This window comes from Schistocerca americana, chromosome 11 (genome assembly GCF_021461395.2).
Source record: "Schistocerca americana isolate TAMUIC-IGC-003095 chromosome 11, iqSchAmer2.1, whole genome shotgun sequence".
NCBI lineage: Eukaryota > Metazoa > Arthropoda > Insecta > Orthoptera > Acrididae > Schistocerca > Schistocerca americana.
The window spans coordinates 30972274-31116452 of NC_060129.1; the positions used below are offsets into that span (position 1 = coordinate 30972274).

Below are 144179 nucleotides of genomic sequence, written 5' to 3' on the forward strand. Positions count from 1 at the left end.
TGAACGGATGGTGAGCCGGCGGTTGAATTGGGTACTGGAGTCTCGGGGCCTTCTGGCTCCGTCTCAGGGTGGGTTCCGTAAAGGCTGCTCCGCCGCCGACAATCTGGTGAGCCTGGAGTCGGCCATCTGTACTGCCTTTGCCCGCCGTCAGCACCTGGTCGCTGTCTTTTTCGACATGCGGAAGGCGTACGATACGACATGGCATCATCACATCCTTTCTATGCTTCATGGATGGGGTCTTCAGGGCCCTCTGCCGATCTTTATCCGCAATTTTCTGTCGTATCGTACCTTCCGCATGCAAGTCGCAGCCTCCCATAGTTCCTCCCGAGTCCAGGAGAACGGTGTGCCCCAGGGATCTGTTTTAAGTGTCTGCCTGTTTTTAATAGCCATTAATGGGCTCGCTGCGGCGGTGGGGATGTCTGTCTCCACTTCCCTGTATGCTGACGACTTCTGCCTTTACTACAGCTCTATTGGCATTGCAGCAGACGTGTGAAGTTAGCACCCCTTTTTTCGAGAAATATACATTTTTTTCACAGTTCTTGATAGATGTAGCATAGTTCTAGAGTTCTTTGTACAAAATTTCAATAGTTTTACAGAATTTAGCGACCAAAACAATACTCGAAAAAATTTTCGTATCGAAAATGTTCTTTGGCAGTTTCCGCAAAATGTAAATAAGTACAAGAGTTCTGAGCACAGTTCTGAACAGAGCTCCAAGAGTTCTTTCGAAAATCCAAGTAACATTTTTTCTGTGCAGCTAATAGTTTACGAGATAATTGCATTTTAATGAGAAAATCTTTTCACTTACTGTGAAGTTGGCACCCTTTTTTTCAGAAATATATATTTTTTTCAGATTTCTTGATAGATATGGCATAGTTCTAGAGTTCTTTGTACAAAATTTCAATAGTTCTGCAGAATTTAGCGACGAAAACAATATTCGAAAAAATTTTCGTATCGAAAACATTCTTCGTCAATTTTCGCAAATTGTAAGTAAGTACAACAGTTCTGATCACAGTACTGAACAGAACTCCAAGAGTTCTATCGAAAACCCAAGTAACATTTTTATGTGCAGCTAATAGCTTACTAGATAATTGCAATTTAAGGAGAAAATCTTTTCACTTACTGTGAAGTTGGCACCCTTTTTTTCACAAGTGTGTACTTTTTTCAGATTTCTTGATAGATATGCCATAGTTCTAGAGTTCTTTGTACAAAATTTCAATAGTTCTGCAGAATTTAGCGACGAAAACAATATTCGAAAAAATTTTCGTATCGAAAACATTCTTCGTCAATTTTCGCAAATTGTAAATAAGTACAACAGTTCTAAGCACAGTTCTGAACAGAACTCCAAGAGTTCTATCGAAAACCCAAGTAACATTTTTTTGTGCAGCTAACAGCTTACGAGATAATTGCAATTTAAGAAGAAAATCTTTTCACGTACTGTGAAGTTGGCACCCTTTTTTTCAGAAATGTATATTTCTTTCACAGTTCTTGACAGGTATGCCATAGTTCTAGAGTTCTTTGTACAAAATTTGAATAGTTCTGCAGAATTTAACGAAGAAAACAACAATACTCAAAAAAATTCGAATAGCAAACATTCGTTATAAATTTTCGCAAAAAGTAAATTCGGACAACAGTTCTGAGGGCAGTTCTGAACAGAATCCCAATAGTTCTATCGAATATCCTAATTACAATTTTTTGTGCAGCTAACACGTTACGAGATAATTGCAATTTAAGGAGGGAACCTCTTCACATACTGTGAAGTTGGAATCCTTTTCTTCAGAAATATATATTTTTTCAGAGTTCTTGATAGAACTAGTTCTAGAGTTATTTGTACAAAATTTGAATAGTTCTGCAGAATTTAGCGAGAAAAACAACAATACTCGAAAAATTTTTTTTATCGAATACATTCTTTGTCAATTTTCGCAAAAAGTAAATTCGTACAACAGTTCTGAACAGAACACCAAGAGCTCTATCGAAAATCCTAATAATATCTTTTTGTGGCGATGATAGTTTATACGGTAACTGCTTTGATGTTAGACCCACTTTCTTCACAGAAAAAGTAAATTCGTTCAACAGTTTTGATGAACAGTTGTGGTTAACACCTCAAGACTTCTATTGATAATCATAATAACATTTTTTGTGGTTATAATAGTTTGTATGGTAATTGATTAATTGTGGGGCACTCTTACTAAAAAAAAAATTATGTCTGTTCGTATGCTCTGATGCCAGCTCTGGATAGCATTGTAAGAGTTCTATCGAAAATACTAGTAATATATTCTGTGCAGGTAATTGTTTACGTAGTAACTGCCTTTATTGAGGAATGCTTATGAGCATTTCCCGTGAAGTTTGAAACCCTTTTACGATAAATATAAATTTTTTTCACAGTTCTTGATATATATGGAATACTTCTAGATTTCCCTGCTCAAAACACGAATGTTGTACAGAATTTCGGGAAGAAAACAATAACTCTGTAAAATTTTGGTATGGTAAAAAATTATTTGTCAGTTTGGAAAAATAAATTTGTATAACAGTTCTGTTGGCAGTTCTGGATAGCACCGGAAGAGTTGCATTGAAAATGATAAGAACATTTTTGTGGCGATAATAGTTTATACAATATTTGTTTTAATCTGATACTCACTTTATCTAATACAGCAAAATTCGTAGAATAGTTCTGATGACAATTCTGAATATCACCCACAGAGTTCTACCAAAAACTATAATAACATTATTTGTGACGATGACATTATATGAGATAATTAATGTGGGACTCACTTTTGTCATGTAAAAGTAATAAATTCGTACAAAAGATCTGATGGCATTTCTTAATACGACCCTAAGAGTTCTACCAACAACTGTAATAACATTTTTTGTGGGGATAACAGTTAACGAGATAATAGCATTTTCGAGAGACCCACTTGGTCTACATTATAATAAATTGGCACAACCCTTTTGCTCACAGTTCTGGATAGCACCGAAAGAGTTCTTTTAAAAACCCTCATAACATTTTTATGGTGCCAGTAGATTATGAAATAGATTGTGTATTCACTCTGCAGTGGGTGTGCGCCGATGTGAAACTTACTGGCAGATAAAAACTGTGTGCCGGACCGGGTCTCTAACCCCAGGCTGTGACGAAAGAATATCGTCACAATATCCTTTCGTCCAAGAGTGCTTCTGCAATTTTCGTAGGACAACTTCTACAAAATTGGGAACGCAGGAGATGAGGTATTGCTGGAAGTACAGCTATGAGGACGATCGTAAATTCTCACTTTTATTTTGGAAAACCGAAAATCGAAAACCCGGATGTATATTCTACTAAATACAAAAAGTCTAAATGTTCAGCGCTATACAAATGCCAGTACACCTTCTTAAGACTGACTGTAGTAACTGTAGGTGGAAGCGTGGGATGTGCACGCTTACATGATTCAAGGAGAGAAGGCTCGTCAGTGCAAAACAAACAGATGGCTGAGAGAGCAGATACATTCACAGGCGCCACTAACCAGATGTTGTCACACCTGTCGAGAATGGCACCAGAGGTACAATGAGCTGTGGTGGAGTGCTGTTGGCGTGGTTACTATGCAACTTACTTGATAGACCGTTATATTACTGTACAATACTTGAGAAACAATGTCATTCACACACTCTGAGTTCCTTATCACTCAGTACTAGACTAAATTACCGGCCTAGTGATAAGCAGCCTATGTACCTCACCGACTACACATCTTCGTGTTATAAGAAAAAAAGAGAAAAATACCAAGGGACACAAAATATGAAACCGGAAATCCGGATTACTGAGGACCAAATAAACGAGGTTCTTATTTACAAATTTCGAACTTGTTATTAACTTTAATACTGTATCCCCTCAACATTATAACACCTCTATCAGTCATGTATTGAATTAGGATTTAAACATACTACTTAGTTCGTTTGTACGATATATTCAGTAAATATACTTACATTTCTATACATTGTAAAGACTTTAAACTCTCGCTGTAGTGTAACTCATCAAACTTCCACACTTCCTTTCTAACTAGAACAAATGTTTGCAACAATATTAACGACAGCAATTTCAAATTTATTCGTTACAAACAGCACATGTTTTTATGTATTCTAGCGGCTGGTGATGTTGCCACATAACTTTCATCCATGAGGGTCCTGGGCATATTTTTAGCTGTTAGTGGGTCCTGGATGTCATGAGAGCTCAAAACAATTACTGTTTTACGTAATAAAATTCATCTGGTTCTTCCTGATTCTAAAAATATACACTTCATGTGTGCCTTTCAATGTTGTATGATTCAGTATCGACGCTAATGCTCTCTTGATGAGATATGAGCCGATTGCTCGTTTTTATCCACTGTGCCCTTTCGAATTTCATTTCAGCGATTAATTTATTTGTTTATCAACGTAGTAAGTAGTACAAAGGTAATCCAGAATGTAAACTGCACTTAAATTCTGTTTTAACTGTTTAATAGTGAGTGTCTGCTGTCCGAACGTCAAATTTCAGATTAATACACTGTGCCTGGTTGCGTTATTTTATAGGAATTTTATTATTGTAAGTGGGAAGTACTAGATAATGTTGAAGAAATCCAAAGCATATTGTTCGAAGAGCATAATATTATTCGAAATTTACCTGTACCAATAGGTGCAGCCAAAGCAGCATTTGTGATGCTGTAATTACCTCATAGATAACGCTATTTGTTTATTGTAGTTTTGTATTCCAATCAGAATTTTGAGAGCATCAAAGCCTCATTTCAGCGTGAGAGAGGGGTAAAATCAATAGATGATATTGAATTGAAAGCCTTCATCAGTCTCTTGTTTTTAATTGTTGTTAACAAAAGTAACAGATAAAGCCTGGAATATCTGTGTGGAACTGATGGTGATGGCATTGAAAAATTTCACCTTCCAAGTGAACATAAAACGTTTCAAATTTATTCTGGAGAGCCTTAGATTTTACAGTCGCGCTATTCGTGATGAAAGGAGACAATTAGACAAGCTAACGGCTATTCGGGAAATATTTACTGTGTTTGTACGCAACTACCACAAATCTTACATCCATGGAGAAAATGTTACAGTAGACAAGAAGCTGGAAAGATTCTGTGGAAGGTACAGTTATTGCCAATATGTATCAATCAAAACAAACGAGTATGGATTCTTAAGTGTGGATTCTTAAGTATTTTACCTGCACAATTTGGAAATATACGCTGTGTTGCAACCAGAAGGATTTACCAACTGAGCAATAAACATTTTGATGTTGTTCTGTGACTGTGTAAACCTATATATCAGTCAGGTCGAAATGTGAAAGCGGACAACTGGTTTACTAGTACTGGAATGATAATAGAGCTATGAAGGGAGAATTTTTCTTTTGTTGGCATGATGAAGAAAGACAAGCGTGGAGATTTCTCTAGAGTTTGCTATCAGTAAAAGAAGGGCTGCCCACATTTCCTTTTTTGGCTTCCTCAAGACTGAACTCTAGTTTCCTCCGTACCTAAAAAGGGGAAGTGAGTGATCCAGGCATCACGTTTGCATGAAGATAATTCGATAGATGCTGACATTGTAGATAAACGGAAGCCATCCACCGTAAATTTTAAAATAGTGTTAAGTGTGGTATTTTCACAGCGGATAAGCCAAATGCTTTGTACAACGCTGCAAGAAATGTGCGCCGCTGGTCAATGATTGTATTTTTGTAATGATCAGTACAGTTGGAATCTATGCACAAGTGATTTATTGTGGCAACAGTAAGAACTGTATCAGAAGGAAAGGGTTCCTGAATCAGCTTTGTTATACAATGTTGTTTTCTTCGCTAAATTCTGCATAACTATTGAAATTTTGTACAGAGAACTCTATAACTATGACTTATCTATCAAGAACTCTGAAAAATATACATATTTCTGAAAAAAAGGGTGCCAGCTTCACAGTAGGAGCTCTTATGGGGTTCTTAATTAAGTTGCAATTACCTCTTAAACTATTACCTGCACTAAAAAATTCTACTAGGATTTTCGATAGAACTCTTTACGTGGTGTCCAGAACTGTCATCAGAACTGTTGTAAGAATATATTTATATTTTCTGTAGAGAAAGTGTGTCCCACATTAAATCAATTTATCACAAACTATTATCGCCATAGAAATATGTTATTAGGATTTTCGATAGAGTTCTTGGGGTTCTGTTCAGAACTGTCCTCAGAACTGTTTTAAAAGTTTAATTTTTGCGAAAATTGACAAAAAATGTTTTCGATAGAAAAATTTTTCGAGTATTGTTGTTTTCTTCGCTAAATTCTGCAGACCTATTGAAATTTTGTACAAAGAATTCTAGAACTATGGCATACCTGCCAAGAACTGTGAAAGAAATACACATTTCTGGAAAAAAGGGTGCCAACTTCACAGTAAGTGAAAAGATTTTCTCTTAAATTGCAATTATCTCGTAAACTATTAGCTACACAAAAAAATGTTACTTGGATTTTCGAAAGAACTCTTGGAGCTCTGTTCAGAACTGTGCTCAGAACTCTTGTACTTATTTACATTTTGCAGAAATTGTCAGAGAATGTTTTCGATACGAAAATTTTTTCGAGTATTGTTGTTTTCTTCGTTACATTTTGCAGAACTATTGAAATTTTGTGGAAAGAACTCTAGAACTATGGCACATCTAACAAGAACTGTGAAAAAAATGTATATTTCTCGAAAAAGGGGTGCTAACTTCACACGACTCATTGCAGCTGCTGAATGTCAGCTACAGGGCGCTATCCGTAAGGCGCAGTGTTGTGCTGTAACGCATGGTTTTCAGTTTTCGGCTGCCAAGACCTGCGTTACGCATTTCTGCCGGCGCCAAACGGTCCATCCTGAGCCGCAGCTTTATCTTGCCGAAGAACTCCTTGCTGTGGTGGAGACCCACATGTTTTTGGGTGTAGTTTTTGATGCCCGGCTGACTTGGCTGCCTCATATTCGGCAGCTTAAACAGGCGTGTTGGTAGCATCTAAATACTCTGAGATGCTTGAGCCAAACCCGCTGGGGCGCCGACCGATCTACCCTGTTACGGCTCTACCAGGCGTTAATCCAGTATCGTCTGGATTATGGGAGCCTGGCTTATGGCTCAGCATTCCCATCTGCGCTGCGGTTCCTGGATCCACTCCTACACATCGTAATACGCCTTGCCACTGGTGCTTTCCGGACCAGCCCAGTGGACAACATACTAGTGGAGGCAGGTGTCCCTCCCCTGCGGTTATGGCGCCAACGTTTGCTGGCCGCTTATGCTGCCCATGTTTTAAGCTTGCCCGGGCATCCAAACTATCATCTCCTTTTCCCGCAATTGGGCATCCATCTGCCAGAACATCGGTCCCGGTCAGGTTGTACGATCGCGGTCCACGTCCGAGAGCTACTCTCCGGGCTTGGGGCTTTACCTCTTCTGCCTCCTTTCCGGGCATCTCTGCGTACACCCCCATGGTGTGTGCCTCGCCCTCACCTTCAGCTGGAATTGGCACAGGGCCCGAAGGACTGTCCCTCCGGAGGCCTTCCGCCGCCGCTTTCTTTCCCTCCTTGCAATGTAGCAGGGCTCTGGCATTGCGTACACTGACGGCTCGATGGTTGCTGGTCGTGTCGGTTATGCGTTTACTCTAGGGGACCATTCCGAACAATGTTCATTGCCGGCTGGCTGCAGCAGTTTACACTGCTGAGCTGGTCGCCATCTTTCGTACCCTAGAGTATATCCGCTCCTGCTCAGGTGAGTCCTTCGTGATCTGTAGCGATTCCCTGAGCAGTTTACGAGCTCTCGACCAGTGTTTTCCTCATTCTCATCTGGTGATGGCTATCCAGGGGTCCCTGCATACTCTTGTGCGTTGCGGCCGCTCTGTGGTCTTTGTTTGGACCCCAGGCCATGTTGGGATACCCGGAAATGAAAATGTTGACTGCCTGGCGAACGAGGCCACCAGTACACCATCTCTGGACATTGGCCTCCTGGAGACAGATTTGCGAGTGTTCCTACGCATCAAAATTTCTGGACCTCTGGGACACCGAATGGCGCGTCCTGCCTTCACGAAACAAACTACGACGCATCAAGGAGGCTACCGGTGTGTGGAGCTCCTCCTTGCGGGTCTCTCGCAAGGAGTCTGTTGTCCTCTGCCGGCTGCGAATTGGGCACACATGGATGATGCACGGCCACTTATTGCGACGTAAGGACCCACCTTATGTCGCTGCGGCTCTGTTTTGACAGTGGTCCACATTTTATTGGACTGTCCACTTTTAGCTGTGCTCAGGCAGTCGTTCGCACTGCCTGACACGCTCCCTGCTCTTATAACAGATGACGCTGCAATGGCTGACTTAGTTTTACGTTTTATTCGGGCAGGGGTTTTTTATCATTTAATCTGAGTGTTTCCATTTTATTTTATTGTTTTGTGTTGATTCTGGCCTTCGGCCTACGATTTTAAACTGATTTTTTAATGTGTTTCTAAGTGGTTGGCTTTTCCTTTTTTATTTCTGTGGTCGGCCAACCACCGTCACACACTCTGTGATTTTAGTCCTTTTTGTCTGGTCTTTGTCTAAGTTTCTCTTGTTCTGTGTCGTCTGCGATCTATTCTGTTAATCGTTTTTATTCTCTGTCGGTGTTTTTAGTATCTGGAAAAAGGGACCGATGACTGTGGCAGTCTGGTCCGTTTCATCCCAGAAACCAACCAACCAACCCCTCTCCCTCTCCATCCACCCTTTCTCCCTCTCCATCCACCCTTTCTCCCTCTCCATCCACCCTTTCTCCCTCTCCATCCACCCTTTCTCCCTCTCCATCCACCCTTTCTCCCTCTCCATCCACCCTTTCTCCCTCTCCATCCACCCTTTCTCCCTCTCCATCCACCCTTTCTCCCTCTCCATCAACCCTTTCTCCCTCTCCATCCACCCTTTCTCCCTCTCCATCCACCCTTTCTCCCTCTCCATCCACCCTTTCTCCCTCTCCATCCACCCTTTCTCCCTCTCCATCCACCCTTTCTCCCTCTCCATCCACCCTTTCTCCCTCTCCATCCACCCTTTCTCCCTCTCCATCCACCCTTTCTCCCTCTCCATCCACCCTTTCTCCCTCTCCATCCACCCTTTCTCCCTCTCCATCCACCCTTTCTCCCTCTCCATCCACCCTTTCTCCCTCTCCATCCACCTTTCTCCCTCTCCATCCACCCTTTCTCCCTCTCCATCCACCCTTTCTCCCTCTCCATCCACCCTTCTCCCTCTCCATCCACCCTTTCTCCCTCTCCATCCACCCTTTCTCCCTCTCCACCACCCTTCTCCTCCATCCACCCTTTCTCCCTCTCACCACCCTTTCTCCTCTCCATCCACCCTTTCCCTCTCCTCCCTCTCCATCCACCCTTTCTCCCTCTCCATCCACCCTTTCTCCCTCTCCATCCACCCTTTCTCCCTCTCCATCCACCCTTTCTCCCTCTCCATCCACCCTTTCTCCCTCTCCATCCACCCTTTCTCCCTCTCCATCCACCCTTTCTCCCTCTCCATCCACCCTTCTCCTCATCCACCCTTTCTCCCTCTCCATCCACCCTTTCTCCCTCTCCATCCACCCTTTCTCCCTCTCCATCCACCCTTTCTCCCTCTCCATCCACCCTTTCTCCCTCTCCATCCACCCTTTCTCCCTCTCCATCCACCCTTTCTCCCTCTCCATCCACCCTTTCTCCCTCTCCATCCACCCTTTCTCCCTCTCCATCCACCCTTCTCCATCCACCCTTTCTCCCTCTCCATCCACCCTTTCTCCCTCTCCATCCACCCTTTCTCCCTCTCCATCCACCCTTTCTCCCTCTCCATCCACCCTTTCTCCCTCTCCATCCACCCTTTCTCCCTCTCCATCCACCCTTTCTCCCTCTCCATCCACCCTTTCTCCCTCTCCATCCACCCTTTCTCCCTCTCCATCCACCCTTTCTCCCTCTCCATCCACCCTTTCTCCCTCTCCATCCACCCTTTCTCCCTCTCCATCCACCCTTTCTCCCTCTCCATCCACCCTTTCTCCCTCTCCATCCACCCTTTCTCCCTCTCCATCCACCCTTTCTCCCTCTCCATCCACCCTTTCTCCCTCTCCATCCACCCTTTCTCCCTCTCCATCCACCCTTTCTCCCTCTCCATCCACCCTTTCTCCCTCTCCATCCACCCTTTCTCCCTCTCCATCCACCCTTTCTCCCTCTCCATCCACCCTTTTCTCCCTCTCCATCCACCCTTTCTCCCTCTCCATCCACCCTTTCTCCCTCTCCATCCACCCTTTCTCCCTCTCCATCCACCCTTTCTCCCTCTCCATCCACCCTTTCTCCCTCTCCATCCACCCTTTCTCCCTCTCCATCCACCCTTTCTCCCTCTCCATCCACCCTTTCTCCCTCTCCATCCACCCTTTCTCCCTCTCCATCCACCCTTTCTCCCTCTCCATCCACCCTTTCTCCCTCTCCATCCACCCTTTCTCCCTCTCCATCCACCCTTTCTCCCTCTCCATCCACCCTTTCTCCCTCTCCATCCACCCTTTCTCTCCCTCTCCATCCACCCTTTCTCTCCCTCTCCATCCACCCTTTCTCCCTCTCCATCCACCCTTTCTCCCTCTCCATCCACCCTTTCTCCCTCTCCATCCACCCTTTCTCCCTCTCCATCCACCCTTTCTCCCTCTCCATCCACCCTTTCTCCCTCTCCATCCACCCTTTCTCCCTCTCCATCCACCCTTTCTCCCTCTCCATCCACCCTTTCTCCCTCTCCATCCACCCTTTCTCCCTCTCCATCCACCCTTTCTCCCTCTCCATCCACCCTTTCTCCCTCTCCATCCACCCTTTCTCCCTCTCCATCCACCCTTTCTCCCTCTCCATCCACCCTTTCTCCCTCTCCATCCACCCTTTCTCTCCTCCCTTCTCCCTCCATCCACCCTTTCTCCCTCTCCATCCACCCTTTCTCCCTCTCCATCCACCCTTTCTCCCTCTCCATCCACCCTTTCTCCCTCTCCATCCACCCTTTCTCCCTCTCCATCCACCCTTTCTCCCTCTCCATCCACCCTTTCTCCCTCTCCATCCACCCTTTCTCCCTCTCCATCCACCCTTTCTCCCTCTCCATCCACCCTTTCTCCCTCTCCATCCACCCTTTCTCCCTCTCCATCCACCCTTTCTCCCTCTCCATCCACCCTTTCTCCCTCTCCATCCACCCTTCTCCCTCTCCATCCACCCTTTCTCCCTCTCCATCCACCCTTTCTCCCTCTCCATCCACCCTTCTCCCTCTCCATCCACCCCTTCTCCCTCTCCATCCACCCCTTCTCCCTCTCCATCCACCCCTTCTCCCTCTCCATCCACCCCTTCTCCCTCTCCATCCACCCCTTCTCCCTCTCCATCCACCCCTTCTCCCTCTCCATCCACCCCTTCTCCCTCTCCATCCACCCCTTCTCCCTCTCCATCCACCCCTTCTCCTCTCCATCCACCCCTTCTCCCTCTCCATCCACCCCTTCTCCCTCTCCATCCACCCCTTCTCCCTCTCCATCCACCCCTTCTCCCTCTCCATCCACCCCTTCTCCCTCTCCATCCACCCCTTCTCCCTCTCCATCCACCCCTTCTCCCTCTCCATCCACCCCTTCTCCCTCTCCATCCACCCCTTCTCCCTCTCCATCCACCCCCTTCTCCCTCTCCATCCACCCCTTCTCCCTCTCCATCCACCCCCTCTCCCTCTCCATCCACCCCCTCTCCCTCTCCATCCACCCCCTCTCCCTCTCCATCCACCCCCCTCTCCCCTCTCCATCCACCCCCTCTCCCTCTCCATCCACCCCCCTCTCCCTCTCCATCCACCCCCTCTCCCTCTCCATCCACCCCCTCTCCCTCTCCATCCACCCCCTCTCCCTCTCCATCCACCCCCTCTCCCTCTCCATCCACCCCCTCTCCCTCTCCATCCACCCCCTCTCCCTCTCCATCCACCCCCTCTCCCTCTCCATCCACCCCCTCTCCCTCTCCATCCACCCCCTCTCCCTCTCCATCCACCCCCTCTCCCTCTCCACTCCCTCTCCATCCACCCCCTCTCCCTCTCCATCCACCCCCTCTCCCTCTCCATCCACCCCCCTCTCCCTCTCCATCCACCCCCCTCTCCCTCTCCATCCACCCCCCTCTCCCTCTCCATCCACCCCCCTCTCCCTCTCCATCCAGCCCCCTCTCCCTCTCCATCCAGCCCCCTCTCCCTCTCCATCCAGCCCCCTCTCCCTCTCCATCCAGCCCCCTCTCCCTCTCCATCCAGCCCCCTCTCCCTCTCCATCCAGCCCCCTCTCCCTCTCCATCCAGCCCCCTCTCCCTCTCCATCCAGCCCCCCTCTCCCTCTCCATCCAGCCCCCCTCTCCCCCTCCATCCAGCCCCCCTCGCCCCCTCCATCCAGCCCCCCTCGCCCCCTCCATCCAGCCCCCCTCGCCCCCTCCATCCAGCCCCCCTCGCCCCCTCCATCCAGCCCCCCTCGCCCCCTCCATCCAGCCCCCCTCGCCCCCTCCATCCAGCCCCCCTCGCCCCCTCCATCCAGCCCCCCTCGCCCCCTCCATCCACCCCCCCTCGCCCCCTCCATCCACCCCCCCTCGCCCCCTCCATCCACCCCCCCTCGCCCTCTCAATCCACCCCCCCTCGCCCTCTCAATCCACCCCCCCTCGCCCTCTCAATCCACCCCCCCTCGCCCTCTCAATCCACCCCCCCTCGCCCTCTCCACCCCACCACTCTATGAAAGAGCCATGTAGGGATAGAAGACAGAAGCCTTGAGCCCTTGACTTTTCCGTTTTTCAGTTTCTTGAAGACCCATTAAAGACAGATGACGCTACTGTTTTGGTAAAGCAAGATCCCAAACTGAAACAAAATGCTGTTGGATCTGAGCATAATGTAAGTTTTCATGCATGTACTGTATTGTTTCGAAAGTGTAGTAAGAATGTCATGATACAAAAATGGGCAATTCAAGCTGAATTTTCATGGATGGTGAACAATTGTAACCTATGATACCAGTTTTCAAGACTTTTTGTGGTCTTCCAGTTGACACTATTTAGATGTGCTATTTGTAGGTTATTACCGATGGTATTTTAACAGCACTTGTAACAAGCAGATCCTTACAAACCATTAACCTTGCATTAATTTTTTATTATGATTCTATGTAATGAATGCTTTCAGTACATACTCGGTGTCAACAGAGAAAAGAAGACTTGCTTTTGGAAGTAAATGTTAATGTTATGTGTCTTTCTCACAGTGCTATAGCAGATGATGTGGAACTTTGATATGTGATGGGTATATTGTAAAGTTCCTAGTCATTATTCACTGTAGTATTTAGATCATTACTGAAATCCTACTTTCGCTGTATGTAATTCTGTATGATTTTCGTCCAGTACACATGACATAAATTTTGTTTCCTAAGGAGCAGGCACTGGAAATACATGCTAACAGAGCAAGAAGCTGTATAAATAGCATTAAATTTGGTTAATTTTGCTGATAATGTGTGGAATGCCATATTCATTTGATTAATGACCAAAAATTTGTCATACATACAGAAGTTAGTCAGCAGTTATAATTCAGGTTGTTTTTTTCTTTCAGTCTGTTAGAGATCCATTGGGAATATCTTGGTCCACTGATTTTATCAAGGAGGACCCTGAACTAAATTTGGAAATGAATGTAACAGAGAATATTGTAAGTATTTACATCTCTGATTTATTGCTTGTAGTCAAGCAATTGTTTAGAATATAGGATGCATTGCAGTGGAATTGTTACAGATTGTCAGTTTTCTGGAACTTGTTTCTGTTCATAATTGTAGAGTATTCTTGTACTCCTGCACCTGACTTTCATGCCACCTGGTACGTGCTGTTTTAAATAGAAGTGGAAGGGGACTGGTGGCTGACCTTGTTCATATAAAGTATATTGTATAATGATTGTGTGTGATGGATAAACAGAATTCACGTTTAGATGAAGTGTAAGTTCTAATAGTGTAGATCATTTGAGAAATATTCCTCCTTTCGATAACTTCTGATAAATACAATTCAAAAGAAGATTGGCTATTCTTATCTTTTGTGTGAATCATAGTTATCTTGAATTTGTCCTAAAAATTTTTGCGGGTTTGAAAAAGAGAGATAAAACTTGTGTATTGCGGATCAGCCCTGATACTTTGGCCACAACCTGAAATAAGGCAAAGAGAGGGGAACATTCAACACACAATTGTAGAACGTTAGGTACTGGCTCATTCTTCATCTCATTGTTCATAAAACAACTTGTTGCGGTTATAAAGGATACTTCAGGCACTGAAATGTGTGGTGATTATACAAGCATACAGGTCAAGGAATCAAGCTATCATGCTAGGGACAGCTCAGAGTATGTAAAGGAGTGTAGCTGATTCACAGCTAACAGGCCAAGACTTACCGTCACATAGACTCATACTATGCCATTTTAAACAAATTAAAGGGATGCATTGCATCACAAGCAGACAAGACAGTAAGTGAAACAGTAGTAGTGTTCCACAAAAAGGGTTTTGCAGAAATGAGAATGCCATGCGTAGTAGTCATGGATGTGCATATGAGGAGTTTGACCAAAACAGCGAACTGTAGTGTGTTCTAGGGCGTAGCTGTAGTTGTCAAAGTGGTTGGATTGTAGTTGGTGACCACTTACTGGCCTGCGTATGCAGCCCAAGAGATCACAGGTCAAACAAGATGTCCCCATAGCACTAGGGCCAGAGGTTCAGGGATAGTGTCCACTGCAGGGAGTGCTGCTCCCATAGCAAGTGTGCAGAACAGTGTGTTGCTGGTTGTGTGGTCTGGAAAACCATGTCATGTTGTTGGCACTGAAATCACTGACGTCTACCCCACTTGTTTCTCTGAAAATATGTAACATAAATTAAATAGTGGTAGACACCTGAGCAGCAAATGTAAGAGCAGGATGTGTGACCATAACAGTGATCTTCAGTAGCACATGCAGCTGTGAGGTGAACATCGTAGTTCTGTCAGCTAGCACGACATGCAGTCTTTGTGGCATGGAGAACATAAAATGCTAGTGCTTAATAATGATGCAGAAAAATAGGACTGACCATTTTGATACTGGCACATGGCCAGCAATATTCTGTATTAATTGTGGAATTGGGAATTATATTTGGTAATTGTATGAGAAGCTAGAGCAAGCTAGCAGTGTAGCAAAGTAACACTTTGTTGGAGGAGCAATTCAGTGGCAGGCTGCTGCATGTGTTACTGGTAGGTTCAAACAACACACAAGTGTTACGTAGATGCTTCAGGACCTCAAACAAGAATTCCCAGAGAAAAAGGGGTTGTTCTTTTGAGGAACAGTATTGAGACATTTAGAGAACTGCCATTTGAAGCTGACTGCTGAACGATTTTGTTGTTTCTTAAATTGCACATAAGGACTATGAAGATAAAAACTGAGAAATCAGGGCTGTCATGGAGGCACATATACAGTCTTCTTCTCCCATATTTGTGAGTGGAATGGGAAAGGAAATGACCAGCAGGGTTATGGGGTATCCTTTGCCACATGCCATTATGTGGATAGCAAAGTATTGATGTATTTGGAGATACTAGGCAAAATAAATAGCTGACTAATTTAATAGGAGCGACAGTGATGTTTTTAATAGTAGTCAAAGTATGTATACATATATACAAAATAATCTATTAGCAATTCCCAGAATTAAGTTTCGGTAGATTAGTACGTCATAAACAGCTGGTTGTAAGTATTCTTCACAATGGTAAATTCCTGTGGGAGCTTCTGCCTTCAGATTTGCAGCCTGGCTCATCCCACATCCGTCAACATTTTTTTTTTATGGAATGCAATGTGTAAATCGAAGAATGAACAAATGAATATCATTCACACCCCAACTCTAGCTGGAGCAGAGGTTACAGTGTTGAAAAGAAATTTAATTTTATGAAAAAAATTATGAAACATTCAATAATCAATGCAACCCATCAAGACAAAATTAACATTACCATATTTTACTGAAAGAAGTTATACGTGTACAAGCAATTCATGATGTTTAAAATCATCAGATTTCACAAGGCTATAACTTTGTCACAAATAAAGGCACAGAATTTTGGTCACATTTTTACTTCTATACATGCCTGCATAGCCTTTATTTACAAAGGAACCATATGATTTTCCTGTTCCTTACATTTTATATGTGTGCTCATACAACATTAAGGTGCTTTTCACAGCTGTGTTTAGGATCATATTCATTATTTACTGATCACAAATATCAAAATTCCTTTCAACACACATAAGCATCCAGGCGATAGACTTGATCCATGCATTTGCAAGCATGTCAGTTTAGGAAACTCACTGCTGTTCCCATGTAGCATCATAGTTCATCCAAAGTTGTTGGAAGAGGAGGCACATAGGTGGAGCCTTTCACAAACTCCCACCAATAAAAAAGATACCATACTGTGAGCTGTAGCAAATTTCAAGGTCAGGTCTGCAGCCCTGTTAGCTCATCAATCACTCAGGGTACTTGCTGTTAAGAAGTGCTGTTCTGTGCAGGTTCCAATGCAGTGATACACCATCCATATGAAAAATTGTGTGTCTGATAATTTTCCATCTCTTCTGTTGTTAGTCCATCTATGTGTTTTCTAATATTGTCAACTTTCTTAAATTTGTTCCAGAAATCCCTTCTCTTCAGATTCAGTTCAGTGCTAATCCCACTAAACTGTTCATCACATTACATAATTTGAATTACAAATCATGATCACTACCAAAAAACTTCCTGTCTCATATTGCACAGCACATTAATAAGGGTAATGTTGCAGCTACCTGTTAGTCATCCTTTGAAGACTCATTTTATAACATGTAAAGCAGCCAGGAGTGGCTTGCTACTTGAAGAAATAGACATTACTGATAGATGAAAGATTCTCTAGGTCAATGAAGAGGTTTATGCAAGGTTTTCAGTTGTCAACATCACATCACATTCCTACTACAAGCTTGTAAATACTAATTTGTTCATAGCTGCCATACCCTATAAGATTATCCTATATGATACTACTGAGTGAAAGGATGCTAGGAAGCATTTCTGCAAGTTGACACTCTGGAGGAACATTGATTAATTGCAAGGCAGAAAGGCATGTGCTTTTTGGGTAACTCATTCTCATGCTGGTGCCTCCTTACTTTATTATCAATCCGAATGCCCAAGAACTTAACTCATGGATCCTCACCTAGTGTCTGTCATTGATATCTCCTTGTATCTGTAAGTCATTTGGATTTGTTTGGAATTGCATTATGTGTGTTTTTTTGTAAGTATAAATGTTGAATTTTTGTTCTGTTGCCTGTAAACCAGTTGCAAGCATGTTCCATTATTCTCCTGGCTGTTTGTAGTAAGAATGTGTTTGCCAGTTATCAGAGTTCTTGTCATCAGCAAGCATTGCAGATTTTGAAGGCATCTGCAATGGTTTTACCGCAACTTTTATGTAGGTCAGGATAAATCACATGCTGAGCCCTGTGGGAATTGTATGTATTGTTTCTCCATTTTGTATTCAGGTTTCCTCCCAAGGTATCATTTAGTACTATGACACAGTTTTTTATTGTTAAGCTAAGATTCAGTTCTTGTAAGTGTAATTCTTTTAACACAGTAACACTGTAGTTTCCCAAGTAAAGGGAGATCAAGGTTGTAATGTATTGCCAGTAGGTTTTCTCCACTTCTACTACATATTTCAGTTACGCTGTAAATTCAGCACAATATTTTATTAATTAGATTATTAGATCATAACAAGAAGAGTTCCTGCTTCTGCCACTAGATGATTCTTCTAATTGATTTGACAATTCATCTGATGGTACTGATGTCTGGTAAGGTATAGACTTCTTGACTGAGTCTTATGGATGTAATTTCAGTGGTCACCCCCCCCCCCCCCCCCAGTTTTTTCAGCTACTGTTAAGAAATTATTATTTTCATGGCCTGATGTTATCTCAGTTTTTCTAAATATTATGCTGGTGCTTGAGTTGATAGCACTTTCATTTTGCATGTTGGTATTCCAGTTGCTGAGGATTTATTTATCAATTGTCATTTCTTTTATGGAGTTTACATATATTTGAGTTTACATATTCTCCATTTGTCATTTGGAGATACTTAGTAGAACTGTGGCCACTAGAAATTGGAGTGCCAAGTGGAGAAATAGGAGTGCTGTTGACATATTCATTTGTTTGGATTCTGTACAGGGGTAATAGCAGTGGAGGCAGCCAGAAACATTTGCACCGGGTTTGCTTAATGCCATTGGACAGAGCTTTGCAAGAATATGGGTTTGTAATTCTAAGATGATTTGTTTTACCATTATTGACTTAGCTTCAGGGTTTGATGAAGATCATTTAAATGCATTAATTCAAAGTGAGCCATGTTACTGTACTTGAGAACTGGCAAATTGAATGAATTGTGATCATTTCATGACTCTTTGACATTTTCATGCAATGGAGAAGGCTCAAAAATAGGGTGTATGGATACCACATGCACTAAACCAAAATCACAAAAATGGATGGCCATATGTGCATTCTTGCTTGCCTGTCATCAGTTGCTTGTGAGCAACACTAATCATCCCTAGACTGTATCATTATGCTGATGAGAAATGGTGGCTTTGTGCTAAAATAAGGAAAAGAAAGGAATGGTTGAGCCCAAACAAAGCAGCAACAAAAAGCATCCAGAAAAGACAATGTTGTACATCCTGTGTGGTGGTCTTCGAATTGCATCCATGAGATGTAACCACTGATTACTGCTGACATTTACTGTCAACAACTGAGATGTGTTGCAGATGCAGTACATCAACAACAACCAGGAAGACACTACTCCAGCATAATGCCTGCCCGCAGTCTGCTAGACTGACCAAAAAACAGTACACATGATTTGGGTTTCGAAATCATTGCACACCCACCTAATTCAAATGATCTTGCACCCTCAGATTTTCTCCCTTTCTGCTCTCTATTGAACAACCTTCAACGGACTTCCTTTCAAGATGTAAATACACTGTGAACCTTGTTGAAAGTGTTCTTCACCTTAAAACCATGTGACTTCTACAGTTACAGAATGAAAGTCATCCCAGGATTGGGAGACTGCTGTAAACAGTGAAGGAGAATGTTTCATTGATTATTTAAGTCTCCCATATTTGTATCTGTTACCTATTAAACTTACAGAAAAATCTAATTAACCATGTACCATCCAAATACTTGCAACAAATGGGTACATAGGCGTAACCTTTTTTCATTTTACTGGTAAACTGTTTCCATTCATCTCTGTCTAACCAATATGTATAATGTTCAAAATAACACTTGGTCTGTTAAGCACATTGTCTGGGTACAGATGGTGCTAACACGGATTGGTATTGTACATATCTTTTGCAACACAGTTAACTCAGTGCATGTGTGCTACGTCTTCAATGATGAATCATATTGTCTTTAGTTGTCAAGTTAATAAAGAATTTAATATTTTCTCAAAATATATATGGTCCCCAAGGGAGGTTATGGGCGAATAAATGTCAGAAGATTCTTAATTTCTTGCCATAAAATGACATGGCTCTGTTGAGAGGTTAATGTAATCTGTGCACCATTTTTTCTCAGAACATTTGAGGAGTAGTGATGGGTCAGCTGTGTTGTGACAGTTATCCAACATGAAAACTAAATACTTTTGATCTGAGGTACAGTATTGGTTGAAATAATTTTAATGAACAATTCAAGAGGTGCATTGAAATATTATCAAAAAATGAGCATTGTTTCTAAAAGTAATTTGACATGAATAAAATGCAACGAAGAACCTGTAAATTAGTTAATAAATTTACTTCCTTGTAGTAATGGCTGAAGCACTAAATATCCACCAGTTGATGTTTGAAATAATTTGAATATGTTGTATGATCAGTAGGCCTCGTAGTTGCAGTGGATAGAGATACAACTATTTCTTAATGGAATACAACAGTATAGTTACTCATTAAATGCGTATAGTAACATTACTTTTCTAAATGATTGATAATGTGTTCACACGGTTGGCTGTGTGGAATTAAAATAGCTCCTGAAAGAATTTTTGAAAATTATGTTTAAATCATAAATTATTTGAATTGCACCCTTCCTTTAAAATAGAAATACACAAGGAATGTGTTACATTAGACATGCAGTAATTATATCTAAAACTTGAAATCTTGAAGATAAAAGTCAAAAACTAATTGCATTTGGGACATCATAGATTCTATACATACCTCACACAAATAGCATTATTCATAATGCAATTTTTGATACAATAAAAAACTAAAACTGTACATAAATTGTATGATTTAAATACACAAGTCTTTCAGTTTTTAATTATATTACATTTTCTTATTAAAAAAAAAGATTTATCTCGTAACACAGTTGTAGGTCCCAATTCTAAAGATATAAGTACTATATATGGCTTTTTAAATAATCATAGGTTAATTTATTAATATGCAAATCTGTTCAGTTATAACATAAAGTGCTGTCACTTTTGTATTGTGTGAATACATTGTAGCCTTTGTAATGGGTTTCAAAAACATTACCATAGCCTCTGTATTTTCAGAGATGCCATAAATTGTTTTACACCTCTCTCATTTAAAATTTCTGCCATGACACAGTCCAGGATTTATCAGATCAATATGCACATCCTTGACAGCATCTGTTGCTATTGTGTCTTCGTCTGCAGCATTTGATCCCAGCAAGAATCATTTTCCACCTCCGAATACCCAGCACATCTTTGATGAGTTGCATCCTCAGTTATGAAAAGATGTTTGGTTTTTTCAAGCTTCAGGGTTGGAGTGATGACAATATTATGATAGCTGAAGGTAAAAAATAATTATTATTTTGAATATGAGCAAAACGTTTGACCTGAATGTAAGTTATGCTCACTAAGTTGTACAGAAACCATCTTCCAGTACCATAAAACATGGTTTTTGCTTGAATCTGAGTTTGTGCTCATTTATAAAAATCTGTAGCTCAGCCAGCATACCCTTTTCTGTGTTTTGTCTGTTTCCACACTCCTCTCCTCATTTTGTACCAAAAGAGCATCCATCACAACTTTGCCATGACATGCTGCAAAAAATAAGTCCATTTTCACTTTAAATACTTTCAAACACAAACTGGATAACATGTACTTGTTTTCTAATAGGGGAGTACAACCATCTCAACAAATTGTAAACTTTTTTTAGACATGAGATCATCTTCTTTACTTCAGGTGTAATATATATATAAGAACATAGCTATAGAAACTTTCATGTGTTAGATCTCATTAGTGATGATGGCATGATAAAATGTTTCCGCAGCATCCAAGCAAAACCTGTGAAGCCTGTACTTGTTCATGTGATGATGAGCACTTCGACCTTTGTCTCATTACGCCGAGAAGCATTCTCTACAATGTCTGTCTGTAGATCTCCAGATTTGAGAGATCCATTTTGCACATATCCCCAATTCAGCAGATTGAGAGATTTTAATGAAACAGTGAAATATTAAATATAAAATTTGCTTATCAATTTATGACACTACATCAGTGATGATACAATTAACTACTTCACATTTTTGTTGCCTGTCAACGTCAGTTCATTTTTTTTCCATTTTACTTATTGATAAGTAAATTTCATTATTTAATGTGGAGTGAAGTTTAGGAGTTCACAACTCTTTCTTTCACTTTTTCTTTACTTTAAATCCATACATTTGCTAAGTTGCTCTCTTTCCTTTCTTCTGAAGTTTTGTGATATTTTCTTGTCACTTTCTCTACATTGAACCAACTGTGACTGATTTGTCTATAGTTTTGCACTATACATTATCTTTAACAGAAAGCTAGTATTAATAATGTGTAACAATTGCACGAGCCTTAATATGCAGATGTATTACCATGTAAATTATTCAGCAAATGAAACTTTTATTGTTTCATCCATAAAAGAAATCCCCTGTAAATTCTTTCTTTAACAGCACATTTTATAAAAAAATGTGTAGGTTAAAGTTAACAAACAAAAAATATAAACTTTCTTCCTGACCCACCTTCTGAGTAGTAAGAATCCTTGACGTTAAACTTAATCAGTATTTTTAGTTGCATATATGGCAGCAAACATGATGAATTTAAACTTAAAATGCCTCTAGGACTGTAGCCAGACAAAATGTACTTTGTAACATGGTCTACGCAGTTAAAATCAGCACACAGTGTCATACTGATCAGTACGTTAGGTATGTATTGTGAAGACAAAGATTCTTCACATCATTGTAACCCCTACTTCTAACTTTCAAAAATTAGATGTGGGAAATTATTTACGTTTTTCCTCTGCAGACAGGAAAATAGATACTACAGATAAACCGTGATGCAAAAACAAAGATAAGGTTCAGAAAATTATATTTTACTCTCGTGTTCACATTTTGGAATTGTTCAAAACTACAAATTTGCCAGGCAAGATGGCTGGCCTTAAGCTAGCTTCAGGAGGTGAAATAGCTAGTTCTGGCAATACATGCACACAAAAGTACAAGGAACTTCCATAGCTTTTGGAATTAGCAGTTCCCTTATCTGGAAAGAGTTAGTAATAGATACAGGAAGGTTGGGAAAGAAGGGCAGGTCACTGACACCCAAAGAGTGCCACTCACAAAGATACATCATCAGTTTGGCCTTATATTTTAGAGAACAAAAGCATACCATACTTTACGGATTATGACACTTTTTTCTTCATTAAATTTCCTACAACATTCAGGTGTGTCCTACTCTCAAAAGTAATGTATAAATGTCCAGTGTTTGATTTAAAATTCCTGCCAGGCTTAAAAAAGGCCATATATTCAATGCTGTAGGAAACCTATCTCTATCTGGCAACACTGGAGTCAACTGGCAGCAGTAGTGCACTGATGCGATGAACAAGTTGTGGAGCCTCACAAGCTTGCTAACACTGTCCCCCTCCTGTCCTGCCATTACAAACCCAGAACACTCCCTAGCCAATGATGTGTCATTGCAGTCTGCAGTGCCAGTGAACTTGAACTGAAAGTGATTTGTGTTATTGGTAACAGAGGAGTATTTTATTTAGTAGTTTCCTAATGGAAAAATAGAGGTGTCGTATGATGTGGGCTATAAATTGAAGGTAATAGCATATGCAGAACAATATGGAAACAAAGCAGCTGAGTGGTATTTTGGTCCTCCTCCAACAGAAAGAGCCATTCATGATTGGCTTGCAAGTAAGGAAGAACTGAAAAAATGAAGAAGACTACATGTGCAAATTGAAGACCGAGTACAGAATGGCGAAAACTACATGGTATCCAAAATTAAAGCAACAAACAACTACTTCCCTGCCCTGTTTTTCATTCACGATACAATCGTACAAACTGTAAACCAGATGTCCATACGATCGTGTTCTGCATGGAAGACGGCAGTCTGGTCAATTGACAACTATGCTAGTGATGTCAGTGATTGTATGAAATGGATTAGTGTTTGTTGTGTAGTCCCACATTCACAATCACCATGTACACAGCTACAGACAATGCAGGTGGACACAGAGGAAATGCCTACTAGACCCGGCAGTGGAGGGCCATAGAAAGAAAGGAAGCAAGATAGTCAAAAATTGATGTGGTAAGATGGCTTAGTGTGAATTGTGTTGTTGTTTGTTGTATGGGACAACAGTTCATAGAGACTCACTGTATCCCAAAATCCAAGACAGGGTTGACCATGTGTGACTTCCGAAGAGAGGACTGTTATTTGGCTGTAAGGTCACAACAGACCACCTGAGTACTGCACGGCAACTGGCATATGGGCTTGCAGTGTCCGCTGGATGTGGTGTATCAAAGTAAACTCTGTGCAAATGACTTTGCCAGAGTTGCCTTTGTCGGAGACCTGCTGTATATCTAACTCTGACACATCTTCACAGAAGGCAATGTCTAGAGTGAGCAGGCAGCTTGCTTGTGACCCAGGGCATGCTGCCCTGTCTTGTGTTCAAATGGTGAACCCCATGCTGCATTCTGGGATGTCACCGTCTGTCACAGGTGTGTCGTGTAGGTTGTGATAAAGGGACAAGAATTATGTAGTATACAAACTGATGAGTACTTCAGCTTTACAAATTGTTTGTTTAGGGTTTAAGGCAAGTGGCAAGTGATGAAAAGCTTCCACCTTTCCACTAGCATTTTGCAGCATTGACTGTTGCTCTACTATGCCCAGCTGGCTCTGCTTTGCGAAGCAAGTTGGCCATGTTTTGCTTTGAAGTGCATAACACTATGTACCGACTTAACAGAAAATCCTAGGAAGTTGTGGTCTTACGTTAAATCAGTAAGTGGCTCGAAACAGCATATCCAGACACTCCGGGATGATGATGGCATTGAAACAGAGGATAACACGCGTAAAGCTGAAATACTAAACACCTTTTTCCAAAGCTGTTTCACAGAGGAAGACCGCACTGCAGTTCCTTCTCTAAATCCTCGCACAAACGAAAAAATGGCTGATATCGATATAAGTGGCCAAGGAATAGAAAAGCAACTGGAATCACTCAACAGTCAGGTCCACTGGACCTGACGGGATACCAATTCGTTTCTACACAGAGTACACGAAAGAACTTGCCCCCCTTCTGACAGCCGTGTACTGTAAGTCTCTAGAGGAACGGAAGGTTCCAAATGATTGGAAAAGAGCACAGGTAGTCCCAGTCTTCAAGAAGGGTCGTCGAGCAGATGCGCAAAACTATAGACCTATATCTCTGACGATCTGTTGTAGAATCTTATAACATGTTTTTTGCTCAAGTATCATGTCGTTTTTGGAAACCCAGAATCTACTCTGTAGGAATCAACATGGATTCCGGAAACAGCGATCGTGTGAGACCCAACTCGCTTTATTTGTTCATGAGACCCAGAAAATATTAGATACAGGCTCCCAGGTAGATGTTATTTTCCTTGACTTCCGGAAGGCGTTCGATACAGTTCCGCACTGTCGCCTGATAAACAAAGTAAGAGCCTACGGAATATCAGACCAGCTGTGTGGCTGGATTGAAGAGTTTCTAGCAAACAGAACACAGCATGTTGTTATCAATGGAGAGACGTCTACAGACGTTAAAGTAACCTCTGGCGTGCCACAGGGGAGTGTTATGGGACCATTGCTTTTCACAATATATATAAATGACGTAGTAGGTAGTGTCGGAAATTCCATGCGGCTTTTCGCAGATGATGCTGTAGTATACAGAGAAGTTGCAGCATTAGAGAATTGTAGCGAAATGCAGGAGGATCTGCAGCAGATAGGCACTTGGTGCAGGGAGTGGCAACTGACCCTTAACATAGACAAATGTAATGTATTTCGAATACATAGAAGGAATGATCCTTTATTGTATGATAATATGATAGCGTAACAAACACTGGTAGCAGTTACTTCTGTAAAATATCTGAGAGTATGTGTGCGGAACGATTTGAAGTGTAATGATCATATAAAATTAATTGTTGGTAAGGTGGGTACCAGGTTGAGATTCATTGGGAGGGTCCTTAGAAAATGTAGTCCATCAACAAAGGAGGTGGCTTACAAAACACTCGTTCGACCTATACTTGAGTATTGCTCAACAGTATGGGATCCGTACCAGATCGGGTTGACGGAGGAGATAGAGAAGATCCAAAGAAGAGCGGCGCGTTTCATCACAGGGATATTTGGTAACCGTGATAGCGTTACCGAGATGTTTAGCAAACTCAAGTGGCAGACTCTGCAAGAGAGGCGCTCTGCATCGCAGTGTAGCTTGCTCACCAGGTTTCGAGAGGGTGCATTTCTGCATGAGGTATCGAATATATTGCTTCCCCCTATATATACCTTCCGAGGAGATCACGAATGTAAAATTAGAGAGATTGGAGCGCGCACAGAGGCTTTCAGACAGTTGTTCTTCCCCCGAATCATACGCGACTGGAACAGAAAAGGGAGGTAATTACAGTGGCACGTAAAGTGCCCTCCGCCACACACCGTTGGGTGGCTTGCGGAGTATAAATGTAGATGTAGAACACTCATACCCATCTGCAACTGGCTCTGTTTCAACTCACTTCTGCTCTGGTGTATTTTTTTACCAATTATGGTTGATACACTATATTGACATTTTAATCAAGACTCTGGTGTAATGAGTAGTATATTTTGGTCAATCTGAGGGACAGAGTTACTGGTGACTGTTATTTCCAGCCTTATTTCACCTTCTAAGTATCATTCTAACAGTTACCTTAAACCTTTCACTGAATCTTACACATTTCCATAGGGCCCCTTACCCTGCACTTTAACTCAAATACCATGGAACTAATTTCATTACTATGCTCCTTGCACAGTTTTTTGTAACTCTCTAATTCCCACTTAAAAGTGACAATAAATCAGTTATTCTTCGTAGAATATCACTGCATTCTGCTTCATTCTGCTGCTTTTATGCTCAGATTATCCAATCCAGTGGGACCTGAACTATGGCTGGGTCCAAACTGGGTCATGTTCTTTGTCTTTTATTTACCAGAACAACATCAGACCCATTAGAATAAGTGCCACTGCAGTCTTTGGTATGACAATAGTCAGTGTTGTCTCTTTCTGGTGCTGATCTTCACAATATGAATTTCCATGCTGCAATTAGGTTTTCAGGGAGATTGGTCCCTCCTGCTGGTTCAGAAGTGTGTTCATAGATTACATTAGTTCTGGCCCTAGAGATTGATTTAAGCTGGTTAGGTTTGCAGTAGGTGGCACTTCCATGGGCTACTCTGGCCAGTACAAATGTGGCTGGGAAATGCTCAAGCGAGTTCTCCCAGCAGTCAATGTGGACAGGCAGAAAGTAGGCCCCATTATGTTGCACGCTGTTCCATTTAATAAGAAAGCATTCACCTTTCATCCTGCCCTCGTTGCTGATGTACCCCTTCACTTCTTGAAACATCTAGATGCTACTACCATCTTGTCAGAGCTAGGGTCCAACCCATGTGCCTCGACCAGCTGAAAGTACAATACTGGCTGGACCACTTTTTAATTGCATTCTCTTTCCTCCTTTGTCCCATTAGCAATTTCACTGCACAGGAATCCTGCCCCACTCTTATTACCATACTCGGACAGACTGTGATTTTCTCTCAGTGGCATTTTTGTAACTTTTCTTCCTCCATTTCTACATATCTCCCCTTGTCTTTAGCAGTTAATAACAGTCACGGAGTTATTACTCTCACAAATTTCTTCAGTATTCCCCAGTTGACGAGCAATACATGAATTACGTAGCGGTCATGATGTGCTTGTTTCCCTGCTACTGTTAGAGAAATAGAAATGGAAACGTTTCTTCCATCTATTCTCACTTACGCCTTGGCTACTTCAAATTAAAGGCAAGTCTTTGTGCTCAGGTGCTGAAACCAACCTCGTCTTTGGTGATAGTTCCTTCTGTACTTCCCTTAGAACCTTTAAATACTTCTCTTCTTGCAACAAATTTACCCCTAGCTGAAACACTACCTTCTACAGACCGCAACCATTTAAATAACTGCTTCCCTATCCAAGACTTCTACTTGCGTTTGCAGATCACTGATATTCTGAGTAATATGTAATACTGCTGCTTTTCTACTTCAGCTTTCTGCATTTCCATCTTTCTTCTCAGTTTTATGCATAAGTTCAAAATCTTATTCACTTTCTTCTCAGTTTCATGCATAAGTTCAAAATCTTATTCACTTAGCCTTGCTGTGCATCGTGTCAACCTATTGGGAAGGATTCTTTAACCCCAAAAACCATTTTAATGCCACATTATCTGTTATTACTCTAAATGTTTTACCGTACAGTTAAAATTTGAAATATGTGAATCCATAAATAATGTTAACATTCCATTCTCCCTTATGGAATAATTTCATTCTGCAGAATCCAGTTGTCTTGAGTGTAAGCTACTGGATGTTCTATGCATTCCACCTCTTCTGATAAGACACGGCCTGGTGCATGGTTTTATGCATCACATAATAAAATAAATTCTCTATTAAAATCTGGAAATGCCACAATTGGACTCAATGCTAAAGCTCCTTTAAACTCAAAGGAATGTTGGCAAATTTGGTACTCTTTTAAATTGTGTAACATTCTGGCAATATCTGCACATCCTTCTATGAACTGGTGGTAATAGTACAGAAGTCCAGAATGATTGCCACTCGTTTACAGATTATTTTATAGGAAATTCACTTACAGCTCTAATTAATCTTGGGTCTGTCTTAACTCATCTTCTGATACGTCCTATTCCATAGCAAAATCACACTTTCCTGTACTCGGTGTGAACTTCACTGCTTTTAACCTTAGGAATACTTCCCTTAATCACTGAATGTGCAGTTTGATATCACTTCCATAGATGATTATGTCGTCAAGATGCACAGGGGATTTCCATAGTTTCAAACTTATTAGTACTGCATCCGACAATCTCTGAAATGTTACAGGTGCATTTTTTAATGAGGATGGCACACTTCTGATTTGGTAGTGTCCCCAGGGTGCCAGAAATTCGGTTTTGTGTCAGTCGTGTGGTGCAGGCTCTATTTGGTGATACACTTCAAATCCATTGTTGAAAAATATTAGCATTGCTGAGAATGATCCATAGTTTGTGATGTGTGGGAAAGGGTAGGCATCTGCTATGGTTTTCACATTTAGGTGTCTGTAATCAAACACAATCTATATTTTTGGCACAACTATTCCTACCCACCATTGACTATTACATTCTTCAATTATTCCATCATTCATCTGGTGATCGATTTATAACACCAAAATTGGGTGAAAGTTGTTAGCTATTCTGTATGGTTTATGATAGGCTGATGATTCATTTCCTATTGGTATGTAGTGTTGTGCAATATGCGTACCTGATAATGGTCCTTTAGGAAAACATAAATCATTGAATTCCAAAAGTAGTTTTTTCATCTGTTCCCTATTGCTTTCCTCTAAGCGCTTTACTTTTGCTCCCCATACAGTTTCAGTAATATCTGGCAATTCTCCTTTTCTGACACACCGCATGTCCCATTCTTCTTCCTATAAGATATTCATGTTAGCGATTAACATCTGGTTTGTTAATCGTATGCCCTCTGTGCTGAAACGTTACATAGAAACAGGTATGTGCATGATATGTCTGTTAAATAAACAACCCACCTGTTCTAATACCTCATTCTCTTCTAATGGTTCCACCAAACACAAAATTCCTATTGGTAAGCTAGACTCATCACTGACCCAAAGTAATTTCACAGTACCCTTAGATACATAATCATGAAAATCAAGTCTTAGTATGGTTGTTCATGGTTTAATTAGTTCATCTTTTGCAACAAACCCTCCTTGCCACCTCTCTACCATGACTTAACCTAACTGAAGCATTTTTCTGTAATGTTCCACACTAGGTAGCTGGAAGTTAATTATGGCACAATGCTGAATAAAGAAATCTAGTCCCAGAATCATGTCATAGCCTTTAATTGTGTGTTGCACAATCTCTATTGTTTAAGTTAAGCTGTATCCAGGTGGATGCCTATGTCCACCATCCTAATGGTGTGAAGTCTTTATTCCCACTCCATGCAGTCTGTACTGTGGTGGATCCAAGTGCTTACTTTTCACCAGATCACTTGTGGCAGCTGAAACATGATCCCTGCATCCAATATCATGGAATCCTTTTCTTCCTACTACTCTTCTTATCACACACAGATCTTATCGTATCTACTTCTGCATACAGTTTTGTTTCATCTAGTCTTACTGGGAATCACCATAGGTGGACAAAGAGTCCCAGCTAGTGTTTAATATCTTATTTCTCCTGCTCCTCTACTTTTAAAACTGTTACGTCTTCTTACTTTATTCACATCACCCTGAGGCTGGGGTAGAAAAATCCACTGGTTCTCTATTTGCAATAAAATCTACTTCATAAAATTCATGACTGTCAGATGTTTTTTCTATTACCCCTTTATTCACTGTAACATGGGTGTAGGTTCAAACATTGCTGTAAGAAGGAGGCAAACTTCTGACATCAGTGTTGCATGACGCTTGGATTGTCACATGTGGAGAGTGAAATGAGATGTCAGGACAACTGTAGATATGTCTAATTAGTTTCTTTTGTCCAAACCTCAACCATAGTACATCAGGAACAGCTTGTTAGAAGCTTCCAATTGCCTCTCATTTGAAATAGTAGACATCTGACATTGCTGACAGTGCAAGGCTGAACGTGGGGTCACTCAGTGCTGCTGTCAGCAGTCTCTGGTTGCGACAGTGATGACACCACAGTGGTGCGCCTGATTATGGCTGTGAACTTCCTCCAGTGAGCAACCAGCTCCCTTGAGCATCACAGCAGGCTGTCTAATGGTCAAACGGCAGACCCCACACTACATTCTAGGATGTCACTCTGGGTGTCACAGACTTGTGGGTGTTGTTGGCTCTGATATTGAGACAAGTCATTTAGTACACAAATGGCTGAATGTTTATACATTCCAGGCTATGTTCGTTAAGGGCTTCAGGCAAATATTTTAAACACAACTGATGTCTGGTGAGGAAAGTCTCCCGACGTTCCACTAATGTACTGCAGCATTGGCTGTTGCTGTACCACATCCAGCTGACAGCTTCGCAATGCCAGTTGGTTGTGTTTTGCTTTGCAGCATGTAATACTCCCACCCATCTGCGGCTGACTCTGTTGCAGCTCACTTCTGCTCTGGTGTATTTTCTGACCAAATTCACTTGACATGCTGCAGGAAAAACCCAACAAGGACCCACACCAGAGAGATAATTGAAAGGACCTAGAATCAAACATGTGTGTCAGTGGGAAAAAAGTCATGGTATAGAGTAAGAGAAGACATTATGGTCACATATTTCAAGAAGTACAGCATAAGTAATGATCTAGCAGGCAGTGGAGGCCATCTCTTACATGGAGAAGATAGTGGTCATGAAGGAGAAACTAAATTTTGATATTCAGGGGCCTTTAGGTCAGTTTGCTTTTATACACTAAGAATTTTTTTAGCCTGGCTTTGCAATCTAATATTAAAAATTGTAAAAATGTTACTTTTAAAGAACTGGTTAAAAATGAAATTGTGCCTCATAGCCCAAAGAATCTTCTAGTCTGTAAAATATACTGAGGGTCTCACTGGAGACTTGACCAATCATTATTATCCTCTCAATCTTGTACAAAAACAAATCTCTCATGCCTTATCTTTCCAGCCATTCATTGTCTGGCCACAGAGGAGCATTTCCCTTGTAACTCAGTACCACACAGGACTGGAGCAACTGAATTATGTTCTCCATCTGGGTTCTGACTACCTCTCATCATGCCCTGAAGTGAGAAATTTTCTGCCCACTATCCTTCACACACCTCCCACAGTGGTATTCCACCGTCCACCAAACCTACACAATCTACTCGTCCATTCCTACACAACTCCTGCTCCAACCCCTTGCCTCATGGCTCATACCTCTGTAATAGGCCTAGATGCAAGACCTTCCCCATACATCCTCTGACCACCACCACAAACACCTATCCCATCAAAGACAGGGCTACCTCTGAAACCAGTCATGATCTACAAGCTAAGCTGCAACTGCTGTGCTGCATTCTGTGTGGACATGACAACCAACTAGCCATCTGTACGCATGCCTGGCCACCGAAAAAAGTGAACTACTTGGTTGCTGAGCATGCTGCCAGACATGACATCCTTCATTTGAATGACTGCTTCACAGTCTGTGCCATATTGTTCTTTCCCACTGACACCAGATTTTCTGAATTGTGCAGGTGGGAACTTTGCCTGCATTCATGTAACCCTCCTGGCCTCAACCTTCATTAGTCATTGTCCTCACCCATCCAGCTTCCTGTTCCATTCCAGCACCATACAGCCCTCATTCCACCATCACACACAGTCATTTTACTTCTCTCCTTTTTGGTATCCACCTGCCCACCTCTCCCCTGCCCGCCTCTCCCCTGCCTGATAGCACATAGCTGCCATACCCTCTTTCAACCTTATCCTTGCATGCTCCCCAGCAGCACTGCACTGTATGTCACCCCTACCCTACTATGCCCCTCCACCCCGCCTTCTTGTACCCTTGCTCAGCCACTACTCCCATCATGCTGCTGCCCACAGCATTGCCTCAGACTGTAGTCGTGTGTGTGTGTGTGTGTGTGTGTGTGTGTGTGTATCACTTATTTTTGATGGTGGAACTATAGGCCAAAAGTTTTATTTGTGACACTCTTGTTGTTGTGCCTATCTATGACTTAGCATCTTCACAATATGGCAAGTGTCAACTTTGCTTCCCCCTGCTGGTCCAGGGGTTCGGATAGGCTTGAGATATCCCTGCCTATTGTAAGAGGTGACTAACAGGAGTGTCTCACTTTCCATGCCTATAAGTTCCGGTCTCATTTTATGATTTGACCTGCCGCTTTCCAAATTCTACAGAAGTGCAGGCCATTTGGGGAAGGACACCTTACGTGGTGCACGAGTTATCCATAGTGCCCTTAGATACGATCTCCTGAGCCTCTTGTCATGGCTTTGCATCTCCACCTGCAGATGAATTATTTGGGCAAGGATACTTTCCCGGGTATGTCCTCTTCCATTGTCTCCTGTACTCTTCAGCCCCCATGACAGTATTGGATTTCTCGGCGCCCAATATCCAGTACAGTAGCCAGTCTGTTGTGGTAGGGCCACCATGTAAACATTTGGTGGTAGTCCCCTGACAACACAGGGATCACACTGCTGATGCTTGAGCTGTAAACTGCCCATGTATGCCAAGGAGTAGATGCCTGTCTTCTTGGGGTGCCAGGACTCCCAGCAACAGCCATCATGCCAGGTGGCCTTTGCTGTGGCTGTGTGGTGCCCATGGGGCAGTGGGTGGCATCATGGCAGATGACTCCCAATTAAGCAGACTGTCACCTCTTGCTGGTGACTGTATGGCGACAGCAGTCTCTAAGAAGGGCAAAATCGAGTACAATGCTGACAGATATGATCCTAAATCATTTCCCTCCATTGCTATGCCATGGGAGAGTCATAGGGCTACAGAAATAAGAGAGCCATATTCGCCTCGTCATTTAGTGTGTAGCAGAATGGACAGGGACTCCTTTCTGTGTACAAAGCCTCAATTTTTTGTTATCTTGAGGGTAGTAAGTTTGGGGAAGTGACAGCGCTGTCAAAGATGAGAAGTGGTGCAGTCTCCATTCAGACAGCATCCCCAACCCAATCCCGGGCATTACTCGCTTCTGACAGGCTGGGTGATATTCCTGTTTGTGTCACTCCCCATAAAAGCCTCACCATGGTCCAGGGGATTATTTTCCATTGCGACTGCTTGCGGTCTGGCAACAAGCTCCACGCCAATCTAGAATGGTGGGTTTCATTTCATCTGGTGCGTTTACAGGAGACCCAAAGACAACAGGGGTGCTACCTGTGCCTTCATCTTGGCGTTTGAGGGTGAGTCATTGTCTGAGTAGGTCAAGGTGATGGTTTACCACTATGATGTTAAACCATACGTCCCTCCCCCTATGTGGTGCAATAAGTGCTGGAAATTTGGGCACATGTCTTCCTGATGCATTTCCAACGCTACATGTCGAGACTCCCTGTGCACCTCCTCCCACTTGTATCAGCGGTAGGGAGCAGCACTCCCCCAGCTAGACAGACTGCACAGTACTCCAAAAGGAGCGGAAAATCATGGAGTACAAAATCCTGGACCTGTTGACTTACCAAGAGGCTAAACGTAAATGTGGACGATTCCACCGCGTTTGGTTGACGTCCATATATGCTGCAGTTACATTACCCATTGCCATCACAAGTACCTACTTTGGGAGCAAGGACTCCCCCAAATGCAGGGGACATAAGTGCCCTCCTCCCAGCTGGAGAAGCAACAGCCTCCTCTGGCTCGTCTCGTGAGGAAGTGGTCCATTTGGACCCTCTCTCCCAAGGTCTCCACTAATGCCACAGAGGACACTAACCAGTGGCTAAAGGAGCCAAAAGCTGCTGGACGAAGAGCTTCACGGTCTTCTTTGATGGCTGAAGCTACTTTAGAGAAGTATTCCCAGCAAGCCGCTAAAGAGAAGTGAGAAGGCAAAGAAGCAAAGAAGTCTGCTAAGAAAAAGAACCCTCCTGTGGCCTCAACAACACCACCACCACCACCACCACTACCTACCAATGCTGCACCTGCGGATGAGTTAGAGAGCTCGGCATCTCCCGAGGACCTGGATCTCACTGATGCCTCATCCACAATAGGAACGCATACAAATACTCAGTCAGTGGCAGCAGGTGACTCTGAGGCATAACCTGCCTCCTTGTGTGCTTCATGCCTTCTTGGCCTCATGATAACGTCATCCTCCAGTGCAACAGCTGCAGTTTTTTCCACCACCTGACTTGGCCATGGCATTGTTTAGCTTCACACCTGCTTTCTGCATTGTCCTCCAGGAAACCTGATTCCCGGTAATGCAGACCCCTGCCCTTTGTCGCTGTAGGGGATATTACAAGAACTGTAGTGACGACAATAGTGTGTCAGGTGGAGTTTATGTCCTGAACTCAGTATGCAGTGAACCTGTGCCCCTTCAAACCACTCTTGAAGCTGTGGTTGTCAGGATAAGGATGATGCAGGAAATAGCTGTCTGCAATGTATATCTTCTTCCAGATGGTGCAGTACCCTGAATGCATTAGGTGCACTGATTCAACTACTCCCTAAACCTTACCTCCTTTTTGGAGATTTTAATATCCTTAACCCATTGGCACTGTGCTTACTGGCTGAGGTGGAGATGTTGAAACTACAGTGCCTCATTTCGACCTCTGCCTCTTAAATACTGGGCGCCCCACACATTTCAGTGTGGCTCATCGCACTTACTCCGCCATTGATTTATCCCAGAACTTCTCCCATCTGTCCACTGGAGAGCCCATGATGACTGGCGTGGTAGTGACTACCTTCTGATCTTCCTGTCATTCCCCAGCACCATTCCCCAGGACGTCTACAGAGATGGGCTTTAAACAAGGCAGACTAGGAAGCTTTCATCTCTGCTGTCACCATTGAAACTACTTCACATTGTACCATCGATGTGGTAGTTGAGCAGGTCACTAGAACGATCGTTTCTGTGGCAGAAAACACGATCCCTTGTTCTATAGGGTGGCCCCGGCGACAGTCTGTACCTTGAGGGTCGCCGGAAATCGCCGAAGCCACTAAAGAGCGTTGGCGAGCTCTAAGCGACGTAAGTGCCACCCTTCCCTAGAGCAACTAATGGCTTTTAAAGGGCTTGTACGTGTGTTCGCCAGCTAATATAGAGACAGAAACAGGCGTGTTAGGAGAGGGATGTCTCGACCATTGAGTGCCATATGTCCCCATCCCAAGTCTGGACGAAGATCAGATGTGTTTGTTGGTACCAGACCCCGACAGGTGTTACTGGCATTAACATCAATGGCGTGTTACCTACCGTCGCAAACACAATTGCCGAGCATTTACGGAGCACTATGGTTGAGCCTCCACTTCAGAGAATTATCCCCCAGGATTTTGCACCCTCAGACGGCAGATGGAAAGGAAAGCCCTCCAGTTCACTGAACGTTACATTGAACCCCATAATGCTCGATTTTCAGAGTGGGAGTTCCTCATCTTCCTTTCACATTGCCATGCCACAACTCCTGGGCCAGATCGGACCCAGTCAGATGATGAAAGATCTCTTGTTTGACTACAAGCAACATCTCATCATCTCCAACTAGATGTGGAGTGATGTCATCTTTGCATCGTAATGGCGGGAGAGCACCATTATTTCAGTGCCCAAACCCAGTTAAAACCACACTTAATGTGGATAGCTATCAGCCCATCAGCCTCACCAACGTTCTTCGTAAGCTGTTAGAACATACGGTAAGTCGGTGGTTGTGTTGGGTCCTGGAATCACATGGCCTGCTGGCTACATGCGAGGGTTTCCGCCAGGGTCACTATACCATTGATAGTTTCCCTCGAGTCTGCCATTGGAACAGGCTTTTCCAGGTGCCAACACCTGGTTGCCATCTTGTTTGATTTACGAAAAGCTGAAGACATGACCTGGCAACATATTCTTGCCACATTATGTGAGTAGGGTCTGTGAGGCATGCTCCCGATTTTTATCCAAAATTTCCTATCACTCCGTATTTTCCAAGTCCAAGTTGGTTTTCTCCTATAGTTTCCCCACATATACAGGAGAATGGGGTCTTGCAGGGCTCTGTATTGAGTGTATCTCTATTTTTAGTGGCCATTAATGGTCTTGCAGCAGCTGTCAGGCTGTTGGTCTCACCTCTGTATGCAGACGACTTATGCATTTCGTACTGCTCCACTAGTAATGGTGTTTCTGAGCAGCGCCCACAGGGAACCATTCACAAGGTGCAGGCATGTGTTCTAGCTCATGGCTTCCACTTTTCAGCTGTGAAGTCGTGTGTCACGCACTTCTGTCATCGTCGTACTATTCATCCGGAACCAGAACTTTACTTTAATGATGATCCACCACTCACTGTAATGGATACATATCGATTCTTACGACTGGTTTTCAGTGCCCGATTGACATAGCTTCCTCATCTTCATCATCTGAAGTGGTAGTACTGGCAGCACCTCAATGTCCTCTGCTGCCTGAGCGACACCAACTGGGGTGCAGATCACTCTATGGTGCTGCAGCTCTATCGAGCCCTTGTTCAGTCCGTTCTTGACTATGGGAGTCTGGTTTATTGTTTGGCAGCTCCCTTGGCGTTACGTTTACTAGACCCAGTGCACCACTGTGGCATTTGACTAGCAGCAAGGTTTCAGGACGAGTCCAGTGACCAGGCTTGAGTGCCTCCAATGAAGATTAGGTGTGCACAACTGCTCGCCAGTTACGTTGCACACATTCATAGTTCTCCTGAGCAGCCGAATTACCATTTCCCTTTCCCATCCACAGCATTTCATCTCCTGCATCAGAGGCCCAGGTCAGGGCTTAAGATGGCAGTTCGCATCTGATTTCTTGCGTCTGAAGTGGCGTCCTTGATTTTACCACCTATGCTCAAGATCCATTCACGTAAACCTCCGTGGTGTACACTGAGTCCGAAGCTTCGCCTGGACATTTCACAGGGCCCTAAGGACTCAGTTAACCCTGCAGCTCTTTGCTGTCACTTCCTCTCGATTCTTGACTTGTAACGGGACCATGAAGTGGTTTACACTGACAGATTGATGGGTGATGGTCACGTTGGCTTAGGGTATGTTCATGTGGGACATACTGAACAGCACTCCTTGCCAGACAGCTGCAGTCTTTTGACTGCAGAGCTGGCAGCCATTTCTCGTGCTATTGCGTGCATCCACTCATGTCCTGTTGAGTCGTTTCTTCTCTGTACTACTGAATCATTGAGCTGCCTTACAAGCTATTGACTAGTGCTACCCTGACTGTTCCGTGGTGGCGTCCATCCAGGAGTCCATCTATGCCCGGCAACGGCCCAGTTGTTCCGTGTTGTTTGTGTGGACCCCAGGGCATGTCGGAATCCCACGAAATGAACTTTCCAACAGGCTGGAAACCACTTATGGAGATCAGCATCCCTGTAACTGACCTGCGATCCTTATTATGTCACAATATTTTTCAGGTTTGGGAGATGGTATGGCATAATCTCAGTACGCACAACAAACTGCGTGCCCTGAAGGAGACTATGAATGTGTGGAAGACCTCCATGCGAGCCTCTCACAGGCACTCGGTTCTCGCAAGGACCCACTTCGTTGTCACTGTGGCTGACATGACTGTCATCCACATCTTGCTTTACTGCCCACTTCTAGCCACTCTATGGTCGACTTTTAACCTTTACAGCATCCTACTTTCAGTGTTGGGCAACAGTGCTTCAACAGCAGATTTATGTTTTATTCTTGATGGGGGTTTTATTGTACCATCTATGGGTGGGCACTTAGCATCCCTCTGAGGTCATCATTCTCCCTCCATTTTAACTCTGTCGCACTTTCTTTGCATTTGTTTGTCTTCATGGTCATCTATTCCCTACATGTTTTCATCTCGCCTTGTCTTTTTTGGGTAGAACATTTTAATGTGTTGCAGAGTGGCTGGCTCATCCTCTTTTATTATCATCAGCCAGCCCAGACCACGTGCTCTGTGTTTTGAATACCCTCTTCTACTTTTCCCTATGGTGTATGTTTTCCCTGTTGTTTGTTCTATTCTTTTTTGTTCTAGGTGTGGTGTTGGGTGTTTTTGTACCTTGTACCTTGAGCCTTGCTTCCATCAGGAAAAAGGGACTGATGACCATGTAGTGTGGTCCCTTTATACCCAAAACCAACCAGTCAATCAACTTTGCTCTTCATAATATTGTTACATTCCATGCAGGATTCTGCATTACTTGATTCCATAAAATATGATGCTTGCAAGACATCAGCACTGCAGTTGATCTGACACTGAAATTTGCGCCATAATTCTAATATTTTGCAGTTATAACCAACTGAAATACAGCTTTTAAAGATGAACGTGCATAAGTTGACGGTTACTCCACCCCACTCTAGCATCATGCGTGAGCAAGAACACTACACTGTTGAGTGGATAAAGTGTTTGCGAAATACTGTTTTGGTGCTGCTTTTATGTTTGTTCACTGTCTAAAAGTGTGTGGTGTCTCATCTGTAACTGGAGACAGATCTCTTTACTTCAAATATTCTTATGTTGCAAGTCACAAAGTGTAAAGGAGTGAAGGTCATGTTACAGTAGTAGTATAACTCTCACCTTGTTTCTTTCGAATTTACAGCTGGTGCTGTTAAAGTGAAGTACATTTTGCAGGAGGTGCATCGTTCCTAACATAATTGGGGTGATCAAAATGTAGATAAAAAATAGGTAACTTAATTTCATAAGTCTGAAGTTGGCTAGGTTACTTATTTTCAGCTTGAGGTGTGTATATGTAGCTCCAGAATATGGATGCAGTAATATTGTTAAAATACAGGGTGTACATAAAGTCCAGGAACACTTTCAGTTATTTATTGCACAAGAACTAAACATTGTACTGATATCACACCTATTGCATTTTGAAAAGAAACTGACAGTTTTTTTTACAAACACTCGATATGTGAACCGTGAGTAACACAGCAGACATCAATACGGTAATCAAATTCTTGCCATTTCCATCCCAGCATGTCTCTCGTATGTGCTCCACATTCACTTCACTCACACTGGCATGTCCACTTCTCTTTGCTGGGCACAAGCAACCTGTTGTAACGAATTTGTTGTGTCATTGGTAAATGGCCTTCGTTGTTGGTGTCTTCTTACCGTACTTGGTTTTCAACATCTGTTGAACAGCTGTAGCACACTTGATTTTGTCACACTCCAGCACACAGAAAGCACACTCGCAGCTGAACTCGCCGTGTTTGCAACTAGTACTGATTATCAGCATATTACCAAATTACGCTGTGGCAGTAGACATCAAAAAAATATTTTGGTATTTCTCTTCAAAATGAGATATGTATGATATCTGTACAATGTTTGGTTCCTGTGAAATAAATAAGTGTTCCCAGACTTCATGTGCTCCCTGTAATACACTACTGCTTCTAAAAAGTAACACATTCAGAAGCAGTGGTCTTCACCTTGCCACAACAAAAGGACTGTACAACAGTAGTAACATAATACGTGATTTAAATGGCAGAGAGGTGGTGTGCCCATAGGCCCAGTATAGCAGTCTTTTGTGTGATAGGACAGGTCAGTATTACACAGAACTTGGTGCAGAGATGTCATATGAAATAGCAACGTGTAACCAAGTGCCACTATTCCTTTCCAGTTCCACAAGCTGGAATATCGGGATTTGTGTGTGTTCATGGGGCAGAATTATTGGTTGTTCTGTCATGTTTTGGCTCACACAAGGCAAGCTCCAACAACAGTGAGCCAGATAAAGAACCAGTGGAGACAAGGTACTGTAGGACACAATGTGACCAGTGTGAAATGACCACCATATTGTCTGCTTGCAAGGTGTTACAGGAAATGCATAGTGGAGCAAGGTGATGCTTACAGCAAGTGGTTTGAAAAGCACAAATAGCGCAACAAAAAGGAGAATTAACTTGGGTAACAGGCAGGATATTAAGAGGAGAAGACTTCATGATGGTGGATCGGAATATAAATCACAATAGGAAAGGTAGTTCATGCAAAACAGTCACCAATGCAAGTGAGTGGAATAATGCTGGATTGGTTTCATTGGTTTTGTAAAAGGACACATGTCTATAGAATAACAACTGTGCTGAACAGCAGCTTATTATCCCTGTAGAGTACATGGCTCTAACAACATACCTTATGTGCATCTTCTGGCAATATTACAGTAAAAATAAGTCACGTGGATAAAACTTACTACAGTTCTATCTTTATCAGTGATGAAAAAGTAGAATACACTGCTATGTTATTAAAAGAGGATTTGGAGTACGATAATTCAGTTGAATATTGGGTAGTAATATTGACAGCATGATTAAGTATTGTACGCAATACAGAATTGTGTTCAAAAGGAGGATTCTAGAACAGAAATATGTAAATTAATGTAAAGCTGTACATAGATTACCATGCCTTGGTGCACAATGAAATCAATTTACTTCATAAACTCTACATAAATAGGCGTGCCAGCCAGACGAAAGGAAGGTACGACAGATAGTACATCATGGAAACAAGCTAGTTTCAAATATGAAGTCCATTCAAAAAAAGTCCGTTAAAAAACATTGCTTGACATATTCTGCATCACCCAGCAATGAAAACTCTCTCTTCAACATAAACAGGAAAGAGGAGTGACCACTCCTGAAGATGGTTGAGGAAAATAATTGTGTAGGCCACAGCCTTATCAAATGATGAGAGGTATCTGAGTTAGGAATTCAATTTGAGTTCCTCAAAGTAGGAATAAATCTTCAAAAGAATGTCTGTACCACAATCTCAGACTCTGCAGAATGTATAGATTCTTTATGCTTGCAGATTCAGATGAGATACAAATGCACAACATAGAACTTACGTCAGTTGTCACACAAAAGCAGACCGAGCATATAAACTGCTAAAAAAAAATTAAAAATTCGGAAATGGCTACAAAGGAACAACAATATATATGTAACATATGTGGACCTACAACAGGTTCTACTTTGTCATACATTGACACAGTCCATGGTATTCTGCCAGAGATAGCTGCCATCATATAATTTCATGGTTCATGACTTCAGTACTTAAATAACACCGTAAATTTAGAGGCTGGATCTGATGCAAGGTGTGGTTCAGCCAAAATAGTTTCCCGTCGGATTAAATTTGTGATGCTTGAAGAAGGTATGGAACACAAAGTAATTATATGGTCTGACCACCATGTTGGGCAGAACAATAACGAGAATTTTAGCACTTTATTTCCATCTGGTCAACTGCAAGTACTGTGGAGAAACACACAAAAAGTTTTGATGTTGAAGTCACAGTTTCCTACCTCGTGACAGGAACATTGCAATGATTGAGAAAAGAATGTGTCATAAGTTATGGCTCCTTTAGAATGGAAACATGTCATATCTTAGGCCTCTGTAGAACCTTCAAAATTGACCATTCAGGAGATGATGCAGGAATTGAAGGGCATAGGATCTGTTGAGCTGGTTCTCAAAACAGCACCTGCGTAGAAAATTACTGGTGTGCTCTGTCTGAAGTTATGCAGTAACAATCCTTGAGGCATATGCTTGTTTCATCCACGTGAAAGACATTTTATTTTGTAACATGTTTGTGAACATGAATTAAAAGAAATTCTGTTGTGTTTTGATTTTTGGTTGCTATACAGTGGTGTACTGAAACTTGTAACAAGGAAAAAGTGATCTATTGTACATGATGTACATGGAATCAAAGTAAAGGCATTTTATGAAAACATTCAGTGTGCCATCTGTGTGTAATGTGCCAGCTTTGGGTCTCAACTCGATAACACTCATCTTCTATAGCTTTTTTAGGACCAAATTAATCAGTTTAAAATAAATATTAGTTTGTATCTTGCTATAATTTTCCTATTCAAAACTTTGGAATTCTAGGTAACCTTATTACAGCAAAATACAGAGTGATCTGCAGTAATGCCATAAATCAGTTGCTATAATTTTTTTTCGTTTTAATAGTTATTTATTTTCTAAAACCTATCTTTAGTGCAATTTTAAAAAGCACAACCATTTTCAATAGTCTGCCACTGCAAACAATACAGATCTGCTATTACTTTGTTATTAACAGTTTTTGTCACTTTCATAAAAAGTCCGAAATGTGCAAGACAACATTATTAATGCACATGCTTCATTTTACTATGATTATGTTCATCTATCAAGTGACAATAATTCAGAATATGATTGATTGTTGCCTTCTTCCAGTCACTAGGAAACTTTCATGGCCTCTGAGGTGTTTGATAAGCTAGTGTTATAGAAGGAACAAGTTCAGTGTAATATGAGCAGTATTGTACAGCCACCTCATATTGTCCAGGTGTGTTTTTTTTTTTCCTATTAAGTGGCTACACAGTAGAAAATTGACAGAAGTTGATCATCTCAAAATCTGTCAGTTTGGTGTTCTTGCCGGTACTGAAAGAAGGAACTCCATTACAATATCCTATGATGAAATAGGTTTGGAAGAGCAAACTGTATATTTTGGCCATGTGTGTGTTGTCTTCAGTTTGTGTGCCAGTAGGGTGACTGATGGTGATTTCAGTCCAACTGCTGACACTGTTAGGACTCCTTACTGAGAATAACAACCACGATGCGTAATGTTAATGTTACAAAATTGGTCCTATGATGTATTGAGTTTCAGGCTAGTGAACAAATCTGATGTCGGAGTGTACTTCTACAGCCCCAAGCATGGGTCAAGGCCATCCACCACTGAGCATCTACCCTGTTAAAAGCACCATCTGTCTAGACTAGATTTTGTCAGTCAAGCACCATTTAAAAGTACGAAGTTAGGCGTACATTGCAATAGTTAAGGTATACTTAAACAAGATGTGTAAACTGAATTTAAATGCAGTGATAATAAGGAAATATAAACACAGTGGCAAAGTTAAATTGAATGGTGTATACTGTCAATGTAAGACACAAAAGTAGAAATAGCCATACTTAAAATCATTATTTTGAATTATATATATTTACATAGCAAGGTTGAATACTTCAGACTGAAGATAATGCAGTTTAGTTATGTGAATAATTAGGGATATTTAACAGATTCCCCAATTACATAAGCTACTTCGAAACCAGAACTAAAATCTAAGTTACAACTATGGGTTAATATAAGTTCATCTTTGATGCTGTGTCACTGATCAAAGTTCGGCACAAAACAGAACTATCAGTTGCACAAAGTGAAAGTTCTTCAGTCACAAAAACATACATCAATTGAATGTAATCAGAAAATGTGAAAATCCTCACGTTTTGCGAAAATCATACCGTCCATGCAATTTTAGAGAACTGAAATGGCACAACTTGTTGGCTGCCCAGGGACTTCAGTTCAACTACTGTCAAAACCTACGCAGACTTAACAGTAACTGTTCACCAGCCCAGACTATGTGAGAAACACAAATATATTACCAAAGACTATGAGGCACTGCTTATTTAAAACCTCAAGAAACCATACCATGCTAGTCATCTTCAAACCATCTTACAAAAGTAAATTAAAATAACAATGATTGATTTACATAGTTTTTGTTAAAACTAAACAACTTGAAATAATCACCTTCCCATGCTGGTCACTTTAGAAGCTTACTAAACATTCTAAGATAAATATTACATTAAATACCAGTGAAAACATGATAAACTGCCATCATATGCAACTGTTAAAATAACCAAATACAAGGAAATATTTCTAGACAAACAAGTGTGTCATATCAGGTGAGATCATAATTTCCTGCTCATTTACATGGTGCTTTAGGTTGCTATGTAGCACATACCAAGTTCAAATTACAACCAATTGAACTGGACCCATCTTGGTCACACTGCGTAATAGTTAATTCATCAAAAAAAAATACCTAAACACAAATTCACTAAGGATGATTGATTCGATTAGATTTGATTTGATTTTTGTAGGAAATCTAAAACAACTTTGGTCTAATCTGGCACGACCTACACCTAAACAGTTTGTTTTGCAGTATTGCTCCCTGGATATCTAGTAATACCAACCAGTGCCCTTATATAGTGCTAGGAGTTCCTTTACCAGTTCTTTATTAGACCCAATTTCTACACTTGTAGTTGCCCCGAAAATTATGTCTCTCTTGTTCTCCAATACCGTGCAGCAGTTTCTTCTCTCTCATCACAGATGCTACATTTAGGGTCTTCTTCCATTATACCCATTGTATGTAGATGTTGTTTGAAATTCCGATGGCTGGTCATCAGTCCTACCATATGTTTAATCTCTTTTCTATTGAAGCCCAGAATTAGAGATCTTATTTCAAAACACGGCTATGACAACATTACCTTATCATGTTTTTGGTATAGACCTTGGTCCAGTGTTCTGTGTGCTGTCTTCTAAGCCAGTTCCGTAGTTCTAGTTTGATCAAAGCCTTGGTAATTGCCAGGACACGTTCCAGTCCAATGAATGGAGTCTTTGCCCCCATCCTGGCCAATCTGCTGGCTTGTTTGTTGCCACCAATCACTGAGTGGCCAGGGGCCCACATTAGGTTTACCCTATTGCTTTCCCCTAGCTCCACCAGAGCCCTGTGACATGCTTAGATCTTGGTGCAGGAGCTGCCAATGATTTTAGGGCTTCCTGGTTGTCTAAATAGATGTAGATGCTATGTATAATCTCCTCCAGACACACCCTGATTGTAGTAATTTCAGCTCGAAATACAGAGACCAGTTTTCATAGAAGGATGATGGCCTCCAGTCTTGGCTGAACCACGTACACCCTGGCCTCAAACACCTTGGTCTGATTTCGACTTTTCAGTGAACCAGGCAGTGTCCCCCATTTGGTGACAAATTGTTTCTCCCACTGCTTCCTGCTTCCAGTTATTGTATTGTAAGGCTTGTTGAAGCAGTTGGGAATTGTTATATAATAGGCTGGCATTTCCCCAGCCATTCCTATATTTTCCTCACTCACTATTTTAGTGTGAGAGTCTCGATATCCCAATGAGATCCAGTTTTAACCGGTAACCAAGTAACAAAATTGTTGCCATGAAAGGTGCTAAAATGGCAACTATAAAAACAAGTGAACATAAAAAATGCACTAAACTGTTGTTCTTTGATGTTGTGTTGATTGTACTAAACTTCTTCCAGTGATCATCTTAAAGTGCTAAACAGCGTCAAAACCTGAATACTTCCAGGTGTTGTTCATGTACATGATGAGGCTTGGATGGAGGAGGCCAATATGAAATTGTGGATTAACAGTGTTGAAGCAAAGAAAAGTCACTTCATTGAAGAAGAATTCTCTTCTTGTGCTGTATCACATTAGTAGTCATTTGTAATATTCTGTGAAAGAGAAATTGAAGCAGTTAAATACAGAGCTTGCTGTTATTGCAGGATGACTTACTTCACAATTGCAACTTCTTGAAGTCTTGACAAATACACTGCACTGAAGAGCTGTAGAAGCTAGTATATCAGGTAGGGCCTCTTAACAATACCACCCCTTGCAAAGTAGGTTAGAAATCGGATCAATAATGTTGTTCCCACAGCATATGTTCGCTTTATCGGGCAACAACAAATTTATTGACTGTGGATGGTATTGTCAAAATGGAAATAATGAATTCACTGTAAAAAAGTCATTAATTTTGGCACTTACCTTGAATGGATTCCTATGTAGATTTCGTCGAAGTTATGGCTCATCTTGTTGATTCTAGGGTGACTCCGCTTTGACTGCTAGAAGGTCCAGATCTGTATTTTAGCAATATTTGAAGACATAACAAATGCGTTTTTCAGGAAATTGTTAATGATCAAACAATCCCAGATCAGAACAATGGTATGATAGAAATAATTTTTGGCTTGGTGTTCACGATCCACATTTTTATTAAACTAAATGTAAATTCACATACATTTCTTCTTAATTGTCACACCATCAAGAAAACAGTTTTGTATCAATCTTCATTTATTTAATTTCCAATTTAACCAAACACAAGACTTGAATGTTCTTTTACAAAGTGAAATAACTTCTGCAAAGTGAAACAAAGACTGCTCTGTGCGCATTCACACCGAAACACAACTAAGTCAAAGATTGACAGTCTCACAGAAATGAATACACACAAGAACCATATCATTGTAATATATCGATACATCAGAGTACCTTTACATTAATAAAACCAAATGTGAATATTGTCACTAAAAGTCTGTCACTTTGCAGAAAAGTAGTATGATATTACTGGTATCGGGAACTGGGGTTGGAGTGCCGTAATGGTCACATAAATAATCATTACAGGCCCCAGTGAGCATGCAGAAGTGCTGCAAGACATTGTGGCATGGACTCGGCTAATGTCTGAAGTAGTGCTGGGGGAGATTTGACACCAAGAATCTTGCAGTGCTGACCATAAATCAGAAAGAGCATGGGGGATTGGATATCTTTTCTGAGGAGAATGTCGCGAGACATCCCAGTCATGCTCAGTAATATTAATGCCAGGGGAATCTGGTGGCCAGCAGAAGTGTTTCTCAGTAGTGTGTTCTTGGAGCCACTCTGTAGCAATTCTGGAGGTGTGGGGTGTCACATTCTACTGCTGGAATTGTCCAAGTCTGTCAGATTGCACAATGGACGTGAATGGATGCAGGTGATCAGACAGGATACTAACGTATGTGTCACCTCTCAGTCATATCCAAATGTATCAGATGTTCTGTATCACTCCAGCACTCGCCCCACGCCATTACAGAGCCTCCACCACCTCGAACAGTTCCCTGCTGACAGGCAGGGTCCGGAGATTCATGAGGCTGTCTCCGTACCTGTACACATCCATCTGCTCAATAAAATTTGGAATGATACCCATGTGACCAGGCAACATGTTTCCAGTCATCAACAGTAGACACTATTGACAGGCCAAAGTGAGGCGTAATGCTTTGTGTCGTGCAGTCATCAAGGGTGCACGAGTGGGCTTTTGGCTCCAAAAGCCCATTTCTGTGATGTTTTATTCAATGGTTTGCATGCTGATACTTTCTGATGGCCCAGTATTGAAACATGCAGCAATTTGCACAAGGGTTGCACTCCCATCACACTGAATGATTGTCTTCATTTTTTCTTAGTTTCGTTCATGTAGTATCTTTTTCTGGTGACAGCGATTTCAGAAATTTTATATTTTAACAGATTCCATCTTTACACTCAGAAATGCTGTGTCCTATCACTCATGCTCTGGCTATAACATCACATTCGGACTCAGTTACATCTCAATTACTTGCCATTGTTGCAGCAGTAGATTAGAGATTAGATTAGATCTATAGTAACTGATATAACAGCTGTGCCAGACATATGTAGTCTTATATGAGCATTGCCGACCATTGTCATATTCTGCTGGGGTACACATGTCAGTCTTTGAATATGCATGCTTATACCAGTTTTCTGTAGCACTTCAGTGTATTTAAAGTCTATGGAAGGGGAATGGACCAAATGCATGATGGATTAAGCCCAACATGAGTTCATGACAAATGGAGTTCTAAAGCAATCTACAAAGAAACAAGTGTGTCAGTCAATAAAGCAGTTGTCATCTTGGGTGAGAGAAAATATCATTGTTAAATCTTTCAAGAAATAATGCTCTTAATGGTAGTGAAGACCATCTTATATATAAAGAGAACAGTGATGCTGAGGAAAGAGGAAAGGTCTGATAATGAATTTCAGTGATTTTTAAAGGTCATTTTGGTTTTATAAACTAGGAAATTTTTAGGCTGACTTTGCAACATAATAAAAAAATGATAAAAATTAAATTTTCTTAAAAATTGCTTGAAAATTAAGATTCACCTTACAGTCAGTAAAATATGGTAGTTGTTTTCTTTGAAAGGAGTTTGATTTGATGTGATGAGCTGACATCAAACAATGCACCTATGGATTGTTGCTGCTGTCCAGAGGGTCATCAGATTGTGTATAGTGCCACTGTTGTTTACTATATGCTCCTGTCATCTCACCATGCGTGTAAACACAGTCCTATTACAGTAGCACCCAAAAATGTTTTATAGAAAGCATTAATTACAACTACATAGACATAACTGTGTAATGGAAAAAACTGCCATTGGTTAATTGAAAAACATGAAATTGTAATCTATTTAGTAAAAGTCTAAATATAGTTCAAACAAGGTTATGTTGCATCAAGAGAGAAGTAATTCTTCTCAATCAAAAGTAATTTGTAGGTCTAAGTGTGTAAAAATAATACTATTTTGAGATCTGAAGAACAAATCAGTATTTGTTGCATACCCATGGGCTTTGATTACAGCTGCACATCAATTTGGCAGTGAATCCACAAGCTTTTGTAACAGGTTAATTAAGAGTTCAGACCATGGATCCAGTAAGATAATAAATTGAACCTTGTTTAAGTAGCTTCTACCATGAACACATCAATTCAGCTCATATCAGAGGCGCTCAGTTGAATTTAGATCCAGGCACCGGCTTGGGCACTTAAAAAGTTTGTTTTTGGCCTGAAAAGAATTTTTTAGAAAATAGGTGGAGATGTGTTTCGAATCATGATCTGCTGAAATAGCCAATTATGTGACATGTTGTGTCTCCTACATGGAATCATATTCTTTTTTAAAATGTGACTGTACAGGAAACATCCCCACAACATGACAATTCAACCACCATGCCTAGTGATCTACACGTGATCCTCGTTTTTTCCCTTTAGCTTTATTGTTATGCATACAGGGTGAGTAACTATTGCCACCTAGAATAACTCCAAAAGTATGAGAGTAACTGAAAAGTTTGTGGGACAAATGTTGCATGGTACAACGGGGGCCATAATATGACGTTGGTATTTAGTTGCTAGATGGGGTCACATCAGAGATATCAAGGTCAACTTCGTTTTTTTAGTGGGATGCTATAGTTTGGTACTTACTTTCTGATAGCGGCTATCGAGATGAATCCAATGATGTGCAACAATAAGGTCTTTGAATGTCAACGAAGAGCAAAAAGGTGGCATGAACGTCCATTTACAGAAGGTGTTCGAAGTGATGATCATTGGTATCAATGCAGTGCTGCAATCTTCTTATCATGGATTGACTGGTATTCCTTATCACATCAGCACTTACCGAAGCACATGCTCTTACAATTCTCTCTCATATCTTATGCAAATAGTAAATATTCGCCAAATAGGGCGTATCCATCTAACGTGCCATTGACATGTAAACACCATTTGATGGTTTTGCAATAGAACACTAATAGGAACAGTAAGACTACTATCGTTGAATCAAGTGAATGTGAATGATGTATTCCTTTGAAGAACAGGTCGATAAGCTTCTCATTTACGGAGAATGCCAATGAAATTCAGTGAGAGCTGGTACTGTTGCACTGTGGTTAAAGGTCCTTATGCTACTTTGCATCAAATCACAAGAGAATCTGGCATGAGCCAGAGTAGTGTTGTTCATGTTCTGCATCACCATAAATACCACCCTTACCATATCAATCTCCACCAAGAATTAACTTGTATGGATTGTATGCATCGCATTAAATTCTGCTGGTGGCTCAACTTCAGCTTCAGAGGGATGACACATTTATTAATTTAATTTTATTTACTGACAAGACTACATTCATGAACCATGGGAGTGTTAAATTGCATAACATTCATTACTGTGCAACTGAAAATCCATGTTGATTGCTCCAAGGTGCACACAAGGTCAGTGATGGTGTAGTGTGGGATTCTGGAGGACAGAATTATAGGCCCCTATGTCATAGAAGGCAGTCTTAATAGTAGAAAGTACACCACATTCCTGCAAGAAACAGTAGGTCTGTTACTGGAACAAAAACCTGTAGGAACAAGGAACAGAATGTGGTATTAACATGATGGGTGTCTGGCACATTTTTCGCTGATGGTTAGAAATGAGTTGCAGAGACAATTCCCAAATCATTGGATTTGACACAGAGGTGATGTCGTCACCGCTTGACACCTGTGGATTGTTGTTGTTGTTGTTGTTGTTATTATTATTATTATTATTATTATTATTATTATTATTTCCTTCACTTTCTCAGACGTTAAGTCCAGTTAAAAATGGAGTGACGCGGACCTTGATCAAGCGTCACTTCCTTTTAACTGTACGGTATATGTTATATTGCATTTAGGAACTTTCGGGTAATTGAACATGTATAAATAATTACGGATTTCTGTAGTTGTATATATATATGTTTGGATGTAGCAGTATTGCATTGATGTACTGGTGGATATTGTGTGGTATGACTCCTGTAGTTCATAGTATAATTGGTATGATGTCAACTTTATCCTGATGCCACATGTCCTTGACTTCCTCAGCCAGTTGGATGTATTTTTCAATTTTTTCTCCTGTTTTCTTTTGTATATTTGTTGTATTGGGTATGGATATTTCGATTAGTTGTGTAAATTTCTTCATTTTATTGGCGAGTATGATGTCAGGTTTGTTATGTGGCGTTGTTTTATCTGTTATAATGGTTCTGTTCCAGTATAATTTGTATTCATCATTCTCCAGTACATTTTGTGGTGCATACTTGTATGTAGGAACGTGTTGTTTTAAAAGTTTATGTTGTAAGGCAAGCTGTTGATGTATTATTTTTGCGACATTGTCATGTCTTCTGGGGTATTCTGTATTTGCTAGTATTCTACATTCACTTGTGATGTGATCTACTGTTTCTATTTGTTATTTACAAAGTCTGCATTTATCTGTTGTGGTATTGGGATCTTTAATAATATGCTTGCTGTAATACCTGGTGTTTATTGTTTGATCCTGTATTGCAATCATGAATCCTTCTGTCTCACTGTATATATTGCATTTTCTTAGCCATGTGTTGGATGCGTCTTGATCGATGTGTGGCTGTGTTAGATGATATGGGTGCTTGCCATGAAGTGTTTTCTTTTTCCAATTTACTTTCTTCATATCTGTTGATGTTATGTGATCTAAAGGGTTGTAGAAGTGGTTATGAAATTGCAGTGGTGTAGCCGATGTATTTATATGAGTGATTGCCTTGTGTATTTTGCTAGTTTCTGCTCGTTCTAGAAAGAATTTTCTTAAATTGTCTACCTGTCCATAAAGTAGGTTTTTTATGTCGATAAATCCCCTTCCTCCTTCCTTTCTGCTTAATGTGAATCTTTCTGTTGCTGAATGTATGTGATGTATTCTATATTTGTGGCATTGTGATCGTGTAAGTGTATTGAGTGCTTCTAGGTCTGTGTTACTCCATTTCACTACTCCAAATGAGTAGGTCAATATTGGTATGGCATAGGTATTTATAGCTTTTGTCTTGTTTCTTGCTGTCAATTCTGTTTTCAGTATTTTTGTTAGTCTTTGTCTATATTTTTCTTTTAGTTCTTCTTTAATATTGTATTATCTATTCCTATTTTTTGTCTGTATCCTAGATATTTATAGGCACCCATTTTTTCCATCGCTTCTATGCAGTCGCTGTGGTTATCCAATATGTAATCTTCTTGTTTAGTGTGTTTTCCCTTGACTATGCTATTTTTCTTACATTTGTCTTTTCCAAAAGCCATATTTATATCATTGCTGAATCCTTCTGTTATCTTTAGTAATTGGTTGAGTTGTTGATTTGTTGCTGCCAGTAGTTTTAGATCATCCATGTATAGCAAATGTGTGATTTTGTGTGGGTATGTTCCAGTAATATTGTATCCATAATTTGTATTATTTAGCATGTTGGATAGTGGGTTCAGAGCAAGGCAGAACCAGAAAGGACTTAATGAGTCTCCTTGGTATATTCCACGCTTAATCTGTATTGGCTGTGATGTGATATTATTTGAATTTGTTTGGATATTAAGTGTGGTTTTCCAATTTTTCATTACTATGTTTATGAACTGTATCAATTTAGGATCTACTTTGTATATTTCCAATATTTGTAGTAACCATGAGTGGGGTACACTACCAAAAGCTTTTTGGTAATCAATGTATGCGTAGTGTAGCGACCTTTGTTTAGTTTTAGCTTGATATGTCACCTCTGCATCTATTATCAGTTGCTCTGTACATCCTCGTGCTTCTTTGCAACAGCCTTTTTGTTCTTCATTTATAATTTTGTTCTGTGTTGTATGTGTCATTAATTTCTGTTTAATGACTGAAGTTAATATTTTGTATATTGTTGGTAGGCATGTTATGGAGCGATATTTAGCTGGGTTCGCTGTGTCGGCTTGATCTTTAGGTTTCAGATAAGTTATTCCTTGTGTAAGTGTATCAGGGAATGTGTATGTGTCTGCAATGTAACTGTTAAATAATTTAATTAGATGTGAATGTGTTGAGGTGAACTTCTTTAGCCAGAAATTTGCTATTTTATCATTTCCAGGGGCTTTCCAATTGTGAGTAGAATTAATTGCTTGGGTGACTTCATGTTGCAAAATTATCACTTTAGGCATTTGTGGTATCATCTTGTATGTGTCTCTTTCTGCTTGTATCCACCGTGCATGCCTGTTATGTTGTACCGGGTTTGACCATATGTTGCTCCAGAAGTGTTCCATGTCTGTTATGTTTGGTGGATTGTTTATTTTAATGTGTGTTTCTATTGTCTGGTAAAATTTCTTTTGGTTTGTGTTGAATGTTTGGTTTTGTTTCCTTCTATTTTCACTTTTTTGTATCTTCTGAGTCGTTTGGCGAATACTTGTAATTTCTGCTTCTTTTCGTCTAATTCCTCTATCGCTTCTTGTTGTGAGATTTTACCTAACCTTTTTTGTTTTTTTTTCCGAGATTTCATTTCTTATAAATTGTGTTAGCTGTCCGATGTCTTTTCTCAGTTTTTCTATTTTGATCTGTAGCCTGTGTTGCCATGCTGGTTTTGTGGGTTTCTTCTGTGTGTTGGTAGGTTCTCATCTCTGCCTAGTGTGTATATTAAGTGTAGTGAGTTCTCCTATATAAACCAGTAGTTGTAACTCTTCCATAGTTGTTTTCATTTATTTTGTTGTGTATGATTGTGTTGATAGTTTTTATTGTTGTTTCGACTTGTGGGTTATTTGGTGGTCTATGCAAGAATGGTCTAAGGTTTGTATTTGTGTCTTTGTATTCTATATATGATAGCTGAAATTTTTCTTCTACATCTAACATCTGTGTCACTTCGTGTTCTATTTGTGCTTGTTCTGGTGGCTGTCTTAAGATTTCATTTTCCTCTGATTGTTTAATTGATGCGTGTTGTTCTTTGTTTGTTTGCTCTGGGATGTTTGAGTCCATTACTGTATTTTCTTCTTCTTCTGATTGCACATTATTTTGTTCCAGTATTTGTTGTACTTGTTTGATGTTTTCTAATTCTGTCTGGGGTATCCTGTTATTTTTGATTATTACACGGATCTGATCAGGTAGTCGTTGTTCTGTTAAAAATTTTAATTCTGGGTATCTGGTAATAAATGTTGTGTATACTTGTGATCTGTATCCAGTTGTGTTGGTTTCTAGGTTTGTTGCTTGATAATAACAGAACATGAGGTGTGGATTAACTCCATCTGACCATCTCATCCTCTGTCTTTGTTTTCCTTCTAGGGTGGTTGCAGGAAGCATATCCTGCAAAACACCTCTATTTGGATTTAAATTATTTTCCAGTTGGCTAGCAGTGTCGTCGTTACCATTGTGGGCGGGCATAGGGTTCAAGCGTCGTCCCCGACCATGACGGCGCTTGTCCGAGGCTTCTTTAGTTCTGTCCTGAACCAACTAATCACACTAAAAGGGGGGTTAGCCCTATTAGTGGTTTGTTCTTTTCGTCGCCTTTTACGACTGGCAGAAAATACTGGAGGCCTATTCTTTTCCCGGGCCTCCATGGGGATTATTATAATAATTATTATTATTATTATTTTATTTACACGTGAAGTTCCACAGGACCAAATTGAGGAGCAAATCTCAAAGGTCATGGAACGTGTCAGTACATGAAATAACAACATAAAAGTAATAAGAGATAAAAATAAATATTCATGAACCTGAAAATGTCGGTCCATATGTGTAAGTAAACGTTATCACCAATGCTATAAGAATCAGCTTAATTTTTCAAGAAACTCCTTGACAATACGAAGAGTGACCCAGAACTCCAGTTTCGATTTGAAAGCGCGTGGATTACTGCTAAACAGTTTTGAATTCGGGTGGTACCTTATTGAAAACAGATGCAGCAGTATACTGCAGAGCTATTGGCCCAAGGGTTAAGAAAGTCCAATCCAAATGCAGGTTTTATTTCTGGTGAGTATTAACCTAGTGAAAGCTGCTTATTCTTGGGAATTAACTAATATTGGTAACAAGAAACGACAATAAGGAATATATACAGGGTGGTCCATTGATCGTGGACGGGCCAAATATTTCACGAAATAGGCTTCAAACGAAAAAACTACAAAGAATGAAACTAGTCTAGCTTGGAGGGGAAACCAGATGGCGCTATTGTTGGCCCGATAGACGGCACTGTGGTAGATCAAACGGATATCAACTGCGTTTTTCAAAATATGAACCCCCATTTTTTATAACATATTCGTGTAGGTACGTAAAGAAATATGAATGAATGTTTTAGTTGGACCATTTTTTTCGCTTTGTGATAGATGGCGCTGTGATAGAAATATGGCTCACAATTATAGACGAACATTGGTAATAGTAGGTTTTTTAAAATTAAAATACAGAACACTCGACCGTTTGAACATTTTGTGAACTTACCATTTCTGAGAATGCATGCTATTTCAGTGTGATTACCTGTAAATACCACATTAATAAATGCTCAAAATGATGTCCATCAACCTCAATGCATTTGGCAATACGTGTAAAGACATTCTTCTCAACAGCGAGTAGTTCGCCTTCCGTAATGTTTGCACATGCATCAACAGTGCGCTGACGCATGTTGTCAGGCGTTGTCGGTGAATCACGATAGCAAATATCCAACTTTCCCCACAGAAAGAAATCTGGGGACGTCGAATCCGGTGAACGTGCGGGCCTTGGTATGGTTTCGACAACCAATCCACCCGTCACGAAATACGCTATTCAATACCGCTTCAACTGCACGCGAGCTATGAGCCGGACATCCATAATGTTGGAAGTACATTGCCATTCTTCATGCAGTGAAACATTTTGTGTAACATCGGTAGAACATAACGTAGGAAATCAGCATACATTGCACCATCGATAAAATGGGGGCCAATTATCCTTCCTCCCATAGTGCCGCACCATACATTAACCCGGCAAGGTCGCTGATGTTCCACTTGGAGCAGCCATCGTGGATTTACCGTTACCCAATAGTGCATATTATTCCGGTTTATGTTACTGCTGTTGGTGAATGATGCTTCGTCGCTAAATAGAACGCGTGCAAAAAATCTGTCATCGTCCTGTAATTTCTCTTCTGCCCAGTGGCAGAACAGTAACTGACGTTCAAAGTCATCGCCATGCAATTCCTGGTCCATAGAAATATGGTAGGGTGCAATCGATGTTGATGTAGCATTCTCAACACCGACGTTTTCGAGATTCCCGATTCTCGGGCAATTTGTCTGCTACTGCTGTGCAGATTAGCCGTGACAACAGCTAAAACACCTACGTGGGCATCATCATTTGTTGCAGGTCATGGTTGCCGTTTCACATGTGGCTGAACACTTCCTGTTTCCTTAAATAACGTAACTATCCGACGAACGGTCCGGACATTTGGATGATGTCGTCCAGGATACGGAGCAGCGTACATAGCACACGCCCCTTGGGCATTTTGATCACAATAGCCATACATCAACACAATATCGACCTTTTCCGCAATTGGTAAACGGTCCATTTTAACACGGGTGATGTATCACGAAACAAATACCGTCCGCACTGGCGGAATTATACGTGATACCACGTATTTACACGTTTGTGACTATTGCAGCGCCATCTGTCACAAAGTGAAATAAATGGTCCAACTAAAACATTCATATTTCTTTACGTACTACACGAATACGTAATAAAAATGGGGTTCCTATTTTTAAAAAACGCAGCGCCATGTAGCGGCCCAACCATAGCGCCATCTGTTTCCCCCTTAAAGCTAGACGAATTTCGTTCTGTGTAGTTTTTTCGTTGAACGCTTATTTCGTGAGATATTTGGTCCGGTCACTATCAATGGACCACCCTGTATATTGAGAGGCCAATGTCAAAATACCCAGACTCGTGAACAGAAGTGGACAAAAGGCGCTTGACTCACACCACTTGTTACCCGAACCGCCCGTTTCTGAGCCAAAAATAACCTTTTAGAATGGGAACAGTTACCCCAGAATATAATACCATACAACATAAGTGAATGAAAATAACCAAAGTCGAACGATCACTCATTTCTGTTACCGTTCGAATAGTAAAAATGGCAGTATTAACTCTTTGAACAAGATCCTGAATGTTGGCTTTGCAATACAGCTTACTATCTATCTGAACACCTAGAAATTTGAACTGTTCAGTTTCACTAATCATAGGCCCATTCTGTGAAATCAAAACGTCAAGTTTTGTTGAATTGTATGTTAGAAACCATAAAAACTGAGTCTTATTGTGATTTAGCATTAGTTTATTTTCTACAGGCAATGAACTGAGGTCATGTACTGCACTATTTGCAACTGAGCCAATGTTGCACACAACATCCTTTACTACAAAGCTAGTGTCATCAGCAAACATAAATATTTCAACTAACCATAATACTACAGGGCACATCATTTATATAAATAAGGAACAGGAGTGGCCCCAACATTGATCCCTAGGTATTTGCGAAGGAGATTGTTCATAAAGACATTCTAGCTACGCCTGAAAATACGAGGGCAGTTCAATAAGTAATGCAACACATTTTTTTCTCGGCCAATTTTGGTTGAAAAAACCGGAAATTTCATGTGGAATATTTTCAAACATTCCCGCTTCGTCTCATTTAGTTTCATTGACTTCAGACAGGTGGCAGCGCTGTACGGAGCTGTTAAAATTGCGTCTGTAACGGATGTGCGTTGCAAACAATAGCAGCGATCGAGTTTCTTGTGGCGGAAAACCAGGGCATCTCAGATATTCATAGGCGCTTGCAGAATGTCTACAGTGATCTGGCAGTGGACAAAAGCACGGTGAGTCGTTGGGCAAAGCATGTGTCATCATTGCCGCAAGGTCAAGCAAGACTGTCTGATCTCCCGCTTGCGGGCCGGCCGTGCACAACTGTGACTCCTGCAATGACGGAGCGTGCGAACACACTCGTTCGAGATGATCGACGGATCACCATCAAACAACTCAGTGCTCAACTTGACATCTCTGTTGGTAGTGCTGTCACAATTGTTCACCAGTTGGGATATTCAAAGGTTTGTTCCCGCTGGGTCCCTCCTTGTCTAACCGAACACCATAAAGACCAAAGGAGAACCATCTGTGCGGAATTGCTTGTTCATCATGTTACAGGCACCCTACAGCCCCGATCTCGCACCGTCGGATTTCCATATGTTTGGCCCAATGAAGGAGCAATTCATGGGAGGCACTACGCGGATGATGAAGTAGTTATTGATGCAGTACGACGTTGGCTCCGACATCGACCAGTGGAATGGTACCGTGCAGGCATACAGGCCCTCATTTCAAGGTGACGTAAGGCCGTAGCATTGAATGGAGATTACGTTGAAAAATAGTGTTGTGTAGCTAAAAGATTGGGGAATAACCTGGTGTATTTCAATGCTGAATAAAACAACCCCTGTTTCAGAAAAAAAATGTGTTGCATTACTTATTGAACTGCCCTCGTATATGAGAGAGAATTGTTGGAGCATGTTCTTTGACAAGTGTCAATGTGATATGGAATACCACTCAGTCCATGATAAGATCATTGCAGCACTACATTCATACCAATGACCATCACTTTGAACACCTGTAAGTGGACGTTCATGCCACCTTTATAACGCTTTGTTGACCTTCAAAGACCTTACTGTTACACACAATTGAATTTGTCTCCGTAGCCGCTATCAGAAAATATATATCACACCATAGCAACACATTTAAAAAAAGAAAGTTGACCTTTATAACTCTGAAGCAACATAAAACCAAAGTCATATTATGGCCCCCATTCTATCCTGCAACTTTTGTCCCACAAACTTCTCAACTCCTACCATAATTTCAGAATTATTCTTGGTGGCAATAGTTAGTGACTCACCCTGTATACTGGACACCATCAGAAAATAAATATGTTAAATTAACTTTTGTCACTCCATAAAACCTTAGACTTGTCTTTGGCACTCCAAGTTCGGGGTTTCCTTGGGAACTCTATCCAGTCCTAATTTTTTGAATTTATGAGTGGGTTTATGTCATTTATCATGTAAATCACCTGTTACTAAGTGACCAGACATGTCAGCTCAGTCCCTTATGTTGCTTCAGATGATCTCTGTTTTGTTGAGAAGCTTCTCTTGGAGCAGCAGCTGATTGCTTACAAATCATTCTGTCCACCCTCCTTGCCCTTCTGCAAGGATGACTGGACCTTGGCTTTTTGATTACTGTTATTTCCTGTTCTTGCCATTGACTGTGCACATTTGTTTGTGGTTGCCATATGCCATAGTCTCCAGAAGTACTACACTGCTACCTCCCAATCTTTAGAACATGCAGGTTTGAATCCTGCCTCGGGTGTGGATGTGTGTGATGTCTTTAGGTTAGTTAGGTTTAACTAGTTCTGAGTTCTAGGGGACTGATGACCTCAGAAGTTAAGTCCCATAGTGCTCAGAGACATTTTTGTAACTTGCTGTTGGGTTTAGAAGTCACTCCTCACCTCTACAAGTTGGTATGAGCTGCCCAGAGGACAGAGACCTAAATGTTTCACTTATGATGGTCGATTCATTGTCAGTGAGTGGCAGTTTTCATAATAAACAAAAGTGAATGAAAATCGTACACAAGGTGTAAAAGCATGACAGATTAAAGATGCTTGTTGTCACTTTTCTTTGTGAAGTGTCTAATAAGAAGTATGTCCACAGCTGAATTATCGGCTTGTGTAGTTATTTACAGTACTGAAAACAAAGTGAGAAAATGGAGAGTGAATTCTTACTATCATTACCTGCAACAGTTTATCATGTCCTCTTTAATGATATTTTGAAGCCTCACTTACAGCATTTTGTGGACCAATCACATGTTGGTGGGCATTAATAGAAATCTGTTTACTGCCTTATCTGTTGTAAATCACTGGTAATTTCTTCAAATATTTCAGGTGGAAACCTCAACAAGATACCCATCTGACAGTGCAAGGTAAGTTTTCATAATTCACTGCAGAACGTTGTGAGAAATAAAAATTATTATTACTTGTGAAAGTACTTCAGATATAAAATGCACTACTGTAATTATTCAGTATTACCAATAAGCAACATCATTACAAGATAGTATGGTCACTTATGCTATTCTCTGCAACAACCATTATGTGACTGTTGGTAGAGAAATAGTGCAAATGTCTAATATACGTACAGGAAAATAAAAGTTCAGGTGGTATATCAGCAGCTGTATTGTGCTTAATGCAGAACATCACATGAAATTCAACAGATTCATCTTGATGGGCACAAGCTAATGTCATACTGTCATAGAAGAAGAAAGAGTGAGTGGCTATATACCCAAAAATTTGAGCTGATTCCCAGCCTTCTAGGTTAATGAATATAGTGTTGAACAGCTCTTTCAATTCTGTGCCACAGTGGTGCTCAGGAAACACACAAGCTTGTAGTGGTGACAGTTTATGGGCCACCATCAAGAAGAAACATAATTAGCTGGTGCCAGTTTCAGAAACAAAGAGAATGAGGACTCAAAGGTTAAGTCTTCACAACTTAACCTTTGAGTCCTCATTCTCTTTGTTTCTCCTTCATCCCAGTGTGTTCCTGAAGGCTTGCCCATTCATTACACACATTACAGGTGACAAGGTATTGCATAATTCACAAGGTAGTGCGCAATTCCCAGCTCCAGGTCAACAGGTACGGTTTGCACATACCCTCTGATACAGGCCAGGCACAGAGAGGGGTGACTGCCTAAGCTGTTACCTTCCCAAATGCCTATTGGTCCCTCTGCCTGGAGTTCGGGAGGTGTGGCCTGAGGTGTGAACAGTCACTTAGGGTGGAGGGAACATGCCATTGGAGATGTTGGCAATAATGGGGGATTTTTTTTTTCAGTGACTCAATATCACCATCTCAGTGTGTCTACTAAACATAAACAGAATGAGGCTAAAGATTTGAAGTCCCTCTCAGCTGCACGTAAGTTCCTCATGGTATCACGTACCAGAGGTGGTCAGTCCTTTGCTACATTTTATGCGTGCATTATTCCGAAAGGTGTTGTTGCAGTTGCAGGCCCTGTGAAATTCTTTTCTCATTTATGTAATGCAACTTCGCTTCTGAAGATGTATTGCGATTTTCAAGCCCAACAACTGCTTACAGCATCACTCCTCAAGATTTATCCTGTTCCCATCCAGGAGATCCGAGTCAAAGACATGAAACCCCACCCTGTTACTTGAAGTTGTTAGCTAGTCTAAATCCGTGCATTTTACCATCTGGCATTTACAGTACCGTTTTTTCTATGCCATGCATAATAGAGACTATGCCCACCGAGACTTGCAACCTCAAGTTCAGTATTGCAGTAGTGAAATCACTCAGGCCACAGTAGCATCCCAACTCCTCCTACAGCTGCGCAACAAGCCATCAGATCTTTGCCCTGGTGGCGAAATCACCTGCTGCACAACTGTCAGGCTGAAAGATCAAAAGCAATACTTGTGCAAAGACTTTCTACAGCCAAAAACATGGTCTTCATCTTCCAACTAGAAAGCTCTAAGAAATGAAACAAAAAAACAAGCGGTTTTCTCCTTTCCTGACTTGGAGATCCCCTTCAGTGCTTTTGGCACATACACCCTCACCCAGCTGACCTCCATTTTGCTGGTGCCCACTGCCTACCGATTTTCTGCCATGGAATTCACTGGCTGACCAAGGGAGAATGCCAGTATGTTCGTAGATCTCATGGAACAGTATTCTCCAGCCTCTGCCCTCTGTAGCAGTGAAGTTTTGAAGGCTGGCACCCAGCAGCCATCAGGGTGACTAACCTTCATTTGTTCCCTCATCCCCAATCCCCATTATAACTCTTCTCCAATGAAACATTCCTGGCATTAGATCCAACAAGGAGGAATTACGGCTGCCCTTGGAATTTCAGTGTCCGCATGTTTTCTGTTTCCAAGGAAAAAAAAATTCCTTCAGGTCCTCTATAACCTTTCCTCCAAGGACACCATTCCACCTCGCAGGGAGACCATGCTGGTGATCCATCTCATTAAACATTGCACTGATAGCTGTTGCAGTCTGCATTTTCCTTCCTCATTTCACCTTTCCTCTTTGTAACATCAACACCCCACCATCATTTGCTGTTACCAAGTTGGACTTGCTCTAGCTCATTGTTCAGCTCCCTTACTCCTTTTTGCTGCATGGCGACTTTAATGCCCACCATCTGCTGTGGGGCTCATGGAGAACCTGTCCAAGAGCTTCCATATTAACTGACCTTCTGAATCACCTCTCTTACCATTGGAGCACCCACGTTCCTTTCAGATTCCATGCACATTTATTACCATTTGGACCTCTCGTTCTGCACTGTCCAGCTCATCCATCGTCTTGAATGGCCCATTCCCTCCGACACATACTCAAGTGATAACATTCTATGTGCTATCCATTCACCGACTCCTATCCCACCTAAGTGCAAATCCAATTGGCAGCTTTCCAATGCCGACTGGAGGCTTTACTCCTCCCTCATGACCTTTACACAGATGTGATGACCAGGTAAAGTGTCTTCTGAACGTTATCCTTGCTGCTGCAGTATGTTCAATACCATGCACTTCAAGTTTACTGTAGCATGTCCTGGTCCCTGGTGGACTGAGGCATGCAGCAATGTGATTTGCTTGCATAAATGTGCTCTTCACATTTTGAACCATCATCCTGATGCATCAGCTAGAGGGCTGGTATTATCTGTATTCTATACATGTGGGGCTTCAGAGGTATTTGCCCCATTTACTACAGGAAGTTCTGAAAGACAAAGTTTTCTCGAGGTTTATATGGTTTGGCTGTGTCACACATTTATCCAGGAAAAGGAGAAGCCTGAATACTCGTACAGAGTATCATTATCTTTGCTATCCCAATTAACCATATTGTGCACTCTCCCACCAGGCATCTCAGCTCCCTTTTCGTCAATGATTTTACAATCTGTTGCAGTTCTACATCAACTTGTCTCCTTGAGCGGCGTCTTCAGCGTCGTTCCTATCGTCTTTTCTCGTGAAGCATGGGCAGTGGCTTTCATTTTTCCACTGCCAAAATCTTTTATATGAATATTTGGAGGCGGAATGAGTGCCTTACACCCTCTTTAAATCTTGCACCTTTTGTTCTTCCACTCGCTGTAACTAGAAAATTCCTGTCGCTCATGTCTGATAGGAAACTTTCTTGGTCATCCCATGTATTCTTACCTGGCTGTACATAGTACCCAGTCCCTCAGTGTCCTACATCTCCTAAGTAGTACTTCCAGGGTAGAGGATCAGACCACCCTCCTGCATTTTTTTATCCCATGCCCATTCATAACTAGACTGTGGGTGTTTAGTTCATTCCTCAGCACCTCTGTCCATCATGTGCAGTCTTAACACACTCCACTATCATGGAATATGTTTCGCTACTGGCGGCTTTTTACAAGCCCGGTTGAGAGTCTATGCAGAAGACGCTGAACTGCTTGTCATACTGGCATGATGTCCTCATTGGATAGGCATGCCGTTTCACACCTGGCCACTTGTCCTATTCCCTCTTATTCAATGACTCCCTTGTCTGCCAGTATGGAGCACGCTATACTTCTTTGTTACCTCCCGGAGTTCACTTTTGGCTTCTGCTTCAGCAGTGTAACTTCACTATACTTGCCACATTCCTGATGGTTGTGAACCTTTTGCCACCTTGGCTTCATGTAGAAGCCCATGTTCATTGTGGACTTCATTTTCTTCACTCGTATAAGCAGGACACACTGTAGGAAAAAATGCATAAATAGTATGGACTAATCTGTTGTCAAGTTAGAAAATTCGTTGCAATATTATTACACTCTACACGAATTGTACTGACAGGTGATATGACCACCGGTTGATAACTAAAAAATTTTATCAGTATTATGCACCATCACTTGACCTTTCGAGAAACCTAGTAGCCATCCTATTGAATATTTGTGACTAAGGTCCTCAATGTGTTTTTCTTTTATCTCTGATTTCAACATATTAATGTTTGCATGTACCTCAAATCCTTTAAGAAAACGTTTCAAGTATGCATATGAATTGTCAGTGTCGCAAGAGCCAGGAGGTATTGCTACAACTTCCCCATTCCCTAGATGCAATTTATTATTAATTCAGTGGCGTTAGCCATGCTTTTGTGTGTTTCCAGACCAGCCAATGCAGCACATCACTACCCCATGCTCATATGTTGGAGGAAAGTAGTTTGCTTTCAATTTAGATCAATTAGGATTAGAGTGAACGTCGTTACATCGTAGATTCAGATGATGTGGAGACTTGCATACTTCTTGTTTTTATGCAATTTTCAGGAAAAGTATCATGCAGAAATATCCTCAGAGGTATCAACTGATGTCATGGTAGAGTCGAACATTGTACAGGAGCTGGTTCCTATTGGTGAAGTGACAACACAATTCTTCAGGTGGCCCTAAATCACAAAGAGCTCCATATCCCAAACAACATCCAAATTGACAGTTCCACGTTTCTTGTATTTCCACATTGTCTCAGGCAGTGTATCCTACATAAAAACGCTGTGAAATCTCGTTATTTTAAATTTTCTGGCGAGTTTAAGCAGCTCTTATGTTTTTAATCCTTCTTTCCAGTACCATTGCTGTGGGCCTTTTTTTAAATGTACAGCCCAAGCCATTTCCTGTTTTGTAAAGATAGGCCTTTAACGATAGCGATGGCCTCCATGGTCATATTATGCCTTTTGCTGTTTGTAATTAATTTTCGCATTTTCGGGCACTCTGTACTGCTCGAAATATGATTTCAACTCTCCCAGCTAATGAAACCAGCGGCTGTATTTTATAGACATTTGCTCATTCACTCATTACTCGCGCACACTTTGGCGATTCCCGTAAGAGTTTGGGCAATCTGTGCGCATTCGCACAGACGGAGGTCAATGGCTGGGTAGCCTTTAACTATATATATGAAGACAGTAACTGTTCTCGAAAGAACCAATACTGTAGATGACCGTGCAGCTTTTCACTGGAAATGTCTACAAGGTACATTACATATGTAGAATTGTGGACAGTTGGGAATGTGAGTCTCACGGCAAGCGTGCAAGTGGTAAGTTCCTGCAGTCGCGCTATTCATCTGTGTCCTCGGTGGCTCAGATGGATAGAGCGTCTGCCATATAAGCAGGAGATCTCGCGTTCGAGTCCCGGTCGGGGCACGCATTTTCAGCTGTCCACATCGAGGTATATCAACAACACCTGTCAGCAGCTGAGGGTTTCAGTTAGTTATCATTTATTCCAGGGAAAAGCTGCACAGTCATCTACAGTATCTGTTCTCTCGAACAGTTACTATCTTCATATATACCAATTTTTTAAACATCCCATAGGTTTTTCTTCTTTAGTATGCAGTGAGCTGCATTCAGTATTGCTTGAAGGTTAGTCCGGTATCCAATTTAAGTTTGAGCAAACACTGCCTTATCAATGGCATACCTGCACAGCCTTATCAATGAGTGAGCATTTGGTCTGCAATATGATGAGATTTATTTGTAGTGTAGGCAGTATTGTCCTCTTTGCATACATTGTCCAGAACCTTAAAGCCCTTATCATAAGCTAGATGCTATTTCAATTTTGTTCCAGCTCTACAGAAATTGTATCCAGAGATACAAACTTCTGATGGCAGATTCTCGAGAATACCACCTCCAACTTTGTTGATACGTTTCCTAGCACTCATGTCCCACTACTGCATGGTTTGAGCTTTGCTGTTAATATTACATAGGATTGTGAGTGTTCACCCAGCTGTTGAGCTTTGATGAGAAACTACCCCATTTAATCAAAGTCCTGTTCCCTCGACATCTTATGACCAGCTCTATGAGGAAAATATTAGGTTCAAAGCTTTCCCGTAATTCATTTGTGACATCAGTAGGTTTGTTCTTAATTCTGTGGTGAATAATGTGATTATACTTGTCAATAATTTGTGGCTATATGTTCAGCCATTTGCACATATGTTGAAGACCAGTTGCTTCCACATTCGGTTTTTAATTGTTCAGTTCAACCAATTGGCAATACTAGCTTCCAAATGGGAGAATGTTGAATAGTGATTTATCCCACATCATTCCAATTCTGTTTTGAACTGCCTGTCGTAAAATTCGCTTCCATCATTTCTCAAGGTTGTTGGACAGTCGATTAATCCTGTGTGCAACAATTGTTCAGAAACCTCTCAAACCTCCTTCCCTATCTTTCCTTTCAAAGGTAAGGCCCAAGCGAAATTGGAATGTGTCTGTGACCCTGAGAAACCATTATTTGATTGTTAGTAGTCTTGTGTATTTGAGATCAGCCTGCCATACATAATCCATTCCTCGTATTATCAGAAATATTCTGCATGCAGGTCTGTAAAGCTCATGAACAACTCTCTCCTCAATTACTCGACGATGTATATTTTTCTAAGCTCAGGTAAGATCGATAATATTTTGTTCATGTGATCTGCATTCTCTTTACCAGCTGAAGCTGTAAGCAGTCATAATCGAGCTATGATTTCATTTAGTTACTAGAGGTGGATTGTTCAGTGTCTCAGGCTGAACTTCGACTATTTTACCTGCATTATGTAGAGCTGCTATTGCTCTATTTCTCGCTCTGAGACTTCCGTTCATCCTTTTGGGGTTTTACATGCATTGGTCATGCATAATATTGGACCACATGTTTTTAGAGTTTCAGGGTATATTTTTAACATTTGACATTTTCGAAATTATTAACTGTAACAACCTAGGCAATCTTTGAAATTACTTGTTCTCTATTCTTATTGCCTTCTTGGTTAAGCATATTGAGTGCTTACCTAACAAATATGGTTTTGCCCTGATGACCCCCATATGTTCTGTCTTAACTCAGCATTACTCCTCCTCTTTCTGCTTTTATCCATAGTCCCTGACAGCTCTTTCAGCCTGTCGGTGCATGGCGTGAGTCTGTTGTATCTCAAAAATAGCATAGGCAATGTGTCCCAGTAGCCAGGCCATGGCGTTGCTCTTCATTCTTGCGTGCAGTTTAAAGTCAGGAAAGATAATTCACGTTGGTGTCACACTGGAAAGTGCAAAATGGCTCTGAGCACTATGGGACTCAACTGCTGAGGTCATTAGTCCCCTAGAACTTAGAACTAGTTAAACCTAACTAACCTAAGGACATCACAAACATCCATGCCCGAGGCAGGATTCGAACCTGCGACCGTAGCGGTCTTGCGGTTCCAGACTGCAGCGCCTTTAACCGCACGGCCACTTCGGCCGGCTGGAAAGTGCAGTTTGGTTTATAAGCCCCACCATCAGTCAGCATAACTCCTGTATTTCCCACACATAGCGGCACTGTATATGATGTTCTCTGATGTCAGCATCTCCACACTGGCTAATTGTTTGAGAGATGCTCGTCTCGTTGCAGTTGACCTAACCTTCACAAAAGTAACTCCTGTCAAATTGCCATCCGCACCTCAGTTTTTAACATTACACTTTTTCGCCAACATGCTGCTGTATACTAAGCCATTTTTGAAAATTTACAACTTCCATATACTTTGAGACAATTGGTGGAGATGGGAGTGAAGTGTCTTAGCTATCACATTGTTGTTCCACATATACGTTAGTTTTGCATTGACTTCTTTAATTTCTGATTGACACACAGTTCACATTGCTGTATTCAAGCATTCAACAACACATCATTTGTAGCACCTCCCTTAACAAGACCTTCAGTTCCATTAATTTAGTGTTGATTGGCTCCATTTTTTGGTCAAACGCACTTGCTTTGCGTCCTCTGAATGTTTGTGCAGCACATGCGCAAATTTGCACATAGTGTACAATATACTGACACAGGCACGTTTTGGTGCATTGCCTTTCTGAAGAAACTTGTTGAAGTTTTGTTTCTATTGACCCTCATTCAATTTACTAGTTTTATCTGTAACCAGCAAGCTATACTGAGAGTTACTCTGGCAGTCCTCACATATAACGAATTCATTGAGTGACATGTGAGCTCCTACACATGCTTGGAAAATATGCTTTAAATTCAGATTGTCCTGTTCAGAAGTTCAGACCAACAGCTGTGGTACGCTTAACTATGTCTCAATGAAATAAAATATATTGACTTGCATGTGGCAATCAAAGCAGAAATATCTGCAGATATCCTGATTTTCCACTGAGATGTTAACAAATAAGAATGTGCTGTTTGGTTTTACATTTTCTGGCGGTGGAATATCATCGCTTTTGCCGGTAGTTCCGGTAGCCGGTAGTATGCCGGCAGTAGTTTGCCGGTAGTTTGCCGGTAGTATGTTAGTGCCTTAACTCCATGCAAAATCTCCTGCAGTAGCTGATATTTTGACTGAAACAGAATTTTTGAAAAATATATACATGCTCTAAGTGGACTCATACAGAATGTCAACAGTGTAATAACTAAATTATGATCTGCAGCATGAAGCCCCAATGGAAGTAATGTTCTTCTGGTTTCTACCTTCATCATTGCAGGACCAATCATTTAAAGACCCTTGTGGTGAGACTATTTTGTCCACTTGGTTATGGTGGTAATTGTTTATTTACATTGAAATAGAGGGGTTTTATAAACTCTTCCTTACAGCTGGGTATACCAACAAACTTATTTTAGATCGTAATTCAGTGCGCACATCTGGTAATGTTGAATAATACATTTCCACTTCCATCAATGCACAGAATGCATCATGGAGTGGAGCTATGGTAGTTTCCAATGAGTGGATAGTTTGGCAAGCTATCAAAAGTAGATTACTGCACAATGTGCCATTGAATTGGAGGATATGTGACTGCCATCTTTGCCCACACCCTAGCTTATCCTGTATCGCATTTCATTAAAATGTTAAAAATCTGCTGTTGTAGATGTGTGCTCCGTCTGTTATTAAATATTTTAACTGTACCAACTGAATCCCCTATAGAGATCATATGATGACTCAGTAACATCAGGGGAGAGCAAACTTTTCTGTGGAACAATGCTGAAATCTGCTTTGACACATTGCATGGTCAGTGTCATTCATCCAAGTCGAATATTACTTTGTCATCACTAAATCGATGGTTTTCAAGAAATCCCTATTCGATATTACACTGACAATAACATGCTTACACCCACTGGTATTCAAACAGTAGGTTTGATCGAACAACATTATGTTGATGCCTGCTGCTGCAACATCTTCACCTTTGCTGCAACGAAAGCACATATTGTTAGTTAGAAGATTATTTGCTCATTTTCTCTGTTCATCAGCATTAATACTTGAACAGGCTCACAGTAGGGACTTCTGATACATGGCTTGACATCGTTATCCTTTGATGTTTGTCACAAGCGAGCAAGCTATTTATCAATTGCTGTAACTATATTTTCGTGACATCTACTACTGTTGTAATTATATATTATTTTATTATTAATATCATTGTATTATTTTATTATTGTTATTTAGCTTCAGATCCCTTATTTTGTTCACATTTGTGTATTTATCAGACACATTTATATGCTTTATTAACTGTGTAGTACATGGAACCACTGTCTACATTGCATCACCCATTTGTTTTGTGTTACTTGCAGCACTTAAATCACCCAATCCAGTGGTAGCTCTCATAGTAACAGCAGTAGCACATCAGAGTACTGTGAGCTGACACATGTTTTTGTAAGAAGCGACTTGTTTTAAATTTTGTCAACGTTCCTTACCTTCAACTCCTATATTCTGTATATGTCCGTGTATTTACTATGACAGTTCTGGTATGGACAGATATAGTAATTGTTGTGTTGAGATGAGAATCAAGTTGGTGGTTCTTCGCTCACAGCTCCAGGCAGTGTTGTCCACCAATTGGTCCACTGTTGCAGTCACCTTGGACACAGCCCACTCTGAGATTGACTTCTCACTTGTGGTTGAGTGGGAAGTCATTCCTGCATGTGGGTGGCAGTGAAAGAATTTCCACGGTGCCGTTTGGAGAGCCTGCTTGTTTCGTCTGATGAACAGATTTGGGTGCTTTCTATGGCTAATGAAATTCATGAGCCAGATGAAGTCACTTGCCATGTTCGAGAGGAGTCCTGTCAGCATGCAAGACTGGGCATTCTAAGAGAGTAGTATTATTGGTAATTGAAAGCTCTGATGTTAAGTGTATAATGGCACTTTTTAGAGATAAGACTGCATATGAGGGGAAGAAATCCATTGTGCATTCCGTGTGCATACTGGCAGGTGTATTTACAGATAAGAAATGGGTGCTTCTGGATGCCATAAAAAGCATGGCATAGCCATCTGTAGGTGGTGGCTCACGTTGGTGCTAACAATATGTGCCACATCGGATTGGAAGAAGTTGTCTCTGGTTTCAGGCGACTAACTAGTAAAGACTGCCAGTCTTGCTTGTGAGATGAAGGTGGAGCTCACCATCTGTAGCATCATGGGCAGAACTGAAAGTGGTTCTTTGGTGCAGAGTGGAGTGAAGGTCTGAATCAGTCCCAGACTGTTCTGCAACTGTGTACGTTGCAGATACATCGCCTAGCGCCAAAAGGTGGTGAATTTATGATTCTGCTAAGTGGGTCAGGAGTCAACTATACAAAGGAAGCAGTTCCACAAGTATGGGGAATGTGTAGAGGAGTCTGGTCTTTTTTTAGGTTAGAGTGTCTCAGGTAAGTGCAGAAATGTCTTCAGTTTCAAAGGATGCAAGTAAAACACCGAAAGAGGGTAGTACAACCACAATAAATGTATGGAAATAAGTTCAGCTGAAATTTTTCAAGAGACCTAACCATGTTCACAAAGAATAGTTGAAATACAGTTGGTGGTGTAGTGTTAATTGCTATTCGAAGTAGTTTACCTTGTAGTGAAATTTAAATGGATAGTTCCTGTGAGGTAGTACAGGTGATCAATTAAAAGTTACGGGCTGAGAGGCTGTGGTCTATCTGTAAAACAACTTCTTCCTGATGTTTCGTAGCCAACTGCGGGCAACATCTTCGGAGGTGAGTCAATGATAGCAGCCAGGTCGTGGAGATCCCATTTATATAGAGGGCATCACCATACGTCACATGGGGCCGACTGTAAGTCTACCTCTGACTAACGTCATTATTCTGGATTGAATGTAATCGATCGTCACATCGTTGGAACAAAGTGGACCACCATATCCTGTCTAACTTTAAGCCTTCCTTTATTCTGTTGAAATTATTGTGGTGGTCCTGAATTTCTATAGCTTTCGTATACATACCTGCAAAATAATTGGTGTTCTGGCGAATACTCTTGTCTCACTAAATTTTATTTCATGATCACCATCTTTAAAAACTTGTTCTACTTCAGCTAATTTGTCGGTACATCCCATTTGACAGTTTTGTGTTCAGTTTAGCAGGTATCGACACTTCTTATCTTTGCTCCAATATAAACCTTCCCACAGCCACACGGAATTTCATACACCTCAGGAGTTGCTTAAGAGGTGTCGTGCGTCTTTCGCCGATCTTAAGCACTGACTAATCTTGGTCAGTAAAATTCTTCTGGGTTCGAGGTCGCATTGTCAACTACAAAATTTTATAATTGACAATGCGGCCTCAAACCCAAAAGAATTTTATTGGCTGTGACGACGGCCTCAGAAGCCTATGTTTCCACTCACTAATCTTCTTTGTGGATCTAAAGACTCTTTCAACTAGAAACTTGGCCAGAACTTTCCCAATACGGTTCGTAGTATATATTAATAAATAAATCGAACAAAAACTTTTCCAGCTGACAGTTGTTCTTGCTGAATGTTGTCACACACTTTCCTTCTGGGATGAAGTGCTTGATATATCTCGTTGTCAGCATATCCATTTTTCTTAAGTCATTCGCAAATGATTTAGATCATCTTGCAAATACTGGCTCACAGATCTCACTATCTCTCTCCACCAGTGTTCTAATAACACCTCTCTTCAGCCTGGGATGATGGTTCAAATCCTTATGAAGGTAATGGTCGGTGTGTGTTTCATTTCTATACACTTTCTGCCCTAGACTCCCATCTGCCTGTTTAATTACTGATACATCCAAAAAATTTAGTTGTCCATTTCTCTGTTCCTCTATAGCAAATTGTATCTTTGGATTAATACTATTCAGATACACCAAGAAACCATACAGTTCTCTTCACTGTGATTCCATATCACAGAAGTCTCATCCACATACCGATACCACTTTAAAGGGGTTTTACTGCCAGACTGCAGCACCTGTTCAAAAAATTCCATGAAAAGATTATCAACAGCTGGACTCAGAGGAATGCCCGTGGCCATGCCTCATGTTTGTTCGTGGAACTCATTATCATACTGGAAATCAGTCATGGACAGGCAATGTTGGGACCTGCACGGCCTGGTTGCCAGTCGTTGACTCACCTCGGAAATTGTTGCCTGCAGTTGGCAATGAAATGTCATGAAGAAGTAGTTTCACAGATCGACCACAGCCTCTGAGGCCAGACGTTTTAACTAATGAAGATGAAGATGCTGACTGAAAGCCAACACATTATGATTAGTACGGGTCGAGCTTACACCTACCGACTGGAGTAAATTAATAAGTTCCCTTTGCCGACGCTCTGACTTCGATGAAACAGTTGGTGAAGAGTTCAAAGAAAACTTGTCGTTTCAAATAGGTATGCCAATCGTACAATTATAGTTAGTGGGGATTTCAGTCTACCCTCGATATATTGGCGAAATAAATGTTTAATGTCAGTGGTAGGCATAAAACGTCGTTAGAAACCGTTCTGAATGGCCTTTCTGAAAACTATTTCGAACAATGAGTTCAGGAGACCACTTGAAGTGTAAATGGTTGCGAAAACATCATTGATATCTTAATAACCCTGACCAAACAGGGAGCATAACAGATAAAGGGATTAGTGACCGCAGTGTTCTGTAGCCATGAAGAGTTCACAAGAGTGAACACTGTAACATCGAAACTAACTAAAATAAACACAAAATTTATGCCCTTGAAAAAGCAGATAAAAATTCGCTTGACACATTCCAAAGAGACAGTTTCCACTCCTCCAGATAAATCTTTCTAAACATAGTCCAGATCTTGTTTAAAGTAAGATAAGTAATAACTGAGAGATAAGTGTGAAATTAAGAGGTGGTGCTGACACGAAACAAGTCAGCCCTTTGGTGCAGAAGCAATGAAATACACATGCCAAATTTAAAAGAATGCAAAAACCACAAATATGGCGAAGTTTCACAGAAGCTCAAAATTTATCTCGAATTTCAATGAGAGCCTTTTAATAGTTTCCAGAACGACACTCTGTCTCGTAATATGGATGAAAACCCGAAGAAATTCTGGTTGTATGTAAAGTATACAGCTGACATGATGCATTAATACCTTCACTGCGTGATAACAATGGTAATGTAACTGACGACAGTGCTACTAAAACGAGTTAGTGAAGGCGAATTTCCTAAATTCCTTCACAGGAAAAGCAAAGTAAGTATTCCAAAATTCTGATAAAGAATAACTGCCTACATGAGTAACTTAGAAGTGGGTATCCTAAACGTAGTGGAGCAGCTTAAAACGCTTAAGAAAAGCAATGCCTCTGGTCCAGATTGTACACCATTCAAATTCCTATCAGAATATGCTGATACAATAGCTCTATACTTAGCAGTCATATACAACTCTTCAACTGCAGAAAGATAGGTACCCGAAGACAGGATATTTACACAAATTACACCAGAACCCAGAAAGGAAATGGGAGTAATCCGATGAAATGCCGACATATTCCACTAAAGTCGCTTTGGAATAGGTTTTTGGAAAATATTATCTGTTTGAACATTATGAATTACCTTGAAGACATCATTTATTGACAAACAGCCAACACAACCATAATTCTTGTGAAACATAACAAGCTCTGTATTCTCGAAAAGTAATGGCTGATTTGGACAAATGACATTACATGGATTCCTTATTTTTTGGTTTACAGAAGGCTTTTGGCTAAATTCCTCACAAGTGACTTTCGATTACATTGTGTGCCCCTGGAGTAGCACCCTAGTTGTGTGCATTGATTCGTGATTTTGTACCAGAAAGGTCACAGTTCGTAATAACTGACAGAAAGCCATCGAAGTAATATCTGACGTTTCTCAAGTAAGTGTTACAGGCCCTCTCTTGTCTCTGACCTACATACACGATTTAGGAAACAATCTGAGCAGCTCTCTTCGATAATTTGCAGATTATACTGTCATTTACCTTATTGTAAAGTCATCAGATGATCAAAACGAATTGTGAAGTGATAAAGATATCGGTATGATATGAAAAATAGCAGTTGACTATAAATAATGAGTTATGAAGTCAACCACATGAGTACTGAAAGGAATGTGCTAAATTTCGTTCACAAGATAAATCATGCAAACCTAAAAGCTGTGAACTGAACTAAATACATAGGAATTACACTCACGAATAAATAAAATCATAACATTCATGTAGATAATGATCTGGAGAAAGCAAACCGAAGACTGATTCCTTGGCAGACCACTTGGAAAATGTAACAGGTCAACTAGAGAAACTGCTTGTCTCTGCTCTTGTGGAGTATTACAGTGTGATAGGGCACATCAAAGAAATTCAGAGGACAGCAGCTCGTTTTGTATTATCGCGAAATAAAGTAGACAGTGCTATAGATATGCTACATGAACTGGGGTTGTGGTAAAAAACAGGCGTTTTTCACTACAGCAAGACTTTTTCGTGAAATCTCACACGAATTTTGTCATCAGTGTGGTATTTTATTGGTGCCCATCTACGTAGGGAGAAATTATCATCATAGTAAAGTACGAAAAATCAGAGCTCACATGGAAAGATGTACATGTTCGTTTTCCCTGCACGCAGTGAGAGTGGAATGGTAGAGAAGTAGATTAAATGAGAGTTCCATGACCCTCTGCCAGGCCATTAATTGTGAATTGCAGAGTACTAATGTAGATATAGATCATCAGCCATCATCGTCATCTTACATATGTCTATGCTCGTTGGCTTAGGACGTTTAGGTGGTGTGGCTAACTGTCTCAAAGCCAGTTGCTCTTCACATATTTACCAACTGTACCTTCATTTCATTTTCTGGAATACCACAGCAGCAGCAGCAAGTTGCTTCAGTATCTTCATCACCACCACTCCGATTACAGCATGCCATGGCCAAAAAGTGTATTAACTGTGTATAATACATAGTAGACGTCTTCATCAGTTATTATCAAGATGCAAATGCTGTGAGAGAGTTGTACATAGATATTTAAAAAAGAAAGTACCACCCACTACTGACACAATAGTAACGAAACGTAATAAGAGTTGCAGGTACATCAGTACTTAAACGTTCGTTGTATGGACAGGCATTTTAAACAATTCAAACGTACGCAACACTTAATTCATATTAGTTGTAGTAATGTGATATGACATGATGGGCTCAGAGATGTAAGAACAGGGCAGTGTGTGCTTCTGTAAGTTGCTGGAGCAGTGGCCATGGGTGTGGTTGTGTTCATGGCTGGATGCTAACGCTGATATCAGTGAAAAATGACATGCATCTCAACTGAGCGGAATTTTGACCCTGTGAATGCAGAGCAGAGGGCACTTGGAACAGGAGCTGCTACATGTACAATCAGCAGAAGCTCATGGAAGGAAAACAATGACATGACCTTCCTGCCTCCTCCAACGTCCGCTGAAATATCCCCTTTTCATCCTGTGCTCCTCAGGCCCTAGCTCCATTACTGTCTTCTCTCTGTCCCCCTCCCTGTCGCCTCTCTCTCTCTCTCTCTCTCTCTCTCTCTCTCTCTCTCTCTCTCTCTCTCTCTCTCTCTCTCTCTCTCTCCCTCCCCCCCCCCCCCCCGCCCACATGAAAGCAGCAACCAAGCCCGCATCTGTACGATTCGTTGTAGATGCTATTTTAACAGGTCATACTCAGTATTGTAAACTTGATCGATGTCAATATTGGTTCCTGTTCCACCCATTATCACATGGTCATCCTGCTTTGTTAAACCCGTGCGCAATGACCCTACATCATGTATGCACTGGGCTTGCAAAACTTGTCACACGTAACTTGTGAAAGGGAACAAGATTGCTTCCTTGCATAAAGTTTGTGCTGCTCTACATCATAGAGCGACAAGTGGTGGTTGAGAGGGTTATGCCAGTTTTCACAGCCCCCATCTTCCCTCCATTTTTTGAATGCCAACAAGCACTCTTTGGCCTATTTTGACTTAGTGCATATCTCTAAGCTCATACCTTCGCCGCAGTGTCATTTCCACCACGGGTGCCTTTCGAATAGCATTATAAGCAGTAAGTACCAGACAGACAAGGTCATAATGCTTTGCTTAATTCATGCTGCTGTTGACATGGCTTTGCAGATTTTTTGACAGTCACTGTCAGTGTGCACACTGGACAGAAGCATATATTTGATAAGAGCTAGCAAGAGAATGGGATAAGATTTACAGCGAACCTGATGCCAATTTCAAATTTAATGCGAAAATAATTTCCCTAAGGAAACAAACAAAACGTGATCGTAAGAAACAATCTAAAAAGCTGTGACTTAGTAAACAGATAAGAATATGTTGTATGCAGAAAATGGAAATTTATTTTACAGCCAGAAGGATAATTATCCAGAAAGAGCAAAGTATTTAAAAAACTGTTGCACTGTATTAAGAAAAGGTATTAAAAAGTCAAGAATTGTGTGCATAATGTCTCAGATTCGCACCTCTGATAATAAAACAGTTTGGGATATTGCTAGAAAGGAAACAGGACAGTCGAAATCACAGGAAGACTGTATTTCTGTCAAACTCAATGAAAAGTTTAACAAAAACCAGAAGTAATTTCAATAATCATTTTGTAAATGGTGTAAAGAAAATAGGATCCAGGTGTTTATTAGGAAATAATAGGATGTACATGGAAGAAGCAGTATCTATGCAATTTGATAGAATTGAAATTCAACCCACCTCAACTGAAATTAGGAAAATAATAAATTCGCTCAAAGTAAAAGCTCGCATGGAACTGATAGCACTTTCCGCAGAGAACTGAAAGCCTGTTGTGAGTTGGACATGCACTAACGGTTTAATTCGTATTTAAATGGAAGAATCCAGAAGGTAGAAATTAACAGTAAAGTCAGTGGTCCTCTAACTGGGGAGGTATCAAGAACAATGTCCCACAGTGTTCGTTTTGTTCCCCAAATTTTTCTTAATATATGTTAATGACTTGGCACTCTACATTCATGAAGATGCAAATTTTGGTGACAAACATATCAGTAAATTAACTCATCATTAAGAGAAAAAGTATTCATTGTACAAAAGTGCATAATCAGAATAATAGGTGGAGAGCACCCAAGATCACCTTGCAGATACTTAGGGAATTGGAGGTATCAGCAGTACATTTACAATATGTACATTAACTTATGGAATTTGTTATTAATGATGAACCACAGTTCAAAGATAACAAAAAAAATGGTTCAAATGGCTCTGAGCACTATGGGACTCAACTGCTGTGGTCATCAATCCCCTAGAACGTAGAACTACTTAAACCTAACTTACCTAAGGACATCACACACATCCATGCCCGAGGCAGGATTCGAACCTGCGACCGTAGCAGTCGCACGGTTCCGGACTGCGCGCCTAGAACCGCGAGACCACTGCGGCCGGCTCAAAGATAACAGAAAAGTGCAGTGGGCTAAATCTGACTGTGGCACAGGAAGAGATGAATTGTGCTCCCCCAAAATTGTTTGGTCGTTTACCAGGTAGCATTAAAAGTCTGACAGATAGCCAACTAGTATCTAAAAATAAATCAAAAGAATTTATGAATGATGGCATCGTCTACTCAGCACATGAATTTTTAATTACAAAATAGTGATTGTAAATAGAAAATATTCGTTGTGTAAAGAAACCTAAAGTTAAACTCACAAGCTCCACATGGCAAAATGTCATATTCATGATCTGGGGAACGAGTATTAATGTAATTTAATGTAGTGTAATGTAATGTAGTGTAATATCATGAAACCAGGCAGGGACTGTACACTTAATTAGATATTTAAAGTAAAAGGTTCTAAAGTGTGTGTGTGTGTGTGTGTGTGTGTGTGTGTGTGTGTGTGTGTGTGTGTGTGTGTGTGTGTGTGTGTGTGTGTACACGCGGATGACGTACACTCTCCAGTATACAAACCTCACCAAATGCGGAAAGTTTCAATGTGTGGTCCCTTAATTTTTCTCTTTATCACAAATTGTTTCCATGAAAGAATCAGTGTGTAAAGGATATCAGGGAGATACTGTGGGGAAAGGATGATGAACATTCAGTGATTTCAACTTCCTATGAATTATGACAAAGGAAATAATAACCTCACTCTCAACTAGGGCAGAAAGCCACACCAACATTTGTAACTGAATTGCTCAGTCAAAACACAGGTAGCAGTGATGGATATGGCGCACTTAGTCCAGTGCCCAGTCTGTCACTTAGCAAAGATACAAGGTGACAATTATTAAACTGTATGAAAAAATCGTAAATTAGTTACAAACTACAGCGTTTACACACTTTATTCCACATGTAAACTTTTCTACAGATATTCTGATTTAGATTATGACATGTTTGATATGCCTGCCAACATTGGCGATGCTGTGGTACAACCAGAGTGCATAATTCTGCAATACCCACTGAAGTGTCAGAACATCAATGTCGTCGATGACCCCCTCAATGTCGGTTTTCAGCTCAGTAATGGTTTTGGGGTTACTGCTGTACACCGTGTCTTTAATATTGTATTGTACATTAACTGGGGACCTAGGAAAGACAGAGAGGCTCCATCCCCACTGCAGCTGCAGTGGTCCACAACCCCACGACAACTACGACAGTCCACCCCTCTGCCACCCCACACCGAACCCAGGGTTATTGTGCGGTTCGACCCCCGGTGGACCCCCAGGGAACGTCTCGCACCAGATGACTGTAACCCCTATGTTTTCGTGGTAGTGTAATGGTGGTGTATGCATAAGTGGAGAGCTTGTTTGCACAGCAATCGCCGACATAGTGTAACTGAGGCGGAATAAGGGGAACCAGCCGGGCTGGCGTTGTCTTTAATATAGCCACACAAAAAGGACTCGGATCTGCTCAGATCCGGATTAGGGATGTTTCAGAATTCCAGTAATTTATTATTTTATCTTTCAGTTAAATTTTTGTAATTCTGATTGCAAAGACCTGATACACTAATAAAAAAATTACATTATCCCGCCATTGCAGTGTAATACTGCAGCAATAAAACAGAAACGAGGGAATATCACCAAAAGAAATATTTTGTTGCACAGAAAATTTTGTTGCAAAGAAAATGCGCCATTCAAAACAACAAAACGAGTGCACACACAGGCATCTGCCGACATCGATGTTAAAAATTCTGCAGTATTTTCTAACCGCAAACTGCTTTGAGTATGTCTCATTCTTGGGCTGATTTTGATTAGTGACATCACAGCTGCTTACATTTCTAACAGAAGATGGTGAAATATCGCGAATGTAGGTTTCAGAAGTGTTCCTTTCAACGTAAATGTAAGATGATGATGCGTGTCAGACTGTGTGATGACTTCCTTAAATCATGGAGCATTATATTCCCATTCAAGACTTAACGCTTAGGACCAGCAATGTTGAAAAATATGGCCCCAAAATACCAGCAATTTATGCCATAATTTTAAATTTTGGTGGCACACTTGCATTTCATATATGTTGAAAAGATAATACATACAAAAAATGACCAAGTTTCGAGTTTAGTGTCTCATAATTATTATAGTTCTTTCATTGATTACAGATTATGCATTAATGCTGGCATAAAGTATAGTTGCCTTTTCAAAAACAAGACTGAAGTAAGTCCTTGAGCGATTTCACATGTAACAATCTGTACTATGGGAAAAGTCAGTGGTGTACAGAACATGTAAACAGCCATGTGACCCACGAAGTGTCCAGTGCACATCAGTGACATTTATAATCGTGCTTGTCAGAAATATAAAGCTGCTAAAATTGAAGCTGGTGTTCCTATGGTCCTGCCTAACCACACCTCGAAAAAAAAAAAAACAGCAAAAACTTTTGAAAAGTCAATATTATATATCAACACTAAGCTTCTCCTGTAGTTGTACTGATGTATATTAATTTAAATCATTAACTTCTTCCGTTTGTATGTTTGTACATCTTAACATTTATGTTGTCATTGGCTGACTACATCATTGCCTATGCTCTGAATATTTGTGCCATCTTTGGCGAGATCATGTGACAAGAGCAATGCTTGGCTGGCAAAAGCACGCCACAATCATGATTTCAGTGCTTTGGAAGCTAGCGTAATGTTATTGATGGAATTTGTGTTTATACTTACGTGATACAAAAATATGTAGTGTACATGTTTCCGTGCATCAAAGATCTTTCAAAAATGCTTTGATTTTTGCTAGGTTGAGATTCATAAAGTGCCAGGAAGTTATGCACAGGTTTATAAATCCATAACCATTCGAGGGATTGATAAGGTTTACAGCTCCTAGGGAAATGATACCGTCTTTTGACAAGGAAGAATGTACTTCCATCCAGTAAAAAGTTTTTCAGCCTAGAAAGCGCGTTTCTAATTGGGAAATCTGGGAAATTTTTTCTTGCCAAAGTATACCCCCTAGTTAAGGTTTAAGCCTTCCATATGCAATGAAGTGGCTATTGATAAGAAACACTGTGCACTAGTGGTACACTTTTTTTATCAGACCAGCGGCACTGCATTGGAGGAATATTATTGAAATAAATGTGTTGAAGAATACAATCAAGAAATTTGAAGAAATAGGTGAATTGAGTGGTGCAGCAGACACTCACAGTGGTTGCTCAAGTTGCTTTTAGTACAACTGACCATGCAGCAGATGGCTCAAATTCTGCAGTGAGTGCTAGAGTACTCACACTCACACTCTGCCTCTGCCTCTGACTGTGCCTCACCTCAATCAACAGTTCAAAACATTTTGTGGCACATTTTACACTAGTATCTCTATAAGGCTCAGAATGTGTTGCTAAAGAAAGCCCATGACTAAAGAAACCCATGATAGGATACAACGCTGTGACTTTGCTTTCATTTTCGGCATGCATGGAAATGAGTGACCTTTTGCTGGGGAATATTCTTAGGGTGGGCAAGGCATATTTTACTCTGCATGGGGCTGTGAATACACAGAACTGTCACATATGGGGTTGTCCTCCCAAATCTTGCGCAGGAACATCCACTCCACTCAGCTTATGTGACAGTGTGGTGTGATTTCACAAGTCACATCTGAACCTTATTAAGACCTTGTTATGCGACGAGATTCCATCATTTCAAGAACATAATAGTGTCTGTGACATTATTTTGATGTGAGATGGGGTGGCATGATATGTCAGTTGTTGAGTGAACGATTGGTTTCATGAAACCTTCGGTATCATCCACGTTTTATCTATGTAGTTTAAAGATATGTGGCCTTCGAGATCCCCTGACCTAAACTGATGTGACATGTGGATGTTGGGATATGTGAAAGATCTTTTGGGGGTGTATCCAGATACTCCTGATGAGAAGGATATCATATGATGACAATCAACCTTATTAAACTGGATATGCTGTAGGCAACTGTTAACCATGTCATGTCATAGACCAGCATTTTGTAAATTCAGTAGACCATTTTGAACATGTAACTTCTGATCATATCCTAATAAACATATCAGAACCATCATTATCATTGGTCTGATCGTTTCTCCTCTTTTTTTTCCCCCTGCACTGATACCTCATTCTCACCGCTTACAGCGCCATATTTTCACCTGGTGGCGGAAATTGAAAAATTATTTTTCAGTGTACTTGGTGAGGACACCAGTTACTGAACACCCTACAATGTTACAGCATCCTGCAAAGTATAGAGCCCACACTGCAGCACCCAGAACACTGTCAGTTAATTATAATCACTTGAAACGCCCCAGATCGACTTCTTGTCATGAAAACAGGGTGCTGTTCAGACAATTTTGTCCTCAGCAGAGTCATAATAAAGTTGCTATGATGTCTTGCAGAGATACCACACTCGTTCTATGATTGCTACTCAGTAGGGGTTTTTATCAACAGTGTGCGTTTATTGTTATTACAATGTAATAACTATGGTGACTGCTGCCAGTGTTTTTTACAATATGCAGTGTGTGCCACGTCTCTCTAACCATTCAAACCAGCCTGAACAGACTTATTATTCTCAATGAGTTCTGTCCGCAGTCATGGTCTAGTAGCTGGCATTGCTGCTTCTAGATCATGGGTTCCCAGGATTGATTCCTGGTCGCGTTGGCGACTTTCTCTGCCCACTGACTGGGTATTTGCATTGTCCTCATCATTTCTTCATCATCATCATCATCATCATCATCATCATCATCTGTGACAGTGGCTACCTTTGACTGTGTAAAAAAATAGAATGTGTAAAAAGTAGGACTTCGTACAGGTGCTGAAGACCGTGCAGTTGAGTGCCCCACAAACCAAACATCATCGTCCATGAGTTCTGAGACTAAAAGAACCGTACTTAAACTAATATTGATTATTGAGGGGGGTTGGTAGTCTTTGGGAGTGGTGACCCCATTGTAATACTAGCTTATATACACTCCTGGAAATTGAAATAAGAACACCGTGAATTCATTGTCCCAGGAAGGGGAAACTTTATTGACACATTCCTAGGGTCAGATACATCACATGATCACACTGACAGAACCACAGGCACATAGAAACAGGCAACAGAGCATGCACAATGTCGGCACTAGTACAGTGTATATCCACCTTTCGCAGCAATGCAGGCTGCTATTCTCCCATGGAGACGACGGTAGAGATGCTGGATGTAGTCCTGTGGAACGGCTTGCTATGCCATTTCCACCTCGCGCCTCAGTTGGACCAGCGTTCGTGCTGGACGTGCAGACTGCGTGAGACGACGCTTCATCCAGTCCCAAACATGCTCAATGGGGGACAGATCTGCAGATCTTACTGGCCAGGGTAGTTGACTTACACCTTCTAGAGCACGTTGGGTGGCACGGGATACATGCGGACGTGCATTGTCCTGTTGGAACAGCAAGTTCCCTTGCCGGTCTAGGAATGGTAGAATGATGGGTTCGATGACGGTTTGGATGTACCGTGCACTATTCAGTGTCCCCTCGATGATCACCAGTGGTGTACGGCCAGTGTAGGAGATCGCTCCCCACACCATGATGCCGGGTGTTGGCCCTGTGTGCCTCGGTCGTATGCAGTCCTGATTGTGGCGCTCACCTGCACGGCGCCAAACACGCATACGACCATAATTGGTGCCAAGGCAGAAGCGACTCTCATCCCTGAAGACGACACGTCTCCATTCGTCCCTCCATTCACGCCTGTCGTGACACCACTGGAGGTAGGCTGCACGATGTTGGGGCGTGAGCGGAAGACGGCCTAACGGTGTGCGGGACCGTAGCCCAGCTTCATGGAGACAGTTGCGAATGGTCCTCGCCGATACCCCAGGAGCAACAGTGTCCCTCATTTGCTGGGAAGTGGCGGTGCGGTCCCCTACGGCACTGCGTAGGATCCTACAGTCTTGGCATGCATCCGTGCATTGCTGTGGTCCGGTCCCAGGTCGACGGGCACGTGCACCCTCTGCCGACCACTGGCAACAACATCGATGTACTGTGGAGACCTCACGCCCCACGTGTTGAGCAATTCGGCAGTACGTCCACCCGGCCTCCCGCATGCCCACTATACGCCCTCGCTCAAAGTCCGTCAACTGCACATACGGTTCATGTCCACGCTGTCGCGGCATGCTACCAGTGTTAAAGACTGCGATGGAGCTCCGTATGCCACGGCAAACTGGCCGACACTGACGGCGGCGGTGCACAAATGCTGCGCAGCTAGCGCCATTCGACGGCCAACACTGCGGTTCCTGGTGTGTCCGCTGTGCCGTGCGTGTGATCATTGCTTGTACAGCCCTCTCGCAGTGTCCGGAGCAAGTATGGTGGGTCTGACACACCGGTGTCAATGTGTTCTTTTTTCCATTTCCAGGAGTGTATATGCAGTGGGACTTCGCTACCAGCTTCAGTCGAAAGACCAAGTAAAGGTGGCGAGATGTCCTATTAATCCCCCGACCTTACTAGTTGTTGGATGGAGGGGTACCAGAGTAGATAGATACAATGTAAGAAAGAGTTTTTGTTCATAATGACAGCTCTTTGGTTTGAGAATCGAGACAACGAAGGAATAAAGTAGAGGTAACAGCTGTAGTGCCAACGTTTATAACATATGTGGTCTAAACCATTAGCAGTGTTATTGTCCAGGGTGTGGTATGTGTGTCGATAAAATATATTTGCACTTCCATTGACACTGCATGAATTGTGTATGAATGTACCTGCAACAAAAATTGTTGTGCAGTAAAGATTAAGGATTTGGCACAAGTACCCAGTACCTACACAATTCTTACATGGAGGTCTCTAAAACAATTGATAAATAACTAACATCAAAATTTATTTATTGTTTAACTTTTCCACAAATTCTCTTCATTATTCTGGTTTGTTTACGGTTGACTGGCATAGCATAAAATTTTAATTGTAGGTTTCATTTCTAGTACTTTGAGAAACAGAAAGGTATTTGTTTGAAACTTTACTTGCATATTTTTTCCGATTTCTTTCTTCATTATTAATATTCAGTTACTTCACTTTCCTATGTTGTATCTAATTGAGTTAAAAAGAAATAACAAGATTTAGTGATTAAGTTGTCAACTTCTAGAATCTGACACACACCATGATCTCAGTTACGTTAAAAAATCATGTGATCCCAATTACAAGTTTATAAACACTCGAAATTTACCAGACCCATGCCAAACAAAACTATATACCCAACACATTGCAAAAAAGTGAAAAGTTACAGTCAGAACAAAAGAAAACACTGGAGCAGGCACGCTTTCAGTATCTGTAATCTTCTATTTCCAACATGTTCCACATACTGGGGACCAGAAAGACATCACAATTTTGATCTGTGGGACAGGGTTTAACTGCAGGTGGAATAATGGGACCCAGATAGTACAGGGGTAGCTCATGCATCAGCTGTTATCACTGCCACTCAGTATGAAGTGTCAGCCTGCAGTGTTTAATGGGTGATGATGTGGCCATTAATATGTGTGTCCTTCAGTCAATGGTGTTCTGCAATGCCAGATGACCAGATGTTGGGAAGATGTAGAACTTTTAAAAAAGGCTCACTGCAAATGTACTGGAAAATTTACAACCATTTCCATCCTTTCAGACAGTATTTCCATTTGTTCAAGGCTTCATATAAGTTGCAGTGCCAAAAACGCAGTCTTAGATTGAAACCATCTGCAAGTGTACATTCATTCATCAGTTTGCAATTTTTCCCCCTTGATTCCTGTGACAATGTTCTTGTTCATGAACAGTCATTATCCACCTAATTAACATTCATACTAGATACCTAATCAAAATATTAAAGCTTGCACTAGTTCTTGAATCACTGGGAATAAAAAAAAACTGTTTACTAGGTGAAATAAATATTACATTGCCAGAGGTGAAAGTGTCTGCAAAACAAAGAAAAGGCACTTAACGAGCTAAGATAATGGAAGAGGAACATTTAAAAATTATTTCTCTGATTTAAATCTTAAATGCCTTGAACTTAAGTATTTTGAATTATAACATGTAAGTGATACATATTTTGATAAATTTAATAAATTTGTGTAGACTATTAACGTGTAGCAATGTATTTTAAAAAGATTGTAACACATGCCATTATTTTAATTCTGATCTAAAAATTTCAAATCAAAGTGACAGTGTCTCAGATTAATCATTATTGAATTTCCTCTGGTTATTTTCGTTTTAAACCATTTTTACCTCATCAGTTCTTTCCTTCTGGTGGAATATTATAATTTTAAATTGCTAACAGTAAATATATAATTTCTTATGCACTTTTATGACTTGTGCCCTATAGTACTGGATTTATGGACATTCAAATATTGTTTCTTTGTTATATATATATATCAACATGTAACATTCTGCTCCTCACTCTTCAGATTGACTCAGAGTACTGGTGGGAGGTGTGGCATATGTGAAGAAACGTGTCACCATCGACTGGTCCAGGATGAATTTGTGATTGATATGGAGAAGTCAACACACGAGTTTGGTACGCATACAGGAGATGTGACTGTTGATAAAGAATGCTCAGTTGCTACCCAATATGACTGTAGTGCGAGGGAAAAGGAATTACATGTATATAGCTGTAATTTCTGCCAACAGGGCTTTCCTTCAAAATACAGACTCATAAAGCATGTGTTTATGCACACTGATGGCATGCAACCACCTTTGTATGTTTGTAAGTGGTGTTGTGAGATATTTGACAGTAAATTTAGTTTGAAAAAACATCTGAGAATGAGTGAGAATTATCACGTCTTAACTGCTGGCATCCATGAAAAATATGGCTATAGTGATGAGCATCAAAGCAGTATCCTTTTGGATAGTTTGCCAGAAGTTTCTGTTACAGAACGCAATGTGAGGTCTTCATACAAGGAAACTTGGAAACCTTCAAAGAAGTCCTCTAATGACATGTGTAACACACCTATGGGAAATGATGCTGACAAAATAAGTGACTATGGAACTTCGTCTACAGCTGTTAATGTCAGGGCCCAGGGTGATCTACTTACTGCAAACAGTACAGACAAATGTGGTATTTGTGGCAGATTGTCTGGTAGGTCAGGTCATCCCAAGAGAGAGAAATTACTTGACACTGGAAAGAAACCCCACAAATGTGAGATTCGTGGGGAATCGTTTTCTCAGTCAGGTCATCTCAAGACAGAGGAATTAATTCGCACTGGAAAGAAACCTCACAAGTGTAAGATTTGTGGGAGATGTTTTGCTAGGTCGAGCAATCTCAAGAGACACGAATTAATTCACACTGGAAACAAACCTCACAAATGTGTGATTTGTGACAAATCGTTTGCCCAGTCAGGGAGTCTCAAGATTCACAACTTAATTCACACTGGAAAGAAACCTCACAAATGTGAGATTTGTGGGAACTCTTTTGCTAGGGCAGTTTATCTCGAGACTCACATTTTAATTCACTCTGGGAAGAAACCTCACAAATGTAAGAGTTGTGGGAGATGTTTTGCTAGGTCCAGCAATCTCAAGAGACACGAATTAATTCACACTGGAAACAAACCTCACAAATGTGAGATTTGTGGCAAATCTTTTGCTAGGTCAGGCTATCTCAAGAAACACATTAAATCACACTGGAAAGAAACCTGGCAAATGTGTGATTTGTGAGAAATCGTTTGCCCAGTCAGGTAATTTGAAGACTCTGAAATTAATTCACACTGGAAACAAACCTCACAAATGTGAGATTTGTGGGAGATGTTTTGCTTTGTCAAGTTATCTCAAGAAACATGTATTAATTCACACTGGGAAGAAACCTTACAAATGTAATATTTGTGGGAAATCCTTTGCTTTGTTGAATGCTCTCAAGAGGCACACATTAATTCACACTGGAAAGAAATCCCACGAATGCGATATTTGTGAGAAGTCTTTTGCTATGGCAGGCAATCTCAAGGCCCACGATTAATTCACATTGGAGAGCAACCTCACAAATGTGAGATTTATGGGAAATCTTTTGCTGTATCCAGCATTCTTAAAACACATGCATTAATTCACATTAGACAGTAACCTCACAGATGTGAGATTAGTGGGAAATCATTTGCTATGTCAGGCGATCTCAAGACACATGCATTAGAACACATTTGAAGGGGACCTCACAAATGTTATGTCTGTGACGAAAGTTTCACTAAATTGGGTACTCTCAAGACACATGCATTAATTCACATCAGAAAGAAACTACAAGTAAGTGTTGGTTTACACAAATAGGTTTTCCTGGTTTGTGCCCTCAAGGCCTATAAAGTAATGGATGTAACAGGGGACAATAAATTGCAGTTCCTGTGAAATAACATTAAAATGTGGTAGAATTGTGGAAAAAAAAGTGCAATGATGTGTACTGTAGAGTGGTATAAGATAATGTTACTATATAAAAATCCATATCTACAGATTGTGATGTCAAGAACTTGTATTACTAAATACTCCAGAAACATGAATCAAATCTGTTTTTGTCATTAACACTGCTGCTCTTTCCTATCGATCTTTAGACAAGAAGATTGTGAATTGTGATAAATCCTTACCTTCGTCAGTAATCATAAGTACAATGCAATATTCAGTATAAGGCCAAGGAAATGTGATGACTTGCTGCTTAATATTCCAGACATAGTCATTATGTAGTACTTGTAACTGCACTTTAGAAATAATGTTATCAAAAATATATCCATGGCACTTCCATCACAAAGGCTAGGAAACTCAACACTGGAGAAACGTGATTATGGCATTATTTAACTAATGTACATTTTCTCAAGAGATCTGCTGTGCATCTCACCTGGTGTAACAAGAAATGTCACTCGTCCTGACAGTTGGCAGTTGACATTACCATTGACCTTCATTCCAGCATCAATGATCCCTTGCGCAATGCAGTTGCAATTGAAAAATTTGGTGGCTTAGTATGGAAACATACAGAGACCATATGTTGTGGAGCCCTATGTTCAAAAATGTACACTGAATTGTGTGTTTTAAAATGTGTATGGCCTCTCCAGCATTATTTTCTGTTATTAGATATGTCTCATATTGCCACGTTTCCAGCTTTACAGAGCAGACAAGCCTCTGATCTCCAAGATTTGTAATGAGGTATAGATGTGTTACATCTTTTCATAAGGTTATGGATTTATCACCTTTCAACCACTCTCTTTGGATGTTCACAACAGTAGCATAGGTCCAGCCAACCAGCTTCACCACTTTTGAGGTGCTAGTTCCCAACTGCAATACCACTGTAACCTGTCCTTTGCTAAAGTCACTTATGTCATTGGATTTACATGTTCACAACCTATCTAATTGGTAGAACAATTCATTCTTAATCTCTGATCTGCTATACTTGTAATCTGCTTACTGCATCATTAGTGTACAACATGGCATTCATTCTCCTCACAGGCAGTGTTCATGATATTTTTGCTCATCAATGCATCTTCATGTAAATGGGTCAGATGGGAAAATGTGTAATCTAACAAAATCATTGTGCTTGGTTACCATTTACACCAGTGCACAATAGCTATATTTTTTTTGTGAAATTTTTTGTTTCACAAATCTCTGTACATAATTCAGAGATATTGTAGATAAGTGTTATGCACCAAAGCTCTTAATTGTTTGTTAAGCGTTTAATACTGTGTAAAGTACATGCAAGAACAACACTTGGGAGAGCTGAGAACGTGAGTACTAAATATGTCTAGTGTTATATTCAAAGATGTTTCCATTCTGGATATTTTTTCTTAATTTGTGTAAATAAACATGACGTTTTGGGAAATGTATACTTGTGCTTCATTTTTTAATTTTAGAACGATTGTTTTTATTTTTGATTCCCTATTTGTTATTGGTGAAAGTGGTTTAGTACATGTTCCATCATATGTGTAACAACTGGGGTTGGTTATAATTAAGTGATTGGCACTGTTCTGTTTTACTACACTTTGTAGAGATTACATTTATTCCATCTTTCTCATGATAGGACATCCAGATGCATTTTTATTAAATATTTTTGTTAATTTTTTATTTTTATTATTTATTATTTATTTTTAAATATTTTACTAAATATTTTCCAATAAAAGGAAAGAAAAACCAGGCTTTGGGACAATAGCCTTATATTCAGATGAATCTGAAAATATACTACCAAGTGTGGCGACTTTACATATTATGAATCTCTAAGCAAAACAGTAAAATTTGTAGTAACATGTTAAAAAAGGTTCACAATGTTGACTGAATATCTAAGTGTGTCAGCTAAAGATGGGTTATGTAGCGTTTCTCTAGTACAAGAGATGTAAGCAGAATATAAACATATTCAGTGGTTGTGTGGAAAACCACCCAAAGAACTGAGTCTACATAAACACAGTACATACCCATAAATTAAAGAGTGTAACTGCACCTATTTAAATAATTACCTAAGCTAATCATTACAGAATAAATTATTGTACAAGAATTGTCAAGGAAAAGTCAATTGTAGGATGTGGCTCCAGGAACACATGGCAATCAAGCATATTGTTTAAAAAAACAACGGAGAGTGCTTTGAAACTTCTGACTGGTGTTTACATCAGAACTCTACCTGTAAGGTCACTAACAACTGAGGGCATAGTGCTGGAGAATGGGGTGGAAGGGCACATCTGATCAGACTGAAAGCTGGTTGCAAGAGAGCCAAATTGAACCTCGCTATGCTCTTTGACCCTGTGTGACCATTAACAGCTGTCTGATTGGTTGCTGGATGGGTTTCTAGAATTTTTCCTCACTAGCAATGCTTCCTGGAAGTGTAACCCATCAGCATCCTCACTGTCAGATTGGTATGAATGTGAGCAAGGCATATACAGTGGTAACTGGTACAGAACCAGCCCCTGCCTAGTCACAGCTCTGCAGTGAAACATATTTCATGAAGTTTTACCCACTCAGTCTGTCAGTCTACCACACACATTTCACTCTCACTCCGTAGCAGCAGACTAATTATTTCAAAACTACAAAAGTAGTAGTTTAATGTTTGAAAATGATCCTTTGGACGGGTGGCTCTTGCTAAGGGATGCAAGCTTCTAATATGGGAAACAAAGAATTTCCAAAATACAGTAAAGAAAGTGGACAGGAATAGAAAACTCAAAAGTATTTAAGAAGTTACAGATAATAGTACAATAATTATGAGTTCGAAATTACTGATTTTGGTTATTGTAGAAATATATACAGCCAAGTGAGATGATGCACTGGTACAGTGGTGTTGTAGTGCAGAGACAACAGATGTGCCAACCACATTCTGAGCCAGCAGGGACAGCATGAGGGCTGTCAAGATGCATCAGCTGTGCAGTGGCTAGGCTGCTGCAGTGGTGATTCCCGTGGGCAGTGATACAGTATTGTGGTCAGGAATGACACAATTGGGGCCACCATTTGTTGTTACCAGTTGTGAAGATCATGAAAGACTGTAACACTGCATCGAAGGGGTGCAGCAGCAAAGGCAGGCTGGGTATTTCAATACAAAAAGAGGTTTAGCTAAATAATATTGATAAGATTCATAATTTTTCTATAATCTCTGCAGTTTGTAGTATAAAAGTTAAAATTACAAAGTTATTGAAGGATACATTACAAACTGATTATATATCCATAATAAGCTAATCTCATTAAGACAACTGTAGCACTATCATTGTTTTATTAAATCTTATTTCATGTACTCAATTGATACTGATTGTTAAATCCTACCTCATTGGTTTGGTCCTTAACTGAGTGGAATGTAACTCTCCCATGTTATAGAATAAGAAAAATGACAAAATTATGCAATGGAAACAAACTAATACATATTAGCATCCCTTCTCCTAATGCTTAGTCGTAAACGAGAGTTGTGACTGAATTGTGCCAGGATCCAAAATCCACTTAAGTATAAAATTACCCAACAGCTGCTGCCTGTGCACCACTGGTTTTGGTGATCCGAATACTTCACAATATCCTTGATTACATATGATCCATATAACAATTATGAGGACAACTACAGTGACTGCAAGAGAGATGACACCAGGGCAACCACTGTATGTAGGTATTCCAGCTTACTCCACTCAGTGAAGTGTGCATTGCTGTGGTCAGTGGTAACTTGCAATTTTCCCAAGCTAGTATTCGTCAGTGGTTTGCAGAAAGCGAGTCTTTGATTTGTTTGGTAGTATAGACAGGCTGTCGGTTAGGTGCCGTCACAAAAGGTGTTTCAGGCAAATTAGCAGAAAAAGTTTAAAGCTGTTGTGTTTGTAAGTTAAATGAGCAGATAAGGTAATGATGGGTGTGATACATCATAGTAAGAACGTTAAATAAAAGTCTACTGTTAGAGAAACTCGATAAGTCAGAAGTGTAAATGTATGGTTACAGCAGAGTACTGCTGCTATAGTTGACTGTGCTACCAAATATGGTAATCTGTTCCCAGTGGGCATAAATAAAGATTTGTGGATTGCAACAACTGTGCTAGAGCAACGGAATTATTTAGGACCCTCTAAAAGCAATGCAATTTCACAATTCATGACACTGGCTCAGAGTAATAAGTTAGGCCTCTTATAATAATTATTATAAATGCACAGTTGAAACTCAAACTACATGATAGTCTGATGAATAACACTTGCAAGCAAACAGGACGTCCATTTGCCAAACATGGCGTTCATAAGTAGCTACACAGGCGACAAGTAAAGAAAAGGTGATAACATTCAAATTTGCAACTGGTGCAAGTCATGGGCAGGGATATCTGCACATTTAACACATCTGTAGATCATGACAGTTGTACAATAGCATTAGTGCAATAATACAGCAAGGTTGATCCCTACGTGGAGTAGATCATTTGCATGTGTACTGATGCATGAAATGAATTATTAGTTATGGTTTGCTGGAAGGTTTCAGCTGGCACTAAGTTAGGGCTGAGTCTCTCTTGCAGTCATGGCTGAATGGTAGTGAGCAGGGTTTGAACATTCAACTGTTGCTTGGGTGTTATACAACAAGATCTGTAAGGCTTTGGTTATTTCCAGAGTAGCAGTGAGTTTGCACAGTTCCCTGCGAATGGTTATTAAGTCACGCTGGAGCGCGTTTTTAAGTCCCTAATATTGCAGTATTAGCACAGTAACTATATTATGGGTTTGTCAGTTGGTAGCTGAAAGGTTGTCTTCATTGTGAGTGAGCCATACATGCGAGCATACTAGGATTTCATGATACTGTGTAACAAAGAATGAAGCTCGCTGGGGAGGTTTGTCACAGCGATCAGCGTCAGTCTGATCAGGGATACCAAATTTGTTTTCAGCACAGCTGCACTTCCATTAAACCAAACTCGCATAGCATGGCGGAGTGGTACTGTGACTGGTTGTTCACAGGATGAACAGAGTCTATAATGTAGTGAAGGAGAATTAAATCAGTATGAAAAGACAGAGATGGTAGTACCCATTGTCTGGTCATTTCTGCTTGCATGCTGCAAAAGTTAGCTCTCATGTGGAGGCAATTTCAACAGGGTACAAATGTTCGATGGCTTCACAGTCAAGATGATTGATCAGCAGTATTTATAGCTTGTTCAGAGGTGCTAGTTGTCTTGAAATTTTGCACAAGTTTAAAACTTCGGTATTCTTTCGAAAAAATAGTGATAATTTATGTTTAGTAGGGCTGAATGTTGAGAGGACTGAATTCACAGCCAGATGCTTTTGGCATCCTTTTAGAAGGGACATAAGACGTTATAGCCTAGCATATTGCAGAATTTGGTCAACAGTTGGCTAATGTGTATGGTTTACTGTAGCTGTACTAATTATATACTTTGTTGTTAAATCGAATGTGAGTTTCTATCCCCACTTTTCTGAAAATCTAATGAGAATGAAACCACATTTTGGAAGTGTCCATTATGTAAACTGGCATGAATATGGAGATGTTAGATTTAGGACAAGGATGTCAAAATAGGAGCCAGTAGACCTACCCAGTAGTGATACCTCCCTTGGTGAGCTATGGGAAAGAGTAGAGGGCTAACCTGATAGGAAAATGGCCAAACCAGCTTCAATTGTCTGTAACGAAATTAAAGTTGCTGGTATTGGTTACATTTATAATTATAATGTATTAAAATATAACAGAAGGTGTAATAAGGATGGGAGGTGAACTAGGTAGGGAATCATGATCAACTGTCCATGCACGTGATGTCTCAAGCAAACCAGCATTATGTGCACCATGCAGGGTAGCCTATGTAATGGACTGAAAACAGGTGTTCACAGTAGTCAATTTTTGAAAAGGATTGTAGTCTTGTGACTGTTGAGGGACCTAACTGGTCCAAGCCAGTCCTAATTAAATTAGGTGATAATAAACAGATGGCAGAACATGGCAGTATGAAGTGAGAAACAAATACATTAACAGGAAAAGAGGTGACATCATGCACTACAATTACTGCAACTTACATTTAATCATAAAGGGAAGTAATAGGAAGGGCAGGAGCTTGTTGCTAGATGAATCAGTCGTTTTTCGTCATCTCATCAACCTATCAAGGTGTAATGAACTTAAGAATAGTAGGAATCGAAGTGAGTGTGCTGCTGCCATACAAGATTAGTGTCATAAAGCCATAGAATTTTATTCTGGTGCTATAAAAATATGTCAGAGCTAAAGGTAGTAAAGGAATGTGAAATGGGCAGAAACGCTTATAGATACACGTGGTAAGTAAATGAGTTAAAAGAGGCAAAGCATTCATAGTTTTTCTCAGTGATGCAATGCTGGCAAGTAGTACATTATCTTTGTAGGTATGTAAGGCACTGGGGTGTGTCCAACTGTATACGTGTTTATAGTGTACTACATGTGAATGCATAATGTGGTACGTATTAGTGGAAATGAAAGAGTCACAAAAGTAACCCGTATCAGTAATTATGCATATACAGAGTCACTGCTCTCATGCTTAGTGACAGATGGGCAAGCACAGAGCAGTTGAACAGATTGCTTGAAGCGTTCTAAATCTTTCCATACACGGAATGATGGTCATCAGATGTGTTTGCACACACGTCATCAAAATAGCAGAACCTAACTGGTAGGTAAAACACATCACTGGAGGGAAAAATGCACAAAATTGTGGTTTAGTGAGTATTTAATTAGAGTATGAGCGTAACTGATAACATTGGTGGCGGCCACATTGGGAAAAGACATCATTATTCATATTTCTTCTTGAAGGAGTGAGCAAGGCTGAAATTGGTGTGGTGCCAGGAACTGCTTGATAAATGTGATTATGTACTGCTGAATGACACATTTCATGCAGTGGAATATGTAGATAATCTCTGAGGTCCCCTTTTGCTCAATGACGACGAGTAATGTAGCACAAGTGTTCATAAGCATCAAATGGAGGCTCCAGTATTATTTTAAAAATATACTAAAGAGATAGATACTCAAGGGTAGATCAGTGTTCAGACTGGAAACAATGTGGAACATTATTGCCTGTGTACACATAGTATTAAAAGCAGTGTCAGTGGTAGGTGAAACATGATGAGTCAAAATAGCATGATAGTGTATGAATTACAGATAGTTACCCGTTCAGGGAACACTCTGTTAGGGTCCAAGAGCGAATGTTGTGTTTCATAGGTGTTTGTGTTGCGTATGAGTGGAGCCACTACAACCATAAGTGAGGTACTGTAGTTTTCAGTGTGCAAGTGGGGCACTCATGTTTTTGTGTGACAGCAAGATGAATGATGGTAGAAAGGACCATAGTACAAAGACAAATCATAAGTAAGTGGTGAGACCAGACCAGAGTCTGTGATGGCTAACCACACCGTGTTAGGAGGACGCCCCTGGAGGAACCAGAAGGCCAAGCAACATCCTCCTGTCTCATTTGCATGGGGTAGATGTTGAAAGACACTAACTGCCTGTCTAGCGAGTCTCATTGGTTCCTTTCACACATAAATTGTTGAGCAGTTAATGATATGGAATAAACAGGAGGGCTGTACATCGAACAAGGCATATCACATTTCTCATACTATATCATTGTTTAATGGTCTTACATCCTTATGTTAAATTTAAGTTGTTGTAAAGAAGGACAGTGTAAGAAAGAGCAGTGCTATTACTTTCAGACAATGATGCACATTGGAAGCAGTTCTAAACTTTCTGGAATCACCTTTGTCCAATTGAAACATACCATATGAATATCTTAAAAGAATGATCAAGGTTCCAGATAGTTCTCTTATGGAGTGGTAAGTCCATAATTAACAAGGCATACATCTAATTTGTGAAACACATGAATCGAGTGGTGATATTCCCATTGGTAAGATATATGAGGCAAGATGATGTGGATAAATAATAGGTAGGCTTATTGGGGGCCTAGATGAAGTACTTAGCTATATTCCTGTCACTCATAAAACACTTACTGTTTGGCAACTGATGTGCCAAATCATTCCTCTAGAAAATAACACTGGCTCCTTGGTTAACTAACCAATTGAGAGACGGCGCATACCGTGCAATAAGTCTTTGGGGAATAGTTAAAGCAGACACTGCAACAAGGCAGCAGCGATAACTCATAGTATTGGCTGGAATAGTGAAATAGAACTGGAACTATCGTACTATGAGAGTCACACGGTCAAGATGTGCTCAGACTAGTCCCTTCTTAACGGAAGAAGAAGAACAGAACAGATAGAGGGACATGATAGTAGGGACAGGAGTAACAGGGAAGGGTTAAGAAACTAACTGCAATGATATGTGGCTACAGAATTTCTCCAGCAGTACAGGGTGACTGTTCGTCACACATTAGCAATAGTGTAAGAAACCATGTCATTGAGAGGTTGTCCCTATTCCTCCTTGTTTACTGATAATGAGAATCAGTGACTCTACATGCATTTTTAGCAGATAGACAGGTTAAAAAAAGGCTAGCATAATTGTCATTATCACGTGCAAGCACCATAGGATTGTCTAACAGCAAAATGATACAACCATGGATCCATGCATACCTTTATTCATATCTGTGGGGTTGTATCAAAATTATGTCCACTTGGATATTTACCATTTCTAATACAGGTAACTCCCATCAGGTCTTGTGGAAATAACTCGTTTTAATTATGCGTACACATTTGAATACTGGTAGATGCAGTAAAGCGCAACTACAATTAAGAAATAGTACTGTATTACTTGGCCAGAGTACACGCAGTGTAGTTCATGATACCAAAAGTGGATGGAAAGATAACATGCGTCACTGCAGTGCACGTAATAAGTAAGTTTTCCCAGAAGGATATTAAATCACAGTCACTGGCTTACCCACAAAAGGAAAAAATAAAATCATTGTTGTATAAGAACGATGCACACTGACGATCAGAGTATTTCAAATGAAATACTGTGTTAAAGCTTAAAGAAAGGTAATCTACCACATATTAGTACAACAAACGATCTCACTGTTTTTGGCAAGTCTCAGAGCTCAGTGACTATCATGACATCATTTGTATCATACATAAAATACAGTAAACAAAATACAGAAAAAAGTAACCAAAGCATAAAAAGAGGTACTCATGGAAATATTTGAAGTTAAATGCAAATGAACATTTGTGAATGGCATGATTTCACAGTAACTGTCGCAGTGACAAGAACAGTTAACCCATCACTGTGTAATTACAACAATCAATGCATCTAACCTTCTTTGCAAAACCCTAAGTATTTCTTATTCATCAATACGACAGTGAAGGTGCTACTGTTGTTTGAAAATTGTTTGTCTCTTAACTTCATATAGAACTGGATATAATTAAACATTACCTTTCACAAACCATTGCTAGGAACCTGCGTTTGACACCCTCTGTGTCTTTAGTGCGTTTCAAGTATCATTGTCTGGTAATGAAGTTAAGTTATTTGTGATACAGAAGCACTATATAATTCAACTTAACTATGCTTTCGTTCTCCTGGCCTACTATTGATACCCTGTATTTATGTCATGCTGGATCTGTGTTCTCAACACGTAGCAGTGTCTTCTGACAATGGACTTCACTGTGATGTTCAGAATTTCACGTCTGAAGTCTATTGTAAAGTAGGTGGAGAAACGAGGAAAGTGTACTTTTTAAAGGCGTAATACAGTTTCTATAATGGCATATGACAAAACCCATAACCATAAATCGCTTGTTTCACCAGATCAGTCCACAGGAGGTACGATACATTCCACCACAAATTATGAAGACCAGGATTTAGCCGGCCGGAGTGGCCGAGCGGTTCTAGGCGCTGCAGTGTGGAACCGCGCGACCGCTACGGTCACAGGTTCGAATCCTACCTCGGGCATGGATGTGTGTGACGTCCTTAGGTTAGTTAGGTTTAAGTAGTTCTAAGTTCTAGGGGACTGATGACCTCAGAAGTTAAGTCCCATAGCGCTCAGAGCCATTTGAACCATTTTATCCTTTACATACAAAGAATATAGATCATCTGATGTACAAAGGTGCTGCCAAACAGTAACGTATGCTACACTATATGCATGCGTTTGCCTGACTACTAGTAAAATTTTGCAGTGTGTGTTATTCTTTGTTTACAAAAGGCTAACACAACCTCCAGATAATACTGTTTTATACATTATAACTTCCCACCAGTGTGTACTACGAACCTCTTGGGTAATTTAAAATAGCTGTGGTTTCCAGATTTTAAGCGAGTGTGTCAAGTACATGATCTATGTAGGTTACTCATTGCATAAATTATTCTTTAGTGTTAATTCCAAACACTTGATATACAGGGTGGTCCATTGATCGTGACTGGGCCAAATATCTCACTAAATAAGCGTCAAACGAAAAAACTACAAAGAACGAAAATTGTCTAGCCTGAAGTGGCAAACCAGATGGCGCTGCCATAGGTGAAACGGATACCAACTGCGTTTTTTAAAATAGGGACTCCCATTTTTTTATTACATATTTGTGTAGTACGTAAAGAAATATGAATGTTTTAGTTGGACCATTTTTTTGGATTTGTGATAGATGGCGCTCTAATAGTCACAAACATATGGCTCGCAATTTTAGATGAACAGTTGGTAACAGGTAGGTTTTTTAAATTAAAATACAGAACGTAGGTACGTTTGAACATTTTATTTCGGTTGTTCCAATGTGATACATGTACCTTTGTGAACTTATCATTTCTGAGAACGCATGCTGTTACAGCGTGATTACCTGTAAATACCACATTAATAAATGCTCGAAATGATGTCCGTCAACCTCAGCGCATTTGGCAATATGTGTAACGACATTCCTCTCAACAGCGAGTAGTTCGCCTTCTGTAATGTTTGCACATGCATCGTCAGTGCGCTGACGCATGTTGTCAGGCGTTGTCGGTAGATCACGATAGCAAATATCCTTCAACTTTCCTCAGAGAAAGAAATCCGGGGACGTCAGGTCCGGTGAACGTGCGGGCTTTGGTATGGTTTCGACGACCAATCCACCTGTAATGATAAATGCTATTCAATACTGCTTCAACCGCATGCGATCTATGAGCCGGACATCCATCATGTTGGAAGTACATTGCCATTCTGTCATGCAGTGAAACATTTTGTAGTAACATCAGTAGAACATTACGTAGGAAATCAGCATACATTGCACCATCTAAATTGCCATCGATAAAATGGGGGCCAATTATCCTTCCTCCCATAATGCTGCACCATACATTAACCCGTCAAGGTCGCTGATGTTCCACTTGGCGCAGACATCGTGGATTTTCCGTTGCCCAATAGTGCATATTATGCCGGTTTACGTTACCACTGTTGGTGCATGACACTTCGTCGCTAAATAGAACCTGTGCAAAAAATCTGTCATCGCCCCGTAATTTCTGTTGTGCCCAGTGGCAGAACTGTATACGACGTTCAAAGTCGTCGCCATGCAATTCCTGGCGCATAGAAATATTGTTAGGGTGCAATCGATGTTGATGCAGCATTCTCAACACAGACGTTTTTGAGATTCCCGATTCTCGCGCAATTTGTCTGCTACTGGTGTGCGGATTAGCCGTGACAACAGCTAAAACACCTACGTGGGCATCGTCATTTGTTGCAGGTCGTGGTTGTCGTTTCACATGTGGCTGAACACTTCCTGTTTCCTTAAGTAACGTAACTCTCCGGCGAACGGTCCGGACACTTGGATGATGTCGTCCAGGATATCGAGCAGCATACATAGCACACGCCCGTTTGGCATTTTGATCACAATAGCTGTACATCAACAAGATGTCGACCTTTTCCGCAATTGGTAAACGATCCATTTTAACACGGGTAATGTATCACGAAGCAAATACCGTCCGCACTGGCAGAATGTTACGTGATACCACGTACTTATACGTTTGTGACTATTGCAGCACCATCTGTCACAAAGCGAAATAAGTGCTCCAACTAAAACATTCATATTTCCTTACGTATTACACGAATATGTAATAAAAAATGGGATTTCCTATTTTAAAAAAACGCTGTTGATATCCGTTTGACCTATGGCAGCGCCAACTAGCGGACCAACCATAGTGCCATCTGGTTTCCCCCATCAAGCTAGACGAGTTTCGTTCTTTGTAGTGTTTTCGTTTGACGTTTATTTCGTGAGATATTTGGCCTGGTCACTATCAATGGACCACCCTGTAGAGGTCCTCTGATTGTTCCAAATTCGATTCTTAACTGTTATATAAATGAATGCACCTATCTCTTGTCTCTTCATGTATTTAATTAAGTACTTTACTTGCCTATTGTGGACAAGAGACCTATGAATCCTAAAGTAAATTTGGTAGTGAAGTGGAAATAGCATGACATCTGATAATAAGTGAAAATATGGTGTTTGTGTTTTTCGTACAAAACTCGGCAAAAGAAAAATATGTATTGCTGTAAAGAAACCATTCAATTAATAGCAGTTACTGGAAAGACACTTTGTTTTTAACGTTACCAGTTTTCTATTTCACTTCAACGCTGCTTATGAGCTGGTTAAGAAAAACATTCTTCTACTTTAAAACTGTCATTCTCATCTTATAGCAATGTAGTACTGATTAAACCTCGCTTTCACTAGTGTAAATGCGTTCGTAAAAAGTCCATTTCACATGATATAAAATCTTTAGTGCACATAACGCAAAGGTAACAGTCATTTCATGTATCATCACAGTGCGTTTCTCACTTAAAGGAACTTCTAAAGCTTTACGGAGTAACATAGTAACCTCCTGATGATGATGAATAGCAGCCTCTCACATTCTCTTTTACTGGTACATTATAATTGTAAAACAACTGATCTCTCTAAACTCTTGTCCACTGTATAAGCAATTACTTCCCGTTACACTTTAATCTTTTACGTTATCATTGCTCTCGTTACTTTGCTATTAATATACAGTAACTTAGAATACTGCAAGGCACACTCCTACTTTAGAAAGCAATTCTTGCAGCTTCTTGCGTAAAAAAAAAAAAAAAAAAAAAAGAAAGAAAGAAACTGCAAATGAGAGATGGCAAACTAGCCTCAACTGGAGACTGGTTCACATTCTAGCACAATTCGTTTGCACTAGTCAGTCAAAATGACTGACTGAACGACAGAATTATTACTCACAACTGCATCAATAAAATACATTTCTTCCCACAGTGAAATCACTCCTATACAGAATAAAATGTCACATGAAACTCGTTCAAACAAACAATACCTCAGTCCCATGACCTCAAGGCATACTGAGTATATGCTGACAGCAACTTGTCCTTTTTTCCTGCATTTCTGCATAAACTATTTTGAGCTGGACTAAGTGACACTACAGAGGGTGGCAGAGCTTTATCATGATACAGCTGTAACCAGACAGAATGGACTGCCACTGTATGGTCTGCATTAACAGAAGTTACTCTTATGATCGAAAAAGGGGTTTCGTATTGAGGCATGAATTTCTTAGTCTTCCCTTTCTTAATCATGGGCTTACGAATCAAAAGTAGGTCCCCAGGTTTATACAGAGAAAGCACAGCCACTTTGTTACCTCGTTCATTTTGTTTTCTGGGTTGCTTATATTTATTTTGTTTGATCTCCTTCCGGATAGCCTTGAGGTGACAACTTCTGCCAGATCCACGACAGACTGGAGTTTATCATGTTAAGATAGGGAGCTCATAGGCCGTCCATATACTTCCTCGTAGGATGTATGCCTAGTTGATGCATGTATATGACTATTTTACGCAGACGTTACATAGGCAACCTACCTGTCCCAGTCATTGAGTGGTTTATGTAGTAAGACAACAGCCGAACTGTTGTTTGATGAACACATTGGCGGTGGCTATTACCTTTTGGATGAAAAGGAGTGTTTCTCTGTTTTTTTTTTTGTTTCATAGTAATTTGTACACTTGTAAAAACAGGGTGAATATGAAATTAGTCTTCCATTCAGTCAAAATATTATGAGGACTTCCGAATGATAAAACTTAACTATTAACAAAGGCACTTGTTGCTGTTCCTGTAGTCATATCTGCAACTTGTACTACAATTACATATCTAAGAAAAAATCAGTGATAGATGGGATATATTTATTATTTTGTGTGGTCTGTGGGAACGGCCTGACATTGTCCAAGGCAACATTCTGAAACGGGTTTGCAACGTCTATAGCGTCTAGAAGTGTTTGCAAGGCAAATTAAGTTCCTAGTGGGACTGACCTCTGACAACAAGCAAGTAGTTTTGGATGTACTTCTGAACATTAGTCCGTCTATCTTCCGTTCAATGCCGTGTGTCTATTCTGGCATTCATGGTTTTTGTCCATTATGACATGCCTGCAAAGTGCCATGATACTGAGCTATTATACATGCTTGCAACTCTTTCTGCAATTATGACTCTGTTGCTCAGGGGGATTTATGTATCATGGAATATGATCAACTGCGACAAAATGTGGAAGAGAATTGTACCAGTGACACTGTACATCTCTCAATGCCTCTATTAAAACATTGTCATTCTGAATCATTTTGACCTTATGGCTCAATGCATCAGTACTCAGGTGTGAACCGCTTCGTTTGTGGCATACGTCATAATCGTTTTTTGATGGTTTTAACGCCCAACGAATCAAATGACTACTGGGGTCCTTTAAACTGAGCCTCTACAAAGGAGCAGTATAATCAGAGACCACAGTGATTTTCTTCTGTAGAAATAACATCTAAAATAGTTGTCTCCGAATTTAAGTGCTAGCAATTATTCCTGACAAAGAACAGCAGTTATAGGATATTCGAGGTGTCTGTTCAAAGGATAAAAGGCTTTTCAGAATCAGTATATTAATAATGTGTACCTGTCAAATCATATTTAAGTTTCCTCATAGCCAATTCAATTCCTTCTGTCCGCTAAAGCACTGCAACTTGCTTTAACAACTTAGTGTCATAGCACAATCCTTTACCAAAGATGATAATAATTAGTGAGGCCAAGAAAAGTTGCATCTCCTTAACATTAGTGGGCCTGGAAGAGTCTCAACTGCTTTGGATAGCTGTGGATTTGTCTTAACCTCATCTGAACTGATAATATGTCCTAGGTACTTAACCTTTGATTGTGCAGAAAAAACAATTTTAAATTCAAATGTGTAAGCTGTAACCTTGATAAAACGTACCTCAATCTCACCAAATGTTCCTCAGTACTCCTTGAAAATATGACATCATCCAAATACACTAAAGACGTTGTAGGCTTCAATCATCTTAGTAACAAGTCAGCGTATCTTTGGAAAGTGACAGGCGCATTTGTAAGGCTGAAAGGCATGTGCAAAAACTCATACAACCTTCATGGAACCACAAATGCGGTTTTTAGGTATTCTGGTGCAATCGGAATTTGGTGGTAATTAGAATACATATGAAAGGTAGCAAAATACCTACAGTTTCCCAGTCTGTCTAATGTTTCGTCAATATGGGGTCGAGGGTAGGTATCAGTGGTAATTACCTTGTTTACTGCTTGTACGTTAATGCATAGGCGATAGGCTTTCTCTTTACTGATTGCCTTTTTGGGTACCATAACGATAGGAACCTAGCAGGAGTTCGCAGAGGATTGATCTATCCCTGCAACTAGCAGTTGTTGTGTAACATCCTGAACAACAGATTGTAGATAAAATATTAATCTGTCCGGTTCCGAACCTGTCCCGTTTCTAAGCAAGTGGCCTAATGTCTTAAGTTTGAATTCCGTGTTGTACAACGTCAGTGACTGACATATACTGCTGATCCTCGAACAACCAAGCATATTCCTTTAATATCGAGTACAAAAGATTACACTGACACTGGCAAATGTGCTAACTTCTCATAGGCCTGATTTTCAAGTAAGGGCGCTACCGTGCAAATTCTCCTTCTGTCAGCTGCTTCTTGCTCTTACGCTTTAAGGGGCTCCGGAACGCCCTATACTTGCAATGTTAAAATAACGCTTATAAATTACATCTTTCCTCACAAAGTATTTGAGATAGGAAGTTGAACTTTTTACAGATTATTTATTGGAATATGGGCTACAACTTAACACAGGAATTTTACAAAATTTTAGTTCAGTTATTAAAGATGATTTTTTTTTTCAATTGTAATGAAAATTCACAACATTTTTTTGCAATTTTTTATTTATATATTAAAAAATATACAGTTTTTTGGAAAAAGGCTGTGTTAAATTATGCAGCAGGTACTGTGTAACATTTACTGAAAGTTTGAAACAAATATGTTTGGAAGATCCTTGGAAAACATGTAATTAGTATGAGAAAATAAAAGTTTTGGGAATCGAGCGACAAAGATTGGATTAACTTTTTAGTGCATTCCAGGTCCATAGGATGGATTATCTTCATCCTCTGCAAACTCCTCTTCCAGCTTCCTCTTGTTCCTCCTCCTGTTTACTCTTGCTTGTATTTCTAGACTCTTTACAGCCCTGTCTGCAGCCCGAAGGCGTTCCTTGTCTAAAGCAAGCATCGCTCGTTGTTGTGTTCGTAGATTTTGCTACCATTTTCTCCAGTTGCAGTTACTGCAACACTGTTCCAAAAGGTGGTCATGTATGAACACTTATCACATTTCAGTTGTATTTCACTAGCAAGTCCTACATGCTTTATTATGGAGAGTTCCAGACCAACTTCACTACAATGAATACATCTTACACAGTTTGAAAAAATTCCTTTGAGAACCGACATATCAAATATTTCATTCACATCCGATTCGCCCATAAAACATTCATAGTTTTCACTCATTGAACCAAGCTTCTTCTGTGAAGTATTTTCTTTCCCACTTTGACTGCTATGGGCAGGTGTACTTGAGAGGTTAGGTTCACTCACTTGGTTATCGTCTTTATTGTTTACAGTAATAACACATACCTTTGGCTTTCCAACATTTCTCCTTTTCTTAAAAGCCTTCAGAGGATTTCTAATAACTTTACTTTTACTCATTATTATACTTCAACAAAACAGAGACTCAAGAAACAGAATTAATTACGAATATTTTCGAGATAACGACAGAGTAAATAAACATGAAACAATCTACAATCACACCAGCGATATATATTGAACCATCACAGGTTAGCCACAACACATACTTTATCTCACATCACTAAAATGTACCTGATGAACACAGACATTAATAATAACACCATTTGACAGCAGTTTAACAGCGCCACAGTGGGTCACGCCCATGTAGAATACATTTCAAAAAAAATTTTAAAATAGTTGTAGTCTTCGGAATTGAATAAATTATATATCTATTAAAAGGTAATAGTCTGCAGATTCAGAAAATGCAAAAAAGTAAAAATTGAACTTTTCATGATTTTGAGCCTTTCCGGAGCCCCTTAACTTATTTTCTCACTGAAATTATTCCTCGACAACTTCCTGAGCACTAGCAAGTATTGTTCCACGTGTAATGTCTATATCACCTTACCGAAAATCATCAATAAATACTGGAGCACAAAACTTCTTTACCAGTCTCTCTATTTTATTTACACTACTTCTCACATGAATCTACGACCTGTATAGAACGTTGTTTAGACTGAGTGTACCAACGAGAAAGTCCAATCTAAGCAGTATTTGGATCGTGAAGTCTGTCCTGTGCCAGGCGCTGATTGTTACCAGTTGTGTGAATTTCAAATGCCCATGTATGTAGTTCTGTTGGAGGTTGTGGAAGAGGCTCATTCCACAAATTCCTAGCGATTGAGGGTCGCGAGTTCCACAGAAATAGCTGCCTCACTGAATCGAATAATATGCGTCCCATAATCTTCCACCACTCAGTGCCAGTGTAGGAAATCCTTCTCTAGAATTACACTGAAATCCCTTCTGCTTCTTCTCCCAAGATTCATAACAAAACCATAGTTCTTACCATGCATCTGTAGGTTTACAGAACATATTCCTGTGGGTAGTATTACTTCTGCTCTTAATCCACTAATGTGCACAATTTAAGTGCACTCTTATTATTAAGAGAAACAAATAATGCTTTAATTTGAGTTCCTGTGTCTACTGACACTTTGGCAGCTCTTCCTCTGATATTGGCCTTTAAAACTGTTTGCCACCTCATTACACTTCTGTCTTGGGCTGGATACATTGCCCACATTGCATGGAGGATGGGTGGTGAGGCCTGATCCCTGACCATTTCCCCAACGTGTACTCACACTTTTTTCTACTATCATGTGGAGAATTCAGCTATTGAAGATTCAGTCTCTGATCTTTTGGGCAGGCAGTACTTGCATACCAGTGTTTGGAATGCGTACCATTTACAAAAACGTTGTTGTTGTTGTTGTGGTCTTCAGTCCTGAGACTGGTTTGATGCAGCTCTCCATGCTACTCTATCCTGTGCAAGCTTTTTCATCTCCCAGTACCTACTGCAACCTACATCCTTCTGAATCTGCTTAGTGTATTCATCTCGTGGTCTCCCTCTACGATTTTTACCCTCCACGCTGCCCTCCAATACTAAATTGGTGATCCCTTGATGCCTCAGAACATGCCCTACCAACCGATCCCTTCTTCTGGTCAAGTTGTGCCACAAACTTCTCTTCTCCCCAATCCTATTCAATACTTCCTCATTAGTTACATGATCTACCCATCTAATCTTCAGCATTCTTCTGTAGCACCACATTTCGAAAGCTTCTATTCTCTTCTTGTCTAAACTATTTATCGTCCATGTTTCACTTCCATACATGGCTACACTCCATACGAATACTTTCAGAAATGACTTCCTGACACTTAAATCAATACTGGATGTTAACAAATTTCTCTTCTTCAGAAACGCTTTCCTTGCCATTGCCAGTCTACATTTTATATCCTCTCTACTTCGACCATCATCAGTTATTTTGCTCCCCAAATAGCAAAACTCCTTTACTACTTTAAGTGCCTCATTTCCTAATCTAATTCCCTCAGCATCACCCGACTTAATTAGACTACATTCCATTATCCTTGTTTTGCTTTTGTTGATGTTCATCTTATATCCTCCTTTCAAGACACTGTCCATTCCATTCAACTGCTCTTCCAAGTCCTTTGCTGTCTCTGACAGAATTACAATGTCATCGGCGAACCTCAAAGTTTTTATTTCTTCTCCATGAATTTTAATACCTACTCCGAATTTTTCTTTTGTTTCCTTTACTGCTTGCTCAATATACAGATTGAACAACATCGGGGAGAGGCTACAACCCTGTCTTACTCCCTTCCCAACCACTGCTTCCCTTTCATGTCCCTCGACTCTTATAACTGCCATGTGGTTTCTGTACAAATTGTAAATAGCCTTTCGCTCCCTGTATTTTACCCCTGCCACCTTTAGAATTTGAAAGAGAGTATTCCAGTCAACATTGTCAAAAGCTTTCTCTAAGTCTACAAACGCTAGAAACGTAGGTTTGCCTTTCCTTAATCTTTCTTCTAAGATAAGTCGTAAGGTCAGTATTGCCTCACGTGTTCCAGTGTTTCTACGGAATCCAAACTGATCTTCCCCGAGGTTGGCTTCTACTAGTTTTTCCATTCGTCTGTAAAGAATTCGTGTTAGTATTTTGCAGCTGTGACTTATTAAGCTGATAGTTCGGTAATTTTCACATCTGTCAACACCTGCTTTCTTTGGGATTGGAATTATTATATTCTTCTTGAAGTCTGAGGGTATTTCGCCTGTTTCATACATCTTGCTCACCAGATGGTAGAGTTTTGTCAGGACTGGCTCTCCCACGGCCGTCAGTAGTTCCAATGGAATATTGTCTACTCCGGGGGCCTTGTTTCGACTCAGGTCTTTCAGTGCTCTGTCAAACTCTTCACGCAGTATCGTATCTCCCATTTCATCTTCATCTACATCCTCTTCCATTTCCATAATATTGTCCTCAAGTACATCGCCCTTGTATAGACCCTCTATATACTCCTTCCACCTTTCTGCTTTCCCTTCTTTGCTTAGCACTGGGTTTCCATCTGAGCTCTTGATATTCATACAAGTCGTTCTCTTATCTCCAAAGGTCTCTTTAATTTTCCTGTAGGCGGTATCTATCTTACCCCTAGTGAGATAGGCCTCTACATCCTTACATTTGTCCTCTAGCCATCCCTGCTTAGCCATTTTGCACTTCCTGTCGATCTCATTTTTGAGACGTTTGTATTCCTTTTTGCCTGTTTCACTTACTGCATTTTTATATTTTCTCCTTTCATCAATTAAATTCAATATTTCTTCTGTTACCCAAGGATTTCTACTAGCCCTCGTCTTTTTACCTACTTGATCCTCTGCTGCCTTCACTACTTCATCCCTCAAAGCTACCCATTCTTCCTCTACTGTATTTATTTCCCCCATTCCTGTCAATTGCTCCCTTATGCTCTCCCTGAATCTCTGTACAACCTCTGGTTCTTTTAGTTTATCCAAGTCCCATCTCCTTAAATTCCCACCTTTTTGCAGTTTCTTCAGTTTTAATCTACAGGTCATAACCAATAGATTGTGGTCAGAGTCCACATCTGCCCCTGGAAATGTCTTACAATTTAAAACCTGGTTCCTAAATCTCTGTCTTACCATTATATAATCTATCTGATACCTTTTAGTATCTCCAGGGTTCTTCCATGTATACAACCTTCTTTCATGATTCTTAAACCAAGTGTTAGTTATGATTATGTTGTGCTCTGTGCAAAATTCTACCAGGCGGCTTCCTCTTTCATTTCTGTCCCCCAATCCATATTCACCTACTATGTTTCCTTCTCTCCCTTTTCCTACACTCGAATTCCAGTCACCCATGACTATTAAATTTTCGTCTCCCTTCACAATCTGAATAATTTCTTTTATTTCATCATACATTTCTTCAATTTCTTCGTCATCTGCAGAGCTAGTTGGCATATAAACTTGTACTACTGTAGTAGGTGTGGGCTTCGTATCTATCTTGGCCACAATAATGCGTTCACTATGCTGTTTGTAGTAGCTTACCCGCATTCCTATTTTCCTATTCATTATTAAACCTACTCCTGCATTCCCCCTATTTGATTTTGTGTTTATAACCCTGTAGTCACCTGACCAGAAGTCTTGTTCCTCCTGCCACCGAACTTCACTAATTCCCACTATATCTAACATCAACCTATCCATTTCCCTTTTTAAATTTTCTAACCTACCTGCCCGATTAAGGGATCTGACATTCCACGCTCCGATCCGTAGAACACCAGTTTTCTTTCTCCTGATAACGACATCCTCTTGAGTAGTCCCCGCCCGGAGATCCGAATGGGGGACTATTTTACCTCCGGAATATTTTACCCAAGAGGACGCCATCATCATGTAATCATACAGTAAAGCAAAACGTAGCGCAGCTTATTGCTTTGCGACAGAGTAGGGACGAACCTTGAAGTCACCTTGCAAAAAAGTATCAGTCTTACTGCTTCATCTAGTGAAGTAGGTGAGACCACCTTTGCTTCTCTATATATCTGCAGATTTATTCCACATATGAAGACGTCAATTGTTCTGGTTCTAGCTACCTCAATTAACACGTCATTACATGTGGCGCCCCACCCTAACACATATGTGCCATCTGACACAGCTCATATCTGATCAGCAAACACTTCAAAATCTTCATTCATCTTGTGCCTTAAAGTGGATAAATGGTCTCTGTAGTAGCTGACTTCTCATTTGTTGGAGTAGTGCTCCGCTAAATCGTATGCCAAGGCTTCAGAGAAAGGTAATTAAAAATATTGCCTAGGGCTAACCTCAAAGTTCTGTAAGTAGTCCACTGGTTTGAGATCTTAGTATTGAACCCAGTTACATCTGTGACATCCTAGTAGGTGTGTCTGCAGATTCCATGGCGAGACTTAAGGCAAAGGCGAGCGATGTTCTTCCTCAGATGCAGCGTCGGTGCAAGAGCAACAAACTGACTAATGCTGTTCATAGAACCACGTACATACTTCTGAAGGGAAGGCTTTCTCTTAGTAGGAATCCTTCCCTGAGGCTTGATGGAATACCTGAAAAATGCAGAACTGCTAGTAGATGTTTAGGCTTTCTTCTAGTCGAGAAAAGAAACTACCTAGAACACTAAAAATCTGTTACTCAGAAAGCGGCAAAAATTATGCATAATATTGCCTGTGCTGGGACTACTGACTATAAATTACCATTTCATGTGGTATGGTTATATCACGAAGTTAACTTCAACACCATTATGGACGTCACTACCAGCATCTTGACTCGTCATCTTAGACTAGGGAGCAACAAAACAATACTGCGACAAATTCAGTGGAGCTCACTGTGCCTTTCGTACTACACCTATAGAGGGTTTATTCCTGATTATTAGGATATGTCTGATGGATATCGTGGTTTGTTATAGGGAAGTGCTGTTTCGGTTAGGGTGTGAGCAATATGATCATTTGTATGAGATCACAGGTATGCATATCATTGATAAAAGACTTTTATGAGCCTCGAAGTTAGATGAATAGCTGTCTGATTGGGATGTTAGGAGCACTACAAGGAGTGTGTAACACATATAGTCAAGCATCAGGAACATATTCAAATTCCACAACTAGGTATGGTGCACGAGGTCGAGGGCACGGTCCATATCCCATAAATCTGCACCTTGTGGAATGTAGTAACACACGAATCTGTGAACGTGGAGAGGAGGATTGTGGTGATCATGTCGTCCTCAGATGTCCCCTTTTTCAGGTAGAGAGAGATTGCAATCTGCAAACAATTGAAAGATACCGAAATTTTAAGTGTGAAATCAGTATGATAGGACATCAGATATCCAAAAGGCAACTGCTTAACGTTCAGTCTACACGATCAAGTGGACGCTCTGAGTATCAAAATAATGTCAACAGTTCACAAAAAGCATTTTTTCAGTTATAGATAATAATAGGCACATACACATGCAATTAAGAGACCACCCACACGGGTATGCATTGACATGAGAATTGCTAAGTCATGCACATACCAATCTGGGTGATGTAGAATAGTGCAGCAACGACAGGTTCAGAAGTAGGTGTAGCTGTAGTTAGTTGGAAAACCTGAGGTTCTTAAGACAGAAGTTATTCGCTTGGATCTTGAGTTAATTCCCCTTAATTTCGTTTTTTTTTTAATTAATTCTTATTTTCAGAATGTTCTGTTTCAATTCTACGTTAATATTACAAGTGTTTGCTGTTAACATGATTTACTACTACATATATAATATGAAACATTGTGTGTCACCATTATTAACGAATATGTACGACCTATTTAGAGTTTCCAGAAAACAGATCTAAAATTCGTAGGGATGAACTAAATTGAATTGAACTGAATTGCTTCAAATTTTATTGCGTTTTATAATGCAAAAACACATTCAACGTACTTACGTCTGTCATCTGACAACTTTAACCTGAGTATGTTCAGCAAAACTCCATTCGGCTAAGTCCAAAGATGCCACAGATCGTGAATATTCTATAAGAAAGTAGTAACACTTCCATTCTGCTTTCCCGAAAATGTAGGCATAAAAGAGACTGCAGGGGAGCTGCTTGCAATGGTTGCTACAGATGCTGTAGGGGTTCCTCAAAAACTTGCAGCTGTCCGACAGGCTCTGTGCTCAGTTTCATCCCTTCGCGCCAGTTCTTCACATTATTCCTGTAACACTAAATTCTGACAGGTAAATATATTGATATGTTCAGCTGGCGTATGGAAAGGGTCCGTGTTGCCATTCCCAGCAGCTGCTACTTTGGTCGCTCTTGAACACGAATCCCTCCAGAGGGAAAACAGTTACTTGAAAACCACGTAACTTTGACAAGAATGATGTCACAACATTCGAATGAAAATTAGGTCCTACCTACAACGATTTACAACAAAGGCAGTTCGCTGAGAAGCGGCGACAAAGTGTAAGCATGGCTAGCGGGACTTACTTTAATTTCTCGGCAGGGAAAGGTGCGCCGGCGACGGCATCGACGTCAGCAACGGCACGTCGACAGCAGGGACGACGACCAAGGTCCTCTAAAATGTGGCACCGACCCACGGTGGTCACTGGAACTCTCGCTGAGTGAAGGAATAGCGACGGAGGTGGTGGCTCGGGCGGGGCTGCCACCCACAACGATGTGGTGACAGTGCGGCGTAGAAGATGTGCCTCTGTGGCCGGAACGTTGGGGAGTAGCGGTCCACGCTAGTGTTCACGGAGCGCGGCATATGTGGACACATCTGAATGACAAGAAAAAGTGGGAAAACGATTCACAGCGTAGTCTGGCCGATCTCATCACGTGTATAGAACGCTGTTTTGTTACTATGCGCTAACGACCTGCAACAAACTCGATAACAGAGACGTGGCATCCATCGGCAAAACAAAATATCCGTATGTCGAAATGGACAGTGTATTCGAATCCTGCAGATGACTTCTGCGTACAGGAATTGGTGACGGCAAGGCAATTTTAGGATGTAGGCGTCTGGGAGTCTACGAAAATCGAGAGAATTTTCCAAAAATGACAAGTGGATTGTGATTCAAAACAACTGTCTGATTTTTATTTCTGAAATCAACGTCTAACGTGTACAAGTGGCGCTTAGGAGGCGACTAACAGACTGACGGGCATATTGCTCAAGAGAGGGATGGACGATCCAGTCGAAGGCTAGTTGCCAAGAGCGAGTCAGGTCAGACCCCACATTACCATTTGCAGTTCTCTGATTTGTTGCTGGAGGGTTTTCTAAAAGAGTTCCCTTGGCAGCAATGCTTCACCTAAGCATCGCCTTGACACCATTCTCGCTGTCAGAATGGTATGAATGTGACCAAAGTGTGAGCTAGTTACCATATCCAGTGGTAAGTGGTACCAAACCGGCAATCCCTGCCTAAGCATGGCTCTGCAGTGAAATACAGTTTGGCTGTATAAGGAACGAAATTTTTAAAAAATTAAAATATTATCACACCCCATTGTGAAAGAGAGAACTAGTATGAGCTCCAGGCGTCGGATTATTCCAGATGCCTCAGCCCTCGTGTGTGGTCTGGCAATGTCATGCTGAAGGTGAGAATGCTCCATGTGAGGATGCTCCATGTGTGGGCAAACTCTTGGAATTCGTACTTCCTGTTTCTTAGGGATCTTCACGCATTGACATAGTTGTGTTACATGCTGTCATTCTACACGCTACAATTAGGAACCCTCTAGTAGCAGAGGGTCGCAGCTTGTGTCAGAAGAGCCGGAAGGTTCACCAAGTGCTATGCATGACATATAAAATCTCAACCGACATTGAGGACAGAATAAAAAATTTGGAGGCACTACTTCCCAAGACGACTGCGAACTTTGCTGATCTTACGAAATTATAATTGGTAATCCTATTTCTAATTAGGGGAACAAACTTACGAATGAAATATGGGGTTGGCCAAGGGCTCCCCCACAGCCACTGCCTCACATGGCCCATTTTGAGCAAAGATTCCTTAATGCCCAGCCACGTTCAAGGACAAGACAGTGGGCTACAAGGGGTATACTAACGATATAATTGCGATTTTTATGGTAATAATGATCTGGTAGATGAAATGTGTAAGGTGGTTAATAGCCAAAATCCTTATATTAAATTTACTGTCGAATTATCATAGGAAGATAAGCCATCCTATTTGGATTTAAACGTCTCTCTGAATGAAAGAAAAATTCTGTTCAGTATTTATGATATGACCACCACAAAATATAATTTGACACCAAATTCTTCTGGACATCCCACGTACCTTAAACACGTTGCCTTTAGAGCAATTCTCTATAGAGTGCAGGAAATTCCGTTGAGCAATAGAGAGACAAAGAAAGAACTAGATGCCATTAAATATATGGCCCACGTGAAAGATTATCCTTGGGAGATGGTTAACAAATAGACAAATAGAACTGAATATTGACAGAGGGGGTACGAAAAAGGGATCAGAGGGTAGTGTCCTCCTTAAGTAGAATGTGGACGATAAGAAAAGAGATATTGCAAAGTATATTAACGTCGACAAGTTTCAGATAAGGTGGGTCGGTGGCTGAGAGACTTAAATGTAATAACTGCGAATTTAATATCCAAGAAAAATGGGCAGTGGTTTATAGATCATGAAGAACGAGATGCGCAGGCCAAATGAGTGAAGCTTCCATATCAGATGTAGGGAGCACGACGAAGTGAATAATCATGTCAGTCGTTTACTTCCACTTATTGCTGTAACCAGAACTTACAGGTTGTTAGCGAAGATTTAGATATCTAGCACAAGTGCCCTATAGGCCGAACACTGACATCTTGGAAGAAATTGTAATCATGAAACGTAAAATCAAGCGTCCAGACGTTTTTTTCTGGAGCTCCCACTAAGGGACTCATATATGTTGATGTGTAATTATATGGGCAAGAGAAAACCACTGGCTTTTTAAGCTGTGTTAATGATGTATAGTTCGAGTGCTTTGCTCATCGTGAATTAAATAAGTGTAGTAGATATTACAGTGGGTTTGAACTCGTTCACCTCAGGACGGTTAATTAGTTCTTATATTATGCATTTGTTGCTTACAGGCTTCCTTGCTGAAGGTTCTCGTTTCTTAATATGTTCTTATTCATACATTGATTCCTAATATGTGGTTGTTAGTTGTATTTCAGTTGATATTGCCATTGTAGCAGTGATCTTAATATGTTGGTGGGTTTGAAAATTTCATTTAAGGCGCGGGTCCAAGAGGCATTAGCTCTCTGAAAGCTCATACTGGGTACAACTCAGTGACAATCTTATGTCTGTCTTGATGCATTTTGGTATCTGACCTTATTAGTGGTGTTACTGCCATTACTAGTGCTGTTATGTGGTGATATCAGATTCTATTATTGGCATTGTAGGAGGTATGTCCACTTACCTTTTTATCACATGTGTTAGTGGTGCACTTGGTTTACTGCAGGTGTTGCTATATATAATAATAGTGCATCTTTTGTTAATGAGCGGTTTTAGTGTGTTGGCGATGGTGCATTTTCACGACATGTTAGCTACGATGATAGCAGGGATACTAGGTTACAGCTTTCCCATGAGGTGCCAGCCATTGTGCACTTGGCCTAGTACATTGACCATCACATGACATTTTAAGTGTGGTGTTCTGTATGTGCATGAAGGCAGTATTGCTAAGTCAGAATCTTTGCATAAAGGGGACATATCATGTATGAACTGACATCTGCACCTGCAGGCACTTTGTACTGTCTCTTTTTATAATGTCAGTGTGTGGAAGTCTGGTTATCTCACTGTGTGAGAGCACATACCACTGACAAGACTAACCCATGAGCATGTAAGTTTGTATTGGTTTTATGGGTTGTTTGGCCATGATTAGCTTATGTTATGATATCAGTGGACGTGTTTACAATCTTTTATTTATGGGGATCACTTATGTATTATTTAGACCTAGATCTCTGAACGGTTTTCTGTGCAGCCACGAAATATATGAGATGTATTCTCTGCTTACAGGGCATGTACAAGAGAATCACTATATTTTCCATGTTGGATTAGTTCTGTGTATATTTTGTATGTATTGAGGTAAACGTCTCAATATGTTATTACAATTTTTTTTGTTTTTGTTAGAGTATCATAGTACACTGACTGAAAAAAAATCGTGACACCAACAAAGAGTCGTACGACATAAATGAAAGTTGTTAGGCATGTTTCCTCATCTGAAAGATGATGTCTATTCACCTTTCGCGCCAGTCACATAAGAGTGGCGTTAGTAGCGCCACTACGAAAATCCATATCAGATTTATTTTAAGTACACGGTGTAATGGCCTTGATTGTAACTTACCTTTGAGGCTGGACGTCGTGAGCTGATTTGAGTCAAGAATGCTTTTAAGGCGACAAAGACAACGTTACCAATACATCACTGAGTTTGAACAACGTCATGTGACAGCGCTATGAGCTGGATGTTCCTTCTGTGATACTGCTGAAAGACTTGGCAGGGATTTTGCCACTATACATGATTGGTGATATCGGTGGTCATGGGAATGTATGGTCGTAAGTAGACTGGGCTCCATATTGCCATGTGGCACTAATGAGAGAAAAGACGATCATGTTTGGCGTATGGCTCTGGGCCATCGTACTGCATCTGCAGTAGAAATATGAGCACCATTTAGCACCACATTGACACAACGAACAGTTATAATTCGGCTACTTCAGTGACAGCTTCGAGCCAGCTGCCCTGTAGCATGCGTTTCACTAACGCCAGTTCACCACCATTTGCGACTTCAGCGGTGTCAGCGATAGCTCATCGGAGAGCAGGGTGCCGGTCTCTTGTGTTTTCTGATGAGAGCTGGTTCTGTCTTGGTGCCAGTGATAGCTTTGTGTTGGTTAGAAGGTGGCCAGTTGAGGGCCGGCAACCAGCCTGTCTGCTTGTTACACTTGCAAGACCTACAGCTGGAGTTATGGCCAAGGGTTTGTTTTCGTATAACAGCAAGAGCGCTCACATGGTTATCCCACACAACATGACTGCAAATCTGTACATCAGTCTGCTGATTTGATTTGTTGTGCTGCCATTCATGTATACCGTTTCAAGGAGTGTCTTCCAACAGGATAACACTCACTCACAGAGCGCTGTTGCAATCCAACGAGCTCTACAGTGTGTTGACATTTGCCGTGGCCTGCATAATCACCAGATCTGTCTCCAGTCGATCACATATGGGACATTATTGGATGACAACTCCAGTGTCACCCACAAAAGCATTTACCAACCGGGTATTGACCGACCAAGTGCAACATGCACCGAACTCCATCCCACAGACTGACATCCGACACCTGTCGCTTGCTTGCTTGCATTCAACATTCTGGCGATTACAGTGGTTATTAGTGTTCTAGCATTTCACATTTGCAATGGATTTTGATGCACTTACATTAACCTGTGATCTTGCAATATTAATAAATAAGCTACCTAGATCAATGTATTCCAGAAATTCAATAGCCTACATTATTTATTTTAGGTGTTACAATTTTTTCCATCAGCATATGTTTGACCATCACATTTAGTAGTAATTTTTCAGGTGACTTAAAGATGGGACTGTTATCTTGAAACCTGATTGTGCATTTCTTTTTGGAAAATAAATTTAATACAAGTGCATTTGGATTTAATTTAACATGATTAATATTTACATTTTATTGTTTTTGTCCTTGCAATGTAATACTGGCTGCTGTCTCAAGTGTTACAGTAAGTTTTAGCTATTTAAATAATGTTGATCTGATCGCTATTTTTGGTGTATTTCTTTGTTCATGTGATAATAAATTTTGACTGACTGGGAGTTCCACTGCATAGTTTTTTGTAGTTTTTCTTAATGTAATGTTGTTACATTATTGTGCACAGTTATTTGTACCCACATTTTTGCTTCAGTCTTTGTTAATACAACACTATTAGTGGGTAGTGTACTTAAGTAAAAAGACAAATGGAAATGTTTTCTCAGTAATGTCATGTTGAAACAATAAATATAACTATAAATTCCCAAGTACAAAAAACACGACCCCTAATTCACACACTTCTAATGTAACAGCTCACTATGAATGTTAAATTTTGCCTCATAACTCTACAGTTTTAACAATCTCTACACTGAAGATATCAGTATGAAGTTACTCAGCGGAAATGAAATAAAGTAACCCTCAAGGCAGTACTAAAATAGATACTTAAAATGACAAATTGGATTGGAGTTGTTGTCAGTATTAATTTTCGTGGTAAAATTACCATAAGTACTGTACATTTTAAAGCGGTATTTAGAGAATAAGACTAATACGAATCTCGTTATGAGTAACAGTTCATTACTGGCATCACCATTATGTGTTGTTCTTGCCCTTTTTTGGATGCTTTTCTGTCGAAATATATATAGCAGGCACCATAAGTGGAGGAATATCGTTCACATTTTCAAAAATTCTTATCTTGCACTTCATGGCATAATGCATCTTTGGAATGATAAATGATCCTTAAGAGTGTTGAGAGTAAATTGAGACGTCAGGATGACAGTAGATTTGTTATACTATATTCTTTATTCTGGCCCTGGGCAATAATACATCGGGAAAAGCTTGGTGGAGGCGTCCAGTTGCTCTTATGCAAAAGAGTTGACATCTGTCATCTCTGAGATCATGAAGAGCGGGGCCGAGCGTGGTGTCACTCGAAAGTCACTGTCAGCGACATCTCTGGCTCTGATCAAGAATACAGCGTGACGGCGCAGCTGATGACGGCAGTGAACATCCTCCAGTGAGTGGGCGGCTTCCTCGTGACTCAGACTGGGCTGCACTGTCTTGCGGTAGGACAGTGGAGTCCTTACTGCACTCTGGGATGCCGCTCTGTGTGTCACAGGTTCACGGTTTAGGCTGTGATTGTAAGACAAGAATCATTTACTACACGAATGTCTGGGCACTTACATGCTGTAGACTAAGTTCGTTTACAACTTAAGGCATGTACTCTAAACATTTTCGTGGTGGCAAGCGAGGACAGCCTTCCATCCTTCCGCTAGTGTACTGCAGTGTCATGTTTCTATACTGTGCACAATTCCACTTGGCCGTGTTTTGCTTTGCAACGCATAACACTCTCGCTTCCCTGCGGCTGTCTCTGTTGCTAATGACTTCCGCTCCAGAGTATTTTATCACCGAATACTGTCGATACGCTAGACTGCCCTTCTATTACGCTAGACTGCCCTCCTTTTTATCAAATCCCGTCTCTCAGGTTAACCAAACTAGATTATCCTTCACACAACAGTTCCTGGCAACTTGCTCTGTCAGCCCTGTTTCGTTTCTTAAGAATTATTCTAACAATTGTTTCCTTTAACCCGATCACATAATCTTACACATTGCTACAGCGCCCCTTGTCCTGCGCCTTAACTCAAACACCTTGGAGCTTGTTTCATTATAGGCTTTTCGCACAATTACCTCTAACGCTCTATGCTCAACTTAAAAGCTAAAATGATCCAATTATTCTTAATACTATCCTCCTATGCATTCAGCTATATTCTGTTGCTTTTATGCTCTGGGTATCTAATCCACTTGGATGTGAACAATGGCCGGGTCCAAGCTCAGTCTTGTGCTTCGTCTTCTGTGTTCCACAACAAGGACTACACTGAGCAAAACAAGTGCTGCTGTAGTGGTTGATAGGACATTAGGCAATATTGTCTCTTTCCTGTACTGATTTTCCCGATATGAATTAAATGCTGCAATAAGGATTCCAGGGAGTCTCTTCCCTCCTGCCGGTTCAGAAATGTGTTTATACACTGCATTAATTCCGACCCTAGAGTTTGATTTGAACTGCTAAGATTTCCGGCAGGTAGCAGCTCCGTGAGCTCCTCTGGCCAATACAAGTGAGGCTCCGAAATATTCATCTGAGTTATCCCTGAAATCGTTTCAGGCAAACAGAGAGTAGGCCCCATTATCTCGCTCGCTGTTCCAGTTAATAACAAATCCCTTCCGTTTAGTTCTAGCCTCTTCGCTGGTGTAAGCTTCCCCTGATCGAAACAACTAGCCGTTACTACCATCGTGTTAAAGGTAGAGTACAACCAATGCGCCTAGAGCCGCTGAAAGTGCAATTCTGGCTCGAGTACTTCTTTATTGCATTTTCTTAGTTCCTTTTGTCCCATTAGCAATTTCACTGTGCAGGAATCCTGCCCTCTCTTATTATCATATTTGGACAGACTGTGATTTTCCCTCAGTGGCAGTTTTGTAATTTTCCCTCCTCCATTTGTACATATTTTCCCTTGTCTTTTGCAATTAACTGCAGTTGCTGCATTTTTACTCTTACAAATTTCTTCAAACTCCCCAAATTACAGGATCTGGATGAACTATAGTAGTTATGATGTGCTTGTTTCCCCGTTACTGGTATAGAAACGGAAATATAAACTTTCGCTTCATCAGTTCTCACTGATACTGTGGCCATCCTGAAATAAAAATCTGAGCTTTTGCGCTTGGAATCTAAAACGTACCTCAACTCCGGTGGTAGTTCCTTTTGTGCTTTAGTTAAACCCTTTAAATACTGCTCTGCGAACAACAGATTTACCTCTGACCGACCCCTTACAGCCTGCTACATAGACTCCTATAGTTTTCTCACTTTCCTTTGTGCTTGCCAAATACTAACTTCACGAACTGCTACCACTTTGTTCCTTTCTAAGACTTCCACTTCAGTTTGTAGTTCCCTGGTATTCTGATTAAGTGCCTCTTCTGCAGCCCAGGTATACCGCTTTACTTCTCAGTTCAGTTGTAGTAGTCGTGTGTTATTCAATACGTCCTTCTCCAAACCTCACCTATGAGCACGAGTACCTATTACTACTCTCCCCCTTTAATTCTTTGCTGCTCCAAAGCTGCTTATACTAATTGCACTAAATATATACATAACCTAAAAAAATATCAATTTCTTTTTCCTAGGCCTTAATCCATACTGGTTCTTCATCACTGTTTATTTCACAGCTCCTTCTTTCCTCTTCCGATAGCTTTCGCCTCACTCTCCCCTTGTGGTTCACATTCCTATCCCTGGAATAACTTCCGTACTCCCTCGAAAAGCTTTCAGCCGCCCTACACGCACGATTATCCTTCTCCTCGACAACTGAATCTTGACATTTATTGGTGACTTGGTGTCTACCACTTGGTATGGCCCCTGATACTTTGCAAAAAGCTTCTTCATCTTTTCCTTAGGTGTATATGAAGTTGACAGCATCACCCGCTGACCAACCTTATACTGCGGCATTCTTGCTGTACGGCCCACTGCTTCTTCCTTTTTCTCCAGAGTTTGTGTGTTTGCCCTCTCTACTGTATTCCAAATTTCCCTTATCGCTCTGGCAAATTGCTTAACATACTCTCTAGGCTTCCCTTTCTTTGCTTTCAATATGTCAAATGGTGATGTCATTTTACGACCATATGGTATTTCATATTGCCATAATCCTGGATTTGCATACTGCTTTAAGTCAGAGACGATGTACTTCAAATAGATATCCTGGTTGGTTTGATATGGGTCACTGTAGTATCTAAGCATCTTCCTGATCGTCCTGTGCACTCTTTCACTTTTTCCATTGGCTTGTCGATGGAGAGAGCTCGTTCTTAACTTCTTCACATTCAGTAACTTACACAGGTTCCTGAATAGATCTGTCATGGAGTTCGTTGCCTGGTTTGTTGTTATTGTTTCCCGCAATACAAAATTCAGTATCCTGTTATTCAAAAGACCTTGTGCCACTGTTTCTGCCTGCTATTTTGACACTGCGACCGTTTCTAAGTATCGTGAAAAATATCCAGCGACCTGTCTTTCCAACTATTATCCCTCTGCATACGATTTCGTAGCATCCAGTCTTACTGAGACGGACTGTAGGTGGGCCTGGGGCTATTCCTGCCTCATCCTCTACTTCTAAAACTGTTACTCACCGAGCGAGCGCCTCCCTTGTGACTCATGGCAGGCTGCCCTGTCTCGTGGTCGAACAGCGGACCCCATACTGCACTCTGGGATGTCGCTCTGGGTGTCACAGGCTCATGGTTTAGGCTGTGATACTGAGACGGGAGTCATTTAGTATGTGAATGGGAATGCCTGAAACGCTTAAGGCACGTACTCTAGACTCTCTCATAGTTGCAAGTGAGTAAAGGCTTCCATCCTCCTCTATCGTACTGCAAAGTCGCTATCTACATCTACATCTAAATGGATAATCTGAAAATCACATTTAAGTGCCTGGCAGAGGGTTCTCCGAATATCCTTCACAATTCTCTATTATTCCAACCTCGTACTGGCGCGGAAAGAATGAACATCTTTCCGTGCGAGCTCTGATTTCCCTTATTTTATCGTGGTTATCGTTTCTACCTACGTAGGCTGGTGTCAAAAAATATTTTCGCATTCAGAGAAGGAAGCTGGCGACTGGCATTTTGTGAGAAGATTCCGTCACAACGAAAAACGCCTTTCTTTTAATGGTGTCCAAGCCAAATCCTGTATCATTACATCTACATCTGCATGGATACTCTGCAAATCACAATTCTCTATTACTCCAATCTCGTATAGCGCGCGGAAAGAATGAACACCTATATCTTTCTGTACGAGCTCTGATTTCCCTTAGTTTATCGTGGTGATCGTTCCGCCCTATGTAGAATGGCGTCAAGAAAATATTTTCGCATTCAGAGGAGGAAGTTGGTGATCGGAATATCGTGAGAAGATTCCGTCGCAACGAAAAACGCATTTCCTTTAAAGATTTCCATCCCAAATCCTGTATCATTTCTGTGTCAGTCTCTCCCATATTTCGCGATAGTACAAAACGTGCTGCCTTTCTTTGAACTTTTTCGATGTACTCCGCCAGTCCTATATGATAAGGATCCCACACCGCGCAGCAGTATTCTAAAAGAGGACGGACAAGCGTAGTGTAGGCAGTCTCCTTAGTAGGTCTGTTACATTTTCTAAGTGTCCTGCCAATAAAACGCAGCCTTTGGTTAGCCTTCCCCACAACATTTTCTATGTGTTCTTTCCAATTTAAGTTGTTCGTAATTGTAATACTTAGGTATTTAGTTGAATTAACGACTTTTATATTAGACTGATTTATCGTGTAACCGAAGCTAAACGAGTTCCTTTTAGCACTCATGTGGATGACCTCACACTTTTCGTTATTTAGGGTGAACTGCCACTTTTTGCACCATTCAGATATTTTTTTGTAAATCGTTTTGCAGTTTGTTTTGATCTTCTGATGACTTTATTAGTCGATAAACGAGACTGTCATCTGCAAACAACCGAAGACTCCTGCTCAGATTGTCTCCCAAATCCTTTATATACACTCCTGGAAATGGAAAAAAGAACACATTGACACCGGTATGTCAGACCCACCATACTTGCTCCGGACACTGCGAGAGGGCTGTACAAGCAATGATCACACGCACGGCACAGCGGACACACCAGGAACCGCGGTGTTGGACGTCGAATGGCGCTAGCTGCGCAGCATTTGTGCACCGCCGCCGTCAGTGTCAGCCAGTTTGCCGTGGCATACGGAGCTCCATCGCAGTCTTTAACACTGGTAGCATGCCGCGACAGCGTGGACGTGAACCGTATGTGCAGTTGACGGACTTTGAGCGAGGGCGTATAGTGGGCATGCGGGAGGCCGGGTGGACGTACCGCCGAATTGCTCAACACGTGGGGCGTGAGGTCTCCACAGTACATCGGTGTTGTCGCCAGTGGTCGGCGGAAGGTGCACGTGCCCGTCGACCTGGGACCGGACCGCAGCGACGCACGGATGCACGCCAAGACCGTAGGATCCTACGCAGTGCCGTAGGGGACCGCACCGCCACTTCCCAGCAAATTAGGGACACTGTTGCTCCTGGGGTATCGGCGAGGACCATTCGCAACCGTCTCCATGATGCTGGGCTACGGTCCCGCACACCGTTAGGCCATCTTCCGCTCACGCCCCAACATCGTGCAGCCCGCCTCCAGTGGTGTCGCGACAGGCGTGAATGGAGGGACGAATGGAGACGTGTCGTCTTCAGCGATGAGAGTCGCTTCTGCCTTGGTGCCAATGATGGTCGTATGCGTGTTTGGCGCCGTGCAGGTGAGCGCCACAATCAGGACTGCATACGACCGAGGCACACAGGGCCAACACCCGGCATCATGGTATGGGGAGCGATCTCCTACACTGGCCGTACACCACTGGTGATCGTCGAGGGGACACTGAATAGTGCACGGTACATCCAAACCGTCATCGAACCCATCGTTCTACCATTCCTAGACCGGCAAGGGAAATTGCTGTTCCAACAGGACAATGCACGTCCGCATGTATCCCGTGCCACCCAACGTGCTCTAGAAGGTGTAAGTCAACTACCCTGGCCAGCAAGATCTCCGGATCTGTCCCCCATTGAGCATGTTTGGGACTGGATGAAGCGTCGTCTCACGCGGTCTGCACGTCCAGCACGAACGCTGGTCCAACTGAGGCGCCAGGTGGAAATGGCATGGCAAGCCGTTCCACAGGACTACATCCAGCATCTCTACGATCGTCTCCATGGGAGAATAGCAGATTGCATTGCTGCGAAAGGTGGATATACACTGTACTAGTGCCGACATTGTGCATGCTCTGTTGCCTGTGTCTATGTGCCTGTGGTTCTGTCAGTGTGATCATGTGATGTATCTGACCCCAGGAATGTGTCAATAAAGTTTCCCATTCCTGGGACAATGAATTCACGGTGTTCTTATTTCAATTTCCAGGAGTGTAGATAAGGAACAGCAAAGGGCCTATTACTACGAACTGTGACCTCTCTGACAGGAAATCGCAAATCCAGTCACGTAACTGAGACGATAGTCCATAAGCATACAATTTCACTACGAGCCGCTTGTGTGGTACAGTGTCAAAACCCTTCCGGAAATCCAGAAATACGGAATCGATTTGAAATCCCTTTTCAATAGCACTCAACACTTCATGCGAATAAAGAGCTAGTTGTGTTTCACAAGAACGATGTTTTCCAAACCCATGTTGACTGTGTGTCAATAGACCGTTCTCTTCGAGGTAACTCATAATGTTCAAACACAACATATGTTCCAGAATCCTGCTGCATATCGATGTTAATGGTATGGGTCTCTAATTAAGTGGATTTCTCCTATTACCTTTCTTGAACATTGGTGTGACCTGTGCAACTCTCCAGTCTTTGGGTACGGATCTTTCGTTGAGTGAATGTTTATATATGATTATTAACTATGGAGCAAATGCATAAGAATAAAAGAAACCTAATTGGTATACAGTCTGGAGCAGAAGACTTGATTTTATTAAGTGATTTAAGTTGCTTCACTACTCCGAGGATATTTACTTCTACATTACTCATTTTGGCAGCTATTCTTGTTTCGAATTCTGGAATATTTACTTCGTCTTCTTTTGTGAAGGCATTTCGGAAGGCTGTGTTTAGTAACTCTCTTTTTGCAGCATTGTCTTCGATAGTAACTCCATTGCTATCGTGCAGAGAAGGCATTGATTGTGTCTTGCCGCTAAAATACTTTACATATGACCAGAATCTCTTTGGATTTTCTGCCAGGTTTCGAGACAAAGTTTCGTTATGGAAACTGTTAGAGGTATCTCGCATTGAAGTCCGCGCTAAATTTCGAGCTTCTGGTAAAGATCGCCAAACTTCGGGATTTTGCGTCTGTTTAAATTTGGAATGTTTGTTTTGTTGTTTCTGCAACAATGTTTTGACCCATTTTGTCTACCAAGGAGGATCAGCTCCGTCGTTTGTTAATTTATTTGGTATAAATCTCTCAATTGCTGCCGATACTATTTCTTATTTCTTTGAATTGAAGCTACATCTGGTCTACACGTATATTATTAATTTGTAAGGAGTGAAGATTGTCTCTCAGGAAGGCGTCAAGTGAATTTTTATCTGCTTTTTTGAATAGGTATATTTTTCGTTTATTTTTGGAAGAATTCGGGGTTACAATTTTCAGTCTCACTACAACAGCCCTGTGTTCATCGATCCCTATACCCGTTTGATGCTCATTGTTAGCTCAGTATTATTTGTTGTTAAGAGGTCAAGTGTGTTTTCGCAACCGACGGTTGCTATACGGCGCCCAGATGGCTCTGCTTCACAACGTCACTTGGCCGAGTTTTGCTTTACAATGCATTACGCTCCCACCTGCGGCTATCTCTGTTGCAGCTCTGACGTTTTTTTTACCGAATACAGTCGATACGCTACAGGAAGTACATAGTTCACTTGTGGAAATTACACAGTAACTGAAGCTCAAGCTATTAATTTTAAAAAAATTACATCCCGTTGTAGCAAAGTTAACATTTCTGCCATGTAACCGACCTAGAAGTATTAACAAAATTTTCCGGCAGACGATAGTAGCTGACGTATCTGTTCCATAAATGAGTTCAGGACGACTGAAAGTTCTGTCTGCATTGTCCTGTTTAACTTTCAAGCAGGAGTCAATACATGGTTGGACAAACATCGTTGCTCACTGCAGTCCAGATTGAAACATAAATGACGAGGGTACAGTTTTATAAGGGAAAGTCAAAAATTATTCAGACTTTTGATGAGACACTCCATCATCATCATTTAAGACTGATTGTGCCTTTCAACGTTCAGTCTAGAGCATAGCCCCCCTTATAAAATTCCTCCATGATCCCCTATTCAGTGCTAACATTGGTGCCTCTTCTGATGTTAAACCTATTACTTCGAAATCATTCTTAACCGAATGCAGGTACCTTCTCCTTGGTCTGCCCCGACTCCTCCTACCCTCTACTGCTGAACCCATGAGTCTCTTGCGTAACCTTGCTTCTCCCATGCGTGTAACATGACCCCACCATCTAAGCCTGTTCGCCCTGACTGCTGCATCTATAGAGTTCATTCCCAGTTTTTCTTTGATTTCCTCATTGTGGACACCCTCCTGCCATTGTTCCCATCTACTAGTACCTGCAATCATCCTAGCTACTTTCATATCAGTAACCTCAACCTTGTTGGTAAAGTAACCTGAATCCACCCAGCTTTCGCTCCCATACAACAAAGTTGGTCGAAAGATTGAACGGTGCACAGATAACTTAGTCTTGGTACTGGCTTCCTTCTTGCAGAAGAGAGTAGATCGTAGCTGAGCGCTCACTGCATTAGCTTTGCTACATCTCGCTTCCAGTTCTTTCACTATGTTGCCATCCTGTGAGAATATGCATCCTAAGTACTTGAAACCGTCCACCTGTTCTAACTTTGTTCCTCCTATTTGGCATTCAATCCGTTTATATTTCTTTCCCACTGACATTACTTTCGTTTTGGAGATGCTAATCTTCATACCATAGCCCTTACATTTCTGATCTAGCTCTGAAATATTACTCTGCAAACTTTCAATCGAATCTGCCATCACAACTAAGTCATCGGCATATGCAAGACTGCTTATTTTGTGTTCACATATCTTAATCTCACCCAGCCAGTCTTTTGTTTTCAACATATGATCCATAAATAATATGAACAACAGTGGAGACAGGTTGCAGCCTTGTCTTACCCCTGAAACTACTCTGAACCATGAACTCAGTTTACCGTCAACTCTAACTGCTGCCTGACTATCCATGTAAAGACCTTTAATTGCTTGCAATAGTCTGCCTCCTATTCCATAATCTCGTAGGACAGACAATAACTTCCTCCTAGGAACCCGGTCATATGCCTTTTCTAGATCTATAAAGCATAGATACAATTCCCTGTTCCACTCATAACACTTCTCCATTATTTGTCGTAAGCTAAAGATCTGGTCCTGACAACCTTTAAGAGGCCTAAACCCACACTGATTTTCATCCAATTGCTCCTCAACTAATACTCGCACTTTCCTTTCAACAATACCTGAGAAGATTTTACTCACAACGCTGATTAAAGAGATACCTCTGTAGTTGTTACAATCTTTTCTGTTTCCATGTTTAAAGATTGGTGTGATTACTGCTTTTGTCCAGTCTGATGGAACCTGTCCCGACTCCCAGGCCATTTCAATTATCCGGTGTAGCCATTTAAGACCTGACATTCCACTGTACTTGATGAGTTCCGACTTAATTTCATCCACCCCAGCTGCTTTATTGCACTGCAATCTATTGACCATTTTCTCCACTTCCTCAAACGTGATCCTATTTTCATCATCATTCCTATCCCATTCTACCTCGAAATCTGAAACATTACTGATCGTATTTTCACCTACATTGAGCAACTCTTCAAAATATTCCCTCCATCCGCCCAAGGCATCCACAGGATTCACCAGCAGTTTTCCTGACCTGTCCAAAATACTTGTCATTTCCTTCTTACCTCCCTTTCGAAGACTGCTTATTAAACTCCAGAATGGTTTTCCAGCAGCTTGACCCAATGTCTCCAACCTGTTTCCAAAGTCTTCCCAAGATTTCTTCTTGGATGCTGCAATTATCTGTTTGGCTTTGTTTCTTTCTACAACATAACTTTCTCTGTCTACCTGAGTTCTAGTATGTACCCATTTTTTATACGCCTTCTTTTTCCTTTTACAGGCTGCCTTGACTGTGTCATTCCACCAAGCTGTTTGCTTCCTCCTACTTTTGCACACTACTGTTCCAAGACATTCTTTAGACACTTCTAGCACTGTGTCCCTGTACCTTGTCCATTCCTTTTCCAATGATTGTAATTGACTACATTCAACTAACTGGTACCTTTCTGAGATCGCTGTTATGTACTTGTGTTTGATTTCCTTATCCTGAAGTTTCTCCACTCTTATCCTCCTACATATTGACCTGACCTCCTGCACTTTCGGCCTCGCAATCCCAATTTCACTGTAGATTAAATAATGATCAGTGTCATCAAAGAATCCCCTGAATACACGTGTGTCCCTCACAGCCTTCCTGAATTCCTGATGTGTTATTATATAGTCAATGACAGATCTGGTTCCCCTGCTTTCCCACGTATACCGGTGAATGTTCTTATGTTTAAAAAAGGAGTTTGTGATTACTAAGCCCATACTGGCACAGAAATCCAAGAGTTGCTTCCCATTCCTGTTGGCCTCCATATCCTCTCCAAATTTACCCCTAACCTTTTCATACCCTTCGGTTCGATTTCCAATCCTGGCGTTAAAATCACCCATGAGCAGAACACTGTCCTTGTCCTTTACTCTAACAACTACATCACTGAGTGCCTCATAAAAACTATCCATCTTATCTTGATCAGTCCCTTCACAATGCGAATATACTGACACAATCCTAATTTTCTTGCTAGACACTGTCAAATCTATCCACATCAGTCGTTCGTTTACATACCTTATTGCAACTACGCTGGGTTCTATTTCTTTCCTGATGTAAAGTCCTACACCCCATTGTGCTATTCCTGCTTTGACTCCTGACAAGTAGACCTTGTATTCTCCCACTTCCTCTTCTTTCTCACCCCTTACCCGAATGTCACTAACAGCTAAAACGTCCAGCCCCATCTTACTTGCAGCCTCTGCCAGCTCTACCTTCTTCCCAGAGTAGCCCCCATTGATATTAATAGCTCCCCATCTCATTACCAATTGTTTGCCAAGTCGTATCTTAGGAGTCCCTGGTTTGTCAGTTAGAGGTGGGACTCCATCATCTCCAAAGGTCCGAGGCATTTTGCTCTGATTGTTGCCAGCATCATATTTAAAGTACCAGGGAAGCAGGTTGCTAGCCTTACTTGCCCCGAGTCCCATTGGGTTTTGCCCCTAACGGCTGAGGGACTAACCGGTGGATTTGGTAATCTTTGCCGTATGAGCACAAAGGTGACCATGACTCAGAATACGTCCGAGATGCCCAGCCTTATTCCAAGGTAACTGGTATCCCGACTGTCGGGACCACCTACTTGGCCACTCATACGTTGCCCGTGGTTCATGAACTAGGACATGACTACAGGAACCCACACCATGAACACTCCATTTACTTCAAAAATACAATTTGATTTACACGTTACTTTTCAGTACGTGTAGTCTTCTTTCTTTGAAATGCATTTGGTCCAACCGTCCACAAGCTTGTGTATGTCTGCCAAACTGGTTTGCTGTGGTTGTGAAGCCACTGGTTTGCAGTTGGTTGTGAAGCCAGTGATGCACCACTTCTAGCACCTCTGTGTCTGAGGAAAATTGGTGACCTCGCAAAGATTCTTTCAACGACCCAAATGAATAGAAGTCTGATGGAGAATGGTCTCGGCTACAGTGTATGTTCCAGTGGCTCAAAACACAATTTCTGGATTGTGTCAAGGGTGAGGCGAGCCATGTGAGGATGAGCGTTACTGTGTAACAGTAAAAGTTACCATCACAATATACCTCATCCTTTATTGCGAATTGCTGGTTCAACCCTACACTGCATGTTGTTGCCATTTTGCAACGCTAATTTTCGTTACGTTTTTCGGACGTACTTCTTGTTGCTAGATGGCAACACTATGCATATTGTATACATTGGAGTGTATTCTAAGAAGTTAGTTGATCGTTTCCTCCACAGATGGCAGCACAGTCTTGAATTGAGGAGAAATGAAACGAAGAGCGTTCCAGTGAATTTTACTCACTGTTGAGCATTAAATTATGTAAATTAATTATAAACTGACACAACTTCTGTCAAGTAACAAAAAATTATCATATTACAGAGATCTTATAAGAGTAGAAAACATTTAAACACAAATTTTTTCCTTAAAAGTAAGTTTCTGTGTAAAGAAAGTTACGCGTTGCCGTTTGGCAACACTATGTATTCAGTCATAGCATTGTTGCGTACTTGCTTTGAAAGCTTGCACGCAGCACTGACGCTGCAATTTCAGTGAATTGATGCTCTTTCTTTTATACAATTAGGTATCATGAATCCTGAAAGAGTTAATTTTCTGGATGACGATGGACGATTAAAGGAGTTGACAGAAGAAATTTGGTTTTTAATACCAGTTCCGAGTGAAAGTGAAGATGACAGTGGCGATAAAGATGAAATATGTGACACCAGCAATAATTTCTTGAAATCACACAGTGAAACTGTTAATCTTATTGAATCCAGTGTGACTCCAAATGATTCTGATTGTGCTGGGCAGTCAATCAATTCAGACACCTTGCTAATTGCAGCAGGGACTACAACTGCAAGTAAGAGAGGCGGTTCTGCTGCAGTATCTGCGCAAGGTGAGAACAATACATCATAGATAAAGAAAACACGAGATGTGTTGTGGAAGAAAGGAAAGATGAAGTATGTAGAGCAACCTTTTCGTGGAAAAGAAGCTTTACCAGATGAGCTATTAGCAAAGAAAGCTCCATATGACTTCTTTTCGTATTTTTTAAATGAAAATATTTTAGAGTTGATTTCACGCGAATCTACGCCTTATAGTACGCAGACGAATTTCTCGAAGCCCAGCAATGTTACCGTAGAATATATTAAAAAGTTTTTAGGTGTTTGTATCCTCTCTTCTGTTGTAACACTGAAGAATGTGAGCATGTATTGGAATAACGTTGTGGGCCCATCAGTTGTACAGGACAACGTTACTGTCAATAAATTTGAGCAAGTAAGGCACTTCTTACGCTTTCAAAACAATTTAGCAAATACTAATAGAGAAGACAAGCTCAGAAAGATAAGGCCTATTTTTACGCACCTGAATGAAAAATTTGGTTCAGTTCCAATGAAGGAGTCATTAACTGTAGATGAAGAGATGTGTGCTACCAAAGCCAGGCACCATCTCAAAATGTACATGCCAGATAAACACCGTAAATGTGGTTATAAACTGTTTTTACTTCGTGGCGTCTCTGGGTATGCTTACAAAATAGAGATGTATTCAGGACATGAACATGAATGGGACAAGAATGATGCAGAGCCGGATCTTGGTGCCAACATCAATGTGGTTGTTATATTATGCCGGAATGTACCAGAGAATCTAAATGAGAAAATTTACTTTGATAATTATTACACATCAATACCGCTAATGCATTATTTGAAGGGAAGAAGCATTTTATTTCTAGGAACTGTTAGCAGAAATAGGGTTCACAATAAGAAACTCCCAGACGACAAGTCCCTGAGTAAAGAGGAAAGGGGTAAAATACTTGAGTTTATTGGAAATTACGAAGAAACACAGATATCAAATGTACTCTGGAAGTACAACAAGGCAGTCATGTTGTTATCCACATTTGTAGGAAGTGACCCTGTAAGCAATGTAAAGACATATGATAGAAGTAGGAAAGAACATATTTTTGTATCTTGTCCAAAATTGTGCAAATTTATAACAAGCATATTGGGGAAGGGGGGGGGGGTGGATCTTCTAGGCAGCCTCATTGGCAGATACAGAATAATAATGTGTAGTAAGAAGTGGTACTTTCGAATATTTTACCATCTTGTTGATGTAGCCACAATCAACAGCTGGATTTTGTACCGCAGAGTTAACAGCATCCCATCTGCAACCCAGTTAAGGAGCTCCAATTAGCGAATTTTAGGATTGAACTGGCTGAAACTTTTCTCAAAATTGGTTTAAGTTCTACAACAAAGAGAGGAACGCCAACTTTTATAGAGAAACCACCAGCAAATAAGAAGACAGCTTCACACCATCCATCTAAAAATATCAGATTCCATCAGGTTGGACACTGGCCTGTTTATTTAGATAAAAAACAGATGTGCAAAAATGAAAATTGCCAAGGTTATGCAATTATGAAATGCGAAAAATGTAACGTGGAGCTGAGTCCTAACAAGAAAGGTAACTGCTTCACTAAATATCATGTACTGTGAATTTAAAGTTTTCAGATTTACTTCACAGAACTATCCTGCTTTAAATGCCACTGAGATCAATAATATGAAATTCAAATTCAAAATCAAATATCTTATAAAATTTCTTAAAAGACATTACAGTCGCTGTTGACTGTACAAAATATTTATTGTTACTATTGCAATTTCGGCCTTATGGCCATTTTCAAGCAAACTGCAAAATTTACATTCTGTCAGAATATAAAACTATCTGACATGAGTACATGTCGTCGTCAAAATACATTCTTTTGAAAGTGAGCGTCCCACAAGATCCGATAAGTACGGCACTTATTCCATCGTAATATGTTGTTAAATATATTCTGAACTGTCGATGTTACTATCGTTCTAATAATCTATCACACATACAAGTTCAGGTGCATGTGGAGCCAAGTCAGTTGGCGCGAAAATACATTTACAGTAAAAACTCTACAAGTTGTCAGTGCACCTGAACTTGTACGTGTGATAGATTATTAGTACGATGGTTACATCGACAGTGCAGTATATATTTCACAACATATTACGATGTAATAAGTGTCGTAGTGATCGGATCTTGTGGGACTTTCACATTCAAAAAGATGTATTTCGACGGCGACATGTACTCATGTCAGATAGTTTTATATTCTGACAGAATGTAACTTTTGCAGGTTAATTGAAAATGGCCATAAGGCAGAAATTGCAATAGTAACAATAAATATTTTATACAGTCAACGGCGACTATGACGCCTTTTAAGAAATATTATATGACTGTGAATCCCAACCATCTTATAAAATCTTTGTTCCATAAAATGTATTTGTTACTTAATTTTCGTGTTTGATTTGCGGTTGTAAGAGTTTTGGCAACTGGGGACTGCGTTATGTCTAAACACATGATGTTGCCAAATGGCAACAAGCAATAAATAATGACTTTCACATTGTTAAATGAGTTACATAATTTTCTCGTTATTTTTCCGATTCATTTGTGAATATTTTCTACTATATATATTTTTTTGCGCTAAAATAAAAATTCATGTAGTGTAGGGTTAAGTTTGTTGATCAACAATGCATAGTAATAGACTTTGTCGAAGATTTTTCCCCTTCCCCATGTAATATTCCTTATACATCTCAAAAAACGTTTTACATAAATTTGCTGCTGATGTTGCAGACTACAATTTTTTCTTCACTGGTGGTTCTGGGTTCTTCCACTCCATACTCCAGTGTTTTGATTGTGGCTCATAGTGATGAGCACATGTTTCATCGTGCATAGCTGTTATTTCCAAAAATGGCTTGACCTCCTGCTATGAAGGTCGAGTAAGTATTCGCTGACCTCAAGATGCCTAACTTTGTGTTCTTCAGTGAGCTGTCACGGCGTCACTGACAAACAAACTTTATGGAAGCCACGTTCACCACGGATGATGGTACTGGCAGAACAATGACTGATATTCAGTGTAGACGCTATGCCATCGATAGTAATACGCCTGTTCGTCAAAACTGTCAATTGAGCTTGCTCCATTTTGTCAGCCCTTGTGGATCTTGACAGGCGTCCTTTTTCCTGTTTGTGAGTCATCTTTTTCCAACTACATTCGAAATTCTCGACCCACTTGGAAGAACTTGACCAGAGCAATGTACTGTCCGAAAGAATATATACCATCGGTGACCAACCAGCTCGTTAGAATGAAATTACAATGAAATGTACACCCTTAGCTGCGTACAGGCGTTGACATACGTCAACGGGGACAGATGAAAATGTGTGCCCCGATCGGGATTCGAACCCGGGATCCCCTGCTTACATGACAGACGCTCTATCCATCTTTTTTGTCCGTATCTGCTAGGGGCGGACGTCGTAAGACACCATAGTAGGTTCGTTGTTGCACGTTTGACTCAGTTTTTTTATTACAGAGAGCAGCTAACGCTCTGACCGAACACGCTGAGCTACCGTGCCAGCTTATCCATCTGAGCCACCGAGTATACAGAGGATAGCGCGACTGCAGGGCTCTCCCACGCCTCCCGCGAATCCCACATTCTCAACGTATTTTCCCGCACAACATTCATAGTGCCCCCGCCCATTATACTCATTACTCGCGGCACGTTGCCGATTCCCGTAGACTTTGGGCACTGTTTGTGCATTCGCACAGAAGAAGAAGATGGTCAAGTCGCCGGTGAGCCTTAACCATATATTTATATACTCTATATGTGGGTTTCGTGGGAAGCGTGCCAGAGATAAATCCCTGCAGTCGTGCTAGCCCCTGTGTCCTCGGTGGCTCAGATGGATAGAGCGTTTGCCATGTAAGCAGGAGATCCCGGTTTCGAATCCTGGTCGCGGCACACATTTTCATCTGTCCCTGTTGACGTTCGTCAACGCCTGTAAGGGTCAACGATGGTATCTGTTCTTTCGGACATGTGCGAAAGAACAGATACCAACATATTAAATATATAGTTAAGGCTCACTGGCCACTTGACCGTCTTCTTCTTCTTTGTGAATGCACAAACAGTGCCCGAACTCATACGGGAATCGGCAACACGCCGCAAGTAATGAGTATAATGGGCGGGGGCACCACGAATGTAGTGCGGGACACTATATTGAGAATGTGGGTTTTGCGGGAGGCGTGCCAGAGGTGAATCCCTGCAGTCGTGCTATCCTCTGTGTCCTCGGTGGCTCAGATGAATGGAGCGTTTGCCATGTAAGCAGGAGATCATGGTTTCGAATCCCGGTAGGGGCACACATTTTCATCTTTCCCCATTGACGTATGTCAACACCTGTAAGGGTCACCGATGGTATCTGTTCTTTATGACATGTCCGAAAGAACAGATACCATCTTAGTAAGTATATGGTAAAAGCTCACTGACCACTAGACCGTCTTCTTCTTCTGTGTGAATACACAAACAGTGCCCGAACTCTATAGGGAATCGGCAACGCGTCGCAAGTAATGAATATAATGGGCAGGGGCACCACGAATGTAGTGCAGGACAATACGTTGTGAATGTGGGTTTTGCGAGAGGCGTGCCAGAGACGAAACCCTGCAGTCGTGCTATCCTCTGTGTCTTCGGTGGCTCACATGGATACAGCGTCTGTCATGTAAGCAGGAGATCCCGGGTTCGATTCCCGGTCGGGGCACACATTTTTATCTGTTCCTGTTGACGTATGTCAACGCCTGTAAGGGTCACCGATGGCATCTGATCTTTCAGACATGTCCGAAAGAACAGATACCATCTTAATAAATATATGGTAAAGGCTCACCGACCACTAGACCGTCTTCTTCTTCTGTGTGAATACACAAACAGTGCCCGAACTCTATAGGGAATCGGCAACGCGTCGCAAGTAACGAATATAATGGGCGGGTGCGTTACGAATCTAGTGCGGTACATACGTTGAGAATGTGGGTTTCGCGGGAGGTGTGCCAGAGATGAATCCCTGCTGTCGTGCTATCCTCTATGTCCTCGGTGCCTCAGATGAATAGAAAGTTTGCCATGTAAGTAGGAGATCCCGGTTTCGAATCCGGTCGGGGCACACATTTTCTTCTGTCCCCATTGACGTATGTCAACACCTGTAAGGGTCACCGATGGTATCTGTTCTTTAGGACATGTCCGGAAGAACAGTTACCATCTTCTTCTTCTGTGTGTATACACAGAAAGTGCCCGAACTCTTACGGGAATCGGCAACACGTCGCAAGTAAAGAGTATAATGGGCGGGTCGTTATGAATGTAATGCAAGATAATACGTTGAGAATGTGGGTTTTGCAGGAGGCGTGCCAGAGATGAATCCCTGCTGTCGTACTACCCTCTGTGTCCTCAGTGGCTCAGGTGGATAGAGCGTTTGCCATGTAAGCAGGAGATACCGGTTTCGAATCGCAGTCGGGGCACGCTTTTTCATCTGCCCCCATTGATATATGTCAACGCCTGTAAGGGTCACCATTGGTATCTGTTCTTTTGGACATGTCCGGAAGAACAGACACCATCTTAGTAAATATATGGTTCAGGCTCACCGGCCATTTGACCGTTTTCTTCTTCAGTGTGAATACACAAAAAGCGCTCGAACTTTTACGGGAATCGGCAACACGCCGCAAGTAATGAGTATAATGGGCAGGTGCACCACGAATGTAGTGCGGGACAATACGTTGAGAATGTGGGTTTGCAGGAGGCGTGCCAGAGATGAATCCCTGTAGTCGTGCTATCCTCTGTGCCCTCGGTGACTCAGATGGACAGAGCTTTAGCCATGTAAGCACTAGATCCCGGTTTCGAACCCCGGTCGGGGTACATATTTTCATCTGTTCCCATTGGCGTATGTCAACGACTGTAAGGATGACCGATGGTATCTGTTCTTTGGGACATGTCCGGAAGAACAGATACCATCTTAGTAAATATATGGTTAAGGCTCACCGGCCATTTGACCGTCATCTTCTTCTTTGTGAATACACAAAAAGCGCCCGAACTCGTACGGGAATCGGCAACACGACGCAAGTAATGAGTATAACGGGCGGGGGCACCACGAATGTAGTGCGGGACATAGGTTGAGAATGTGGGTTTTGCGGGAGGTGTGCCAGAGATGAATCCCTGCTGTCGTGCTATCCTCTATGTCCTCGGTGCCTCAGATGGATAGAGCGTTTGCCACTTAAGCAGGAAATCCCGGTTTCGAATCGCAATCAGGGCACAAATTTTCATCTGTCCCCATTGGCGTATGTCAACGCCTGTACGGGTCAGTGATGGTATCTGTTCTTTCGGACATGTCCGGAAGAACAGATATCATCTTAGTAAATATATGGTTAGGGCTCACCGGCCATTTGACAGTTTTCTTCTTCTGTGTGAATACACAAAAAGGGCCCGAATTCTTACGGGAATCGGCAACACGCCGCAAGTAATGAGTATAATGGGCATATGCGCTATGAAAGTAGGGCAGGACACTACGTTTAGAATGTGGGTTTTGCGGAAGGCGTGCCAGAGATAAATCCCTGCAGTCGTGCTACCCTCTGTGTCCTCGGTGGCTCAGATGGATAGAGCGTTTGCCATGTAAGCAGGAGATCTCGGTTTCGAATCGCAGTCGTAGCACACATTTTCATCTGTCCCCATTGACGTATGTCAACGCCTGTAAGGGTCACCGATGGTATCTGTTCTTTCGGACATGTCCTCAAGAACAGATAACATCTTAGCTAATATAGCGTTAAGGCTCACCGCCCATTTGACCAATTTCTTCTTCTGTGTGAATACACAAAAAGTGCCCGAACTCTTACGGGAATCGGCAACACGCCGCAAGTATTGAGGTTATGGGCGGAGGCACCATAAAAGTAGTGCGGGACAATACGTTGAGAATGTGGGTTTTGCGGGAGGCGTGCCAGAGATGAATCCCTGCAGTCGTGCTATCCTCTGTGTCCTCGGTGGCACAGATGGATAGAGAGTTTGCCATTTAAGCAGGAGATCCCGGTTTCGAATCCCCGTCGAGGCACACATTTTCAACTGTCCCCATTGACGTATATCAACGCCTGTAAGGGTCACCGATGGTATAAGTTACACTCCTGGAAATTGAAATAAGAACACCATTGTCCCAGGAAGGGGAAACTTTATTGACACTTTCCTGGGGTCAGATACATCACATGATCACACTGACAGAACCACAGGCACATAGACACAGGCAACAGAGCATGCACAATGTCGGCACTAGTACAGTGTATATCCACCTTTCGCAGCAATGCAGGCTGCTATTCTCCCATGGAGACGATCGTAGAGATGCTGGATGTAGTCCTGTGGAACGACTTGCCATGCCATTTCCACCTGGCGCCTCAGTTGGACCAGCGTTCGTGCTGGACGTGCAGACCGCGTGAGACGACGCTTCATCCAGTCCCAAACATGCTCAATGGGGGACAGATCCGGAGATCTTGCTGGCCAGGGTAGTTGACTTACACCTTCTAGAGCACGTTGGTGGGCACGGGATACATGCGGACGTGCATTGTCCTGTTGGAACAGCAAGTTCCCTTGCCGGTCTAGGAATGGTAGAACGATGGGTTCGATGACAGTTTGGATGTACCGTGCACTAATCAGTGTCCCCTCGAGGATCACCAGTGGTGTACGGCCAGTGTAGGAGATCGCTCCCCACACCATGATGCCGGGTGTTGGCCCTGTGTGCCTCGGTCGTATGCAGTCCTGATTGTGGCGCTCACCTGCACGGCGCCAAACACGCATACGACCATCATTGGCACCAAGGCAGAAGCGACTCTCATCGCTGAAGACGACACGTCTCCATTCGTCCCTCCATTCACGCCTGTCGCGACACCACTGGAGGCGGGCTGCACGATGTTGGGGCGTGAGCGGAAGACGGCCTAACGGTGTGCGGGACCATAGCCCAGCTTCAGGGAGACGGTTGCGTATGGTCCTCGCCGATACCCCAGGAGCAACAGTGTCCCTCATTTGCTGGGAAGTGGCGGTGCGGTCCCCTACGGCACTGCGTAGGATCCTACGGTCTTGGCGTGCATCCGTGCGTCGGTACGGTCCGGTCCCAGGTCGACGGGCACGTGCATCTTCCGACGACCACTGGCGACAACATCGATGTACTGTGGAGACCTCACGCCCCACATGTTGAGCAATTCGGCGGTACGTCCACCCGGCCTCCCGCATGCCCACTATACGCCCACGCTCAAAGTCCGTCAACTGCACATACGCTTCACGTCCACGCTGTCGCGGCATGCTACCAGTGTTAAAGACTGCGATGGAGCTCCGTATGCCACGGCAAACTGGCTGACACTGACGGCGGCGGTGCACAAATGCTGCGCAGCTAGCGCCATTCGACGGCCAACACCGCGGTTCCTGGTGTGTCCGCTGTGCCGTGCGTGTGATCATTGCTTGTACAGCCCTCTCGCAGTGTCCGGAGCAAGTATGGTGGGTCTGACACACAGGTGTCAATGTGTTCTTTTTTCCATTTTCAGGAGTGTATTTGGGACATGTCAGGAAAAACAGATACCATCTTAGAAAATATATAGTTATGGCTCACCGGCCAATTGACCATCTTGTTCTTCCGAGTGAATACACAAACAGTGCCCAAACTCTTACGGGAATCGTCAAAACGCCGCAAGTAATGAGTATAATGTGCATATGCGTTTTGAATGTAGTGCTAGACACTATTTTTAGAATGTGGGTTTTGCTGGATGTGTGCCAGAGATGAATCCCTGAAGTCGTGCTATCCTCTATGTCCTCGGTGCCTCAGATGGAGAGAGCGTTTGCCATGTAAGCAGGAGATCCCGGTTTCGAATCCTGGTCGTGGCACACATTTTCATCTGTCCCCATTGACGTATGTCAACGCCTGTAAGGGTCACCGATGGTATCCGTTCTTTCGGACATGTCCGGAAGGAAAGATACCATCTTAATTAATATATCGTTAAGGCTCAACGGCCATTTGACCATTTTCTTCTTCTGTGTGAATACACAAAAAGTCCCCGAACTCTTACGGGAATCGGCAACACGCCGCTAGTATTGAGTATAATGGGCGGAGGCACCACGAAAGTAGTGCGGGACAATACGTTTAGATGTGGGTTTTGCGGGAGGCGTGCCAGAGATGAATCCCTGCATTTGTGCTATGCCTTGTGTCCTCGGTGGCTCAAATGGATAGAGCGTCTGTCATGTAAGCAGGAGATCCCGGTTTCGAATCCCGGTCAGGTCACACATTTTCATCTGTCCCCATTGACGTATGTCCACGCCTGTAAGGGTCACCGATGGTATCTGTTCTTTCGGATATGTCCGGAAGAACAGTTACCATCTTCTTCTTCTGTGTGAATACACAAACAGTGCCCGAACTCTTACGGGAAACGGCAACACGCCGCAAGTAATGAGTATAATGGGCGTGTGCGTTACGAATCTAGTGCGGGACATACGTTGAGAATTTGGGTTTCGTGGGAGGTGTGCCAGAGATGAATCCCTGCTGTCGTGCTATCCTCTATGTCGTCGGTGCCTCAGATGGATAGAGCGTTTGCCATGTAAGCAGGAGATCCCGGTTTCGAATCGCAATCAAGGCCCACATTTTCATCTGTCCCCATTGACGTATGTCAACGCCTGTACGGGTCACCGATGGTATCTGTTCTTTATGACATATCCGGAAGAACAGATACCATCTTAGTAAATATATGGTTATGGCTCACCGGCCATTTGACAGTTTTCTTCTTGTGTGTGAATAGACAAAACGTGCCCGAATTCTTACGGGAATCGGCAACACGCCGCAAGTAATGAGTATAATGGGCATATGCGATAGAATGTAGTGCGGGACACTACGTTTAGAATGTGGGTCTGGCGGGAGGTGTGCCAGAGATGAATCCCTGCAGTCATGCTATCCTCTATGTCCTCGGTGGCTCAGATGGATAGAGCGTTTGCCATGTAACCAGGAGATCCCGGTTTCGAAACGCAATCAAGGCCCACACTTTCATCTGTCCCCATTGACGTATGTCAAAGCCTGTACGGGTCACCGATGGTATCTGTTCTTTCGGACATGTCCGGAAGAACAGTTACCATCTTCTTCTTCTGTGTGAATACACAAACAGTGCCCGAACTCTAACGGGAATCGGCAACTCGCCGCAAGTAACGAGTATAATGGGCGGGTGCGTTACGAATGTAGTGCGGGACAATACGTTGAGAATGTGGGTTTTGCGGGAGGCGTGCCAGAGATGAATCCCTGCAGTCGTGCTATCCTCCGTGTCCTCCGTGCCTCAGATGGAGAGAGCGTTTGCCATGTAAGCAGGAGATCCCGGTTTCGAATCCCGGTCAGGGCACACATTTTCATCTGTCCCCACTGACGTATGTCAACGCCTGTAAGGGTCACCGATGGTACCTGTTCTTTCGGACATGTCCGGAAGGAAAGATACCATCTTAATTAATATATCGTTAAGGCTCAACGGCCATTTGACCATTTTCTTCTTCTGTGTGAATACACAAAAAGTCCCCGAACTCTTACGGGAATCGGCAACACGCCGCTAGTATTGAGTATAATGGGCGGAGGCACCACGAAAGTAGTGCAGGTAAATACGTTTAGATGTGGGTTTTGCGGGAGGCGTGCCAGAGATGAATCCCTGCAGTTGTGCTATGCCTTGTGTCCTCGGTGGCTCAAATGGATAGAGCGTCTGTCATGTAAGCAGGAGATCCCGGTTTCGAAACCCGGTCAGGTCACACATTTTCATCTGTCCCCATTGACGTATGTCCACGCCTGTAAGGGTCACCGATGGTATCTGTTCTTTCGGACATGTCCGGAAGAACAGTTACCATCTTCTTCTTCTGTGTGAATACACAAACAGTGCCCGAACTCTTACGGGAAACGGCAACACGCCGCAAGTAATGAGTATAATGGGCATATGCGTTACAAATGTAGGGCGGGACACTACGTTTAGAATGTGGGTTTTGCGGGAGGCGTGCCAGAGATAAATCCCTGCAGTCGTGCTACCCTCTGTGTCCTCGGTGGCTCAGATGGATAGAGCGTGTGCCATGTAAGCAGGAGATCTCGGTTTCGAATCGCAGTCGTGGCACACATTTTCATCTGTCCCCATTGACGTATGTCAACGCCTGTAAGGGTCACCGATGGTATCTGTTCTTTCGGACATGTCCTGAAGAACAGATAACATCTTAGCTAATATATCGTTAAGGCTCACCGCCCATTTGACCAATTTCTTCTTCTGTGTGAATGCACAAAAAGTGCCCGAACTCTTACGGGAATCGGCAACACGCCGCAAGTATTGAGGTTATCGGCGGAGGCACCACGAAAGTAGTGCGGGACAATACGTTGAGAATGTGGGTTTTGCGGGAGGCGTGCCAGAGATGAATCCCTGCAGTCGTGCTATCCTCTGTGTCCTCGGTGGCACAGATGGATAGAGAGTTTGCCATTTAAGCAGGAGATCCCGGTTTCGAATCCCTGTCGAGGCACACATTTTCAACTGTTCCCATTGACGTATATCAACGCCTGTAAGGGTCACCGATGGTATAAGTTACACTCCTGGAAATTGAAATAAGAACACCATTGTCCCAGGAAGGGGAAACTTTATTGACACATTCCTGGGGTCAGATACATCACATGATCACACTGACAGAACCACAGGCACATAGACACAGGCAACAGAGCATGCACAATGTCGGCACTAGTACAGTGTATATCCACCTTTCGCAGCAATGCAGGCTGCTATTCTCCCATGGAGACGATCGTAGAGATGCTGGATGTAGTCCTGTGGAACGACTTGCCATGCCATTTCCACCTGGCGCCTCAGTTGGACCAGCGTTCGTGCTGGACGTGCAGACCGCGTGAGACGACGCTTCATCCAGTCCCAAACATGCTCAATGGGGGACAGATCCGGAGATATTGCTGGCCAGGGTAGTTGACTTACACCTTCTAGAGCACGTTGGGTGGCACGGGATACATGCGGACGTGCATTGTCCTGTTGGAACAGCAAGTTCCCTTGCCGGTCTAGGAATGGTAGAACGATGGGTTCGATGACGGTTTGGGTGTACCGTGCACTATTCAGTGTCCCCTCGACGATCACCAGTGGTGTACGGCCAGTGTAGGAGATCGCTCCCCACACCATGATGCCGGGTGTTGGCCCTGTGTGCCTCGGTCGTATGCAGTCCTGATTGTGGCGCTCACCTGCATGGCGCCAAACACGCATACGACCATCATTGACACCAAGGCAGAAGCGACTCTCATCGCTGAAGACGACACGTCTCCATTCGTCCCTCCATTCACGCCTGTCGCGACACCACTGGAGGCGGGCTGCACGATGTTGGGGCGTGAGCGGAAGACGGCCTAACGGTGTGCGGGACCGTAGCCCAGCTTCATGGAGACGGTTGCGTATGGTCCTCGCCGATACCCCAGGAGCAACAGTGTCCCTCATTTGCTGGGAAGTGGCGGTGCGGTCCCCTACGGCACTGCGTAGGATCCTACGGTCTTGGCGTGCATCCGTGCGTCGGTACGGTCCGGTCCCAGGTCGACGGGCACGTGCATCTTCCGACGACCACTGGCGACAACATCGATGTACTGTGGAGACCTCACGCCCCACGTGTTGAGCAATTCGGCGGTACGTCCACCCGGCCTCCCGCATGCCCACTATATGCCCTCGCTCAAAGTCCGTCAACTGCACATACGGTTCACGTCCACGCTGTCGCGGCATGCTACCAGTGTTAAAGACTTTTTTTTTTTTTTTTTTTCCACTTGCTGCTCTTTATTTATTGACCCACCTTCTAATTGCTTATGGTGGGTCATATTAAGCCTCTTAGCCACTGTGACTGGGCTCGGGCCCAGGAGTGGTTATGTGAGTTACCTCCCCTGTTCCCGATCCCACTCACACTGTTGCCCAAGTCTTGCCACGTGGAGGCGGGCTTTTACGTTATTTGTTCGTTTTTGTTCGTTGTGCAGCTTTTAGATACATTACAAATAATATAAATAATACGGAAATGGAAAACAATTTCATTTTGAATTTAAGAAGGAGTAAACAGAAAGATAAGAAAGAAAAGGATAGAGAAATTACCACCACCTATGTGTGGGTTGCGGTCAGGGTCTTGGAATGACCTTCAAGACGCTGGCCGCCACTCACAGTTCACATATGTACTTGTATACTTCATTAGCTTATTACTACTTACATAGTGCAAAATTACATATTAACTAGTCTAGATGTGATGGAGTGATTTTATTGAATTTGTTTAGGTCTGTGTTTGTGTCATTATGTGTGGTTGTGGGTGTGTATGTGTGCTTGTCAGACAAGTTCTTGCTTGATGAATGATTGGCACCTCCCGGCTATATGGCAACTCAGCCTGGACGGTGGTTTTCCCCGATCTACATTGTGTATCTGTCGGGTTGGGCCCAGCTAAGGGGAACCACAATTAAGATCCTTCCATCCAGGCCCAGTGTTGCCTCTCGTCGGGAGGCGTAGGTTCGTATGGTAGGTGCCTATCTTGGAGTTAACCCTTGTTTACAGGTGTCATGTCACCTTTGACTGCATATCCTCTTGTGTGTGTTCTTGTATATATGTGCTGTGTGCGTGTGTGTGTATGTGTGTACATGTGCATGTAAGACCAGTTCCCACCTCCTGGTTACGCGGCAACTCAGCCTGGACGGTGGTTTTCCCCGATCTACGTTAAGTATCCGTCGGGTTGGGCCCAGCTAAGGGGAACCACAATTACGATCCTTCCATCCAGGCTGGGTGTTGCTTCTCGCCAGGATGCGTAGGTCCCTGGGGTAAGTGCCTGGCTTTTGACTATTACTCATTTGTGATTTTGTGTGCATGTGTGTGTTCTTTAGTGTTGGGTGTTGTTCAGGTACCTAGACTACTCATACGCAGGTTGCCACAATGGGTCGTCGACATGGCTTATGTCAACATCTGTGTCTTCGCCCGAGGTGTTTGTACTGCTATCCATCTCATGGGCACTCTGTGGTCTGCGTCCCCGGCCTTGCCTTCTGAATGGTCTATTGTTTAGATATTCGGTATACAGGGACCTGGATATTTCGTCAGTTAGTGTATTAAGCTTGTCACATAGGTCTGGGTGTCGTAGAATGGTGTATATTTCATCTTGGGTATTCTGCCGGGTAATGTGTAGTGTGTGTCTAATGTTTGTGCATTGCCCGCAGAATAGGACAGTGTGTTCTGGGGAGCCTTCTTCCCCACATGTGCATCTGGTAGTCTGCTGCAGACTCATGCGGCTCAGGTGCGTGGGATAAGGGCCGTGGCCTGTCAGAAAATGTACCATACCGCGGCTAGGATCGATATGCTTCAGTCTTAATCGTTCTTTGATGTCAGGGAAGAAGCTATAGACTCGTCGGCCCTTATCGCTGTTAGCCCACTCGCTCTGCCAGGTATCCACTCGCCATGCTTTGAGTTGACGTGATGTAGCATATGGTACACCAGTGATCTGCCGAACCTGGTCTAGTTTCCCCATCTTTAGCCAGTACCTTGCCGCACGGTATCTTATGGTTACGTCTATTGGGAAGATTCCCATCACGACGCAAAGTGCGTCGACTGAGGTTGTGTTGAAGGCCCCTGTTAGTCGAAGCAGAATGCTTCTTTGCCCCCGCCGTACGGCGGTTCTGTTAGTGGATAGGCTGAGTCTATGGGCCCACGTGCTGGCAGCAAAACATAGTACCGACTCGAAGAGAGCGCAATGATATGTTCGTATGACTGACAGTGGTAGTCTGTATTGTTTCGAGTTTAGCCTTGCCAGTTTGTGCAGTATTTTTTCTGCTTTGTCCGTGGATATTCGTATGTGTTCGTGGAAGTTCAACCGTTCGTCTATGTAGACTCCAAGGTAGCGTGTTACTTTTGATCTTTTAATGTTTGTGTCCCCGATTTTGACTGCTGGGTTCCTATGCAGGATGCCCTTTAGTAGTGTGTAAGCTGTTTTATTTTCTGCTACCTTGAGCTTGTTGTCTGTGCACCATTGTGTAATTGTTTTGAGTGTATCATTGGCTCTGTCTTCTAGCTGGGCACGGTTGTTTGCTGACACTGCCACAAGCAGGTCGTCAGCGTAAGCGACAACTCTATC

The 144179-nt window shown here is 41.6% G+C and overlaps 1 protein-coding gene across 1 annotated transcript; it reads left to right on the forward strand.

Annotated features, from left to right (window-relative positions):
* Nucleotides 1-3239: 3239 nt before the first annotated feature.
* Nucleotides 3240-86092, forward strand: LOC124553991 (zinc finger protein 99-like). The gene is made up of 4 exons (XM_047128015.1): nucleotides 3240-3251; nucleotides 13527-13619; nucleotides 58901-58938; nucleotides 84835-86092. The coding sequence occupies exons 1-4, from the start codon at nucleotides 3240-3242 to the stop codon at nucleotides 86078-86080; spliced, it is 1389 nt and encodes a 462-aa protein (XP_046983971.1). The 3' UTR covers nucleotides 86081-86092.
* Nucleotides 86093-144179: the final 58087 nt, after the last annotated feature.

Coding starts and splice junctions, on each gene's coding strand:
- LOC124553991 (XM_047128015.1), top strand. Junction 13,620..58,900: donor TGAATGTAACAGAGAATATT/GTAAGTATTTAC, acceptor CAAATATTTCAG/GTGGAAACCTCAACAAGATA. Junction 58,939..84,834: donor TACCCATCTGACAGTGCAAG/GTAAGTTTTCAT, acceptor CTCACTCTTCAG/ATTGACTCAGAGTACTGGTG.